Source organism: Lithobates pipiens, unplaced genomic scaffold (genome assembly GCF_037356315.1).
Source record: "Lithobates pipiens isolate NorthernLeopardFrog02 unplaced genomic scaffold, aLitPip1_a1.2 Scaffold_19, whole genome shotgun sequence".
In the NCBI taxonomy this organism is placed as follows: domain Eukaryota; kingdom Metazoa; phylum Chordata; class Amphibia; order Anura; family Ranidae; genus Lithobates; species Lithobates pipiens.
The window spans coordinates 480,795,568-480,939,746 of record NW_027507764.1 but is presented as its reverse complement, the minus strand read 5'-3'; the positions used below and the strand labels follow the sequence as shown (position 1 = coordinate 480,939,746).

Below are 144,179 nucleotides of genomic sequence, written 5' to 3'. Positions count from 1 at the left end.
TGTGGATACAATATATAAATGCGCACAGATCTTGATGGGTATCAGCAGCTGAAATATAAATCCCAGCAAACAGTCCACGTATGTTAGGTAGTGAAAAGTGTCAATGTTGGTCTTCCCAGCAATGGAATCAAGCGACCTCACAATTCAATTCAACCTGGAACAACGACTTGTCTGGAGTGAATTAAAGAGAATTAAATACTCTTACCGGAGGAAGACCAACATTGACACTTTTCACTACCTAACATACGTGGACTGTTTGCTGGGATTTATATTTCAGCTGCTGATACCCATCAAGATCTGTGCGCATTTATATATTGTATCCACATATTTAGTGAATTATAAATTTCATTTATTTTTGTTTTATATTTTTTATTTCTGCACATTTTGTCACATGTGTGTTTTTTAGTATTGGTTTCATTATCACCCCTTTAATATACAGCTTTAGAGTTTTTCACTAATCGATTCACTAGTGCTACACCAATTTTCTCTTATTTTCACTAAACTTTGTTTGTTTGGGTGTTAGCTGCTGACCCTCAGTTTTTGGCCTCAGCGCAGTGTTTTCCCCCAATTTTTTCTTTTTTTAATCTAGGCTTACCTGTAGGTCAAAGTGGTTTGTAAGGGTTTTACAACCACTTTAATTAGATCTGATCCAAACATAAACATCCTTTATCTGGGATAAAACGAAACCTCCAATCTCTAAATCCACTCTGTCTCCCACAATGCTGTGGAGGTTTAGGTCTCCCAAATATTTCTGCTTTCTATCATGCTGCCCACCTTGCACATTTACCAAAATACCATGCAATCAAAGAAATTCCTTTATGGGTAACAATTGAGTCTATTGACTGTGACCTTACAGTATATCAGTATCTAACATGATATGGTTAAGACCAACTGATCCTACTTTTATTCGCAATCCTATCACAAAACATTCTATAAATGGATAAATTATCGGTATTCCGTGCTTTGAAAGAATTAGGAGCAATCCAGCCAGGGTAAAAAGCATGGAATACAGATGATTTATCAGTTTATATAATTTGGTATCTGCCTCCTCCATACGTTCTTTTCCTACTTTGTGTGATAAATTTGGACTTCCTCAATCGGAACTGTTCTGATATTTGCAAACAAAATGTTTTTTCCAAGCGTATCTCAATTCCAACTCCCAACTATCCCAGATGTTGCGTTTTGAACGTATATGTATTTCTGACCCTCATGCTAGAGGACTTGTTTCCTTTCTCTTTAAGCAAATTCTAGCTAGTACTAACACTGGTCCACCCTCATATGTCTCCAAATGGGAACTAGACCTTAATCGCTCATTTAATGCTACTGAATTGTCTAGCATATGGTCCGCTGAGCCCTGGTTCATATTGATGCGATTTGACATGTCAACTCGCACGCCAAATTGGCTACAATTGTCGGCAATGGCAGCGTCTGAATTGGCACAATGCCGCACCGATTCTCAAAAGTAGTTTTTGTACTACTTTTGGCGACTTGGGGGTGTGATTTCATTTAACGTCTGTGCAGAAACCTGCACAGGTGTCTCTGAATTCCCCCCCCCCCCCGAAGTCGGGACTGAGTTCAGCTGAATGCACTATTTCATGCCCGCAGTCAATGTGAACCTAGGCTAAATCTGTTTCTTCTAATTTAATCTTTTAATTCTTCTCTCTTGTTGCTGTGGAAACGAACTTTAAGGTGCTAACCCATTAGTATTTGGTTCCTGCTAGAATAGCGAAATATGCTTCTGATTACCCTGGAGCTTGTTATCGCAGCTGTTCAGAGTTTGGCACTCAACTTCATATTTGGTGGGATTGCCCAAAATGAAATAAAAAACTACCTATAATTCTACTCTTGATGCTAACTCAACTTAAACAGTTCAGTTTTAGGTAGCCTCTGACAGGTTGAATCATATACCTTGCAGAGTTTCTTTTTAAAGTTTATTAGATTTAATGCAACTAAACCTACAGAAATCTATTGTATGGCTTATAGAAATACTAGTATGCTTATGTCAGATGACAGTTGCTGTTATAAAGTGCTTCAGTGCCATCTAGTGGGCATACAAAATCATAGCAACTTTCAAAAATTTCTAGGAGTGAGTGAAAATGAGCCCATTCAAATCAATTCTCATGTTAACTGATAGTTAAAATAATCAGTCATTGGCAGATCATAATTTGCAGGGAGTAGGGAGTTGCAATTGTATTTTGGCTGCACTGTGTGCAGTGGGTAATTGTAGTGAAGATATTTGCCAGCACACCATGGAACGACACAGATAGCGTCCAAACGGGTGATTTATTGCATGATCACAACACAAGGATAGTGCAATGTTTCAGAGCCGCACAGGACCTCTTCATCAGGCATGTGTAACTTTTTGCTATAGTAAATACCCCTCAAAAATATATAAAAAACATTTTTTTCCTCAGTTTAGGCTGATACGTATTCTTCTACATATTTTTGGTAAAAAAAATCGCAAAAAGCGTTTATTGATTGGTTTGCGCAAAAGTTATAGCGTCTACAAAATAGGGGATCGTTTTATGGCATTTTTATTGATAATTTTTTTTTTGGCGGCGATCATCAATTTTTTATCGTGACTGCGACATTATGGCAGACACATCGGACACTTTTGGCTCTATTTTGGGACCATTCACATTTATACAGCAATCAGTGCCATAAAAATGCTATAAAAATGCATTTATTACTGTGTAAATGTGACTGATAGTGAAGTAGTTAACCAGGAGGGGGCGATGAAGGGGTGATGTGTGTCCTAGGGATGTGTTCTAACTGTAGGGGGGGATGGGCTACGTGTATCATGACACTGATCACCACTCCTGATCACAGGGAGCTGTGATCAGTGTCCTGTCACTAGGAAGAATGGGGAAATTTTTGTTTACTTTAGCATCTCCCCATTCTTCCTTTCTGTGAGACGATCACGGGTATCCCCACGGACATCGAGTCCGTGGGACCCTCGATCACAATCACTGAGCTCACGGTGCACGTGTGCCCACAATGCTGCGTCTTAAAGACGACGTACAGGTACGTTAATATGCCCTGTCCGTACCATTCTGCCGACGTATATGGGCGGGAGCCGGCCGGCAAGGGGTTAAATCTGTTTGAAAAGTATAATAAAGCAACAGTTCATTCTGCCAGAAATCCAGTGAGCCCCTAACATCATGTAGTAAGTTGATAACACATAGTAACGTAGTTAGTTAGATTAAAAAAAAAGACAAAAGTTTATCCAGTTCAACCAAAAGAAAAAAATAAATAAATAGAAAACCTCCTAATACAGAACCCTGTACCCACAAATCATCCAGAGGAAGGCAAAACTCTTTAAAGCAGGAGCCAATTTTTGCCAGCAGAGGAAATAAATCTTTCTAGATCTCCTCAGACAGGGGTCTCAAAACTTTGTAAACAGAGGGCCAGTTTTCTATCCATCCGATTTCGGGGAGGGGGGGGGATTGTGGCTTGTGGGAGGAGCACATTTCCCAGCATTAGTGGAAGTAAACAATGCCATAAGCTTGTTGATTGGTGGGAGTAAAACAATTATATGGTGCTTGTGATCAGTAGGTAGATGAATAGCACCCCCCATCTGTAGATTGAAGAATAGTGCTCAATCTTGGTATCAGTGAGAAGAATAGTACCATATTATTGGTATCAGGGGAAGGAATAGTGCCCCATCATTGGTATCAGTGGAAGGAATAGTGCCCCATTATTGGTATTAGTGGGAGGAATAGTGCCACATCATTGGTATAAGTGGAAGGAATAGTGCCCCATAATTGGTAGCAGTGGGAGGAATAGTGCCCCATTATTGGTATTAGTGGGAGGAATAGTGCCCCATCATTGGTATAAGTGGAAGGAATAGTGCCCCATAATTGGTAGCAGTGGGAGGAATAGTGCCCCATCATTGGTATAAGTGGGAGGAATAGTGCCCCATTATTGTTATTAGTGGGAGGAATAGTGTCCCATCATTGGTATCAGTGGGAGGAATAGTGCCCCATCATTGGTATCAGTGGGAGAAATAGTGCGTGCACTGTGGTTAAACTGGATGGACTTGTGTCTTTTTTCAACCTGACTAACTATGTAAAGCATAATCTGATAGTGGTGATCAGGGAGCAGTGGGCCTGAGCCAGAGGTGGTGGAACTGAGTTCCACCAAGTTCCAGCTGAAAAAAGCCCTGCCTCTTCTCAAGTGGTCTTGGTATCAGTGAGAAGAATAGTACCATATTATTGGTATCAGGGGGAGGAATAGTGCCCCATCATTGGTATCATTGGAAGGAATAGTGCCCCATTATTGGTATTAGTGGGAGGAAGAGTGCCACATCATTGGTAGAAGTGGGAGGAATAGTGCCCCATCATTGGTATCAGTGGAAGGAATAGTGCCCCATTATTGCTATTAGTGGGAGGAATAGTGCCACATCATTGGTATAAGTGGGAGGAATAGTGCTTCATCATTGGTAGTAGTGGGATGAATAGTGCCCCATCATTGGTATCAGTGGAAGGAATAGTGCCCCATTATTGGTATTAGTGGGAGGAATAGTGCCCCATCATTGGTATAAGTGGAAGGAATAGTGCCCCATAATTGGTAGCAGTGGGAGGAATAGTGCCCCATCATTGGTATCAGTGGGAGGAATAGTGCCCCATTATTGTTATTAGTGGGAGGAATAGTGTCCCATCATTGGTATAAGTGGGAGAAATAGTACCCCATCATTGGTATCAGTGGGAGGAATAGTGCCCCATCATTGGTATAAGTGGGAAGAATAGTGCCCCATCATTGGTATCAGTGGGAGGAATAGTGCGTGCACTGTGGTTGAACTGGATGGACTTGTGTCTTTTTTCAACCTGACTAACTATGTAAAGCATAATCTGATAGTGGTGAGCAGGGAGCAGTGGGCCTGAGCCAGAGGTGGTGGAACTGAGTTCCACCAAGTTCCAGCTGAAAAAAGCCCTGCCTCTTCTCAAGTGGTCTTGGTATCAGTGAGAAGAATAGTACCATATTATAGGTATCAGGGGGAGGAATAGTGCCCCATCATTGGTATCAGTGGAAGGAATAGTGCCCCATTTTTGGTATTAGTGGGAGGAATAGTGCCACATCATTGGTAGAAGTGGGAGGAATAGTGCCCCATCATTGGTATCAGTGGAAGGAATAGTGCCCCATTATTGGTATTAGTGGGAGGAATAGTGCCACATCATTGCTAGTAGTGGGAAGAATAGTGCCTCATCATTGGTATCAGTGGAAGGAATAGTGCCCCATTATTGGTATTAGTGGGAGGAATAGTGCCCCATCATTGGTATAAGTGGAAGGAATAGTGCCCCATAATTGGTAGCAGTGGGAGGAATAGTGCCCCGTCATTGGTATAAGTGGGAGGAATAGTGCCCCATTATTGTTATTAGTGGGAGGAAGAGTGTCCCATCATTGGTATAAGTGGGAGAAATAGTGCCCCATCATTGGTATCAGTGGGAGGAATAGTGCCCCATCATTGGTATCAGTAGGAGGAATAGTGCCCCATCATTGGTATCAGTGGGAGGAATAGTGCCCCATCATTGGTATCAGTGGGAGGAATAGTGCGTGGACTGTGGTTGAACTGGATGGACTTTTTTCAACCTGACTAACTATGTAAAGCATAATCTGATAGTGGTGAGTAGGGATGAGCCGAACACCCCCCGGTTCGGTTCGCACCAGAACTTTCGAACGGACCCCAAATTCGTACGAGCGTTAGAACCCCATTGAAGTCTATGGGACTCGAACGTTCGAAATTAAAAGTGCTAATTTTAACGGCTAATATGCAAGATACTGTCCTAAAAAGGGTTTGGGGACCTGGCTCCTGCCCCAGGGGACATGGGTCAATGCAAAAAAAGTTTTAAAAACTGCCGTTTTGGCGGGAGCACTGATTTTAATGACAATTGAAGTGGAAAAAAAAAGTGAAATATTCCTTTAAATATGGTGCTTGGGGGGTGTCTGTAGTATGCCTGTGAAGTGCCACGTGTTTCCCGTGTTTAGAACAGTCCCTGCACAAAATGACATTAAACGGAAATAACATCATTTAAAGCTGCTTGCGGTTTTAATGTTATATCTGGTTCCTGCAATATGGTTGAAAATCATTGAGAAAAATGGCATGGGTAGCCCTCCCTGCCCATTACCAGCCCCTTTGGGTCTTGTACGCATATTAAGGGGAACCCCGTACCCATATTAAAAAAAGGAAATGCGTGTGGCCCCCAGGCCCTATATACTCAGAACAGCAGTATACAGGCGGTGCAAACAAGACAGGGACTGTGTAGGTTTGTTGTGTTAAGTTGAATCTGTTTGTAATTTTCAACTGGTACATTTTTAAAGTGTAGCTCCAGTCAAAAAAACTATTTTTAAGCTTTTTGGAAAACATAGGGAAGGGTTATCACCCCTGTATAATTTGTTTTGTCGTCCATCTTTTTTCATCTCACTTGCTGTTGTCTCCTTCCGTTTGCAAGTAGGAGATGTTTGTAAGTTGGATGTTTGAAAGTAGGGGCCTGCCCTATATGCTCTACAGAACTGGCGGAACAAGGTGTTGGTTTTGCCACAACATTGTAAGCCCTCAAAGTGACTCTTGGTGGGCGCTGGAGCGCCCTGCTGTGAACGATTATATCAAGAATTGTAATTGCATGCCATTGTTGAACAGTGGTAGAAAAATTGACCTTTGGTGGTTGTGGTGCTGGTGCCACAACACTATAAGTCCTCACAGTTACTCTGGGTGGGCACAGGAAGGGGCCCTCCTGTGAAATATTATATCAAAAATTGTAATTAAACGCCCCTGTTAAACAGGGGCAGAAAAATTGGGCCTTAGGCACTGGTGCTGGTGCCACGACGCTGCAACCTCTCCCATATACTCTTGTTTTATTGCAGGAATTAGCCCTGCTGCAAAGAATTGCATCAAAAATTGTACTTAAATGCCCTGTCAGGTCACCTAGAGCCCAGGTGACAGATGCACCCCGTAGGGTTAGGGGTGCACCGCAAGGTTGTGGACCCTACGGCTGACTGCTGCAGACGGGGGACAAATCCCACTGGGGTTAGAGCGTGAGATTCCCTGGGGCGCGGAGTCTAAGAGCCAGCAGGTGTTCACCAGAGCCTCGAGTGGTGAGGATGGACTTGGCTGCAACTGGCTCCAGGCTGCGACCCCCAGGGTCCCCCAGCTCACACCCACAGTAGGCAACAGGAGGATAGGGATGATGAGGGACAAGCCAAGGTCGGGGCCGCAAGCAGACAAGAATAGTCGGGTACACGCCAAAAGGTCAGGGTCACAGGCAAACAGGGATAGTCAAAACACGCCAAAGTCGGTAATGGAAAACAGTAGCAGCGCACACGGCAGGAAGCAGGAAGCTAACACACAAAGGTTGATCAGCAGGATAGGCTAGCAGTGCAACGGTTAATATAGAGTTGTCTGATAGGAGCTAGGGTGGAGCCATGCCAGAGGAAGGATATAAAAGCAGTCAGGTGAAGCTCGGCTGGTCTCTAGAAATGAACACATGCAGACAGGTAAGCAGACGAACTCTATTGCATAACAATGACAGTACCCCCCCTCTTACGAGGCCTCCCCCTTCCCCGCCTGGGACCAGGTTTAGAGGGGAACTTCAAATTAAACTTCCTCAACAGACGAGGTGCAAAGACCTCGGAAGCCGAAATCCACGACCTCTCCTCAGGACCAAAACCTTTCCAGTGCACGAGGTACTGGAGAATGCCTCTACAGAGTCGGGAATCCAAAATTTGGCTAACCTCGTACTCCTGATCATCCTCAGAGACCGGTGCTACGGTAGAGAGAGGACGAGAGAACTTATTGAGGACTAAAGGCTTTAGAAGGGCAACATGAAAGGAGTTAGAGATTTTGAGGCTTTTGGGAATCTGGAGCTTGAAACAAACCAGATTCAGTTTAGAAATTATGGTGTATGGACCAATGAATCTTGGGGCAAATTTAAGGGAAGGAACCCGGAGTTTGATGTTCCTGGTGGAGAGCCAGACTTTGTCTCCTGGCTGAAGAGAAGGTGGCTTACGCCTGCGACGGTCAGCAAAACTCTTGAATTTGTTGGCAGCTTTCTGGAGGGAATCATGAACGTCAGCCCACATGGAATTGAATGATTCCTGAACAGTAGCCAAAGCTGGAATGTCAGAAGAACAAGTCATAGGAAGAGGAAACTGAGGATGTCTTCCATAAACAGTGACAAAGGGTGTTTTCTGAGAACTGACGTTAACATGATTATTGTGGGAGAACTCAGCCCACGGTAATAGTGATGCCCAATCATCATGATGGGCAGAGACCAAGGTACCGAGAAAGACCTCCAACTCCTGATTAACTCTCTCAGTCTGGCCATTGGATTGGGGATGATAAGAAGAGGTAAAATCCAAGGTAATGCCGAGGGATTTGCAAAAGGCTCTCCAAAAACGAGAAGTAAATTGCACACCCCTGTCCGAGACGACATGAGAAGGAACACCATGAAGGCGGAAAATCTCCCGTACAAAAATGGGAACCAAGGCAGAGGCAGAAGGGAGACCAGGAAGAGGAACAAAATGAGCCATCTTGGAGAACCGATCAATTACTACCCAAATGGCCGTATTATTTTCCGATAGTGGAAGATCAGTGATAAAATCCATGGCGATATGAGACCAGGGCTCCTTAGGAATGGGCAAGGGCATGAGAAGACCAGCAGGGGCTTGAGTGGAAGATTTAGACTGAGCACAGACGTGACAAGCCTTAACATAGTCTTTAACATCCGAGCGGAGATTAGGCCACCAGTAGTGACGACTGATAAGCAGGAAGGATCGGAGGAACCCAGCATGACCTGCCACCTTGGAATCATGTCCCCAATGAAGGATCTTAGTTCTTAGCTCCGTGGGAACAAAGGTCTTACCAGGAGGAATTTTTGATTCCAGGGTGGTAGAATGGGCAACAATGCAAGAGGTAGGAATGATCGGCTCAGGATCAGGGTTGGACTCCTCGTCCAAAGTGTCAAATGACCTAGAGAGCGCATCAGCTCGACTGTTGCAGGAACCAGGTTTGTACGTAATCGTGAATTTAAAACGAGAAAAGAAGAGACTCCACCTGGCCTGTCTGGGGTTCAGACGTTTAGCATTCTGTAGGTACTGTAGATTCCTGAATATTTCTTTTTTTTTTTCAAATAACATATTTATTTATATTCAAAGAGTGCATTACACGTCATGCATTACTACAACATAGTAAAACGGCTAGAACAGAAAAGAGAGGGCTGCAGGGACCACCCACCCAGTGGCCCGTCCCAGTAGGCCCCCCAGGGCCGGCAACTGCCAGCCCGGGGGGGCCCCCGCGAACAACCGGGCCGACCCTGTTAGTCAACGAGTGGCGTTATCCACCTTAGGGTCCAGTAGGGTAGCCCCGCACCCAATCATAAACAGCTACTAACAGTATCAACCTCTCATGAGAAGCAGCATCCACGAAGTAGTGTGCTAGAGGAGCAACAAGGCACGTAAGAGCACCAGCCATGAGGAAAAGGGAGAGGGAGGCTGGCAGAAAGAAATAGGAATACCAAGGAGCAGAGAGAGAAGAAAAACGAGAGCAGAGACGAGAAGGATAGGAGGTAAGAGGGGCAAGGAGAATGAGAGAGAGAATAGCAAAGGAGAATAAGAGAAGAAAAAAGAAAAAGGGGGGAGAGGGGAATGTGGGGAGGGAGGGGTAAGGAAAGGCAAGGGGTATAGTCACCGTGTGTGGTCCCTGCGGCATTTTCACATCTGGTTCTCCCGGGAGTTCCATGGGCTCCAGACCACATCATGGGCCTCAAGCCTGTCCCGTATCCTGGCGGTCATCCTCTCCATCAACTCCACGTCCTGAACTCTAGCATGGAGTGCTCCGAGAGCGGGGGGCAGCACCTTTTTCCAATTTAGGGCTATTAGGCATCTCGCCGCTGTCAGGATATGTCGTGACAATGTCTTGCGGGACTTCGTCAATTTAGGGAAAGGGATGCCCAACAAGAAGGTCTTAGGATCCAGGACCACCCGCCGATCCAAGAGATCCGACAAAAGGCGCCGGACCCCCTCCCAGAAGGGAACCACCAGGGGACATTGCCAGAAAATGTGGAACAACGTGCCTTTGTGGGTCAAGCACCTCCAGCATCTGTCAGAGGTGGTAGGGTAAATGGCATGAAGGACGTCTGGGGTCATGTACCAGAAAAACAAAATTTTGTACGCGTTCTCCCTGTAGAGCGTGCATAGAGAGCTTTTCGAGGCCTGGGACCATATCGTCTGCCATTGCTCATCCGTGAACTCCTCCCCCAGCTGTTCCTCCCACTTGAGCATATAAGCATGTTTGCCTACCGGAGCTAGCGGGGGCGCATTAAGGATTTTATATATAGCTGATATCAATCCCCTTTGGGCCATGCCCTCTAGGATTATGGTCTCAAAAGCGGAGGGAGGGGAGAATCGCAAGTCAGAGGATATGGTCTGGGCGAAGTGTCGTATCTGCAGATAGCTGTAGAAGCTCTGTCTCGGGAGGTCAAATTTGGACTGAAGATCAGCATAAGACAACATTCTCCGCGATCTGGGGTCCACTAAGGTCCCCAGATGAAAGAGGTTCCGGGATGACCACGGGTGGGACATCGCATACGTCAGGCTATCTGGCATCTTAGGGTGGTACAGGAAGGACATCAGGAGCGATTTGTCCGAAGACAGGACATATATCTTAGTAAGCTTGCGCCATAGGCCCTGTAGATGGGACATAGATCCTAGCAGTTGGGTCCGGGGAGTCAGTGCTGGGGCGCTCCATAGCATACTATTAGGATGCACTGGAGCCATCCAGAGCTTCTCGATTTCCGTCCATCTGTTGTACGACCTCTGGGTGAACCAGGAGGTCACTGCCCGGAGCTGAGCCGCTTGGAGATACTTTACAAGATCCGGAAACGCCAGTCCCCCGGCTGAGCGAGAGGCTGTCATTACCGAGCGGGGGATTCTATGACGCTTGTAATTCCATGTAAAATCAAGCAGGTCCGCCTGTAATTTTCTCAGGTGGTGATATGGTACTGGGATAGGAAGGGTCTGGAAAAGGTAGAGGAGCTTCGGGAGAATCGTCATTTTCACCGAAGCTATCCTACCAAAGAGGGAGATCTGGTGCTTCCGCCATTGGGAAAGTAATTGCCTAATAACACCATACAAGGGCGGGAAGTTTGCCTGATACAGAGATTCAAAGGTCGGGGTGATATGAATCCCCAAGTATTTCAGGGAATCGGTTTTCCAGTGGTACGGAAAAGTGGCTCGGAGGTGTTCGACCTCCAGGGATGGCATATTTACCGGGAGGGCTTCCGATTTGGATGCATTAATTTTATAGCCCGATAGGGCGCTGTAGCGGTCCAACTCCCTATGTAAGTTAGGCAGGGATATCCTGGGCTGGGTCAGGGTGAGAATGACATCGTCCGCGAACAACGACACCTTAAATTCCTGGTCCCGAACCGGGACGCCCCTGATATCCGGACTCCGCCGAATGGACGCCGCCAGGGGTTCCACACAGATAGCAAATAGTAAAGGCGATAGGGGACAGCCCTGGCGCGTGCCATTGGAGACCGAAAATGCCGAGGATGTAGCGAAGGGGGTTTTAACCTGGGAGGACGGGTTGGAATAAAGGTGGCGTATGGCCCGCAGGAACGGTCCCCTCATCCCCATGTGCTGCAACGTGGCGAACAGGAAGGGCCACCCCAGTCTATCAAATGCCTTTTCCGCATCCAAACTCAGAAGCAAAGACGGGGTACCCCCCCTATTCGCCACGTCGACTAAATCTATGACCCTCCTAGTATTGTCGCCGGCTTGGCGAAGAGGGACAAATCCCACCTGATCTTTATGGATGAGGGAGGGGAGGACCCTATTGAGCCGGAGGGAGAGGAGTTTCGTAAAGATCTTTAGATCTGTATTCAGGAGTGCAATGGGCCTATAATTGGCACAGAGAATGGGGTCCTTATCGGGCTTGGGTATCAGGGTGATGAAGGAGCGTTGCATATCGGAAGGGACCGGGGTATTTAACAGAAACGCATTAAACAATCTGCCCAAGTAAGGGAGCAGAAGAGGCAGAAACGTTTTGTAGTATTCGTAGGGCAAACCGTCCGGACCCGGGGATTTATGAGCCGGTAGCGACTTGACGGTCAGTTCTATTTCCTCCTCCGTGACGGGCATATTCAGGGAGGCCAGATCCAGGTCTCGGATGCGGGGGATCCCACTGTCTGTCAAGTATTGGCGCATGCGCTGGGAGAGCTCCTCCGACAGGGGAGCACTGGGTATGTCGTCGCTGTTGTACAGCTCCTCATAAAATTTGGCAAATGTGTCTGCTATCTCCTTAGGGTGAGAAACTACGGTGTTGTTTTTAGTTTTAATCTGATGTGGGGCGGACAGGAGGGTTTTATCGTTAAGTTTCCTCGCCAAGAGAGAATGCGCCTTGTTGCCCCTGTCGTAATACATCTGCCTAACCCGCAGAATGGCCTTTTCTACCCGGCGAAGCGCCAGGTCCTTAAGCACCATGCGAAGCCTAGTGATCTTCCGGAGGAGTCGCAGTGACGGAGAGGCCTGCATATCCCTTTCTAACTGCCCCAGCTCCCTTTCCGTTCTCAATTTAGCGGCCTCTGCATCCTTCTTTAAAGCAGAAGAAAGAGCCATGCACTTTCCGCGGATGACCACCTTATGGGCCTCCCACAAAGTGGGGAGAGTAACGTCCGGGGTCGCGTTCTCAGCAAAGTAGAGTTTCAGGGTTGAGGCCATTTCCGCCTGTGAGGGGGAACGTTGCAGGAGAAAGGTGTTGAGTTTCCAATTGTAGGGTCTAATTACAGGGGCCGCTAGATCCAGTGTTAATAGGATCGGCGCGTGGTCCGACCATGAAATCGGTAGGATATGGGCCCGGTGGGCCACTCTCAGCGTGGAATTATTAGTAAAGAAGTAGTCTATGCGGGAGTGCAGCTGGTGCGGGGCCGAGTAGAACGTGTACTGGCGGTCCGCCGGGTGAAGGGCCCGCCAGACGTCAAAAAGAGCGTGTCTGCGGGTCAACTGGCGGAATAGTTTCGAATCCCTAAGTGCTTTAGCGGAGGGAGGCCGGGTCGACGTCGCCAAGCGGTCCACAATAGCGGAGTGAGCCAGGTTAAAATCACCCCCCACCACTAGGTAACCATGGTCCGACTTGAACAAGCGGGACAGGAGTTTGGAGAGAAAGCTATGTTGGCGGACGTTGGGGGCGTACAGGGTGCATAGAGTGATCGGCTGGGATCCCCACTTGCTCTTAAGAATCCAAGAATCCTCCCCCGGGATCACCATAGTGTTCGAGGTAGGTAAAAGGGGCTCCGCGACGTATCAGGATGGCCACGCCGGCCTTCCTGTGAGGGCCAGAGGAAAGGTAAGCTAAAGGAAAATATCTAGAGGCGAAAGCAAAGGACCCCCCCTTATCAAAGTGTGTCTCCTGGACAAGGACTATATCCGCTCCTGACTGCCTGAATTCCCTAAGTGCCAGATGCCGTTTCCCGTTAGAATTCAGTCCATGGACATTTAGGGATAAAATCTTAGCCATCAGTCGTGTCAGGGGGGTGATAATGTAAGCGGGGTCTTACCCATAATCCACCATGCAGGACGACCGCCAGGAGCCAGGAAGTTGCCTGTTCCGGAGAAGGAGCTCTAGAGGGAGTTCCACACTGCCCACCAACCACGACACGGTGAGAGAACAGGGATTGGAGAGGGAAAGGAAAAAGCAGAGAAGGAGAGAGAAAGAAGAGGTTAGTATCGCAAACAAAGGTGTACACAACAAATAAACAACCATTGTACATTACAAAAATGAACCATAGGAGACCATGAACAGGCATATCGCTCAGGTCTAATCGGATTCCCAGGGGGCCACCAGAACCCGAACCCGTGGGCCGGGCCTGGCGGCCGCATGGGAGTCCAGCCCCCCCCATCAGGAGGCGTAGATAAAGTCGGTGACCTAAGGTGGGGGGGAGCTGAGGAAACGCCCCTGCGACGACAGTCGCCAGGCAGTTCCCAAAATCCCGGATGCAACACCAATGCATCCGGGTAGAAGGGGGGTGACTCAGAGACAGAGAAGAACCCATGGTCTCGATTCCTGAATATTTCATTGACAAAGTTCTGGAACACAGCTGGAGCATTACACAAACCAAAAGGCATAACCAAGTACTCGTAATGCCCGTCCCTAGTGTTAAATGCGGTCTTCCATTCGTCACCTTCCCGTATTCGAATGAGATTGTATGCACCTCTGAGATCCAACTTAGTGAAAATGGAAGCCCCCTTCAACCTGTCAAATAGCTCAGATATTAGAGGTAAGGGGTAACGGTTTTTAATAGTCACAGCGTTTAAACCTCTATAATCGATCGTCGCAGGGTCTGAGGGTACCATCCTTTTTGGCAACGAAAAAGAACCCTGCTCCTGCAGGCGATGAGGATTTCCGGATGAAATCTCTCTCCAGATTCTCAGCGACATACTCAGACATGGCCTAGGTCTCTGGAATGGACAAAGGGTAGGTACGACCCCTGGGCAGAGTTGCTCCAGGGACAAGGTCAATAGCACAGTCAAAAGATATGTGAGGTTTTTTTTTTTCCCTCTATCCCAATATTTTCCCCCTTTATGGTGACTCTTATGGTCACTTTATGATGATAGCATACTGCTCTTAGACATTAAATATAATTTGTATATTGGATTTTTTCTTTTATCAAGATCATTTTGCAATGTTTATATAATTTTTCTTAATTTCTTGTTTCATGATTGAATGTTTGATTGTATAAACTCAATAAAAATATTTGAAAAAAAAGATATGTGAGGAGGAAGCACCTCAGCAGACTTCTTGCAGAACAAATCCCGGAAATCGCTGTATGCCGCGGGAAGATCGGACGATACAGATGTGGTAGCAATGGGAAGTTTCCTCTTGGGGGTCACCTTGGGAAGACAAGACGAGAAACACGAAGGACCCCAGGCCAGGATCTGCCCAGATACCCAGTCCACATGTGGCGAGTGGAGCTGTAGCCAAGGAAGGCCCAATACAATGGGGGTAGAGGCCTTGGGTAGGATGAGGAAGGAGATCCACTCCTGGTGGAGTATCCCTACCGACATCCTAATAGGTAGCGTCTGGAAACGGATAGGGCCCCCTGGGAGCACAGTGCCATCAATTGCCGAGACTACTAGTGGAGTAGCCAGGGGAGAAAGGGTAAGCTTCATAGAAGAAGCAATTCTCCAGTCCATAAAATTGCTGGCAGCCCCGGAGTCCAGATATGCTAGGACCGATTGGGAAGAAGTGCCTACATGGAGGAACACCGGAAGAAGGAGACGAAAAGGTGATGTTTCTGGGTCCAATACTCCACCTTCCAAATGTATTAGACCCGAGCGTTTCCCGGACGGAGCGAGCAGAAGTCACGAAAATGACCCTTGCCCCCACAATAAAGACACAAGCCCAGAGTTCTGCGTCTAGCACGTTTTTCGGGGGTTAGTCTGGTCTGGCCCAGCTGCATTGGTTCCTCAGCAGATGCTCCACAGGGCGACGGGGAAAAAGCTCAGGCTGACTAGAACCTGGGAGGTGCTGGCGTCTTTTTTCTAAGGACCTCTCCTGGAAACGAATGTCAATCTGATTACATAAGGAAATGACATCGTCCAGACCGGCAGGGATAGCTCTTCCTGCTAATTCGTCCTTCACTCGGTCAGAGAGGCCATGTAAAAAGGTTGCGACCAGGGCCTCATTGTTCCAGCTCAATTCCGCCGTAAGGATACGGAACTGAAGTGCATATTGGCCCACTGAACAAGATTCTTGGCGAAGGCGTAAAAGGGCACTAGCCGCAGAAGAAACCCGAGCTAGCTCCTCGAAGATGTTACGAAAGAGCTTCAAGAAGTTGGACAGGCTGGAAACCACTGGATAATTTTTCTCCCACAGGCGAGCAGCCCAGGCTAAAGCTTCACCGGAGAGGAGGGAAATTATATAGGCTACCTTTGCCTGATCGGACAGAAAGTTTTGAGGCTGGAGCTCACAATGAATGGTGCATTGGCTGAGGAAGCCCCTGCAGGCCTTGGAGTCCCCAGAGAAACGGGACGGAGCTGGCAATAATAATGAATGCGTGGATGCGACTGGTGCGATAGGTGCAGTCGCAGACTGTACTTGAGGCTGCAGGTTCGGGGTTCCCAAGGAAGCCTGTAGCTGCTCAAAGCGGGAAGCCAGATCCTGAAGGAATCGCATCACCTGAGTCTGATTAGATTCCTGGGTCTCGAGTCTCCGCACTATGCCCTGCAATGGATCGACTGCAGGGAGCAGCACGTCAGCCGGGTCCATGGCTGATCAAACTGTCAGGTCACCTAGAGCCCAGGTGACAGATGCACCCCGTAGGGTTAGGGGTGCACCGCAAGGTTGTGGACCCTACGGCTGACTGCTGCAGACGGGGGACAAATCCCACTGGGGTTAGAGCGTGAGATTCCCTGGGGCGCGGAGTCTAAGAGCCAGCAGGTGTTCACCAGAGCCTCGAGTGGTGAGGATGGACTTGCCTGCAACTGGCTCTAGGTCGCGACCCCCAGGGTCCCCCAGCTCACACCCACAGTAGGCAACAGGAGGATAGGGATGATGAGGGACAAGCCAAGGTCCGGCCGCAAGCAGACAAGAATAGTCGGGTACACGCCAAAAGGTCAGGGTCACAGGCAAACAGGGATAGTCAAAACACGCCAAAGTCGGTAACGGAAAACAGTAGCAGCACACACGGCAGGAAACAGGAAGCTAACACACAAAGGTTGATCAGCAGGATAGGCTAGCAGTGCAACGGTTAATATAGAGTTGTCTGATAGGAGCTAGGGTGGAGCCATGCCAGAGGAAGGATATAAAAGCAGTCAGGTGAAGCTCGGCTGGTCTCTAGAAATGAACACATGCAGACAGGTAAGCAGACGAACTCTATTGCATAACCATGACACGCCCCTGTTAAACAGGGGCAGAAAAATTGGGCCTTAGGCACTGGTGCTGGTGCCACGACACTGCAACCTCTCCCATATACTCTTGTTTTATTGCAGGAATTAGCCCTGCTGCAAAGCATTGCATCAAAAATTGTAATTAAACGCCCCTGTTAAACAGGGGCAGAAAAATTGGGCCTTAGGCACTGGTGCTGGTGCCCCCACACTGCAACCTCTCCCATATACTCTTGTTTTATTGCAGGAATTAGCCCTGCTGCAAAGCATTGCATCAAAAATTGTACTTAAATGTCCCTGTTAAACAGGGGCAGAAAAATTGGGCCTTAGGCACTGGTGCTGGTGCCACGACACTGCAACCTCTCCCATATACTCTTGTTTTATTGCAGGAATTAGCCCTGCTGCAAAGCATTGCATCAAAAATTGTACTTAAACGCCCCTGTTAAACAGGGGCAGAAAAATTGGGCCTTAGGCACTGGTGCTGGTGCCACGACACTGCAACCTCTCCCATATACTCTTGTTTTATTGCAGGAATTAGCCCTGCTGCAAAGCATTGCATCAAAAATTGTACTTAAATGCCCCTGTAAAACAGGGGCAGAAAAATTGGGCTGATGGCATCACCCAGAACCAGAAATTTTCTTCCAACATATCAGAGGAGGAGGAAGAGGATAGACAATCAACATAACAGGACAGTCACTCAGCATCAGCATAGGCAGTCTTGAAGGGATGTGATATTTCAAAAAAAAAATATTCGGTTACATCAGCTTCAGGTGCTTGGTAGCTGTGGGTTATCCAAGACTGATTCATCTTGATGAAGGTCAGTCGATCAACTGATTCGGTGGACAGGCGCACCCTGTGATCGGTAACAAAGCCACCAGCAGCACTGAAGGTGCGTTCCGAAAGAACGCTGGATGCAGGACAGGCCAGTAGCTCAATTGCATACTGTGCAAGCTCTGGCCAGTGATCCATCCTCAAGACCCAGTAAGCCAGAGGATTTTCGGTGGGAAAGGTGTCCAAGTCTGACCTTGCCCCTAGGTATTCCTGCACCATGTAAATCAGACGCTGGCGATGGTTGCTGGAACCGATCATACCTTGGGGCTGCTGACTAAAAAATTGTCTGAAAGCATCAGTCAGACGGCCACCTTCTCCACCGCTCCTTCTGACCGATGCCTCAGCAACACGTTGTCCAGGACCAGGAGTTTGTAACCTCCCAGTCTCTGGGAACGCGTTGCACAGACCTTTCTGCAAGGCTTCCCGGAGATGTCTCATCCTCTGCTCCCTCTGCGATGGCATGATAAGGTCGGCAACCTTACCCTTGTACCGTGGATCAAGGAGAGTGGCCAGCCAGTAATGGTCCCTCTCCTTGATCCGAAGAATACGAGGATCCTTCCGCAGGCTTTGCAGGATCAGGGAGGCCATGCAGCATAGGTTAGCTGAGGCATTGGGTCCGGAGTCCTCTGGGTCACTAAGGACAACATGATCCGCAGCTACCTCCTCCCAGCCACGTACAAGTCCACGTGTTTCTTGGGACTGTAAATCATCCCTACAAGACCGCTGCTGCTGCTGATGCTGAGTGCCAGCCTCCACCTCCATGCTGACACAATCATCCTCCTCCTCCTCTTCCTCCTCCTCATCCTCTTCCTGTGTGATGGATGGCACAGCAGGAACACTGTCTGGATAAAGGGGGCCTTGAGAGGCAAGGAAGTCCTCCTCTTCCTGCCTCTGTTCTTCCTCAAGTGCCCTGTCCATTATTCCACGCAGCGTATGCTCCAAGAGTTGGACAAGAGGTACAGTGTCACTGATGCATGCACTGTCACTGCTCACCATCCTTGTGGCCTCCTCAAACGGTGACAGGACAGTGCATGCATCCCTGATCATGCCCCACTGGCGTGGTGAGAAAAAACCGAGCTCCCCTGACCCTGTCCTGGTGCCGTAGTCGCACAGGTACTCATTGATGGCCCTCTGCTGCGTGTGCAGCCGCTGCAGCATGGCCAACGTTGAGTTCCACCTGGTGGGCATGTCACATATAAGGCGGTTCTTGGGCAGGTTCAACTCCTTTTGGAGCTCAGCCAGCCGAGCACAGGCATTAAATGATCGGCGGAAATGCATTTTGGAGGCGTGGTGGTGGAACAACCTCCAACACTACTGCACCTTGTCCTGCATCCTTCCCAGCTGCCAGAAGAGTGACCCAATGGGCCGTGAAAGACAGGTAACGTCCCTGTCCATGCCTGCTGGACCACGAGTCAGCAGTAATATGCACCTTACCGCTGACCGCCCTGTCCAGCGAGGCAAGGACATTGCCTTCCACATGCTGGTAGTGAGCCGGAATCGCCTTCCATGAGAAAAAGTGGCGTTTGGGGACCTGCCATTGAGGAACGGCACATTGTACAAACTTACAGAAGGGGGCCGAGTCTACCAACTGAAAAGGCAGCAGTTGAAGTGCTAGCAATTTAGCCAAGCTAGCATTCAACCGCTGGGCATGTGGATGGCTGGGAGCGAACTTCTTTCGCCGGTCCAGCAGCTGGGGCAGGGACATTTGCCTGCTATAATCGGACGTGGGTGTACTGCTAGCAGAGTGCCCGGAAGCACTTGGCTGTGACACACCTAATTCCACACCTTCATTCCTCTCAGAGCAGGTTTCAGAGAGGACTGAAGGTCTAGTGGGGTTGGAGATGCCAGCTGATGAGGAGCAAGGAGAGGTCCGCTTTGTTCTTTGGTGTGGGTCTTTGAGGTACGCTTGCCAACGAGCTGCATGGCAGGTCAACATATGTCTGGTCAAGCATGTGGTGCCCAAGCGGCTGATGTTTTGGCCACGCGAGATACGCTTGAGACATATGTTGCAAATAGCAGCGGTGCGATCTGATGCACTCGTCTCAAAAAAGGCCCACACCAAAGAACTTTTAGAATAACGCGCAGAGGCAGCGCCCTGCACAGGCGGAGCTCTGCGGTGTGATTCAGTCGGTGTGCTGCCCCTAAGCTGGTCTCCGGAGGGCATCCTGCCTCGTTGGACATGTGCCTCCTCCTCCTCCTCCTCTCTCCTACCAGGCACCCACGTGGGGTCAGTGCCCTCATCATCCCCTCCCTCTTCATCGCTGTAGCAAACCTGGCAATATGCTGCAGCTTGTGGAACATGACTGCCAGATTGCTGTCCTTCTTGAGCATCCCCTCTCTCTGCATTCACGCTACTGCCTTCCTCTAGCTGAGTGTCATCATCAGAGCCTACAAAACACTGGGCATCCTCCTGGAGCATGTACCCAACACTGTGCTCAAAGAGTTCAGGAGACTCCTGAGGAGGACGTGGTGGGTCTAGGGAAGGAGTCACTGATGATGACATTGAGAGGAGGGAAGACGATGCGTTGGCAGCTGCTTTGCTAGTACCCTGAGACTGGGTGAGAGAGGATGAGGAGGATGAAGAGGGCTTGGTCATCCACTCTACCAAGTTGTTGGCATGTTGCGGTTCAACATGTCCAGCTGCCGAAAAGAAGGACAAGCGTGTCCCATGGCCACGTGCTGATGACAATGCACCGCGTCCACGACCAGCACTGTTGTCTCTAGACACAGAGCCTGCTTGCCCTCTTTTATCGGCTCGCGCCTGTCTGCCTCTCCTTGCTGGCCTTCCAGACATGGTAATGGCCTGAAGGGAGTTGGGTAAAACAGCAGTTGGGTAGTGTATATTGTGCTGGAGGCACACAACACCCACTAACTCCTGCAGATGCCTTTATTATAGAACACCAGAGATAAAGGGGTATACTGTAATGGAGTCACACAACACCCACTAAGCCCTGCAGATGGCTCTATTAGAGAACAGCAATAAAGGGTAGATACAGGTGTATATTGTGCTGGAGGCACAAAACACCCACTAACTCCTGCAGATGCCTTTATTATAGAACACTAGAGATAAAGGGGTATATACAGATGTATACTGTGCTGTGCTGGAGGCACACACAACTTCCAATAACTCCTGCAGATGGCAAGTGGGCTCAAATAGAGAAGAGCTATGTAGGTGGATATAGCGGTGTGTACTGGGTACAGAGCACGCAGACAGCACGCACAAGCTCCTAACACTACTGACTGCAAGCTCTATTATAAAAGATAGATCACTAGCTATATAGGTGAGGTGAATATAGCGGTGTATACTGCGGTCAGGGCACGCAGACAACAACCACTACAGAAGAGCAAGATCGAAAATCGGCCGATAACGATCGGTGTGTACTGTGTTGAAGGTACACAGAACACCCACTAACTGCTTCAGACGCCAACACACTACACAAGGCCGCCCCGCTGGCGGACTTATATAGTGTGGGGCGTGTACTACACAGCCTGGGCTATGATTGGCCACAGGCATCCTGCCTGTGGCCAATCATGGCTCTCCTTGCTGCTGGCGCTGTGATTGGCCAAGCATGCGGGGTCACAGTGCATGCTTGGCCAATCATGAGCCAGCAATGCACTGCGATGACGCAGTGCATTGTGGGCCGTGAGCGCCACACGAATTTGGCGCGAATGGCCCATAACGTTCGGAATTCGCCGAACGGGCGAACAGCCGATGTTCGAGTCGAACGTATGTTCGACTCGAACACGAAGCTCATCCCTAGTGGTGAGCAGGGAGCAGTGGGCCTGAGCCAGAGGTGGTGGAACTGAGTTCCACCAAGTTCCAGCTGAAAAAAGCCCTGCCTCTTCTCAAGAAAGAATACATTTTAGCTAATCTTTCCTCCTAGCTGAGCTCCTCAATGTCATCATGTCTCAAGCCAATGCCTGTGCTGCACTAAAATCCCAGGTAGTGCTATTAGTCCTGCTCATTTCACTTCTGTGGACTGCAGAACACCTCTCTCCTATGTTAGGGAAGGAGAGATGTTCTGTAGTCTAAATCAGCTTAGGGTGACAATGGCGCCCCTCCACAGATACAGTGCAGTGAGTGCGCATTGTCACCCCATGACAGGAAGTATGTTACTGGCAGGATCACCAGGAAAAAAAAATAATTGAAAACGATTGCAGCCAGTACATCGAAGGAATAAAGCTGCAATATATTACATTTTCAGTTTTGGGTTTGGATGCACTTTAAGGAAAAGTTCTTTACTGAAAGTGCAAACTTCAGAAGCTGATTAGAAATAGGGAAAAAATGACAAAGGTCACTCCAATTACAGGAAAGTGTCTGGTTATAGAATGGTTTAATGAGATGGATCCAAAGACTGAGGTCATCCCCTCAATATATATGATTATTAGATCACCATACCAGCATTATTGTATTTTAGGTTGAAGCCTGACATAAGTAGCCAATACCAATACCAGTGTGTTCATTTAAAGAGCTGAGGGCACGGGGGACCAGGATGATGTCAAAATAATACTTCAATTTCTTTTATTGCCAATAAGAACTGACAGCATGTAGAGTGGTGATGTGCTGGAGATGCTTAATGAGACCTCGAGATGAGACCTCCTATTTCAGAATCACCGCAAAGAGCTGTATTTACTATTACATGGGATGCTGTGGACAGAAAAATGCATGGCATTTCCTAGGCTTGTGCAATTTGTTTCGTAACAAATCGAAATTCGGGCAAATTTTGCAGCTTTTGGACATTTGGATGCATCCGAATGTCCTAATAAAAAAATAAAGAATTTCAACTAATACGAAAGAAATTATAGTGGATATAACGAATGGATTCAACATGATTCGGTAATTCGTTAAAGATCTAATGAAACAAAAGGTCAACTCAAAGTAAATCTCACAGTCCTATCTGCTGATTAATTTTGTGCTTGAGGTTGGATTACTGGCAAAGTGCATTACTGAGAACTGAGTGAGAAGGGTGTTGTATTGTATTTGAGCAGAGGAGAAGAGATATTGTCATTGTGTGTGTTAGAAGATTCAATAAACAAACAACTTTCCAAACTACGAATCATTATCACGAATATATATATACATACATAAATATCAAATTTCAACAAATACGAACGAAATTATAGCGGATATAACAAATTAATTCGACATGATTCGAGATTCAGTATAACGCATATCGACACTCTACAGAAATAACGAATTATCCAAAAACGTATTAATGTAACATAACAAATCTAACAGAATGAAATGATGTATTTTACGAATGACAACGAACCGAAACTAAACAAAATTTTCCGTTGTGCACAAGTCCAGTATTTCCATATAAAATGTAACATCACATTACTCTAAGAGCCGGTTCACACAGGGGCGTCACGACTTCCAGGACGACTTTGTGAGGCAACTTGGAGACGACTTAGACACGACCTGGGGCGACTTACAACACGACTTTAAGAGCCGGTTCACACAGGGGCGACACGACTTCCAGGACGACTTTGTGAGGCAACTTGGAGACGACTTAGACATGACCTGGGGCGACTTACAACACGACTTTAAGTCGCCCCAGGCCAGGCGACTTTTGCTGTGGCCAATCAAAGAATGAGCTCTGAAGGGGGAACTCCATGCCAAATTTATGAAAAAAAATTGGCGTGGGTTCCCCCTCCGAGAGCATACCAGGCCCTTAGGTCTGGTATGGATTCTAAAGGGAACCCCCTACGCTGAAAAAACGGAATGGGGGTCCCCCCCAGATCCATACCAGACCCTTATCTGAGCACGCTAACCGGCCGGCCAGGAAAGGGGGTGGGGACGAGCGAGCACCCCCTCCCCTGAGCAGTATCAGGCCGCATGCCCTCAACATGGGGGGTGCCTTGGGGAAGGGGGGGCCGCGCGGCATCCTCTGGGACTGTGACATCATAATGGGCAGGGACATCATCTGGTGATGTCCCTATATAAGTCGCCGCACGCCACGTCCTTGCCATTGTGAGCGGAGGCAGCGACGAGGCAACATCTGAAGAGAAGGAGAGAAGAAGAGAAGAACAGAAGACGGCGACAGCGGCGACAGAAGACCTGGCCACCGCCTGTAAAAGAGCTAGAAGAAGGCGAGGTGGCCCGGCAAGAAGAACCGAAGAGGGGGACAAGACCCCCGAAGTCGGAAGAAGAGGGCAGCGGCGAAGAAGAAAGCCGGGTTCCTCCGCTAGCAAAAGAGCTAGCAGAAGATAGCGGAGGAGTCCGGCTAGAAGACCCCCGAAGACAGACAGAAGACCCCCGGAGCTGTGCAATAAACTATTTTAACCCTTGTGTGTTGTATTTTTGTTTTTTTTACAGGTGAATGGGTAGGGGTACATAGTACCCCATACTCATTCACATAGGGTGGGGGGCCAGTATTCCGATAAGCCCCCCGCCCGCAGACCCCGACAACCAACGGCCAGAGTTTTCGAGAAGAGGCCCTTGTCCTCATCAACATGGGGACAAGGTGCTTTGGGGTGGGGGGGCCGCACGCCCCCCTCCCCCAAGGCACCCCCCCATGTTGAGGGCACTCACTCGTCCCCACCCCCTTTCCTGGCCGGCTGGGTAGCGTGCTCGGATAAGGGTCTGGTATGGATCTGGGGGGGGCCCCCCATGCTGTTTTTTCGGCGTAGGGGGTTCCCCTTAGAATCCATACCAGACATAAGGGCCTGGTATGCTCTCGGAGGGGGAACCCACGCCAAATTTTTTTCATAAATTTGGCGTGGAGTTCCCCCTTCAGAGCTGATAATTCCGTGAGAGTCGCCTCCGTATAGACGGAGATCCGACTTGTAGGCGACCTCCATTGAAATCAACAGGTACCAGTCGCCTACAAGTCGGATTGAAGTAGTACAGGAACCTTTTCTGAAGTCAGAGAGACTTCAGTAGTGTGCATTAAGACGGCTCTCATTCACTTATATTGATTTTTACATGTTGTCCGACCTGAGGCGACTAGGGGCGACCTGAAGTCGGATCTGAGTCGCCCCTGTGTGAACTGGCTCTTAGCCTTTACTAAATTATTATTAACCACTTCAGCTCTGGAAGAATTTACCCCCTTCCTGACCAGAGCATTTTTTGCGATGAGGCACTGCGTCGCTTTAACTGACAAATGCGTGGTCGTGTGACATGGCTCTCAAACAAAATTGATGTCCTTTTTTCCCACAAATAGAGCTTTCTTTTGGTGGTATTTGATCACCCCTGCAGTTTTTTTTTTTTGCGCTATAAACAAAAAAAGAGCGACAAATTTGAAAAAAAAGGCATTCTTTTTTACATTTTGCTATAATAAATATCCCTAAAAAATATTAAAAAATCATTTTTTTCCTCAGTTTAGGCCGATACGTATTCTTCTACATATTTTTGGTAAAAAAATCGCAATAAGCATTTATTGATTGGTTTGCGCAAAAGTTACCAAAAATATGTAGAAGTATATGTATCGGCCTAAACTGAGGAAAAAATATGTTTTTTTTTATATATTTTTGGGGGATATTTATTATAACGGAAAATTCCTATCAAAATACTTACCGTAATTTTCCTTTCCTGATGGACTCCATGGCAGCAACGTGTGGGTTAAGTCCCGCCTCCACTACCCTATAGGACACCACTCCCATAAATCTTTGCTCCCTGCCCATGGCCGTGTTCGGTAACTAGCCTACTCCAGCCATTTTGGGAGGGAACTCCTGCTGCCATGGAGTCCATCAGGAAAGGAAAATTACGGTAAGTATTTTGATAGGAATTTTCCGTTTTCCTGACAGACTCCATGGCAGCAACGTGTGGGAAATAACTCGCCAAACACACTCGGGAGGGCAAAAATGCTGAACAAAAATGTATGTAACACTGTCAACCGACAGCATCTTTAAACCAAAATCAATGGAAGATAAACTGGTAGGTTCGACACAATAGTGAGCCATGAATGGATGACCAAGAGGCAGCCTTGCAGATAAACTCAGGAGCCACATGACGTGAAGCTGCCCAAGAAGTAGAGAGACTTCTCGTGGAATGTGCCGTAACCGCCTCAGGAGGAGCCAAGCCCTTCTCTTTAAAAGCCCACTGGATCGCCTGAACCACCCACGTGGCGATGGATCTGACCAAAGCCCAAAGGCCTTTGTTTTTACAGTGAAAAAGAACAAAAAGATAATCTGATTGCCGGAGAGAAGCTGTTGCCTCCAAGTATCGTTTCAGAATAATTCCCATGTCGAGAGGATGAAGATCCTGACTCCCAGCCGAATTAAAGGTAGGAAGAGTAATATCCTGAATTTCGTGGAAGACTGAGGTAACCTATGGATTCGACCCCAGTATTGGCACTAGGACCACTCTGTCAGGAAAAAATGTGAGGAAAGGATCCTTTGATCCTAAAGACTGAAACTCAGAGACTCCTTTTGCTGAAGATATGGCTACCAAAAAAGATGTCATTAGGGACAATTCTTTGATTGAAAGTGTTCAGTCCAGTTGTGAAAAGAAGACGAGAACCAGCGGTAAATCCACTTGGGGAATCTAGGTTTCCTCTGTGGTCTAAGTCTAATTGCTCCTTTAAAGAATTGCTGAACCAAGGGATGTTTAGCCCAGGATACTCCAGAGACTTGTACACGAAGAGCGCTGACAGATAGGGGAATGTCTAGTCTGGACTGTAAGAGAGTCAAAACATCCTGAACCGTCAGATTACCATTAGAGCAAGACTTGGAAGACAAGTGACTTGTGAATCTAGACCAAATCCTCTCATACACCTGGTTGGTACTTTTCCTCCTTGCACTCATGAGAGTAGAAAAGGCCTCCTTGGGACAACCCAGAGCCTCTAATCTTCCCCTCTCAAAAACCAGACCCTCAGACATAGATGGGCCGGACAGGGATGGAGCTTCGAGCCCTGGGATAGAAGATCGGGTCTGAGAGGTAAGGGAATCGGATCTCTGACGCTGAGGAGCATTAGAAGCGGAAACCATGGCCTGTTGGGCCAAAGAGGTATTACAGCTATCACCTCTACTGCTTCTGATTTGAGTCTCCGCAGGAACTGTAGAATAATAGGAATCGGAGGAAAGGCGTAAGCTTTGTTGAACCGCCATCGATCCGTCAGTGCATCCACTCCGTAAGCCTGAGGATCCCGAAACCTGGAATAATACCTTGCCAGTTTCTTGTTGCAAGGAGAGGCAAATAGGTCAACCTCTGGGGAGAAACATAACGTTAGAATCCGCCTGAAAACTTCCTCGTGAAGAGACCATTCGTTGTTGTCCAGATTGACTCAAGACAGGAAGTCCGCTTGGACGTTCTGCGTTCCTGGAACATAAGTTGCTGTAATGCTGACCAGGTTCTTCTGAGCCCAAGACATGATTGGCTCTACCCCCTGAAGAAGGGACAGACTCCGAGTACCTCCTTGTCACCCTATATATGCCACTGCTGTTGTGTTGTCTAGTCCGAGAAGAACCGAAGTTCCTGAGATCAGATGACGAAAGGCTAGGAGCGCCCGGAAGGCTGTCTTTAATTCTAGAATATTCGACACCATCCCCCTGGAAGGGAAGTCCCAGGTGCCTTGTGCTACTTCCGTCAAACAGTGGGCGCCCCAGCCCCTGTTGCTGGCATCCAAAGTTATTGATATCCATGAGATGGGGAGAATGGAATGACAACTGAATAGATTCTCCTTCCGAAGCCACCAGGGCAGAGAGATTCTCATTGAAGATGTGATCCGGATAAGTTGAGTCTTGTCGCCTAACCATTGGTGAAGAAACCCTTTTTGGAATGGTCTCATCTTCCATTGGGCCCACTTCGCCATTGGAATGGTGGCCACCATAGTGCCAATAATTCTCAGGCACTGAAGAGCCGGGAGATGGGAGGCTGAGAGGGCCGGACGAATTCTGTCCCGAATTACCGCTACTTTCTCTTCGGGTAATGAGATGGAGCCCTTCACTGTGTTGAAGAGTGCGCCTAGGAATACAAGAGACTGAGAAGGAATTAACTGACTCTTTTCTAGATTCAGGATCCAACCGAATTCTTGAAGAGTGGAAATAACCTGATCCTTGTGCAATAACAGACGGTCTCTGTCCTGGACTAGCAGCAGAAGATCGTCCAAATAGTGGTGAAGACGAATCCCCTTGGATCTCAATAGAGCCACTACGGCCAACAACACCTTTGAAAGACTCGGGGGGATGTTGAAAGCCCGAACGGAAGACATACGAACTGAAGATGTGGTTTTCCTACTGAAAATCGCAGAAACTGCTGAAAATCTTCTGCCACAGAGACATGAAAGTAAGCGTCCTAGGTCCTTGAAAAAGGACGGTTTATTGAAAACATCCAGACGCCTGACTGTTGTATTGTTGACAAGGTTTCTATCTTGAACCTTTTCCTTTTTGATAAAATGATTCAGATGTGTAAGGTCTATGACTGGCCTCCAAGAACCGTTTTTCTTTTGGACCATAAAAAGAGGAGAATAAATTCCTCTCCCTCGTTGATCATCTGGCACGGGAACGGCAGCGCCTTGAGCCAGTAAAGATTTCACGTAGGCCAACAGGATCTGCCTTTTTTTCTTCTGAGGTCGGAAGGGAGGTGGGAACATACTTTAGTCCTGGGGACCTGCTAAAGGTCCAAGAATGACCTGAAGAGACCGTTCTGACGGTTCAGAAGTCCTGGACTGAGGCTGCCCAGACATGCCGAAAAAGTAGAAGATGAGCCCCCACCTGGCCTATCTGAGCGGGCCCAATCTCAAAAAGATTTGCTTGGTTCCCTCTCTCCTGTCGCACTGCTCTTGGCGGATTTCTTGAAAGGAGGACTGCCTTGACTTCCATGACCTGGAATATTTTTGACCCGGTCTATAGCTACGGGCCTCCCTGGCCTGCTCTTGATATTGCTTTTTAGGAAAAAAAAAAACTCGTCTGGCTTTCTAAACGTCTATCCTGAGGGAGAAACCCCGACTTCCCACCAGAGGCCCGGGTTATGGCATTATCCGACTCATTCCCAAAAAGGGAAGAACCCTCGAAAGGGATATGGCACTACACCTGTTTAGATGCTGGATCAGCCAGCCAGGGACGGAGCCCAAGAGCCCGTTTGGCGGTTACAGCTGAAAGCATAACCCGAGACACCAAGCGGATGATGTCAATCGAAGCCTGCCCCAGAAAAGCCGATACAAGCCGTAACTCCTGGATAGGAGAGTTTTGCGACTTCATCCGAAATGTTTCTGAGGGTATCATCCACCCTGTCCGTCCAGACTTCCATGGCCTTGGACATTGCCGCTAAAGCCAATGCTGGCTTGCATGCCAAACCAGCAGTGAGGTAGACTCTTTTTAAATCGGAATCAATCCGCCTATCTAAGGCATCCTTAAATGAAACTGTATCTTCCAATGGAAGGGTTACATGTTTTACTAGTCTCATCACTGCTGCATCCACGAGAGGAGCTGAAACCAGATACTTGACCTCATCCTCCTTAAAGGGATATAACCTTAGGACTTTTGAGAGCATACTATTCTTTTTCTCAACTTTTAGTCCATTCATCCGTGATGACCTCACCAAGTTCAGACAGGAATGGAAAGTTAAGACGCTCCCTTTTAAGATGCTTAAAATACTTCCTTTGTTTGGAAGGATTAGCCAAGTTCACAGCCTCTCTGATAACTTTCACCAAGGGGGAGAGTAAGGCAAAGTCAAACCCCACACAGGTACTATCTTCCTCAGAAGCTCCTGAGCATGCGACTCCCTGACTGGAGACTGAGGTGACTTCTGACTGAGGCACAGGAGCCTGACTGGCACCGATCCCCTTGAGGGATTCTTCACCACATTTTCCACAAGGGACCTTAGATGCTGGTCCGTACCCCCTCTCTCACTAGAGGCTTTGGAAAAGCAGAGGTCACACAGGGATTTCCCAGTAAGAACTTGCGATCTGCATCCCCAGCAGGTATTAATAACTGAACGGCAGGATGAGCCTTGGAGGAGCGAGATCGATCCTCGCTACGGCGCCCAGATCTTGAGGGTGAGCCGTGATGTTTAGACTTAGAATATGAATGCCGGTGGTAAGACTTAGAAGAATTGCTTCCTCTATGCGTTGAGCTGCGTTGCTGTGCTGATCTAGATGGGCTAAGACAGAGATAGAAGAGACATACAGATAGGGAAAGAAAACACACTGACTAATACCGGACCACTCCCCCCCCCTTACTTCCTCCCCAGACAGTACCTATTATGAGAGGGCTGGCCACATACCGGCGGAGGTGAGTCCATATCTCTAGGGGTTTCCATAAATGCTGCAAAGACATATAAGTAAGGCTGAGGGAATCAAACACACACACGCCCACCCCCTTCTCCCAGAAGGCCACCTACCTCCACAGCAGAAAACCTGGACAAGGGGAAGTCACGAAATAACCCGCAAGCATTCCCAAAGCCTGCAGGCTATTTTCTAAGTTTAAATAAAGCGCCTTAATGACGTCATCACCGCGACCTGTGTACCGCTACAGCGCATGCGCGAATAGCGTCATCCCGCCGCCACCGCGCCCGCGCGAACCAAGCCTCGGTCCTGTGCCGTACGCGCGCATGCGCAGAACGAACGTACCGACGAAGACCCGGAAGTGAGCGCCGGTCTGGAACGCAGGCTAATCCGACCGTCATGCCTATACCCACATACACAGACATAGAAAACGAACGGAAAATGAAGGAGAAACGGCAAAAAACAAACACAAACTGCTGCCATGGAAAAGAGGAACAATCTTACCGCTCCCACACGATCGTCTCCAGGCCGAAGGTAAGCACCATACATACCGGACTTCTCAGGGCAAAATAGGTCACCTGCTATTTAGCTGGGCTATCCGACCAAATGCGCAGCCTGCCTGCCAGTGGCTAGGTTTCTGGCTTCCTCCAGCGCTTATATCCAATGCCCACTCCATACCCCGCTAGTAGCTAGGGCTTAGCGGAGTCATGCGACAATTCCATCCAGTCGCAATTCGGCCAAACCAACAATGGAACCGTGTGGGAGCAATCTTCAGGTAGAAAGACCATAACGTCTGGTCCTACGGAGGAGGACAAAAAAAGAACACGGCCATGGGCAGGGAGCAAAGATTTATGGGAGTGGTGTCCTATAGGGTAGTGGAGGTGGGACTTAACCCACACGTTGCTGCCATGGAGTCTGTCAGGAAAGTAAAATGTAAAAAAATATTGAGTTTTTTTCAAAATTGTTGCTTTTTTTGTTTATAGCACAAAAAATAAAAACCACAGAGGTGATCAAATACCATCAAAAGAAAGCTCTAATTGTGAAAAAAAAGGACATCAATTTTTGAGTGCAACTGCGCAATTGTCAGTTAAAGCGACGTAGTGCCGAATCGCAAAAAGTGCTCTGGTCAGGAAAGGGGTAAAATCTTCCGGGGCTGAAGCGGTTAATGACCAGGGCATTTTTTGCGATATGCGCTGCATTGCTTTAACTGACAATTGCGCAATCATGCGACACTGTTCTCAAACAAAATTGATGTCCTTTTCTCTCCACAAACTGAGTTTTCTTTTGGCATTTTATCACCTCTGCGATTTTTATTTTTTACACTATAAACAAAAAAAAAGAAAATTTTGAAAAAAAAAACAATATTTTTTACTTTCTGCATAATACATATCCAAAACCAAAATATGTATATAAAAAAGTATTCCTCAGTTTAGGCTAATATGTATTCTGCTACATATTTTTGGTAAAACAAAAAATCGCCATAAGCACATATTGATTGATTTACGCAAAGGTTATTGCGTCTATAAAATAGGGGAAAGATTTAGGGACTTTTAATTTTTTTTATTGTTTTTACTGGTAATGATGGCGATCTGCGGGAGTCTATGCCCGGAAGTGGGTGTAAATACCTGTCTTTGACAGGTATCTCCACCCCCCTCCCCCCTGAAAGGTGCCAATTGTGACACCGGAGGGGGGGAGGGTTCCGATCAGCGGAAGTTCCACTTTAGGGTGGAACCCCGCTTTAAGAGAGAAAAGAGACTCCTCATAGTGCAGACATCCAAATGATAGTTTATTGGTAAAAAAGCTACAAAAGTTTTTGCACTCACTTTTCAGGAGGTTAATATAAGCATTATAGGGAACGTTCAGCGTTTCCAACCCACAAAATGGACGCCGTGTCCCAGCAAGCAAGTCGCGTCACATGTCTCCAACTCATCCTACGCTTTTGTCATCTATGACGATGTGACAGTTCGGGTTTGGATCATGCGTCTGGGTTTCAGACTGCCTGAAACCCGGACACATTATTCAGACTGGACTATGGCTTCCCAGCAGGCTTGCTGCATGTAGTTGTCTAAGCTGAGAGTGTCTGTTATGCTGCGTACACACGACCAGACATTTCAACATCAAAATTCCGACGGAATGATTCCGGCAGACCATTCGATCGTGTGTGGGCTGCAGCGGACTTTTGATTTGCAAAAGTCTGACAGACTTTAGAAATGGAACATGTTTCAAATTTTTCCGCCAGAACTCTGCCGGACCCAGTTCCTACCGAGAAATCCGCTCGTGTGTGTGCTAGTCCGACGGACAAAAACCGATACGAGGGCAGCTATTGGCTACTGGCTATGAACTTCCTTATTCTAGTCCAGTCGTACGTCATCACATTCGAATCCGTCGGACTTTGGTGTGATTGTGTGTGGCCAAGTCTGTTCATTCGGAAAGTCCGTCAGAACTCTGTCAGAACTCCGTCAGAACTCTGTCGAAAGTCTGTCGGACCTAAGTCCGGTCGTGTGTACGCAGCATTACACTCTCTTTTATGCTGCCCAAAGCCATCACTGACAGTCCCCCCCCCCCAAATACACACACAGACGGGAGAGGAGAGAGGGCTCGATCTGCATCTCTTCCCCCCACCCCTACCCCTCTGTATCTGCCTACACTCAAATCCCTAGGGCTGTGCCTCAGGAAAGGAAAGTGTGGGCTGTAAATTTGAAGTCCAGCAGCCTCAGATACATCTGGATGAGAGGCGCTGACTGCCAAGGGTTGAGTGAGCTCACCATCCATCCCGGTCTGTGACTGAAGTCTCCCCCTTCTCTCTCCTGCCTCTGAGTGAGTACACAAGGTAAATCGGGGTTCTCAGAGCACCCCTTACATCACAGTTACCCTTTACACCAGAAGCCACAGTATTCCCCCTTACATCAGAGTTCTTTCCATACATCAGAGTTCTCAGTGTTCCCCCTTAAATTAGGGTTCCCAAAGCATCCCTTATGTTAGAGTCCGCAGTGTTCTCCCTTACATCAGAGTGTGCAGAGTTCCCCCTTACAGTGAAAGGGAACTCTGTGGATTCAGATGTAAAAGAGGAACTCTGTGGACGCTGATGTAAAGGGGCACTCTTCTTATTAACTTCATATAATTAGAAATGCTATTTAATGGCAAAATATATGTATAGTTTATACAAAAAAAATTGTGTTGCGCCACTAAAGTGTTCGGGTTTCACTTGAAGAAAAGGAGGCAACCCTAACTGTAGCGCATTTCTGCAAGACTGAAAACATACTGCAAAATACATGGGTGTGAACCTAGCCTTACTGTGATTTCCTAGGACCTTTTTTTTGGACGTGTGTGTATGTGCCAGCTGCAGATATTTTGCTGTGCTACTGCTGTTCTCCCCTTTTTTGTTATTTTGGGCTTGTTTTTGTTTTTCTTTACTTTAGAAGTTGTGATCATTTAACTTTTTTTTTTTTCCTTAGCAAAAAAACAAAAAACAAAAAAACAAAAGAAAAACAAAAGGCAAAAAATAAATAACAAATGGTTTAACCACTTTAATACAGGGAACTTTCTGATTCACCCCCTTCCTGCACAGGCCATTTTTCAGCTTTCCGCACTTTCACACTTTGAATGACAATGCGCAGTTATGTAACATTGTACCCAAGCTAAATTTTTATAATTTTGTTCACACAACTGGAGCTATCTTTTGGTAATATTTAATCACCACTGTTTTTTTTTTTTTTTTTGCTAAATAAACGAACAAAGACAAACACATTCTTCTTTGTTTCTGTTGAAAAAATTTTGCAAATAAATAATTGTTCTGCTACATTTCTTTGGCGAAAATAACCCAAATCAGTGTATATTATTTAGTCTGTGGTAAAGTTATAGAATCCACAAACTATGGTATATATCTGAAAATTGATCAATCCTGATGTACTGATGGACCCACATTTCACAAGGCCCTAAAATGCCCGAACAGTACAAATGCCCCTAACGAACCTCTTTTTGGAAAGTAGACAGTCCAGGGTATTCAGTAAGTGGCCTGGCAGGTTTTTTGAAGTTGTAATTTTTTGTCATAATTTTTGGGAAAATTAAGAAATATTTTAAAATGTCACTGTCACCAGTGCAGTACAGTGTCATAATAACTGGTATTGCAGTGATCAGGGACACTGACTGGTGACAGTACGAGACAAAAATGTAATCATTATTTTTAAATTGATTACATTTTTCTTTCTTTTTTTTTTACGATTTTCTTTTGAACACCGTGGTGTTTATTTACTAAAGCTGGAGAGTGCAAAATCAGCGTCACTTCTGCATAGAAATTAATCAGCTTCCAGGTTTTATTTCCAAAACTTAATTGAACAAGCTGGGTTTAGAAGCTGATTGGTTTCTCCTCAGAAGTGAGCGTGATTTTACACCCTCCAGCTTTAGCAAATAAACCCCAATGTGACCAGAGCATTATAATGTTAAAGAGGAAGTAAACCCTCCTGCACAAAAACAAATAAAAACAGACCCTGCAAGATAAAGGAATAATGAGCTAGTATGCATAGCATACTAGCTCATTATGAATTACCCGAGAACGAATCTCCGGCAGCCATCCTCATCTCCACCTCATGTCACCCGTGGCTTGCTTCCGGTTATAACGGCCCCCGGTCGCTGTGATTGACTGGAGCCGCGATGACGTCACTCCCACGCATGTGCGTGAGAGCCGCCGCAAATGGCATAGTACAACTGAAGCAACGGCACGTACTGCCATTGCTTCAGTTGGCTTAAGTGCGCATGTGCCACATGACGTCGGCGCGTGCAATTACAGGGATATCTCCTAAACCGTGCAGGTTTAGGAGATATCCAGTGCAGCTACAGGCAAGGCTAATTATAGGCTTGCCTGTAGTTTAAAGTGGTTGTAAAGGGTTTACAACCACTTTAACATAGTAACATTGTACTACTGTGGGGAAATGATAAGGATTCTTTTTTTTAACATGTAGCGCTGAGGTTTTTGCCATCTAATGCTATGCAGTGCTCTAATGTAGTTAGATTGGTGTTGGCTCCCTCTAGTGGCCATTCTCTCATTCAAGAAGGGGAATAAGACTTTGTTTACACATCAGAACATGCTGCAAAGCCTAAGCAGGAAATTACTTAAATGTTCTATGGAAAAGACTCACTTACCCACAGTGCTCACTCACCTACCCATAAAGCTCAAGTCACAGAACTGCATGCTGGGCAGGAAATAAAAGGCCCAGGGCAGCCATTCTTTTTTCTCTTCCAGCTAGGACATGAGAGACCGGCCTGTAGGGACCTGTGGGTTTGTGTTTGGAAGAGCCACGGTCTGCTGGGCGTGGAGCGGAAGAAGTTTACATCACAGTGTGATGGATCAGCAACATGATCAGATGATTCAAAACACCTGACAGAATCAACCGAGGGTTCCCAGTCATCTAGTGGAGCAGTACAGCATGATGGTGCTGGCTGGAAGTGGGACTGAGATCATGGTAGCAGAGCAAATCCAACTGTCCGGGCCAGATTACTTCAGAGTGTTGCTGAGACTTGCAGTTCTACAGAGCGGTCTCACTTAGATAGACTGTGTTTAACCAGGCCTCAAAGCTTGCCCTCCACTAACTACTGAGTGACGCTCCAGTTAATTTGTCATAGGAGAGGAAATTTATACGTGATTTGCACAACTAAGTTTGCAGTTACTCATCGCTTTATATTACTTTATTATATGCTCACTCACTGGATTACAAATGCTGCAGTTAAAGGAGCTAGCTGAAGAAAGAAGACAAGAGACTTATCATCTAGCATAAGGCCTTTCATCCTGCAGTGTGCACAGCAGGCAGTATTGCAACCTAGGGGGAGCCTTTGAGTATATGTACACTAATATCCAGTATTGTATAGCAGATCATAGGTTGTTTGTGTTAGCGTGGTTGTACTGGAAGTGGGAAGGTGCCCAGCGTCAAGGTTTTACCACCCTGAGCATTAGTCCCACTTGGAGACACATCCTTATATGAGATTTATATGTAGTGTTTTGTGTGATATCAGTTCACATACACAATAATTGCAGCTATATTATTGGGTCATCTTCTAGTATTTGTCACTTATTTATTTATTTACTAGTTCATATGAGCGCTTTAGTACACTTTTTACATCCGTATATGATACTCATTATAACATTGAGTCTGAGTACTTGAATGCCCTTTGATTATTACATGTTCTGACTCTGTATATTACAATCATTATTGTGTTTGCATTCTCTCAAAACCAGTGTCCAGTAAACTTACTGTGTGGTTAAAATATAATTGGTGTGAGACCGTGTTCAGTTATTATAGCGAGTGGAGAGCCAGAGACCCAGGTAATGTAAAAACACAATATCTGATACTATTGTTGGGTTGTTATTGCTATTGGGTTTCATGTCAACACTACTACACAGCTGTGTCAAGGGGGTTGAGAATTTTTCTCAAGGGGAAGAGAAGCAGAGTACAGGCCCAATTAATTACCAGCAGCTCCTTCAGGGGTAAGTGCTACATACACATTATGATTGCTTATAGCAACGAATTACGTTGCTATAAGCAAGCATTTTACTGAGTGAAATTGATTCATTCAGTTTATTTTGTTGTGATTAGCTGTGATATGCCAAGGCTAATCACATGGTACAGATGGGCTCTGATTGGCCCTGTCTGTACCATGTGATCACATTGACCAATCACAGTTAACAACACAATTATACACAATGGATGGCATTAAAGGAAGCCAGACATTGTTTACAGCTGTCATGTGACCTGCTGTGATTGGTCAAATAAATTCAGTCCCTCTAATGTTTCCTCGTAGTTGAGCTCCTCCATGCCTCTTATCAGTTTGGTTGCCCTTCTCTGCACTTTCTCCAGTTCCCCAATATCCTTTTTGTGAACTGGTGCCCAAAACTGAACCGCAAATTCTAGATAAGTTTCTAATCTATTGGATTTTTGAAACTTTTTTAACTAATAAAAAAATGAAAAGTGGGGCATGCAAAATTATTGAAATACATTGAGGGGGCATGCCACCTCCCGCAGAAGTCATTGAGTGGCTTTTTTTAGCTCCTCGAAACACTTTCAGCATTAAAGGCAATTGCTGGCTGAAAATTTGAATACTGGAATGATGCTTGTAGCTGCAGGCATCATCCTGGGATATAAACACTGCCAATCAAGGACATCATACGATGGCCTACAGTCGGCAAGTGGTTAAATAAAGAGCATGTACATTGAGATATAATGCTTTGTACATCTTCCTCAGTGGCTAGCAAAAAAGTCCAGCCTGCAGGAGAGAGCAGGCTTTCTGAAGTAGTATGATGTAGGGTCAAGTTCCATCACTGGATAATCCTATGCATTTACAGGGCAAACTGACATTGCAGGTTTCATTCATTAAATCTCAAACAGTTTGTAAAAATATAGGTTTGTCCATGAAATTCATAGTAAAAATAAAAATAAAAAAAGTGGCATCACACTGTAATAATTGTAGACTATTTTCTGCTGGTGTTCTTCTTCTGCATTCTATTAAAATTGCAGTGCATATGGAAAACAGAAGCACATTGTTTATTTCAATTTTGTATTGCTGGGTACATCAAAAAAATGGCATTGTCTATAATTTCTGGGGCAGTTGCCACTGCAAGAAATTATATTTTGGTTGGCAGCCCTGTCATTTGGCAGTATTGAAATGAAAAGTATTTTTAATGATATTAAAAAACAAATGCTTCTTTGGGAATTATGTATGTTATATTCATTTATTTTAGAAAGTGAAGTTTTACCCTAATTAAAAATATGTATTTCATGTAAATGTGTGAGGCTCAAATTTGAGCTTCTGCAGTCACTTACTTGTCAGCTTCATTTTTTAAAATAGTGGTGAAGATCAAATATGCATGAAAGCTTAGGCCGCGTACACACGGGCGGACTGTCCGCCCAACTAGGTTCGTCAAACAGTTTGACAAACAGTCCGTTCAAAATTAGCATGAACGGACTTGACCACACATGACGAACGAACAGTCCGCTGAAAACTTGCGTGATGACGTGAACGGCATGTACGACGGGACGAGAAATTCGGCGTCCGATACACTGCAATGCAACCTTCGCCGTGTAAATTCTTTCTGAGCATGCGCGAGACTTAGTTTGCCGAACAAGCCTACACACGAGCGTACTGTCCGCTCAAACCAAGTTTCAGCAGACAGTCTTACGGAAATTCCGAAAAACTTTGTTCGTCAGACTGTCCGCTGAAACTGTCCGCTGAAGCCCACACACGAGCGGACTGTCCGCTGAAACACTGTTCAGCGGACAAAGTTGGACGAACAGTCCACCCGTGTGTACGCGGCCTTAGTCTTTCCTTTAAAGTGGTTGTATACCCTTTTTTTTATACTTTTACCTACAGCTGCTGATGTCCTGCGTGCATGCCCGGGAGTGACAACATTGTGGCTCGGGATACTCACAGCACTGGAGCCACGAACCTGGAAGACACGCCGAGGGGAAATGTCAGTTCCGTTGGCGGGGACCGGGATCAGCTGCCGATGCCTCGTACTAAGGTAAGTATTTTATAATGAGCTAGTATGTGGTGCATACTAGCTCATTATGCCTTTTGCCTTACAGTTTTTTTTTTTTTAATAAAACATTTGTGCAGGTACAGTATACAACCGCTTTAATTATTTCACAAAGTAAATAAAATTTGCTTCCAAAGGCAATACCCTGTTTGCTTGTGTCTGTGACCGAATGTCATTGAGATTTTCCAGGCCAGTGGAAAAATCCTGGAAGTCACATGTCTCTTAATATTCAGGCAATGTCTATTCTTGATGTTTCAGAAAATGCCTGAACGTGTGCCATAACCTTGTCATCTATTATACAAGGCCTTTTGTCTAAGAGCTATAAACACATTTATTGCTTTCTAAAGGAACCAGATCATAAATGCTTTTCTCATAATCAGTATCAATTAAATATACAGTACAGAATAAAGTTGCATACTGCCCTCAAAGGTCTTTTATTCAATTCATAGTATGACTAGTAGTAATTAATATCGTTTTGAAATGTTGAAGAGGCTTTGCTGCTCATCCATATAACTTCCTCATTTCTAAAGAACTTAAAGAACTCTTTCATCTTTTAATACTCTAGTTAAAGTGTTTGTTACCCTAAAAAAATTTTTTTTTTCCTAGAGTACATCAGGGACACAGAGCTATAGTATTAACTATATGGGTATATAGGCACCTTCAGGTGATGGACACTGGCACACCCAAAACAGGAAGTTCACTCCCTATATAACCTCTCCTCCTACCAGGAATACTTTCGTTTTTGTAGCAAAGCAATATCCACAAATCCCAAAAGAGGGGAGGGACTTCTGTGTCCTGTGATGTACTCCAAGAAAAGGATTTTACAGGTAAGCTGTTATAAAAATCCTATTTTCTTTATCGTACATCATGGGATAAAGAGCCATATTATTAACTATATGGAACGTTCCATAGCAATGCTATGTGAGGGGAGGGAGGCACAACCTACAGGGCACCCACAGACTTGAGGACCTATACTGCTGCCTGTAGCACACTGCGCCCAAAGGTGATATCCTCATTCCTTTTTACATCCACCTGATAAAACCTGGTGAATGTATGTACCTAAGACCAAGTTGCAGCCTTACAGATCTGAGCCATGGAGGCATAGTGATGCACTGCCCAAGAAGCACTTACTGCTCTTGTAGAGTGCGCTTTGACTGTCCTTTCCTAGGACCTTCTGGCAGCACAAATAAGACATCAGTCTTCCGGATTTGAGCAGTCGTCTCTAAATAGACTTTGACCGCTGTCCCCACATTAAGACAATGTAGTGACTTCTTTTCCCTGGAACATGGTTTTGGAAAAAGGATGGAAGGAGAATATCTCGGTTCAGGTGAAACCCTGAGACCACTTTAGGCAGACTTGGATGATTAAGCAACACAACCCTGTCCTCGTGAATAATCAAATATGGCTCTTTACAAAAAAGAGCAGCCAATTCCGAAACCCTCCTTGCTGAGGATATAGCAACCAAGAATACTAACTTCCTTGTCAGAAGGACTAATGCCTCGTACACACGATCAAACAATCCGGTGGAAAAGTCCGGCAGACTCAAGTCCGCCGGCCATTCCCCCGTGTGTGGGCTCCGACAAGTCCGGCGGACTAAGAAAGTATTTTTGCACTCCAATCTGTCCACCGGACTCGCATTTCGGCGGACAATCCAGCCGTGTGTGTGCCAGTCCGCCGTACTTTTGAAATGAACAGACTTTTCCCGCCCGGAGAAAAGTCCGCTCATTTTGAGCGCGTCTCCAGGCACGCTACCTGGCCGGCCAGGAAAGGGGGTGGGGACGAGCGAGCACCCCCCCTGAGCCATACCAGGCCATGTGCCCTCAACATGGGAGGTGCCTTGGGGAAGGGGGGGACCGTGCGCCCCCCCCACCCCAAAGCACCTTGTCCCCATGTTGATGAGGACAAGGGCCTCTTCCCAACAACCCTGGCCTTGGTTGTCGGGGTCTGCGGGCGGGAGGCTTATCGGAATCCGGGAGCCCCTTTAATAAGGGGCCCCCGGATACCGCCCCCCACCCTATGTGAATGAGTATGGGGTACAATGTACCCCTACCCATTCACCTGTGAAAAAAATGTAAAAAAAAAAACACAACACACAAGGGTTAAAATAGTTTATTGCACAGCTCCGGGGGTCTTCTTCCATCTTCGGGGGTCTTCTCGCCGGACTCCTCCACTATCTTCTGCTAGCTCTTTTACTAGCGGAGGAACCCGGCTTTCTTCTTCGCCGCTGCCCTCTTCTTCCGACTTCGGGGGTCTTGTCCCCCTCTTTGGGGGTCTTGTCCCCCTCTTCGGTTCTTCTTGCCGGTCCACCACGCCTTCTTCTAGCTTTTTCACAAGCGGTGGCCCAGTCTTCTGTCGCCGCTGCCGCCGTCTTCTGTTCTTCTTTTCTGGAGATGTTGCCTCGTCCCCACCCCCTTTCCTGGCCGGCTGGGTAGCGTGCTCGGATAAGGGTCTGATATGAAGGGTTTGATATGAACCTGGGGGGGACCCCCACACCGATTTTTCGGCGTAGGGGTTCCCCTTTAAGTTCCTACCAGGTGACGGGGCCAGCGACGTCTCCTTCGCTGGCCCCGGCTACCTGGAGACGCGCTCAAAATGAGCGGACGTTCCTCCGCGTGTGTGGGTGAGTCCGTTCATTTCAAAAGTACGGCGGATAGTGCCGTGTGTGGGCAAGTAGCTCGTTCGGACAGTCCGCCGGATAGTCTGCTACGTGTGTACGCGGCATAAGGGAGTATGCTGTATCGGTTCAAAAGGCTGTTTTTGTAACACTGACAAAACTAAATTCAGGTCCAAAGGGTTCAAAGGTAATCTAACTTGCGGATTAAGCTGCATCACCCCTTGCATAAAAACCCAGACCAAAGAATGCGAAGCAAGTGGTCTTTGAAATAAGGCCGATAAGGCCGAGACTTAGCCCTTAATAATTAAGGTCAGTTTCATCTCTACCCCTAATTGTAGAAAGGCAAGAACTCTGCCTATGCTATACTTCCGAGGGTGCCAACCCTTGGATTCACACCAGGAAATATAAGCCCTCCAGACTCTATAATATATGATTTTGGAAGCCGGATTCCTTGCATTAATCAAGGTAGACATAACTGACCTGGATAGCCCATGTTTCTTCAGAATGTGGGTCTCAATAGCCAAGCCATTAAATTTACAGATTGTAAGGTAGGATGGAGTATTGGCCCCTGTGAGAGTAGGTGTGGACATAGTGGAAGGGATCATGGATCCCCCACCGCCATCTTTACGATTTCTGCATACCAGGACCTTCTGGGCCATGCTGGGGCTACAAGAATTACCATCTTTCTTTCTAGATTGATCCTGCAAAGAAGTCGTGGCACAACTGAATAGGGGGATGCATAAATCAATGAGAACTGATCCCACAGGGTCACTAACGCATCTGTTCCACATGTGAGTGGATCCCTTTTCCTGGACACAAAGTTGACCAACTTCATGTTGAACCTGGACACCAGAAGATCTACATCCAGAGTCTCCCATTTTGGCAAACAGCCAGAAAAACATCGGGGTGAAGGGACCATTCCCCCGGGAGGAACTGCTGGTGGCTCAAATAGTCCGCCTGCCAATTTTCTACTCCCGGAATGAAAACTGCCGATAGGCCGATAGGTATGGAACATTATTTCTGCCCAAGTTAGGATATGGTTCACCTCCCTCTGTGCTGCGAGACTCTTGGTGATTTATATAAGCCACAGCTGGGGCATTGTCAGATTGGATCCTGACAGGACAACCCAGTAACCTGAATGTCCAGGCCTTCAGAGCCAGACGTGCTGCCCGAATCTCTAGGATGTGATGGGCAAGGTTCTTTCGGGTACTTTTTCTAGTCCTGCTCCCCAACCTGAAAGGTTGGCATATGTCATTACCACCTTCCAGACAACTGGTCTGAAGGATTTTTCAGCAGATTACCAACCACCAACTGAGGCTCTGGGACACCCTTGGGGACAGCCGCATTGGCAAATCTAGAGCTTGCACCATTTTGTTCCAAGCAGACAGGACACTGTTTTGCAACATTCTGGAATGGAACTTGGCATAGGGAACTGCTTCGAATGAAGCCACCATCTTTCCTAACAACCTCATGCAAAGGCGAATGGAGGGATCTCTTTTCAACCTGGCCACCTGCACCAGCTCTCTTATGGCAATCTTTACCTGAGGCAAGAACACCTTTTTCTGGGCTGTGTCTATGATCAGACCCAAGTACTCCAGCCTTTTTAGTGGTTTTAAGGAAGATCTTTTACATGGTGCTTAGGCTGACCAATTTTTCAACCACAGGATTCTACGCATGTGTACTAGCACAAGCGCAAGGCGAGACACCTGGTGAATAGAATCTTTAATGGCGTCTATAGCAAAACATAATGCTCTTGGCAGTTCGGCCAAATCCTGGGCTTGTTGTACAGGAACCTCCTTAAGGGCCTGTCTAAACTGGTCCTTTAGGGATTGACAGATGTCTATTGTAGCGACTGCAGGCTAAGTAACTGCACCTGCAAAAAAAAAAAAAGAGTATTTTAAGAGGAATTCCAACCTTTTATCTGTTGGATCCTTAAGCATTTGAGCATTGTCTACTGGACAAGTTAGGCTTTTATTCACACTGGATATAGCAGCATCAACTGCAGGTACATTCCATCTTTTGGTGAATTTCTCCTCCATGGGATAGAGCACTGCGAATCTCTTTGGAGGGAGAAAATGCTTATCTGGATGATCCCATTCAGCATAAATAAGTTGTTCTAGTAAAGAATGGAGGGGAAATGCTTGCAACATCTGTGGAGGTCTTAAGGAACCCAAAGAAGAAACTGAACTTTTAGCTGATTCTGTGAGGGGAAGCTTGAAAACAGAACAAACCATTTCCATAAGAGATTGTACCAGCAAATTCTCATGTTGCGAGGCTGAAAAGGGTTCATACACTGTTGTTTCCTCTGAAGAGGAGTCAATGGATTGCCTTTCCTCCTGATCCCCTGATGGTAAAACCTCATCCTCTACCCATTGTTCCCTTGAGGGTCTGAGTTGGGGTTGGGGGTCGCTAGTTTTTCCTCTAGCCCAAACAGGGCGGAGGAAAATGCATCTTCAGTCATGTATACAGGAGTTGAGATGCTAGAAATGCTAGAAGCAGCTGCAACACCCACAGGTTTCAATGACTCACCCTGGCTAGCCACTTCTGGTATTTCAGGAGAAGATGACAGTATGGAGACATGACTGAAGTCCTCAGCGCCTGGGGGTGGTGTTTTAAGAACCTTTTTTGAGCTGTTTGCACTGACCATTTTGGGGGGCATAGTCCTAAGCACAAAAGCAGAGGCACTAAGTAAATGCATGCCTTTACGTGCCCCCAATGCTCCTGTGTCCTGTGTGATTAATAGCCATACTTTCCAGCTGCTAGCTGAGGAGAGTCTGCTTTCAGGGCTGCGCTTCCCCCTCGTTTGCGCTGTGTGTCCTTGTGGACGCTACATCCCGCACACGGCGCTGCACCTAGGCCATGGCCCTTCTCCTCGTCACCCTCCTGTTTAAAATTCAAAGAGCTCCCGTGCATGTGGGCAGCATTTGGACCTGCCAATGGCAGACCCAACGGGAGGAAAGGGAGGAGAGACCGGCCTTATGGTCTTTACATGACCTGTATGGGGGCATATAAAGCAAGGGGAAGCCGCCGCACCCCCTGCGGGAGGGGGGTTGTAGGAGGGGGAGTACAGACTACTATTGTACCTCCCAGCCCCCTAGTCCCCCCAGGGGGAGAAGTGCATTATTTGGGAACCTTTTCCCTGAATGAGGAATCCCCCTGAGAAATGCTGCTGGCCGAGCCCACGCACATGCTATCAGCTGTGACACTGAGCTGAACTGAGAGACAACTTACTAAGGTATGTGCACTTACTCCCTCTAGTGGAGATTTAAAGCATGACAACAGACAACATTTTACCCAAGGAAGAAAAACCATAGGTGGACTTTTTACAGTTCCTAGGCTTCTTCCCTTACCTTATCCTCGCCGCAGAATACTGCTGATGACAGAAAGATCCAAACTTCACCCATCACGGCGGGCTATGTTTAGCAAACCTTCAAGGACCGGGACCCTTTTTATTGGGGGTTCCAATCCCTTGGACCTGTATAGCACGCCACCAGGAAAAACTTTAGGTAATGTGAGCATGACCAAAGCACTGGGTCCCAGGTCCAGCCCTCCAAGGAGAGGCGTTACAGGCAAAACCTCGCTCTTCTTATATGGGGCCCAGGTACCATCCACCTTGGCCTCAGTGGCACTTTGGATAGATCCGGTCAGTGGAGGCTGTTTAAATCCAATAAGGATCCTTTCGGTGGAGCTCCTCAGAACACATCTACACACATGACCAACACCTTAAACACTGGCAAAAAGTACCATATGAACCATATGAGCCTGATCAATGAGGCCTGGGGGGTTGCCTTTCTCTATAAATTCCTGTTTGAGATGAACACTTTGTGCATTATAATCCTCCAACCTAGTGAAATTGTGCCGTAACTGGCAAAATTGACTTTTAGGGACATTTTTAACCCATCTCGGATGGTGACAGCTGGCGAAATGTAAAAAGAGTTACCTGAGGTGGGCTTGGAACTTAGAACCTTAATATTATATCTAGCATAGAGTCCTTTACTTCCTACATTCTCACCATTTTATTAACTTATTATAATTTATAATTATTGATTAATTACCAATTGCTAATAATTTTCTTAATTCATTTTTTAGTTAATTTATTCATAAAAATGTATTCATTTTAAATCTGAGGTATATTTATACATTTATATTTATGTATTTAATCAAATAATTATTTGATCGATTTCTCCAAACGTCATAAAATTATCATCATCCACTATTAATCAGCAAGCTTTTTACTCATATTTACATTCACTTCGGTCTCCAACCGTCTACCTCTTTAAATCTGTCTATTTGATTGACGGGCTGGCCAGCCCATCAGATCTCTCTGTTTCTATTTCCTCTGTATTTAAGACTGCCAGGTTTGCCAGCCAATCGTGGTCTGATGAAGAAGCTGTAGCTTTAAAATGCATTACCATTCCTTGCCACTGTGAATAATCACATTTCCTGTTCCTGTGAAGTCACGACCAGCTGCTTCTTGTTTCCTGCCTCCTAGTTCCCAGCATTCTCTGGATCCCTGTAAGATCACACCAGTGCTCCAGGCTACAAAGGGAAGACATTTATGAGACTGCAGGATTGGCGATTTTCACCACATACTGAACTCATCTAATTTAACCTGTGAGTTACTACTTGTTTTTATTAAATATATGATTTATACTGCACTCAGTCTGGCGCCCCTCTGTTCCCATTCCTAATGACAGGTGCTCATGTCTCTGTGTTTTATGAAAAAAAATGCCGGTTATACCTGATTTCAGAGTGCTGCTTAAATTTATGGACTTTTTATTTGCCCAATTCGAGAAAAAAAATGTAATAGTAATGGTAGCAATCAGAGATTTTTAGCAGGACTGCGAAATTGCGATGGACATATCTGAGGGGTGAACATCTGGGGCGATCAAAGGGTTAACTGTGTTCCCTGGGAGTGATTTCTTACTGTATGGGGGATGGTTTAACTGAAGAAAGACAGAGATCCATGTTTCTGCTTAGCAGAAACACAAGACCTCTGCCTTTCTTACTAGCAGAACGGTGATCTGCCTTGTTTACATAGGCAGACCGCCGTTCTGCCTTTCTCTGAACGATCGCCGGGTTTGCTCCCGCTGTGATTGGACACAGCGGAGTGCCCCAGAGCATAAGAAAAAAATCACGTACAGGTACATGATTTTGCGCTTAAGGGCTTCCCTGCTGCAGTATATGTATGTGGGGTGGTCTTTAAGCGGTTAAAGATGGGGGACAAAAAATATGGGATATTGAAAGTAGTTACAAAGAAGTGAATTGCTTTTACAGCTGCCGAAACTGGGCAGCACTAAGGCTCCACTCACAGCTCGAAGTTCCAAAACACTGGAGGAGAAAAAAATCTATTATTCTCTATGGAGTGGGTTCACATCTCCACTACAAGTCTCCTAAAGGTCAAAACAATTCTGGAGCTTTTTTTGTAGATCGAATTGGGCAGATTGGTGAGTTTTTGAAGCAATTTTGTTCCATAGAAATGTATGGAAACGCTTGATTCAAGCATTTTTGAGCATTTTTCTGCTCAAATGCAATAATTAATGACAATAAATAATAATCATAAATAAATAATAAAATGCATTAATAAATAAATAAAACCCCCTAAAACCAATCCTCAGAAAGTTTGTGCTGGAGCTGGAGAGAATCCAGAGAAGGGCAACTAAATTCATATGGGGACTGGAGGACCTTAAATATGAGGAACGACTACAAGCACTAAATTTATTCTCCTTGGAGAAGAGACGCTTGAGAGGAGATACGATAGTGATATACAAATACCTCAATGGTGATCCCAGTGTAAATATGAAACTTTACAGTCCCAGGGAGTTTAGGAAGACACAGGGCCACACCATTAGACTGAAAGAGAATCGGTTTAACCTTAAGCTGCATAGGGAATTTTTTACTGTCAGGGTGGTAAGGATGTGGAACTCTCTTCCACAATCGGTGGTGTCGACAGGAAGCATGGATAGTTTTACAAGACTCTTCGATGCACTTCTTAGTGAAAACAATATAAGGGGATATGGGAAATCATTTTTCTAAACACACACACACTTACACAGGTTTGACTGGATAGACTGTTGTCTTTATTCAACCTTACCTTGTATGTAACCCTAATATAAACCCTTAATATTAAATCCTAACCCCTTACCCTAACAATAATAATATCCCCTAACCCTAATACTAAACCCTAACCCTAGTAATAACCCCTAACCCTAATTCTTAAACTTAACTCCTAACCAACCAAAAAAAAAAAGAGTAAATAAATACATAATAATGAATAAAAAAAAATGAACCCTAAACCTTTAACCCATTACAAAAAAAATTAAAACAATTTATCAATAAATAATAAATAAAAGCAGATGAAAAAGTTGAAAAAACATAGCTACAAATTATGAAACAGATTATATTTTTCTCTAATGGCTAATTAAACAACACCAAAGCTCAAAAACGCTTTAAAAACGCTGTACAAAAACATGCATACAAACACTCTAAAAACACCCAAAAACACGATGCTCAGGTGTGAATGCAGCCCAACGTGCAAATCTGAAAGGGGTTGTAAAGGTAAACATTTTTTCACCTTAATGCATTCTATGCATTAAGATGAAAAAACATCCGACAGTGCCAGCCCCCCCAGCCCCCCTGTTTTACTTACCTGACCCCTCGAAAGTCCCGCGCTTGCCCCTGACATCCTCCTCGCCTCTCAGCCTGGCCGTTGATTGGCTGGAGTGGATGGATTGAAAGCAGCACAGCCATTGGCTCGCGCTGCTGTCAATCACATCCAATGACGTGGCACGCTGGGGGGCAGGGCCGAGTGATACAGTGAGCCGCTATAGCCGTTGGCTGTATCACGGGAGCGTGCCGGCAAGTGCTTCTCACCATGTGAGGGAACTCGCATGAATGTGAGAAGCACTTGCGGGGGGAAGCAGAGACAGCTGCCGAGGGACCCCAGAAGACCAGGTTCGGGGCTACTCTGTGCAAAACGAGCTGCACAGTGGAGGTAAGTATAACATGTTTGTAATATTTTGTAAAATTCTCTTTACAACCCCTTTAAGGATTTCCTGCAGTTGAAAGCTTTGGCCTTCACCCATCTCCACACATCACTATGATAGACAGATTCACTGGCCCACTGTAAAGAATCATAAGCTCATACTTCGTGTAGTAACAACCCTTTGCGATTCACAGCTTTTCACAAGGAATGTGGGCATGTTCCAGGTACCTAAGGGAGCTTGATTTCAATATCTCCTGCCTGTTGAGAGTTTTCAAAATGCTGACAGAATAACATTGAGTATAGGGTTCACTTTATTTAAAAAAGAACCAAATGGCGATGAAATAAACAAGCCAAGAGGCATGTATAAGATCTCAGAACCCCAATTCTTTATTAACCACAGCTTGCTCACAATGACATACAGGAAATAGCACTAATGAAGAGTAGAATATGCAGGCAGCAATTTCAATGGGGCAAGAAACAGTTTCAAAATCGCAACTATGTTTGACACTGCGGCTGTTAGGCAATTCCACACTTGGCACGTGCACCCTGTCTAATGATCCCTGTAGATTTACTGGTTACATATTCAGGTTATTTTTTGCTTATAAAGGTAACCCTCATACTGCTGAGAAAAAGGCAAGTTTCTCCTGGTAGAACGAGTAATCTTACAGGTTTCACACAGAGGTATTGTTAAGAGCATGTGTTATGTCGTACAAAGAAAACCTTTAATGGCAACAGACGTCATTGACGTGTTCCCTATGACAGATTTCAGGGAGCTATTGCTAGGAGAACAAGACCCATTTGTTTGCATATTAGAGGGCCCCTATGCATCATTGTTGTTTCATCTTATTTGCTATCTCTACTGGTGTTTTTGCTAAAGTTATTGTGTTAAAATCAAAACCCTATTTGCCTCTTGGCTGCACTTCACTTGATAACTAAACAATGCTAATGGGCCTTATGACCGAGGATGTCTGAAGGAGCCTAGCTATCCATGGCAACCAATCAGAGCTTCCAATTAGTTTTTTTCTTGTGGCACTTGGGACTTTATAAAGGGAATATCTGAGTGGTCGTTATAAAATGAAAAAAAAACAAAGGCTCTTCATTTAGACTTTGAACATGAAGCCCAAGTGATGCCTATTGTCCAGGTGCTACAAATTGTATAAATGAATGGAATAGCAGTTTAGCCCACACTGGAAACTACTGTAACGATGTACCATGACTCACAAGGAAAAGAGATTTTCATTGTTTTTCTGACATAAAGAATCTGTCTGGACACTGACATTTAGTAACATCATTGTACTCAGGATAGAAAGACTGAATTAACAAAGTGGAAAGCTTACAAAATATGTGCTATGGCTTAGTGATAGCTGGCCTTCCTACCACCACTAACCTCATCAGTACTTATACGTAAATTACTTTCCAAAGAAAAACAGCAGGAAATGAGATTATTAGATTGGACATGAAATTCTGGAAGGATTCTGCAAACTTGATTCAGAAGAAACAGACAACACCTAAAGCCTGTTACAGGACATGTAAGATTATGAAATAACTTGCATAATGCAATACTTGTAATTTTTTAACAAAAATGTAAATATTTACAAAATAAGACCCACTTTTTTTAATTTTTTTTTTTTTCATAACATGAAGCAAATCATTCTGCAAAGAGACCACACTTTTGAAGTATTTTTTTTTTTTTTTTTTCGTTTTTTCATAATGAGTTCTTGTTGTTGGTTTTCTTCTTTATTTGTGATGTCAAACATTTTCCATATCGTTATCGCATGATCCGTAAATATAGGCAAATAGGAGACTAGTCGTCATCTGTGTTCAGCCAGATAATTCTTCCTGGATCTCCTTGTTCTTGCGGACCACAGCAGCATGCCTCTCCTGAAAGACAACACACATAGATGGTTGGTGAAGGTTGAGAACATTTCAAGGACACTGCATTAACGTTCCTAAAATATAAATTATATCTGTTGTGCGACAAAAAATCTGTGCTGAAATTTGACATTAGAAGAATGAAAATAAGAACCAGACTGGGTGATAAGCAATATTGTTCTCATATCAGACACTTTGATAATTGAGGGAGGTTAAGGATAGCTATATAAAAGGGACATGGGGACACGAGGACCCTGGGACATGACTCTGGCCTAGACAATTCCAGAGAGCCTAGCAAAAAAAAAAAATGGGCAAAAACACTAGATAAAAGAAACATGACCTAATGGGAAGCACCTAATCAATGTTGTAATGCCAGGATTTGCAGAACACAAAGAAAATGCCAGCATGGACCTCACTTTCAATATAATGACATCTGTGGATATACTAGGATATCTTTATATATACTTTCTGCTTTTGGTGCTTTATGTTGTTGTACATTACTGTATGTATTATTTCTAATATTACGAGTTTCAAGCTCTTATTATTGGCACAAAACAACTGTTTATGGTAACCCTAAGCAAGTCACGTGGTTTGTGATGCACGTCGGGAGGAGCCTGGTCATGTCACTTCTGGACGCGGCCTAGAGCGGAAGTTCAGCTGAGAGTAATCCTTTGGACTTTTCTGTGCTTTATGACAGTGGTCATCAACCCTGTCCTCGGGGCCCACTAACAGGCCAGGTTTTATGTATTACCTTGGGGAGATGCAGACTAGAATTCTGCAATTACTGAGCAGAAAATGATAACACCTGTGATGTATTTCAGTTATCTTGCAAACCTGGCCTGTTAGTAGGCCCTGAGGACAGGGTTGATGACCACTGCTTTATGACACTCATTTAGGAGTGTTGTTTACATGTGAGTATTTTCTATAACTTTTTAATAAATAGTTTTATGGAAATTCTATACTATGTAGATTTTTATATACATATAATGGTGGACAGAGAAAAGGAGATTTGGATAAAGAGTGTAATGGAAATTTGTAGGTTCTGTATATAATTGTATTCTATTTTATATGTATTGTACGATGCCCTCACTGTGCACACGGCACTAACAATGTTTTCAGTACATGTTTTGCATTCTTTCAAGTCCTGATTAGAATTAGCCTGCCTATGTAACACACCTTGTTACCATAAACGTTCAATTGTAATATTAATGTGATACCTACGTAATCATGTGTATAAAAGCCTTCAAATGCGTCATAATAAAGGAGAACGGTTATTTGGAAAGATGCTGAGCGTATCTTTTGTGTCTGTTCCCTACCGCAGTAGTCATTAATTTGGAACCACTAATCAATATGAGTATAGGAGTTGCCTATCATCAAAATATCCATTTCAAGAGTGACACCCTGTGGAGGAAGATTGATTAACTGATTTCACAGTTTGACCTACACCAGGGATAGGCAATTAGCGGACCTCCAGCTGTTGCAAAACTACAAGTCCCATCATGCCTCTGCCTCTGGGTATCATGCTTGAGGCTGTCAGAGTCTTGTTATGCCTCATGGGACTTGTAGTTCTGCAACAGCTGGCGGTCCGCTAATTGCATATCCCTGACCTACACTATATTGCCAAGAATATTGGGTTGCCTGCCTTTACACGCACAGGGATTTTAATGGCATCCCAGTCTTAGTCTGTAGGGTTCAATATTGAGTTGGCACACCTTTTGCAGCTATAACAGCTTCAACTCTTCTGGGAAAGCTGTCCACAAGGTTTAGGAGTGTGTCTATGTGAATGTTTGGCCATTCATCCAGAAGCACATTTGTCAGGTCAGGCACTAATGTTGGACGAGAAGGCCTGGCTCACTGTTTTCTGCTCTAATTCATCCCAAAGGTGTTCTATCAGGTTGAGGTCAGGACTCTGTGCAGGCCAGTATCCGATACTTTTGACGATCTAGATCTAGTTTATATGAAAGTTTGGGTCTATACTTGAGGTGAGCTGCTATATTGCACAGTAGTGGAGCATGGTTTCTTTTGAAGTAGACTCACTAACAATCAGGAATTACCTGTTTGCACTTATATAGACATTGGAGTGGTGGAGCACGGTGGAGTCACTACACAAGGAACTTTCTAATTGCACTTATATTTTTTGAATTTCATGACATATTTAAATCTTGCTTTGTGAATTATATATATGTTTCTAGCTTGCGGCACTGGAGGTTAGGATCACCGCCCAGTACGGCACATTAATCTGTGTGGTAATTTAATTTAGTTTTTTGCTATTTGTTATTTTTTGCATTTATAGCACTTTGTGTACACTTCCGCAGCACTTTGTGGGATCACTACCCTGTAGGGTAGGGGCAGGCAATCTTTCGAGCACAGTGTGCTGAAAAATGTTTTCAAAGAAACTGAGTGCTGATTTTATAACAAAAAAGTCAACGTCACACTCTCAATCATGAAACTAATTTTTTATAAAGTAAATGCTGTAAACTACTTTAGTAGTGAGAAACTGACATTCTGCAATCTCACGCCTCAGATCAGCCTCAAATCCTGCAACTCCACACTTCAGATCACTGTCTCCCCTGCAAATCTGTTTCACCACTGTACTCCCCTGCTCATCTACCCCACCACTGTACCCCCCTGCTCATCTGCCCCACCACTGTACCCCCCTGCTCATCTGCCCCACCACTCTAACCCCCTGCATATCTGTCCTACCACTGTACTACCCTGCACATCTGCCCCACCACTGTACCTCCCTGCTCATCTGCCCCACCAATGTACCTCCCTGCTCATCTAACCCACCACTGTACCTCCTTGCTCATCTGCCACACCACTGTACCCCCTGCTCATCTTTCCTACCACTGTAACCCCCTGCACATCTGCCCCACCACTATATTACCCTGCACATCTGCCCCACCTCTGTACCCCCCTGTTCATCTGTCTCACCACTGTAACCCCCTGTACATCTGCCCCACCACTGTACCTCCATGCACATCCTCTCCACCACTGAACCATCTTCTCATCTGTCCGAACACATAACTTATCTGCCATACCACTGTAACCCCCTTTCTCTTCTGCCCCACGAGACTGTACCTTCTGCACATCTGTCCCACCTCTGTTTGCCCTGCTCTTCTGCCCCACCACTGTAACCCCCTGCTCGTGTGTTCCACCAATGTACCTCCTTTCTCCTCTGCACATCTGCCCCACCTCTGTACCCTCTGTTCCTCTACCCCTCCATTGTAACCCCCTGCTCATTTGTCCCAACAATTTACCTCCTTTTTTCTCTGGCCCAACACTGAACCCCCCGCTCATCTGTCATACCACTGTAACCCCCTGCTCATCTGCGCCATCACTGTACCCCCTGCTTTTCTGTCTCAGCGCTGAACCCCCTTCTCATCCCTCCTACCACCGTACCTCCATCACATCTGCCCCACCACTGTACCCCTTTGCTCTTCTGTCCCACCACTGTAACCCCCCTGCTCATCTGCCCCACCACCGTATCCCCATGCACTTCTATCTCACTACTGAATCACCTTCTCATCTGTCCTAACACTGAACCCATCTGCTCATCTGCCGCACCACTGTAACCCACTTTCTCATCTGCCCCACCAATGTACCTCCTGCACATCTGTCTTACCTCTGTACCCCCTGCTCTCCTGCCCCACCACTGTAACCCCCTGCTCATCTGCCCCACCAATATACCTCCTTTCACATCTGCCCCACTGCTTTACCCCCTTGCTTTTATGCCCCAACACTGAACCCCCCTGCTCATCTGGCCCATCACTGTACCCCCCAGCTCTTCTGTCCCACTGCTGAACCCCCTTCTCATCTCTTCCACCACTGTACCTCCTTCACATCTGCACCACCGCTGTACCCTCCTGCTCTTCTGTTCCTCCTCTGAACCCCTCCTGCTAATTTTTCCCATTTTCTGGTAAAAGGAAGCAGAGATGAGACACATCTACCTCTCCAGGCACACTCATCCTGCTGATCCACCTCTCGCATCCAGCCCCCGTGCTTGTATGTGATGTATGTGATGTATGTGATGTCATATACAAGCATTTGGAATGGATGCACAATGATGAGCTCAGGTCAGGGGCATTTTCTGAAAGCTCTAGGCCTATGTGCAGGATCATAAGTTGGGCCCCCACAGCTGAGAAAAAGTGGTTGGGTGTGATTTTCATTGCGCTGAATACTGGCTGTGACTTAAAGGGACACAGAGTGCCGGGGTTCAATAGTAAGTGATGCAAAGGTTCAGGAATACTTTCAACAAAGTTCCCAGAAGCTTAACACTAATTCCACAAACTGTCACCGGATTGTGGTTTTTCTCAATCACAGTGAAATCCCTTCTTTCTGAGATTGGTAGTGGCAACCAAACAAGTCATCTTCCTCCAGATGGTGGACGGGGCAAGCGGGATTGTTATTGGCCTTAGTAGTAGCCAAGACAATCCTCCTTCTGAAAACAGGGACCCCCTAGCAGAACTGCACCCAATCTCTTCCCATCAGAAAAGGTGATGATCGCAGCTACAGCAAAGTTAGAGAACCAATGTTTCCCATCTATTACAATGTATGGGGGCATAGTGCCTCCCCCCTCTCACTGACACTTCCCTGCGCTGCTCTACTGATGGGGAGGGAGTCGAGTGCCAGCAAAAGAAGCCCTGAGTGCCACTGGCGGCACCAGTGCCAGGGGTTGCCTACCCCTGCTGTAGGGCATCACAGTGTTGCTTTTATTTATTTATAGTTTAGAGTTTCACTCATTTGTTTATGTTAGTTGAATTGAGCGCTATACTTCACACAAATAATTATCACATATGGCGACTCATTTTGGCAGCTCTTTCTTGTATATTTATATAAAACTGGGTAGCACATAAGTGTTCTTTGTACTTTTTCAATTATATAAAATCATAGTGCCAAAAAATGTTTAAAGTTTGAGAAATTATTACATATAATACAAATAAATGTTGTTTTTTTTCTTGTTATGAGCAATTCACTACATTCTGCCAGAGGTTTTGCTGTGTTTTTGGATTCAAAACACATGTTCTCCTCTTCTTAGATAAGTAAATTTCATTTAAGCAATGACTTTTTGTAATGTTCAGAAACATATTCATACACAACCACAATTTGTGTGACAGCTAGGGAACTAACATTCTCAATAGGAGGGATCAGCAACGGTAGTTTACATAATAATCTCACTATACGTGTATTTTACAGAGTCAGCTGACCCAAAACTGATATAACATTTTTTGGTACTTGCTTGAGTTAACCAGTGGCTAAGTAGTTAGCACTTCTGCCTACCAGCACTATGGTCGTCGGTTCAAATTTCAAACCACAGTACTACCTGCCTAGAGTCTGCATGTTGTCCCTGTGCCTATGATGGTTTCCTCCAGGTACTCCAGTCTCCCACACTCCAAAGACATGCTAGTAGATTGATTAGCTTCTGTATAAATTGGACCTAGTATGTATGCATGTGAGTTAGCAACCTTAGATCGTAAGCTCCTTGAGGGCAGAAAGTGATGTAAATGTACAATATACTGTATATGTGTAAAGTGTTGTGTAAATTGACGGTGCTATATAAGTACCTGCAATAAATAATTAAACCCCCTTGGTAAGGTAACTTTGAGTTTTAGGGTCTACACATCTCCTCTTGCCCAAGCTAGCATACAAATTCAAAACCAATAAAGAAATAAGCTGGATTGTGAACATCATATTCATTACAAAAAAATGCCACAGCTAACAGAGAAGCTAAGGGTTTGGCAATATCTTTTCAATTTATCCTCTTCCCTATCCAGTTTTTCATAAAGGAAACAACTAAGAAGGTGAACTTGGCACCGCAAGACCTGGTAAAAAAATATGTATACATTTTGGCAACATTGGCTTTACCTTTTCTTGAAGACGTTCCAAGAGGGAAGCTAGGTAGGCCTCACGGTTTTCTTTAATTTGTTCCATTTTCAGGATCAATTTTTCCTCAGCCATTTTACTAAAATTATTGTTTTCTTCCAAAGCCTTTTGGAGAACTTCCCTTTCATGCTCTCGTTTTTCTGCCAGTTGCTTCAAGATCTGGGCTTCCTGAGACTTTAAACAAAATTGGATTTTGAGAAATAAAGCATTAATCATTGTATGAAATTAAAACACCTGTTTTCTACAAAAAATGTATGCAGTTCAAATATATCTATCTATCTATCTATATATATATATATACACACACACACATACACACACATACACACACTATTGGGACACCCCTCCACATCATTGGATTCAGGTGTTCCAATCACCTCCATGGCCAAAGGTGTATACAATCAAGCACCTAGGCATGCAGACTGCTTCTAAAAACATTTGTGAAAGAATGGGTCACACTCAGGAGCTCAGTGAATTAAAGTGTGGTACTGTGATAGGTTGCCACCTGTGCAATTAGTCGATCTGTGAAATGTTCTTTCTACTAAATATTCCACTGTCGACTGTTATGCCGCGTACACACCACTGGACTTTCCAGCAGACTAGGTCCGACGGACTTTGCGACGGACTTCCTGACGGACTTCCGAACGAGCGGACTTGCCCACACATGACTGGACTTTCTTTCTGACTTTCTTCCCGACGGTCTTTCGATGGAGTTACGGCTGAATTTCAAATGAATGGACTTACCCACACACGGATTAAAGTCCGTTCATTTTGAACATAATGAATTACGACGGTATTAGAAAAGGAAGTCAATCTCGCCGGTTTTATCGGCGAGATTGATACCTTGCGAGCCCTGTTGCCTGGTATGGATTTTAAGCCCCTACGCCAAAAAAAACGGCATGGGGGTGCCCCCAAAATCCATGCCAGACCCTTTTTCAAGCACATAGCCTGGCCGGTCAGGAAATGGGGTGGGGGCAAGCGAGCACCCCCTCTCCTGAGCCATACCAGGCTGCATGCCCTCAACATGGGGGGTGGGTGCTTTGGGAAAGGGGGGGCCCTGCGGGCCCCTCCACCCCAAAGCACCTTGTCCCCATGTTGGTGAGGACAAGGGCCTTTTACCGACAACCCTGGCCATTAGTTGTCGGGGTCTGCGGGCTTATCGGAATCGGGGAGTCCCCTTTAATAAGGGGGCCCCCAAATCCCGGCCCCCCACCCTATGTGAATGTGAATAAGAAAAAGTGTCAATAAAAAAACACACTAGACAGGTTTTTAAAGTAATTTATTAGGCAGCTCTGGGGGTCTCTTCTGACTTCTCTGCGCTTTCCAGTTCTTCTCCCGATCTCCGATTCTTCTCCCGGGCTCCTCCACTATCTTCTGCTCTTTTGCAGCTCTTTTTCTAGTGGTGGCCAGGTTTTCTCCTTCTTCGTCATCTTCTTCTTCCTTCTTCTGTTCTTCCAATGTTGACACAACACTCTCTACCACTGTAATGCTGTGGACATGGTGCACAATGACTTATATAGGCATGGGGTGGGGTCACCGGGTAATATCACCCGGTGACCCCACCCTTATGACGGCACAGTACCAGCATGCCCCGGGACCCCGCCCCTTATGACGTCACCGCCCGGGGCATGCTGAGATTGTGCTGTCATAAGGGGCTGGGTCACCGGGTGAAAGAAGAAGACCCCCGGAGCTGCCTAATAAATTACTTTAAAAACCTGTTTAGTGTGTTTTTTTATTGACACTTTTTCCTCCAGGTGAATGGATAGGGGTACGATGTACCCCATACTTATTCACATAGGGTGAGGGGCCAGGATCTGGGGGCCCCCTTATTAAAGGGGGCTCCCGGATTCCGATAAGCCCCCCCGCCTGCAGACCCCGACAACCAACGGCCAGGGTTGTCGGGAAGTGGCCCTTGTCCTCATCAACATGGGGACTATTCCAGCGAGATGTACAGTACCCTGCAGCCGAGAACCAGATAGGATCGCACTGGAAACATTCTTGTGGGCAGGTGCTGTAGCTGCCCTTGTGTCGTATTTGGTCCATCCAGCATACAGACGAACGTGTTTCCCGCTAGTAAAGAAGTCTGGCTGAGTATCTGACTGGAAAATTTAAAACATGTTCTATTTCTAAAGTCCGTCGGATTTTTGCCAAGCAAAGGTCCGATGGAGCCCACACATGATCAAATTGTCCGGTGGATTAGAGTTGAAGCTGTTATAAACAAACAAAGGGCGGGGCCAACTCAATATTGAACCCTACAGACTAAGACTGGGATGCTATTAAAGTTCATGTGCATGAAAAAGCAGGCGACTCAATACTTTTCTAAGAAACATTCCTTTCCACATATTTGCAGCATCTTTTCCAGGCTAAAGCCAACACAGCGGGGCTTCCAGGTATCGGTGAACATGTAACCTTCCCACATTGGATGAGAGGGTGTGGTGGAATTGGGGCAGAGACACCATCCACCCAGCTATGCTCCAACATCATTCAAAATCTTACCTAGGGTGGTTAGGGAGGCAGTGAAGTAATGTGGATTGGTGATTATACCTTTCTTGGTGTCTGGGTTATTAGAAGGCACTGGCACTTTGCCCTGAATGGGCAAAGTGATATTGCCTTTATAAGTACAGAAAAAGAACAACCACACTCGATATCTACACTCATAAATATCTGTTTAGTGGTAGAAGTTGGTTATGCTGGAAACTTGTGTAAGAATCCTAAATATTACACACAGTGTATATTTACGAAACTGTTAGCTTTGGCCCCATTCACACCTGAGCGTTTTGTAGCTTGAAGCCTGAAGCTAAAAAACGCTGGGAGGGGAAAAAATCAATTATTCTCTATGGAGATGGTTCACATCTCCACTCCAAAATACCTGAAGCTAGAAGTTCCAAAAAGCCTAAAGCTCAAAGTTTTTTTATGCAGATTAAAGGCGTTTTTCTGCTTTTTACATTGGTGACCTTTTGACCTGTACAGTGATAAAATTGTGCGATTTTCTGCCTGAAAAAACTACGCTCAGGTGTGAATGGGGCCTTAGGGTGGCCATGGACATAAGAAGCCAATCATACATGCAGGCTGCTTGGTTTCACAAGAGATGGTAACCTGTGCTGATATAGGATAGTGGCTACTTAATAGAGAGCATACCTTGGTGAGGGCCAGTGTTTACCCAAGAAAAGGTGATCTGCCTGGTGGGAATTAGCAGCTGCATAATGGAAGTATGCATTGATAGGTGCCAGTAGTTGCACAAAGGAGGGTGGAGTGTTTCTTTTTCTGCTGGGGGTCAGTGGCTGCATAACTGACGTATGCTCTAGTGCAGTGGTTCTCAACCTTGGGGCCGGGACCCCCTTCGGGGTCGAATGACGATTTGCCAGGGGTCACCGAATCCTGGACTGTTCCTGAAGTCTGCGCTGCTCTCCCAGCCTTTTTGCGGCCGCCTAGCAGGGCTGTCCCTGAAGCCCATGGCCACCCAGCTGGGCTGTTCCTGGAGCCCACTCAGCCTCTTTGTGGCACCCATTCAGTTCACGACATGGCTGGGAGTCAGAGACTAGAAGTCAGCTGACTGGTGAGGAATGCAAAGGGGGAGGGGCTGGAGGAGACCCTACCTCCTGATTTCGGCATAGGTGTCACTGCTACAAGACACCACAAAGTCAGAGACACAGTGAGTAACACTGCCTGTGATTAGAGTTGCCATTAAAAGTCCCCACTACAGTTCTCAGATCAGCAGATGACCTTGATCAAGAACACCTAAGTTGGATTGACCCCCCCCAGCATTACCACTCATCCCATTCCCCTCCACCAAGGAATAAGAGAAGGAATAAAATAAAGAATACATGGAAGGGAGAGGAAAAGAGGGGGAGGAACAAAGGGGGAGGAATAAGAGAAAGAACATGAAAGACGGCTAGAGAGAAGGGTGGGGAAAAAACAAGAGATTAGGATAGAGAGAGATAAAAGGGAAAGAAAGGAGAACAAAGAGAGTGGTACATCCTAAAATTTACCATAAGGGGTTTTAATACTGTACGAGTGGAAGGGACTCAGGGAGCGCAAATTACTTGTCTTGCCTTGGGCGCTGAAAACCCACGCTACGAAAATTATTTTACTGTTAGGGGTCCCCACAACTTTAAATTTTATTAAGGGGTCATGGCACTAGAAAGGTTGAGAACCACTGCTCTAGTGGGTACCAGAAGTTGCACAAGAGAGAGTGAGTTGTGGAGGTTAGAGGCTGCAAAGGATTGGTCTAAATTGACAAGTGCCAGTGGTTGCAGATCAGTAGCTCAGTAATAGGGGGGGGGGGGGTGGGTGGGCAAGGTTGATTTGCCATAGTTGGGGGTTTGTGACTTAAGACATGCATACATTTTGACTACACTCACATTTTCCTGCAGCATGCTTTGCTCTTCCCCATCACACACTTATGTACTGTCGGTGTTGTCTGTGATAAACTACAAACCGAACAATATTCCTATGGCCAACCAATTGTTTCTCTAGGGAGCAGTCGGCCAAAAGACATCTGACCCAAACGCTTTCCCCAAAACTGGCTAGACTAGAGAAATGCCCCATCATATCTATGGGTTCTATTAGCCCAAGGTCATAGTAAAGAGCACTATTACCCTGTGTGTGCTAGCTCTAAAGATAAACATGGTCCCACTATACTGGAAATTACTGATGTTTTCTTTTAGCCAATAGAATCTCTATAAAATCCCAGGGAACATTAGTTTGCATTACTTGCTAATGAAGAGAGATTAGTTACCTTTCTTCTCTCCTCTGCAGCTTCAAGTTTTGCCTGTATATCTTCTAGTGAAACATCCTTCTTCTTTGGAGAGGCCAAAATCCGGGGAGCCTCGGAGATGGGGGAGGGGGGTTTCAGTATCAGTTCAAATGCCTGGCCAGATGCACGCTTGTTAATCTGTTTCACCTCCATATCTACAATATGACAATTGAATGTGGTTAGAATGATGACTACAGACTACATTCCTATTTTTATTTTGTGATGCATACGCAGGAGTTAAATGATCATTGGCTGCCCAATGGCTAAACAGAAGCGATGTGTGTACCAGAAGAACCAGTGGAGATTATAATTGAAGATGGTGGCGGTGAGGAAAAGAAGCAATGAGAGCAAGGCTTGACTTGTCATCACTGGAGGGGGTACACTATTAGCTAAGTTTGTCATAATGCACAAGTATGCAATTGTATTATGGAAAATGCCTACCCCTTCCAGCTGTTTTTAGTTCCACTTTAAAGCATGCTAATGTGGTCTCTAAACAGTATTATTGAGTGTCATTTTAGCATGCCTTAAAGCGGAGGTTCACACAAAAATAGAACCTTTGCTTTTTGGAACTCTCCCCCCCTCCAGTGTCACATTTGCACCTTTCAGGGGGGTGCAGATACTTGTATAATACAGGTATTTGCACCCAAGCATAGACTCCCACTGGAGTCTATGCCTCTCCCCCCCATCCCCCCGCTGTCTGCTGGGAAACACATGGATCCCAGAGACAGCAGGGACCATTCGGATTGCACAGCACAATTGGGGCATGAGCAGTAGGGAACCGGGAAGTGAAGCCGGAAGGCTTCAGTTCCTGATTTCCTTACCGAAGATGGCAGCGGCAACACCCAAGAGCCGAGCAACAGATCTGTTTCAGGTGCCGACATCGCGGGCGCCCTGGACAGATAAGTGTCCACATTTTAAAAGTCAGCAGCTGCAGTATTTGTAGCTGCTGACTTTAAAAAAAAATTTTTGGCAGACCTCCGCTTTAAGAACTTATTAGCAGAGTTGGAACTTGGTAAAGCAGGATTATTATGTTTGATTGGAAGAGATGTGTCGGCGGGGCTGGGAGTCAGCATTACTAATAGTTTTTTCCATTTGTGATAAAGGTTTTACATGAATACATAAAAGCTGGCCCACAGATTCGCAACAAGTTTACACACCAGAATTTTTATAATTTGGAGTTGATTTACTAAAACTGGAGAGTGCAAAATCTGGTGCAGCTCTGCATATAAACCAAACAGTTTCCATTTTTGTTTTCTCAATCAATCAAACAAGCTGAAGTTAGAAGCTGATTGGCTAACATGCAGAGCTGCACCAGATTTTGCACTCTCCAGTTTTAGTAAATCAAACCCTTTGTCTTTTATGTCTATGTCATGTCATAGGGCCTAAGTAAAGTATCAACTGTGTTATTATAAAATGTACAGTCCTCATCCTACTCACATAAGAGTTACAACTGATGGTTTGCAGAAAAGCTATATAACCTTATTGGCTACAAGTAAAAAGAATAATAACTTTACTGTTACTTTAATGTACTTACCATCATATGTGTATGCATTGAGGTTTCGAGGCTCAGGGTTGAAACAAGAGCAGATCAGGGACAACATGGACAGCTCCTTCATTTTTTCTTTGTAGGCTAGAAAAACAAAAGATGTAACAGTTTCTTTAAAAATTTCCAAATGTAATTTTAACTTCATACAACACATAAAGTGATTGCTAATATATGCATGAGAGCAGGTGCCCTACTGGTGGCAATGCTGAAACCAAAAAGATTAAACACCTAGTCACCTAGTCATGCCGGCACACCCTAATCACCCCATGCACATTAAAATGATCGATCTGTGTGCCAGCGGGAAGATGGGAAAGATCTCTCTCTTACTGGCTCTGCCAAAAAATAAGTGCTTACGCATTTCTCTTTCACTATGCCAGTAGGAAGATCAATGTGCTGAGGCCATATATATGTAGACACATCCGTGTGTCTTTGAGCTTCAGGGTGCACACCCTAATGCAGTGTTTTTCAACTCCTGTCCTCAAGGTGCCCCAACAGGTCATGGCAGTATCCATAGAGAAAATGCAATGTTGTATTTAGATGATTACATGGACTTCAAGGATAGTTACTAAACAACTGCATTGACAAGTGTATTTTTTTTTTTGTATAGCCACTGTGTAAAATATATGACTTGCACACCAGTGTACTATGAAATCCTTTTGGTAGGCCTTGGTGTCTTGATGCACTAGTTGCATACTGCAGTGCAGCACTCTGTGTGTCTCTGGATATATAAGAAATTAAGATGAGTACACCGTATTACTTTATTGCCATCTGCTCTCTCGTTCTAAACCTAAACTGGAATCAAGAGAGGCAGAGGATAGAAAAAAAAATGATGTAGGACTGGATGCCCCTTGGGATCACTTCTTTACACACTTTCTTGTTTTGCTGGTCCTAACCTGTCTGGAATTATTTGGCAGTATATAAAAAAGCTTATAGATGGCTGTAGTTGTGCTGAAGATAGGAAAGAAAATGTGCATGTGATAACCATTTAGGGAAAAACCTCCTTTGCTCGTCCTCCAACAACAATCACAGGCCTACTGTGCCTAAAGGAAAATCTAGTTTGGCAAACTGCTGAAAAAAGATTTTGCTACCAGGTTTTGTTAACTATATATCAAGCTAACATCTATGTTATATGTACATTTTTTTGAGAAACAGCATGATCAAAAGTCAGAATGTACTATTGCCAACTCATTTTATTGTCTTTCTGGGGAATTCTCTGATCATTGCAGGATATGCATAATACAGATTCCGAGCTGCCGCTTCTATAAACATGCCCACTTTCAAGATATGATTTACCTGTTAATAGGAAAGGTTATGGATGTGGTTTGCTATACTGGAGGTCAGTCCTGGGACAAGGTCATCCAGTGCCCAGGGTGAAGATGGCAAACTGTGCCCCCCTGGCACCCAACCAACCAAACCCCACCCACCTATCAGACACCCCAGGACTCTGAAGCCAGTGAACAGTAACAGAGCAGAATAGCAAACCAACAAAAAAGCCAGGAGGGAAGCTTGGTCATGTGACCTATACATATTGCTGATTTTTTATGAATGAGATAAGGTAAGATATGCGTAGCACAGTGATGCATATTAAATAATGGATAGCCATATCCACTTCCCTTTATAAAGAAGCCTCTTAATATGGAAAAGCCTGCTGGCCCCTGCACTAAAAGCTACAAACAAACTGTCTCAAGCAGTTACTGGGGGAAAAAAAAAGAACCCATCACTGGTAAACATGAATGATAAAGGTAATAATAACCTATTGGTCTTCAAAGTGCAGCTACATCATTTCTGATTGCATGTGTTTGAACACCCGCTCCTTCCCTGAATTAACAAATGGCTTAATGTATCTCAGTAGAGTAAAAAGGAAGTCAGCTACCAATTACCACTGCTACCTCTGTTTCAGTGTCCACAGTGGGCACCATGCTACCATTATTATGACAAATGTTTTTGAATAGAAGGGTAAGATCACTGTGTTAGGCCAGCCATTGACATGAGAATATGGCTAAAAGATCACTTCTGTGCCACAATCATGGCATATATATGCATTCTTGAACCAACCAAATGCATCCAGTTATAATGTGTATACAACTGGAAACTCTGATTGTGTACACTATGTATGTGTTAGTTTTTACATTTTTCAAGCAAACTTTAAAACACATCGAGGCTGACTTAATTAAACTGGAGAGTGCACATCTAGTGCAGCTGTGTATGGTAGCCAATCAGCTTCCAGGTTTTATTGTCAAAGCTTAATGTAACAAGCTGAAGTTTGAAGCTGATTGGCTAACATGCAGAGCTGCACCAGATTTTACACTCTCCAGTTTTAGTAAATCCCCCCCATGGGCTTTGGTACACTTAGCTTCTAAAAGCTAGGTCTACAGAGCAGCTTGTAAAGCATTTTACAAGCTTTGGGCAACATTTTTCGAAAATGGATGAAGCCTTGCTAAAAGCCTGATAGAACCTTGTTTAAAGCTTCAACCACCAATACCATTAAGATTTATATTCAGTGCTCCTATGCTAATGCTGAACGATACATTAATGGCTTCAAGAAAACTGATACACTTTCTCTTTGCAGCACAAAGTGAACATTGAACCACATTGAAGGTCTCCTCCATCTTAAAGTGAAACTAAAGGTAATTTTTTTAAATAAAAAAGAGGTCTTAAGTGCTCTGTGAAATTATATTGCACAAAGCAGTCCCTTAACCCTCTTTAGTGATCCCCCACCAGCCCTGTCCACTCATTCTTCTTCTGAGTGAGGTCGCTCTACCGATCTAGGCTGTGTACATCCACAGACACACAGTGTGCTTATAAGTCACGCACCCACTCCCTCCTCACAGGTGATCCTTGCAGGAGCCTGTTGCCACACACACACGATTGGACATCCCACCAACAAAACCATGGATTTTTGTTCGACGGACGTTGGCTCAAACTTGTCTTGCATACACTCGGTCACACAAATGTTGGCCCAAAATTCTGAACGTGAGTGACGTACAATACATACGACGAGCTGAGAAAAATGAAGTTCAATAGCCAGTGTGGCTCCTTCTGCTTGATTCTGAGCATGCTTGAACTTTTGTGCGACGGGCTTGTGTACACACGATTGGACTTTCCAACAACAAAGTTATGTTGGCTGAAATTTGAGAACCTTCTTTGAAACATTTGTTGGTGGAATTTCCGACAGCAAATGTTCCATAGAGCATACACCCAGTCGGACTTTCCGACAACAAGCTCACATCCAACATTTCCCGTCGGAAAATCCGACCGTGTGTGGGCGGCATAAGGCTCCAGCTACTCTCAGTGTCTTCTGTGAATCCAGAGGAGAGCGATGCTGCAGCTGGGAGAGCACTGAATCGGTGTGAGGAGTCAGGTAAGTGTTTACGTATTGGGTGGAGAACAGACACTGGGGTGTTTTTTTACCCTAATGCAGAGAATGCATTAAGTTAAAAAACATTTAGACTTTAGACACTAGTACTGGCCCTATATTACAGATACTCCAGTGCTATCCCTATATTACAGATACTCCAATGCTATCCAAAAAACATTTTATCTGTACTGTGAGTTAAGGTTACAAAATAATCCAACTTGTACTTTGCATAGCAGTGTTGAATATTTCTCTACGGTGTTCGGGCACAGAAACGTGTTGGCTGCTCTGTCTCTCTGCAGCATATTTTGCACTGATGCCATCAATTTACCCTTGCTGTGTACTTGGCAATAGAAGCATACATTTAAAAAAGTTACATTTTCGACAACGCCAATGCTCTTTAGAGATTAACAGGCCAGTAAGTATTTGTTTATTAGCACAGATCCACATCTCAAATGAATAACCTAATCCCTAAATTAAACCCATAAACATAATCTGTCACCTTGACAATTTAGGTCAAGTTTAAAGGTGAGGTTTAGAGGTAATGATAAAATAAAGGGCTAAGCTTAGGGGTTGGGTTCATGTTAATGACAATCTGTCAATTTGCCCATTCAAGGAAAATGGTTCTCTTATTAGAACATTCCCACCTACTAATGCTCATCTTCACTGCCCTCTTTCATCAATCTTTACAAATCGTTACAGAGAATTAAAAACTTGCTCCCTTCTTTCATATGAAATTATTTGGCCATAGCAATTGGTTGCTCAGACCCAAGCACCGCATCCTAAGAGGAAGAGGAGAAGATAGACAAAGATGAAAATCAGTGGTTGGGGATTGTGCTAATACTTGCCATTTTGCCCTGAACATGAGCCCAATCTTCAAATTTTAATCTAACCACTAAACCTCACCTTTAGCCTAATAGATAATTTTATGAATTATTATTGTTACTATACCAGATATATATAGCGCCAACATTTTGCACAATGCTTTACAATATAGAGGTAGACAGTACAGTTACAAAACATGAAAATACAAGAGGGTAAAGAGGGCCTGCTCATAAGTGCTTACAATTTAACAGAATCTATTTTTTTTTACCAAAAGCACACTTAAAGGTTAATGGGTAGGACCTGGGTCATGGTGTGGTGAGCAGCAAGGATTTTTATTGCAGAAGAGGATCTATATAGGTCAGAGATTAGGTCCAAGGTAAAAGTGAGTTACTTCATATTACATTTTCAAGTAAGGTACATTAGGCTTAAGTCATAAAAATCCATGCACCAGGATATAGATTATTTTTCCCAAAAAATTACATATATTTTTATCTGAGCACCAGTGAGGTTTGAAAATTATGTTACATGGCAGAATACAATGATCCTTACCCTTGTGTTAGGCCCCTTTGAGACCTATGGATCAGTTTTTGCACCTCCGCTTGCTCAGCAGGGATCGATCCGTTGATCCCCGCTGAGCCGGCGGATGACAAGTCCGCCTCTGCACTCTGTATAGAGACAGACCTGTCAGAGCTCTGCTCTCCCTTAAAACCCTGAACCCACAATATTTTGAAGTTTGATCATTTTATCTGTTTTAATGTGATCGTATGATTTATTGTGCAGCTTTTGGGGCCCTGCATACATATGTTCATCTAAATTACATAGACAATTTTTTTTTTTTCGAAAAATAATGTACCAGTAAATTATTGAATCAATCTGATGGCAGTCATACTATCTGTTGTGGGGTGACAAAGTGTTAAAGCTATTCCTTACATGCACAAGTGCATATAAAATGTATTATTATTCAAACAATTATATTATTTTATTATGTCTGTCTCAGCAAAATGCCAAAAAACTCAAATTTAATGAAAAGAATATCCTGTGAATACCCTACAATCTAATTATAAACCTAATGTTGGCAGAGAGCATCAGAAGATGACTGTATAGTAACGAGTGCATGTATTAATGAGCTCGGTGGTACGATCTGAACTGTTAGCTGCAGACAGATGGCGTACACACTGGTGAAGTGTTTGGCACAAAACGGCAAAGGATGTTTTTTTTTTATCACCATCGATCCAAAAGTAACATTATCCTGGGTTCCATCTGTATGCCTCGCTCTTACTTCTTATATACTGACAGATTGTTTCATTACTAATTAATCCTTCTTTGTCAGTCTTATACGATTAGCTAAAATACCATTTTACAATAAGAAATAAAAGTGTCCAGACAGCCTATACAGCCTATAATTCTCTATTTTAGTGTTTTATGTTTTTGGCATTTGTAGAAAAGACAAATTTGCCCCATCAGGCTATACATTTAAAGTCCAACTCTGGGCAATTAATAAAAAATAGTCAGCCAGCAAGTGTGTAAAATAGAAAAACAACGCTGGCTGCAACCCTTATCTTCAATCCAGCACTGTTGTTCCCCACTCCCCCCAGTAATAGCTTTTTGCCACTAGAATTCCCCAGTTTTCTTGGTTGAATGTTGCTTGGCTAAGACTGGTACAGAGGAGATTACCGTATGTGGATGCAGGGCATCATGGATCACGGAACCCTCTCCTTGGGGAGTTTTTATTACTTTACCCCTCACTCACATTGTAATGATGCAGAAAGTAGTCCTGCCATCATCACCTTCAGCAACATCTATAAAAAAACATTTGTGTTCTTATGCCTTTAACAACCAGCAGATTTGTAGACATTTAAGATTTTCTTTTCAAGCATAGTCACTTTCATTCCTAAGCATGTCATAGTTTTAAGTGTCCGAACCAGACAGTGAATTTAATTTACTAAAGGCAAATTGACTTCCATCATCCAATCACGTGGAAGCAGAAATAATTTTTTCCTAAAAATTACTTTGCATATGATTGGGTATTTTTTTCAAGTGAATTTTATCCACGTTCACCAAACAAAGTGAAAATTTCTTTACAAAGTAAAAAACTAACATTGCAAAGTGAATGCACTCTATTTTTATATATCAATCCAATTGTTTAGCTCCCCTAATCCAGTGCATAAGCTGCGGTGTCGGTAATCATAATGTAGTGCAAGACAGTCAAAATTTGCTGAAAAGCTACTACTTTGTATGCAAACATTTCTACTACTGAAAAGAGAAAGTGGGGGAGATTTACTAAAATTGGTACACACAGATTCTAATGCAGCTGTGCATAGTAGCCAATCAGCTTCTGGGATTTAGCCCTCGTTCACACTGAACACAGCTTTGAAATCGTGCCACTTCATCTGAAATCGTGCGATTTCAATGCCGCCAATTCGGCGCTGACTTGAAAGACATATGTGCAACTTCATGCATAGATATCTATTAAAGTCGGACCCCGAAATGGGCAAAAGTAGGGCAGGAACTACTTTTGCAAATCGGTGCGGAGCCGCAAAGTCAGCATCACACCGATTGGAATGGTGCCATTGCTGTCAGGAGGCTGCAACTTGACAGGTCACATCGCATGACAAATCGCTTCATTGTGAACGAGGGTCGTGTGTTGGCTCCATTGGTGAGCCTCCAAGTGGGGGATTCTGAACACATTAGAGATCAGGCTCCATCTGAGACCTAATTACACCTAAAAGGTGTGTGAAGGGGACATTTAGAAGACTGTTTTAGTTTATGATTTGAACTGACTGGTTCAAGTCAAAATGGGATACTTCCCCCGGAAGGGTTTTTTAGGCAGCAAGATAAATGATTGGGCTGAGTATTATGTACCGGCATACCCCACATTTAAGTACACAATGGGGTTCATTTACTAAAGCTGGAAAGTGCAAAATCAGGCTCACTTCTGCATAGAAACCAATCAGCTTCCAGGTTTTATTACCAAAGCTTAATTGAACAATCTGGGGTTAGAATCTCATTGGTTTCTATGCAGAAGTGAGCCTGATTTTGCACTTTCCAGCTTTAGTAAATAAACTCCATTGTGTACTTAAAAGTGGGGTATGCCTGTATAGAAATTTTTTTTATTCAAAGGATAATAACATGATAATTAAAATATGAGCTCTAGTAGGAGTAGGTGTCTTTCCTTTGCTGACTGGTTCAAGTCATTTATTTTCCAGTCGCTACCTTGAGCCCTACTCTATCCACACCATTTTACTCTGGCTAGAACTTATCTCTGTATTGGTCATCAGAGAGTAGAATCCACTAAAAGTTGGGGACCCCATTTGGGTTTGCAAATGTCAACAGCTCTTTGGATCTCTAGTACATTCTGGGAACATGTTTTTACCCTTTAAATCATCTTGTTTGATGTTACCCAATGCTTGAATTTCAGGGTCAATCAGCACTTGCCCAGTTTTGTCCTGAGGAAGAAATTTAATGCGAAACGTGTTGACTATACAAACTTGGAGGAATTCATGGGTACAATGGATTATTCTATAATACTATTTGATAAAATCCATGCCTCCTTGTTTGATACTTGGGTATCTGTTGACCTTGTCCAGTTGAGAGTATTGTTGTATGTTTTCATTTGTGTCTAGTTTTCTATTCTGTTTTTTGTAATAAAGACTTTTATATTTTATATACTGCTTTGCCTCATGTTGTGCCCACAAAGTCCTCCTTTGCTTTGAGAAAGTTTTTCTGCCTCAATCCTTTATGAGTATGGATGTTGGCATGGTGGGGGTCCTCCCTTCTTATACTGTCAAAGCTTAATTGAACAAGCTGAAGTTAGAAGCTGATTGGTTACTATGCGCAGCTGCACCAGATTCTGTGTGTTCCAGTTTTAGACTATCTCCCCCCAGTATAACCATATAGTTATGGTGATAAGAGACCAATGCAATCAAAAAGTCCTCCTCAAAAAGGGCTTTTTGGTTGTTCTAATCCCTACTCACCTCAACCCTTTTGGTAACACTCTCTCACTGGGTCCCAAGTCCTGCTCCATAGAAGCCATGGTTCCCAAACACTGCACAGATGGCAACCAAAAAGACTAAAACAGCTGTAAGTAGTTTGGAATAAAAGCAGTATTAGGCCGGGTTCACACTGATACGACATATGCTCCGACTTTGGGAGCTCATGTCGCATGACGTGTGTAAATCCATGATTCCCTATGAGAGCCGTCTTAACTGCAAGTCGGTCTGACTTTGAAAAAAGGTTCCTGAACTACTCTGGTCTGACTTTGGTTATACTTCAGCCTATTGAATATCAGTCGGATCAAAATCGGATCCTTGTCCTAACCATCCGACTTGTGACATCCGACATGATGATTACAGCAGCAGGAAAATGAATTTATGTCCTACTGGGATTGTTTTGATTGGTCAAAGAACAAGTCGGACAATCTCAAAGTCAGGGCATAATCTTATCCTGTTCATTCAATTCAGATGGAAGTAGGACCAAAGTAGGATGGATGTAGGACTGATGTTGCAGGGCAAAGTAGGATGGCAGTCGTTCAACAGTCGTGTTGTATGTATGAATCCGCCCTCAAACCCGAAACCAAAAATGTAATTTATTGTGGCTTTCAAATCATTAGATGTGATGGGTGCATTTGTTTTCTTTTTTTTTTTAGGATTTTTTTCCCCTATTTTTTTCACCTGGTGATTTGGCCAGTAACACACCTTCTGCATTAGAACGTTCTAGATGAAGGTACACAGGGGGCACCTTTTGGACAGCAGCATTATTAATCTGTAGGGAGGAGAGTGTTAGATGAACTAGCAGATTTAGAAACACTAACAAATGGAAGCCAAACTTCACAATTTATAAGCAGTTCCAGCAAACAGTTTTTTTTTCCTTTTGTGATAATGGTTTTACATAAATAAATAAAAGCTGACCATTGCAAGCACACTTGTCAGTACTAAATGGTTTATCCCAACCCTGTAACTGCTACAACTGCAGGACAGCTTGTTCTGTTGAAAAATAACTGATCGCCAGGTGAACTGATCACCTACGGCCACATCACCCTGAATGCGCCTGATCTCGTCTGATCTTGGATGCTAAGCAGGGTCGGGCCTGTTTAGTACCTGGATGGGAGACCGCCTGGGAATACCAGGTGCTTTAGGCTTGGGCGGCACAGTGGTGTAGTGGGTAGCACTCTCGCCTAGCAGTAAATAGGGTCGCTGGTTCAAATTCCAACCACGAAACTACCTGCACTACCTGCATGGAGCTTGCATGTTCTCCCTGTGCCTGCATGGGTTTCCTCCCACACTCCAAAGACATGCAGGTAGGTTAATTGGCTTCTGTCCAAAATTGGCCCTAGTATATGAATGGGGATGTTGGATTGTGGGCTCCTTGAGGGTAGGGACTGATGTGAGTGTGCGATGTACAGGGATAGGGACAATTGTAGAAACTCACTCAGGTTGAACTGGATGGACTGATGTCTTTATTCAACCTTAGTAACTATGTAACTATGTGAAAATAAAAGAAAGAGACTGAAAACAAATGCAGCCTCTGTATCTAAAAATTGTTAATAGAAATAAATTAAATGTTTGCATTTGGGTTTAATACCACTTTAATGGCTTTATAATGTTGGGCTAGATTTGCAATATACATGATCAGTTCTAGATGTGCATCTGGCCACTGGGACATAAAACAATGATTTGCATGCTACTGCCTGCAAATCTTTTTTTTCGGATATGTGATGTAACGAGACACGTGATTTTCTTCTGTTTTAAGAAGCCTTTACTATTCTGTTGCTTCTGCAAAGTAAATAAATAAAAATTTACATTTACTGCGGCAGGTTGGCATCGTACAGGCACAATCACGTATGTGTATGTTGCAGCTTTCTTCTGGGTCTGCGTGTGCACCTAGAAGCTTGAGCTGCCATTCGCTGCACCACAAGCCGGGCAATGATTTATGGCTGGCACCCACTGATTGGCTGAGCGAAATGACAGAGGATGGCCATATGTTGTTTACTTTACAGACAGCAGCAATGTACTGTTTTTTTTTTTCCCTTGCTAATCAGGGAGTAAAAATCACCACATTGCTTTGTAAAATCAGCACTCAGTACAGACATGAACACTTGTTAGGCGTACAGTTAGCCCTTCGATCACCTTAGATGTTAACCCCTTCCCAGCCAGTGTCATTAGTACAGTGATAGTCTATAGTATTAGCACCGACCACTGTATTAGTATCACTGGAGATGTCAGTCGCAGTTAGTAAGTTTAGTGTCAGATTGTCCATCTCTATAAGTCGCCGGTCACCTCCATTACTAGTATAATAAATAAATAAATAAAGATTCCAGTACCTATACCATAGTTTTTAGGTGCTAAAACTTTCGCACAAACCATTCAATATACACTTATTGGCATTTATTTTTTATTTTTTTTACTACAGACATGTAGCAGAATAATCTTTGGCCTAAATTTATGAAGAAACATTATTTATTTTTATTTATTTTAATTGGATAGGTAGAATTTTTTTTTTCACATTGTTCGGTCTTTTTTTTATGTAGTAATAATAAAAAAAAACATTGGTGATCAAATAACACCAAAAGAAAGCTCTATTTGTGTGAAAAAAAAAGAAAAAAATGATGTTGTTTGGCTACAGCTTTGAATGACGGCGCAATTGCCAATTAAAATAGCACAGTGCCGAATAGCCCAAAAATGGCGTTATCATGAAGGGGGTAAAACCTTTCGTAGCTCAAGCCATTAAAGCACATTTAAAGTATAAATTTAGGTTCACTTTAATTAAATAGGTAATGTCTTCCTTTGCTTCCAGCAAAGCCTCTGCTAAAGTCAGCTACCCAGGGCACTGCCATTGCAGCTTCCAATTTAGAACCAGAACGCTGTGAGCCCTGCTTTTCTTTTTTTTGTTCGGAATGCGTTATCTGCTTTCCATATTACCACCTTTCCTAATAAATTTATGATAAAAGCAAACCTAACCTAACAGCTTACGTCTGCTATAATAAATTATATTTAGCATTCATAAGATCCTTATTAAAAAATGATTAGTTCAGTGTGATTTCTTCCTGCTGTGGCCGATATGGCTGTAATCCCTTCTCAGTGTTTACTTGTTTATCACTTGTTCCAGTTATTATGTAAAAATGTAATAAACTTTTAATAAAAAAAAAAAAAGTCAGATTATGTAAGGTCTTCACTGCTAAACCACAGAATAGAATGTGGGAGCGACAGAAGGTAAAAACAAATCCACATACTTATCACAGTGTGACTGAACACCTATTGACCTCCATATGGCGCAATACAATGGCTGCATACAACATCTTCACAAAGCTACCTCTACCATGAATTTACCTTCATCAATCCTTCAATGCCACAGTTCAGATAAGGCAAAAAAAACAACATTTCAGCATCTCATAACCTTCATACTACAGCTAGAAACAGCTGAAGGCAAGAAAGACATATTGTACAGATAATTTCCACGTCTTTACTTCAAACGACTCCGACTCTAACCACATATACTATACTGGCCATGTACTGATTGAAGAAGAAATGCCTTGCAGAATCTATTAATAGAAGAGATGAGCAACATCGGGAGTTCTCTTTTGAACTACAGGAACTCTGTCCTCCTAGATTTAAAGAAGTGTAGGGCCACGTGGCAAAATTAGAGATTCATTTAAATCCAATTTTGGCAAAATTTGGGCAAAGGAGGAGAAATTTGCATCAAGATCAAGTTTGGCAAAATTGTCCACTGATAATTACCAGTACTACTCCTGGACAAGAAGCTAAACGGCAATCCACAATTACTATTACTCCTCCATTTCATGAGAAAAGCTACAAGTTAAATTCCCTTTCCTGTGTATGGAAGATCTGCTGCGCCAAACTGCAATATAATCAGAGGCAATTAACAGTAAATGGTGCATGCTGGGAAATGTTGTCTGGTGATGTGAAAATGATCAAAAGCAGAGCGGGCGTGTATTGTGTCAGTACATAGATTGTTCACACTCCTCTGAATTTTTGGATTTATCTAGCATGGTAGAAAATCACACACACTAGCAAAGGTGATATACATGATAGAGAGTTTAGTTACGCTTATGTTCATTCCAATATAGCGTTTGAGCAATATATTTTTTTGTGTGTAAATAGGTAATTGTCAAAATATCTGAATATTAAAGTTGAAGTTTAAACTGTTACTAAACCTAACAATAGGAAAATAGTACATCTACCCCCGCCCCCCCAGCAGTGCCCACAGCTTATAAATATTTTTTACAATTAAATATTGCCACTATATACCATTTTGGCTGATCTGTTCATGTGATAAACTGCAGGACCTGCCTGAGTGCTAAGTGTTCAGGTAGGAGGTGATTTCCACTACAGCCTGTGTGTCCTCATGCTGTTATGGGAGGCAGATCGTCCAATCAAGATGTGACATCCCACCCACTGTGTTACTTTTTAGTTACTGGGCATGGAGGAGGAGGAGGGAGGGACTAGGCTGTCATTTAGGATCTGTATACACACTCACGTGTGCTGTCAATACCATGTTACCTGACAAGCTCAGCTCAACAAGGAACTATTCTCTACAACAAGAGACCAAACTGAGCATGTGCAGGGGGACCACTCTGACTGTGTCTTATCTGGCCTTGCCCAGGGAGACCCTGCAGGAGGGGGAGGATCAGAGAAGACAAGATCAAAGAGCCGTTTTACACAATACAGAGGATTAACCCCTTAAGTTCCACAATGAGTATATAAGCATGCTATTCTGCATATGCAGACAGATTTTACTATTGTGGGTTTAGTAACACTTTAAGCATGATTTTTTGTTTGCATAGTTACGTCTGTCCAACTTGGACCAATATACTGTAAGTATGCATATCTCACACCTGACCAATCCTTGCTATCCTACAGGGATAGTAGCACATTATCAAGTCTTGTGTCAAGTGGCTGTAATTCTGTACAGTAACCACAGGAGGTTGTTTGCTTGGTAGTGCGAACAAACAGAGAAAGCCTTGTATTTTTTAAGGAATACAAGGCATTCTTTGATTGGACAAGGTAGAGAGGCAGGGAGGTAATATGACAATCTCTATGTTGTTTAATCAGAGCACACATTGTGTCAATTGAAAAACATGCAAAGTTTTCTCTGAATTTCGGCAGTACAAAACGAGTATCTTCCTATAAATACTATGCAGGATTGCAGCCTCTTGGTACAGAACCAGAAGACTGTTGTTATCACTGTAGTAGCAGTGATTACTACAATGAATTGCCGCTTAGTCAGGGATTTTTCAGGTATAAGATATGCATACATTGGACCAAGTTGCACTGGTACAAAAAATAAAAAAATAAATGCAAATTTTCACTTTGGCTGTGGACTTTATAAATTTGAGTATGTTTGAGTGATCAATTTTTACCAATTAACTATTTGCCTATTGATTGATTTTGCAAATTGATGCTTATGAGATTTGAACACTTTTGTAACACATCATATATTGTGTTTCAGCACTTGCACAGTGGGACACTTTTAATTTATTTTGCACAGCATATTAATGCACATATAAAGGGGATTTAACTTTTGGTTTTGTAACTCATATAGGATACTATGCTATTTTTTTTACTGTTATATGCAAACAAGTACTTCAATTTCAGCTTGATTTGATTTGAATCATTTAATGATTTTAATTTTAATATACAGTATAAGGCAGAGATCTTGGCACTTTATCACAGGGTTTCCAATCCCCTTTGATTTGTAAAATCTGTTGTTTTCAGTACAATATAATAGCACAAGCTGCAATTTAAAAGGGAATTAGCCAGAGTAATGGTAGTTATGTCTGGGGTTTCAATAAGACAAAGCCAGCCTTATGACAGGCAGTTACTGCTGTGAAGTCTCTTTACCTATCTCGCAGTGCTTTGGAAATCCTTTGTCATGTATTAAATGTTTAATTGTAATATAAAGATTGTATACATGAATACAATTGCAATATAGCTAGAACATGTGTGAATAAGATGATGTAAGATATTTGTGAGATATCAATATACCACACCAATCGTATTCAAAATGACATACTATGCAAGGACATTAATGGTAGTAGATCAATATTGAAAATAATGTACTATTAAAATGTACTGAGGTTATTCCAATATTTCCATAAAACACATAAAAGATGGTTAGTTACACTGTATTTAACCTACCTTTGCTCAGCCACTAGGCACATATCACATGTTTTTATTGGGTTTAAAAGTAACCTGCATCAACAACCATCTTTATAATATATTAGAAGAGAAACAATAGCGATGAATAAGTGGTAGAGGAGCTCTCTTTATCAACATGTTTTGTAGACTGTGCGTCTATAGGAGATGAATGAAGATATTGGTCATAAAAGTACTTTTAAAGTCCCATTATAGCTTGCCATTTTTAGTACATACATTTTTAAATAAACTGTATAAAATACCTTACTGTGTGTGGGCTTTTTGTTTGTGATTGCACTTGATATAATCTATTGTAATATATAGATTTGTCCAATTATACTCTTGTTTCTGGGGTATATCTCATATTTTTAAATACAAGCATTCTTGATTATGGTCATATTGAATATATAATTTTCATCCTGTGTGTGTGTTGACATTGTATAAAACAATGTTTAAATCATGGGGTACTCAAATAGTATGTGATTTGTGGGGCTAGCAAGAAGTTGCTAACTGTAGCCTCCTTGCCTTTAACAGGAGTTACTATGTCATTTTAGTTTTTGGCTGGGTTGTAGTTAACTGATTTCGTTTTTCACCTGAAGGGGTTGTAAAGGCAGAAGGTTTTTTATCTTGATACATTAACGCATTAAGATAAAAAGCCTTCTGTGTGCAGCAGCCTCCCTTAGCCCCCTTAACACTTACCTGAGGTCTCTCTAGTTTCAGCCATGTCCATGAATGTTTCAGCCATCCGAGATTCTCCTTCCTGATTGGCTGAGACACAGTAGTGGAGCAATTGGCCCCTGGTTCTGTCAATCAAAGTCAAACAAAGTCAGCTAGCTAATCATTGGAGAGAGGGGGTGGGGCTGGGTCGGGGTTCCTTGTCTGAATGGACACAGGGAGCTTTGACTCAGCTTGGGATGCCCCCATAGCAAGCTTCTTGGTGTGGGGGCTTTGACCAGGATGGAGGGGCCAGGATCACAGAAGAGGGACCCAAGAAGAGGAGGATCCAGGCTGCCCTGTGCAAATCCACTGCAACAGAGCAGGTAAGTATAATATGTTCATTATTTTTATAGGAAAAAAAAATGACCCTTGGCAATTACTTTAGAGCCCTATCACATTGGCAGCGTAGCCATGTTAGTGGTAAAGCACCACTAGTTTTAGCGGTGATTTACCATTGTTTTAGAGGAGCTTTTCGGACGCTAGTGGTGAGCTTTTAACCCCGTCGAATAAAGGGTTAAAAGTGCCCACAAAGCACCACCAAGGTTCTTTGATTTCAATAGGGCAGGAGTATACACCACTCCTAATGCGCCCCAAAGATGCTGCTTGCAGGACTTTTTTTAATTTTCTGCCAGTGCACCGCTCCACTGTGAAAGCACTCTGGCTTTCACACTGGGACTGCAGATGAGGCATTTTTCAGGTGCTTTACAGGCACTATTTTTATCGCTAAAGTGCCTGAAAAACGCCTCCAGTGTGAAAGGGGTCTTAAGGTGCCTTGTTATTTTATTACTGTTGCCAGAAGATGTCACTAGTATCACAGGTCATAGCATGAGATTTTTTACAAACAAAAGTTATATTAACGTTTATATTTTCTTCAGCCAATCTAGAGGGAGGTTTATGCCACTAATGCATTCTAAGGGAGAATATACATATTTGGGACAGGCCATGTGCTCTCTCTCTTCCCCTGGGCTGAGGCCTAGGGAGGGGCTGCTGGATGGAGCTCTACCGTTAGGCCAATAGCAAGTTTTGGGGCCTTATGTGTGCTGAAGTGGTCCTGAAGCTGTCCTGCCTGATCTGGAGGAAGCTATGCCAAGTAGAAGACCCCTTGCTGGAGAGAGTCAAGAATTAGGCTGGATTCACACCTATGCATTTTTAGTGCATTTTGCAGATTTTGCACTACAGAACGTATTCCATAGGAAACCATGTTAAATGGACTGTAGTGCAAATCTGGAAAATGCAAAAAGCACTAAAAATACATAGGTGTGAATCCACCCTAAGGCTGGTCTCTCAGAAGGGCCTGGTGACTCACTTGGAGGATGCACTGAAATTAGGGAACGTACTTACCAGGTCAGCTTAAGGCCTGGTTCACACCTATGCGTATTTTTGGTGCTTTTTGCAGAAACACACTACAGTTCCTTTAACATTGTCTCCTATGGGACACGTTCAAATCTATGCTTTTTTCAGCTTTTTGGAAAGGAAGCAATGCAAAACAGTGCATTTTTTGGTTCAATAAACCAGATAGGAGAAGCTGCATAAAAGCATGTAGTGAGTTTTTGCTGCGATTTTGCCGCAATTTGCTTTTTTAATCTGCCCAACAACAAATTGGCCAAAAATAAAAGGGCATAAAAAATGCTAATTGTGTTAAAATCGCAAAATGCACAGCAAAAAAGCAATGCAAGAAACGATCAAAAGCAAACTGCATAAGTGTGAACTGAGCCTTAAGGTTGTGACACTGTGAAGCTGGACATTGATCTGGAGAGTCTTTAAGTGATCTGCTACAGTTTCTGGGAGCCCTAACCCTCACCTACTTAACTGTTCTGCAATAAAACATTAAAAAGACAAAAGTGACTGGCGCCCAATATTCTTTCTAGGTCCCCCCATTTTAGCCATGGACTCTTGGGGTGAAATGCTAGCCTTTCCCTTCCTCTGGGGCCAATATTACTTGCTAACCACAGCCGCTTTTGTAACCTGAAAAAGAAAATGCATATTGTTCTACAGAGCTCTATGTAGAGCTCTATGCTCCTCTACATGGTCTGCCTGCTTTTCATCTTTCAGTATCACAGTTTCATTGATCTGCACCAAGACGAAGTAATGCTGCGTGCTTAGAAATTCTGTCTAGTGACATAAAAACAAACAATCATGAATGATGTGATTACGTCAGTATTAGAGATGTTCACATTTCTTGGTAATCTTTGTATTGATCCAGGATGCTAACACTTTATGAACACTGGAAAATGTAGCATACCAGTATCTATAGAGCTTCAGGGATTTAATACATATTTATATTTAGTACTATATTATGTCTACCATAAACATAGATCAGAGGAGCCAAAGAATTGGTGCTTATCTAAACCAATGACAAAACCAAGCTCCAATGGTGCAGGAGCAGCTTTTTCTGCCCCAGTATGTATATCTGAGTGGTATTGTCAGGCAGCAAAGTGCCTGAGCCATGAGCACAGTTTTTAAGGGTGTCAGGTTTTGGAGATCCACTGTTTTGCATACTAGATAATCTCAGATTATCTCCGAAGGAAAAAAAAGGTCAGTGCTAATCAAATATACTTAAATAGAAAATGTTTCTTAAGTTCTTAAATGACCATTAAATAGGAAAAATATTCTGTATTAAAACAGTAAAAATGTTTTTCTATTTGCCAATACTGCAATGCATAGCCCCCCTACCGCCATTCTTAAATCATAATTACCTGGGGAATCTATTCTAGGGCGCACACACAGAGCAGAAGCTATACAAGCAATCCCTCAGGTTAACCTAGATATGTCACTTGCAACGCTTCATGTTTTATAAAATGTGAGGAACCAGGCTTAGCTAGAACTGCAGGAACTCATTATTTTCACAAAATGCTCTTGGTAATGAAAACATGAATCTGATTATTAAACCCGCATCAGCCTGCAAGGTACAGACATCATTTAGGAGGCAGATCTTTGCTCTTCACTCTGCTGTTGTAATAAACTTGCTGGCAGAGAAAGCGATTAAGTTAAATACAGCCTATCAGTAAATCAAATGAAACCTGAACCTGAATTAAGCAGCAGTAGGTGTATTCAGTGACATATATGGTATAATGATACATGTAGTCATTGTGCATTAACAGAAGCTGAGAGCACTTTAAGATAGTTCAGGGCGGCTAGATGTCTGAATTATATCTTCTTAAATGCTGAAAACATGTAATTTTTGAGTTCTCATATTGACAAGGGCACAGAACAAAGCTTATCTAATTTTCCTTTGAGTAAAGAGCCTCACGGTACTTCAGTTGCCCCTAATTGCTTAAGCAAACCCTTTGACTGCTCTCCTCTGGTGCTACCTGTTAGTATAATGTGTTACAGTTATGCATGTTAAAATCTTAACATGGTACAGACTACAGATTGCAGAACAGAAGGGGGACGTGAAGAAAAAATATAATCTGCTTTATTTGGCAGAAAATGTAGTGTGAGTTTTTACCTGTTATAAAAGGGAGGTAGTGGCCATGGTTAAGCCCTCTTCCATCATGCCGCCAACTGCACCCTCTATGCCACCTTCTAATATGTTCTTGAAGTACACAATATGTCTAAAGCTTTGTGAACAGCTGACCATCACAACCATATGAGCCTGTTGGACATCCCACTCTGAATCAATGGGTATTAATATGCCCCCGCAGCTATCCCAGCTTCTATTCTTCTGGGACAGCAATCCACAAGATTTTGGGGCGTATATGTGACAATTTGTGTCCATTCACTCTAAACAGTATCTGTGAAGCCAGGTACTGGTGTTGAACAAGTAGACTTGACTCAGCATTCCAGTAGGGTTGAGGTCAGGGCTCTCTGTAGGCCACTCCAGTTCCTCCACACCAAACTCATCAAGCCATATCTTGGACATGGATTTGTAAAAAGGGCATGGTCGTAGAAGAACAGAAAAGGGCCTTCCCCAAGCTGGTGCCACACAGTTGTACTAAATATCCTTGTATTCTGTAGCAGTGACCTTCAATGGAAACACCTGGGCATAACAATTTGGAGGGGTATCAACATACTTTGGCCATGTAGTAGGTGTGATGGTCAGGTGTTTATCAACTTTTGGTCAAATAGTGTGTATTTACTAAGATCTTTAATTTAGAAAATAAAACAATAACAAATATATGATAAATAGGACATTACCAGTGAATAGTTAAGTTTAGTAAGTTTAGCATTACAAGCCATATAAAGTCTTCTTGAAATGTCCCCACTCTTGAAATATTATTGTGACATTACTCCACTCTGATGCAAGCACAATACTTTGTATAAATGTATTGTTTGATGCCTATATGGATTATTTGAGTCTGCATTTGTAAGCTTTTACTTGCTTGTTTTGAAATTCTTATTTAAGGAACCACTTTTTAAAATGTTTGTATTAAATCCTACTATAAATGCATTAAAGTTAACCATAGCAACTAGTCACATGTGGGTAATCTTTATCTCTTAGGCCTCATTCACACTGCAACTCTTCTAAACAACTTTCTCCTGGCAGGAGAAAGCAGTGTTAAAAAATGTGCCTAAACCTGATTTTTTTTCAAACGTATTTAGGCACGTTTCGGCATTCATTGATTTCATTGGAGAGAAAAATAAATTAATTCTGGCCACTGAAATAAATAAATGTCCAAGCTCTAAACGTGCCTAGTGCTTAAGTGTGTTTAGGGGCACTTTGGGTGGTTTTATGTGGAAAAACACTCCTCTCCTGAACTGAGCTTTTTTTTTATTTTCAAATATCTTCTTTCACCAATTTGATTTGCTTATTCATTAAAAAAAAACTGTACATACAATATAATCCACATGCACGTACTGTATGTTTAAAACACTTAATATGGTGGGAAGCAGCTCTTTGTTACAGTCAATCAATATGCATAACTAATTCTGAAATGCAATATTTTTTTCATATGGTTTTCATGTCTTTGGTTTAGAAAAAAATTCATTAAAACAGATTTACATCATATGCCAAAAAGCTGTTTGGATGATTCTTTATTAAGAGAACATCTTTATTTTCACACTGATAAATATAACAGACATTTAAAAACACACCTTGTCAAATTTGCTTTGAACATGAAGATTTTTTAGCTAAACACAGTATGTCTGTGCACTCTGTAGTGTTAGAAGAGTCAAATCTTTATCTAGGATTTTTAAGGGATGATGCTGGTGATGATGGTAATTTTACACATAGATTGGTAACTAGCTACAGTTTTGTAGATGGCAAGGTAAATTTATACACTTACATATGTAGCGGCTGCTCCAAATCCCTACTACATTGTCAAGCTGGCCGGGTCTAGTTAGACACAGCTTGTCAGCTCTGCAGGAGGGATTTCTTCCCTCCTTTTTTCTACTTACTGTGGAATGAGTCATAGACATGTTTACAGCCAGGGCCACTCTGCTCTCTCTCCTGTTTCCTCATTGGCAGAGGGAAGCTAGCCAATCAAGGGAGGACTGCAGGAGTAGCAAGGAACTCTGGGAGATGGAGTTCTCAGCACAGGCTGCCTCATTGAAATCAGCATAGGGAGAGCTACACATCCCAACAAGCATTGCTACATAGGAGGAATCTAACCCCAGAGGCTTCCCGGGAGAAGGGGGAGTTACCATGAGGTGTGAGCATAGGGAGAGCTACACATCCCAACAAGCATTACTACATAGGAGGAATCTAACCCCAGAGGCTTCCCGGGAGAAGGGGGAGTTACCACGAGGTGTGAGAGAGACTGGATGCTCAAAAAGGGTGCTGCGGGCCTAAGTTTGTGTGATAGTTCCTGTTACAGCTCTGAGGTCGGCAGCAGACTTCCAGAACTAAAACAAGGACCCGTGTACATCTGTAGGCATCTTTGTCAATGTGTGGTGTTTCTGTGAGGACTGGTACCACAATATTCTCTCCATCCTCTTGGCACAGGATTTGGTGAGCGGGCTTTTGCCCAAATCCTCCCTAAGCCAGAACACTGAATTACCGATGTTACTCTGCCTCACTTAATTAGGAGGAACTGTGATGTGGTTACACTCTTCCTGTCAGTGAAAGCACCTGCCCAATTTAACTGAAGATTACCAACACCATTAAAGTTCTTGCTGTCTACCAAGCCTCTTTGGATGTACTTTGTTCATTTCATTACAGGAAATAAACAAGTGTACCACCTTAAGGTCATCCAAAGTCTTAAGGGCCCAATCTGTATTCAGGACTTTAGTCACTTATAAATGGATCCAGGTTGGGGGTTGATTCAGTGCACTGGGTCAGGTATTGTGTTTAAGCAGGCCTGCTGGGATTGTGGTGCTGGGGTGAAGAAGGGAGAGAACTGACACATAAACCAAGGTCATTCCTCTACCCTCCTCATGACTGGACTCATATAGCCCAATCTGAGTAGAGTTGGCAGATAATACATTGAAGTAACATCCTATTTTGTTAGTTATTCTCGTGTGTTTACACCTGCTCTCAGAAATATCTCACTTAAAGAAGTCCCTTGAAAGCAGACAGATTTGATCTTGTTTATTTCTTCAGTGACATTTGCTCTTTGTTCTATCAATACATATTTGCTTACTACTCAAGATTACTGTTATTTTTTGTTTCATTTTCTTTAACCGCTTCAGCCCCGGAAGATTTTACCCCCTTCCTTTCCAGAGCACTTTTTGCGATTCAGGAATGTGTTGCTTTAACTGACAATTGCGCACTCGTGCGACGTGGCTCCCAAACAAAATTGATGCCCTTTTTTTCCCCCAAATAAAGCTTTCTTTTGGTGGTATTTGATCACCCCTGCGGTTTTTATTTTTTGCGCTATAAACAAAAAAAGAGGGTACATTTTGAAAAAAAACGCATTATCTTTTAAATTTTTTACATTCTGCTATAATAAATATTATTATTAGTATTTCCTCTGTCTATTTAGCCATTGCCTTGAATTCAGCTTTAGGTAAATGTGAATATATTTTTCGGTTGCATTGGTTTTCCCATGGGATTGATGATTAATTATTGATGTTGCAAAGAACAGCCTGTGTGATCTGAACTAAGTTTGTGAATGATTGCTGGCCTTCTGTGGAGGTCATGTTTAGTCCATAAATAACACCATTATGGGATTAAATAAACATTGACACAGCAAAAATGGGAAGGCTTGGATTTTTGAGTCACTACTGAATGTCTAAATGACCTAGCAAATATGCCAAGTATGAGCTAGTGTATTCATCAATTCCCAAGTGGCAAACCAACGTGTCTTGTAATATATTTAGAATATTTTGCTACTGTAAAAAATATGCCAAGCACGGTAGGATCAAATCCGTGTTGCTGGCACTCACAATGGTTTAGTACTTTGAACCTTCTACATACTGTATATCACAGCTTGCAAATAGGTACATCCCTTAAAGCAAAATGATAAGGGCAAAGTACAGCAACCCATAGAAACCAATCAGCATTTATTTTTCTCTGTTCTGAGCTGGTAATGTTAAAATGTATTGGTATGTGGTGCATATAATTGTTGCTATTTGAACTTAAATTATGATGAAGTATCAAAATGTTAGACTGATAGATGGAACGGAGCAAAATTATTGTATATAAATGAAGGTGGTGTTAAGATGCTGTGAATAATTCTCCCAGTATCTTTTTGTGCAATAAAGTAGGGGTCACTAGTATAGAAGACAGACATCCCCAGACACTAATGCCAGAGAAGCAAACAGACTTTCAATAAATTGTAAAGACTCATTGAAATAGCTATTTTTTGTACTGGGATTTATGCATTTAAATGTCCTTTATAAAGGTCAAAAAGGATTGATTTTAGCAGTGTGACAAGAGAATCAATAATTCAATTCTGAAGATTTTATCTTTTCCTTTTTTTCCCATATATCATTTCTAAGGCTTGCACTTGTACTAATGTAGAATTCAAATAGCGTGTCTGTTACTTTTTACTACACCACCTAATTTTATCTAATCATGGTTGAACGACTTGTAATAATAAAATAATATTAAGGTAAAATAAAATTGTGGAGCTATCAGTGCAATTAAATATTTAGAGATATGTTTCCATTATGATTTTTTTTCTTTTAATGTATATACAGTATATATCTATATAGATATATTATTAAAGTATAACTATAGGCAAAACTTTCTTTTTCATGTTGGCTAGAGCAAGGGAGGGTTATAGCCCTCTGCCCTATTGTGGATATTTCCCTTCACTTCCTGTCCCATAGCTAAATAGGAAGTGAGCAGAAATCCAATGATAATGGTAAAGAGGATACAGAGAGAGGGTGGATCTCCTCAATGCGGGCAAAGACAGTAATAAAAACTGACAAGCATTCAAATCCCTCTCCACTCCATCCAAAACAAAAAAACAAAAACAAAAAAGTTTTGCCTTTAGTTATACTGTACTTTAAAGCTAAACTCCTATCAGCTTAAAATTGGCAACACTACATGGGCTGAACACATTGAAGTCATTCTTGACTTAATATTTTGCAGTCATTTCAAACTACATATGTGTTATGGTGCCTAAAATTACCAGTCATGTGACCTTCACAGACCACTTTTGCTGTTCTCTGCATCGGGGCTTTTTGAGGGGACTTCTTTCATTGTTACATCATTAGAGCGTGTGCTTTTCATTCATCAAGTCCAATGCCGCTCATTCCCAAAACTCACCCTGTGATGATGCTGAGGTAATAATAATGCATATATGGGATCAGCAACACTACATAGAGGAAGGATCAAGCACCAGGACCAAAAGGCAGCTAGGTATGGGCATTATAAAATTTCTACATCTGCTTGAAGCACTTTGTCTGCAGTTCTGTTTATCTTCAATAAATGAAAGAAACTAACAAAAAGACTTCAGTTAAATATATAATGCACAATCTGACCACCGACTGATCTTTCTTATAAAATGTTGTTCCTCAATCATGCATGTTCATACCAAGCATGGCCTTTGTAGAAGGGAGATGGGGTGCCAACTTATCTCAGGGTGAATGTTATAGCGATTGTTTGGGAAAATCAAGGTCAGCCAGTTTTTTTCTTGTCCACCATAATACTTGCTAAAGGGATATGTGCATTGGTCAATGAGAACCTAAAGACCTGGAATCATTTTCTAAACCATTGGTAACCAACCATATTGGGTGAAAATGCCTGTATGTCCATAGTCGCCATAACTATGTTATGTCTTGGCAGGGCTTGCAAATTCCACAAAATGTAATGCCATATTTCACTCCCCCCCTCCAACACTCTCACCAGACACCCCAACTATCATCAGCCAAATAGGCCAGTTGTCGAAGGCTCACTCAGCGCTTGTTTGTGCAGATCACAATTTGAGAAGAAAAAAAAAATCATGCCAATATTGCCAATATTACGCCACCTGGTCAATCCAGCACTATCCTGCATACCAGCTCTGTTGAAAACCTTCAAACTTCCAACAATGCGTCAGTGGGTCAGATGGGTGGAGGACATTAGAATGATGGACAGTCTCACCAGCTTCTTGAAAAACACTCACCAAATTCCTAAACAACTGGTTATTACTAGTAGAACCAAAAAGACGAATGGCTGCACTCCCATATGATGCAAAAAGGTGTTATTGATATCCAAAAATCATAATGAGCAACAAAACACATGCAGGTGACCAAAAAGGTTGGCCCCTTTCACATGAGATTTGTGCTTTGTCAAAACCACCAACAACTGGTTTTACTGGATAGAGTTATCCTGCACAGACAAATTCAAAAAATTGCTCCATAGCCCCTGCCAGTTTTCTATCAGAACTGCAGGTTCTCCCTGAGTCAAACCAATAATCGCTGAAGAAGAGTGGTTCTTCCTCCTCTCTGCCTGCTTTCCTGGCCATTGCACCTTACTCCTCCCCACTCCATCTCATTCCTTCCCATTCCTTCTACCCTTTCTTCACCATACTCCCTACATTTTATTACAATTCCACAACTGATACATCCAGACCGACACCTCAGCCCCTCAATTGTATGTATTGTATTTTTCTGTGTTCACCTTGATAAGCACCGCCATTGTAATCACAGGACCGTCAGTGACATCCCTGTAAGTACAGCAGCATGTATACTCCACAAAAAGTAGAATTCAGTCCTTCTTGTGTAGGAGATTCAGGACGTCCAACCATCAACCTACTACTTTGTTCATTGTTTACTTGAGGTTCCAGTAAAACTTTATTTACTGTTTACACAAAAATGTGAACCTTTGTATTTTAGTATTGGCTGTTAAAAAGTTAAAGGATAATGTCAATTACTACACCATGTGCCTTCCCTAACTCTTTTAGTCTAAAGTATTCTTTATCTTGCTATGTATTAAAAAAAATGTATAAAAGAATGCCATAATTGTAACAATCAATTAAGTAAAATTAGGATATAGTTTGTACAACAGATGGGAATTTGCAGAATAAGAAGCAGCTTAATTAACATAATGCCAGTAAACCAATTAAAATGGTTGCTTAATGGTTGTATTTGATGTCTCCAATAGCTTAAGGCTGTTTATAGTAAGTAAAAGCATATCAAATGCAAATGACCCATCTAAAAAACTGTAAGCCTTTAAAAGTCTGCTGAAGAAAGTTTGTTTTAAATTATAATTTTTATTCCACTACATCTGCACTTTTATGTTTAGTATACTTGATAGGTTATGGTTAGCTAAATATGTATACCTTGAAAATGAATGTCATTATATTATTATGACAACTTCCATTGGTGGGAAAGGAATTCCCTACAGTTGCTCTGTTCGGTTGAAATGTATCTTCACACACATCCTTGTGACAGAAAGTTATAAGGTAGGGATGTACACAATATTTAAACTATAACACTTGGTTTCATAGTTAGTAAGGTTGAATAAAGACACCAGTCCATCCAGTTCAACCTGAGTGAGTGTCCACAAATGTCCCTATCCCTGTACATTGCACACTCACAACAGTCCCTACCCTCAAGGAGCCCACAATCCTAGGTTCCCATTCATATACTAGGGCCAATTTTGGACAGAAGCCAATTAACCTACCTGCATGTCTTTGGACTGTGGGAAGAAGCCGGAGTACCCGGAGGAAACCCAGGCAGGCACAGGGAGAACATGCAAACTCCAGGCAGGTGGTGTCATGGTTGGGATTTGAACCAGCGACCCCTCTTACTGCTAGGTGAGAGTGCTAACCACTACACCACTGTGCTGTCACTTGGTAAAGTGTTTAAAAAAAATTTGGACCCACTGTTTTAAAACAAACTAAATACGAGACAATAAGGTGAACTCAAAGCAAACAGCTATATACACAGATGAAAAACATACATTAGGTCCATATATATTTGGACACAGGCACAATTTTAGTTTTTTCAGGTATTTACCAAAATATATTCAAGCTGTAGTTATATAATGGATATAAGTGCATACTCTCAGGTTTAATTTGAGAGCATGGGTTTAGGAACTGCAGCTTTTAAGAATAGCCACCCCCCCTTTTCATGGGACCAAATGAATCAAAAGCTGTTTCATGGCCAGGTGTGGGCTACTCCTTATTTTTCCATCAATTAAGCAGGTAAAAGTTCTGGAGTTGATTCTAAGTGTAATATTTGCATTTGGAATCTACTTCTGTGAACCTACACCATGCATTCAAAGGAGATGTCCATGCAAGTGAAACAGGCCATTGTAAGGCTTCAAAAACAAAACAAATGCATCAGAGAGATAGTAGCAACATTATGAGAGACCAAATCAACAGTTTGGTACATTCTGAGGAAAGAAGAACGCACTGGTGAGCTCAGCAACATAAAAAGGCCTGGACATCCATGGAAGCCAACAGTGGTGGATGATCGCAGGATCCTCTCTATGGTAAAGAAAAACAAATTCAGAACATCCAGACAAGTGAAGGACATGCTCCAGGAGGTGGGCGTATCATTGTCAAAGTCTACTATCCAGAGAAGACTTCACAAGAGCAAATACAGAGGGTTTACCACAAGGTGCAAACCATTTATAAGCCTGAAGAATAGAAAAGCCAGATTAGACTTTGCCAAAAACCATCTAAAAAAGCTAGACCAATTCTGGAAAAGCATTCTTTGGACGGATGAAACTAAGATTTATCTGTAACAGAATGATGGGAGAAGGCTTGGACCAGCTCATGAGCCAAGGCACACAACGTCATCTGTAAAACATGGTGGAGGCAGTGTGATGGCATGAGTATGCATGGCTTCCAGTGGCACCGGGTCATTGGTGTTTATTGATGATTTGACAGAAGACAGAAGCAGCCGGAAAAATTCTGCAGTATTTAGAGATATACTGTCAGCCCAGATTAAGCCAAATTCAGCAGAGTTGATTGGATGGTGCTTCACAGTACAGATGGACCATGATCCAAAACACACTGCAAAAGCAACCCAGGAGTTTTTGAAGGAAAATAAGAGGAATATTCTGTACTGGCCAAGTCAATCACATGATCTCAATCCAATGGAGCATGAATTTCAGTTGCGGAAGGCAAAACTAAAGTGAGAAATACCCAAAAACAAAGAACAACTGTAGACAGCTGCAATTAGAGCCTGGCAAAGCATCAGAAAGGAGGAAACCCAGTCTTTGGTAATGTCCATGGGTTCATGACTTCAGGCAGTCATTGGCAGTAAAGGATTCTCAACAAAATTTTTAAAATTAACATTTTATTTATGATTATATTAATTTGTCCAATTACATTTGAGACCCTGAAAAGGGAAGGGGGATGTATATAAAAATGATTGCAGTTCCTAAAATGTGTATTTAGTATTAATGTTCAACCCCTTGAATTAAAGCTGAACTTATACATACTGAAATGAGTCAAAGCAAAGACCCATAATAACAGGAATTCTCCTGCTGCTACATGTTACTTTATATAAAGTTCACAGGAAGTTCTAGTGGAAGAAATGTTAATGTTTATTTCTGAATGTACAAAGCCATTTGTTATGGTACCCTTCTTATTACCAACCAACCATGTATCCCAGAAAAGCTTTAAAATGTGACCCATTTTAATAAAAACATTACATTACATTACAAAAAGAGTTAAAAGGGTATTTTTATAATAATTGGATTTATGCAACAAATTAGGTTTTAATTAAGAGGAGTCTTAATCGCATATTAAGTATATGTTGGTGTCGCCAATGGAAAAATATGCAAAGTTTGCTTTGTAACTGATTCCTCTAAGATTCTACTTGTATGCAATAATAGGCACTTACTGAGAAACATCAGATGCACTGATGAGCCACCTTCTCCTTTTTTTCTCTTCCTTTGTTCTTTTCTTTTTGTCACTTATATGTTCATTTGTAAGCATATCTTTTTGTAGTTCTTTATATTCTGCTTAATGTTTTGCACATTTTTGTTGGTTTTGTAATGTTATATATTCAATAAATGTAGAATGTATGAAAAAAGAAAATCTGGACACTATTGAAACAAAAAGATGTATTTTACCCATGGACCATGTATTTTACCCATGTATTTTATCAACATCATGTCATACAGTATAGCTAATAAGGGAAATGCCTGCAAATATTATTTGATACATATTGCATACCTTCTTTAGCTCTGTAGAATAAATTATATAAGACTCAAATAAGTATTGTAAACTGCAGACACCTACCAATGGATGGCACAAGCGGCATTTCAAGTGGCATTTCACATAATTGAAACAGCAAACACTGATGGGGCAGCCCTCCAAAAATCGTCTATTCAACTGCTAGTCTGCAGCAAGTTGAGGATGTACAGCAGCAAGAAATGGAATGAGTTGTGTGATTACTCATCAATATTTGCTATGGTACATGTCCATACTACCATTTAGTGCTAATAGATGTAAAATATGCTATACAAAAAAACAAAGTTTGTTCATTTAACTTTCTCTTCACATAACCAATGAAGAATACACGAAAGCCAGTTGGGGAGATCCTTGTGTTCGGGTCGATGGTGAGTTCAACCCAAACTCTACCTGTTCAAGATTTGGATGGGGAACTAAATGACCAGATTTGGCCAGCAAGCCCACCTGAATTTCCGGTGATGAGAGTCCAGTGGCAAAGGATCAGTTTTTGAAAATGTAATTTTCCTGTCAGTGGTGTGTTTTTCATCATGATTGACAACACATCTGCATCACTGGATAATGTGATTGTTGAAAATTTACACCATGGAGCAGTTTAACCACTTAAGCCCTGGACCATTTGGCTGGCCAAAGACTAGAGCACTTTTTGTGATTCGCCACTGCGTCGCTTTAACTGACAATTGTGCGGTCATGCGACGTGGCTCCCAAACAAAATCAATGTCCTTATTACCACAAATAGAGCTTTCGTTTGATGGTATTTGATCATCTCTGCAGTTTTTATTTTGAAATTTTGAAAAAAAACGCATTATTTTTTACTTTTTGCTATAATATATATATCCCCAAAAAATATATAAAACTTCATTTTTTTCCCTCAGTTTAGGCCAATACGTATTCTTCCACATATTTTTGGTAAAAAAAAAATCGCAATAAGCATTTATTGATTGGGTTGTGCAAAAGTTAGAGCGTTTACAAAATAGGGGATAGTTTTTTATTAGTAATGGCGATGACCAGCAATTTTTATCATGACTGCAACATTATGGTGGACAGATCGGACACTTTTGGCTTGATTTTGGGACCATTCACATTTATACAGCAATCAGTGCATTTAAAAATGACAGTAATCAATGAATTTTTAAATGCACTGATCGCTGTATAAATGTGACTGGCAGTAAATGTGACTGGCAGTGAAGGGGTTAACCACTAGGTGGCCCTTTTGGGGGTTAAGTGTGTCCTAGGGAGTGATTCTAACTGTGGGGGGGGGGTGTGTGTGACACAACACTGATGACTGCTCCTGATTACGGGGAGCTGTGATCAGTGACAGTGTCATTAGGCAGAACAGGGAGATGCTTATTTACATCAGTTCCCCGTTCTTCCTCTCTGTGAGACAATCGCGGGTATCCCCGTGGACATCGAGTCCGCGGGACCCACGATCACGCTCAAGAAGCACCCGGCAGGTGCGCGTGCATGCCCGCAACCCGCCTCTTAAAGGGCAACATACAGGTATGTGATTCTGCTTGTACATGCCCTTCTGCCGCAGTATATTTGCGTGAGGTGGTCGGGAAGTGGTTAAAAAACATTTTATTTTTAACTAGTAACAAAGGGTACTAGCCTAGCTCTGAGGAAGGGGGAGCGCTCCAAAACGTGTCAGCTCTACCTCGTGTTATGCTCCTGCATATGTCCATACACTGTGTGTTTTTCTGGCTTATTGAGAGTTGCACTTTGTGAGTACCCACCTTTATGGATTATCATTGGTAATGTACTAGGTGTGTGCGCCTTCCATTTTGTTTTTCTTGTAGTTTTACAGAAGTGAGCCTGATTTTGCACTTTCCAGCTTTAGCAAATAAACCCCAAAGTGTACTTAAAATTGGGGTATGCCTGTATATGATTTTGTCTGTGCTTTCATTTTTTGTAAGGTAAATGTCCTCATATTCATACAAGCTTTTACAGCACACCAAACTGAACATATATGAACTGCCCCATTGATAATATGGGTAAAAAACTTACCATGAACTATTAATGTGCATTTTTAGTGTAGGTTAGTGTGTCTCTGAACAAAAGTCCAAATGTCCAAAGGATTCTGTTTGTGCTATTCTGACCTCTGGCTATTGAAAAAAAAAAAAAAAACACAAATGGAAGAAAAGGAAATCTAATAATGCTGGGACATAAGGCAGAGCATTAACTGCACGGGCCTTATTTTTTACACCCCTTTTTTGTTTTTAGCTTAAGAAAGTATGTAGAAGGGAAAATCAGGAACTGATTGCACAACTCTCCTACCTCCTGTTTCTATGGAAACATATATCACCCACTGTGAATTATATTATGCTTGTCAGGATAGCAATAATTGAATGTAATATATACCAAATGGGTAGATGTATCTCTTTATTAAAATGATATTATATTCGACTAAGCATATCATATCATTATATTATATTCCACTAAGTATATCATAATTAGATAAACATCCCCAGAAAGCACTTTTATATATAAAATTTATATATATATAACATAATTGACATATGATTCATATGTGAATGTAATTATAGTTAGTATAACATTACAAAAAAAATGAAAGGAAAAGTCTACACCACTGTACGCATTTTCCACCATTTTGTTGGATTTGTGCATTTTGTTTTGAAAATGTACCTAAAGCCAAAATGTTTTTTAAGTCTTGTGTAGTGTGGTTAGGTGTTAGAATCCCTGTTTTGCTGTCTTTATCCCTGATAAATGGAATCACCCTCTCTATTTGACAACCGTTGTTACGGATACTGAAAGTATGGGACTTTCCAGTTTTTACCAAAACAACAATAGAGTAGACATCTTCCAATAGAAACACTTTTAATTGTGATAACTATCTGAGAGAGTATTTCCTTCACTTTGGAGAGATATCCTCTCACTTCCTTTTGTGTCTAAAGGACAGGAAAAGAAGGGAAACCTCTCCAATGGTACACAGATGACAGGAAGTTTAATTTATTACCTACTCTATCCAAAAAAAAAAGTTTTGGCTTTCGATATAATTGTAATATTGTACATGTACTGTACATAGTTTGTTTGAGTTATTTGAGGGTTTAATGTTTGACCTGACTTGCCTAAAATGTATTCATTCGCTAGTAAACTGACTGGAATAGTTTGATTTTATCCTGTTACAGTATTATACTTAGCACCATTTTGATCCAGTTTCAACCAAGGTGGCAGAGGCTTCAGCTACAGGCCAAATTTTAATGCTGCTTAAGAGTCTTTGTTTTTTTTTATAAATCATGCATCTAAATACCTTATTTCACATCGCCAGTGTGTTGTCATGTGACCTCCAGGCTGACGTCAGAGGGGAATCTCAGCCCCTCCCGCTGTAGTCCTCAGATCAGGGAAGAAGAGCAGCGGGCAGTCACGGGACATGAAAGAAGGTATTTAGCTTTATGATTTACAAAAAACAAAGACACTGCACAGTATATCTTGTTATTATAGAGGGGCTGTCAGTAATTGCAATAACTAACTTAACAACCACTTCAATTGTTGAGATAGGTCCTTCGATCTGGCACGTCAATTTTTGATACTGGTATTTATTAGATTTAGTGCCAAAGAAAAACTGAAAATAACATGTTTTCCCAGATCATACTCATCCCCAACCTATTCATTAGGCTCCATGCACTCTGGACATTTTTGGACGTTTTTACAGCAGCTGTTTGTGGCAGTAGACGTTTTTTCTACAGTCATTAAACTCTCCATCATGTTATCCTATGTGTCCATGCACTCATAGGCTGTTATCAGCAGTTTTGGGCAGTGGCGTTTTTGAGCAGTAAAAAACCCCCAAAACCAGTGGGTTCTGAGAGACGTTTTTCAGCTGTAAAAATGCTCTAACACTGATAAACTCTAATAAACATTGATAAATTGCCAAAAACATCACTCACCAGCATTTTTTAAAATTTTTGATCCACTGAAAAAAAACGCTAAAAAACGCTAACGCGGAAAAACACTAAAGAATGCTAATAAATACAAAAAAGTTAAAAAACACTATCAAAAAAATGTTAAAAAAAAGCTGAAAAAAGTTGAAAAGCTCAATACAAAGCTACTGAAGTTTTTATAACGTTATTTTAATGTCCAAAAATAAATATATTTTTTTAGCTAAATTACATCAGAAACCTAATCCTTACCCTAACCTAATTTTCAATTTAACACTTCAAATTAACAACTAGCAGTTACTCTTACCTTAATCTAACCTTAAAATGTATCCTATCACTTATTGTTAAACTTAAACCTTTAACGGTCTAATAATAACGTTAACCTAAATCCTAACACAAACCTAAACCGTAAATGATCATAATAATCTTATTGGACATATGAAGTGTTGGCACGCAAAGGATAATTAAAAAATAATATTCCTGCACCCAGATTTGGCAGTACTGAAATCTTTATGCTGAAGTAAAAAACAATACTTTTTAATGATTAATTCATAATCTAAGGTCACAATGATAAAATGCATAAACTATGAGGAATCCCTAAATAAAGCTAGTTAATTAAGGTTATTATTATTATTCAGGATTTATATAGCGCCAACAATTTACACAGGGCTTTACAATATAAAAGGAGACAATACAGTTACAATACAATAAAATACAAGAGGATTAAGAGGGCCCTGCTCAGAAGAGCTTACAATCTAATAGGGTGGGGCAGGTGGTACAAAACGTTAAACTGTGGGAAATGAGCTGATGGAAGTGGTAGGAGATTAGTTGGAGACATAATAGGCTTCCCTGAAGAAATTAGTTTTCAGGGATCGCCTGAAGGTAGCAAGAGTAGGGGATAGCCGGACCAGTGGAGGTAGCTAGTGCCAGAGGATGGGAGAGGCTCTGGAGAAATCCCGGAGATGAGCATGGGAAGAGGAAATTAGAGAACTTGAGAGTAGGAGGTCTTGAGAAGAGTAGGGGTGATACAATAGCAACAGACAGGGAACATTTAATGAGATTATGACAATCCCATGGAAATGATGATGTGACGACAAAAGATGATGATGTAATGTAATTTCTTTAAGAAATGAAAGTGTAATAAGGTAGTGTTGATGTCATAAGGTAATGGTGATGTAATAATGAGAAGGTGAGGCAATGGCATAATAATACAAATTAGAGCTATACAACTTTTGTCGTTAGGAGCCATGAGCATTTCTTTGGGATCAGTTTTAGGTGTCATTCATTAAGCTGGATGTGTCAGTCCCATGTGGAGTCGTCTACCCCAAAATACAGATTCCATTTTTTCTCTATATTTGCCACAAGTGGACCAAGACTGTAAAGCTTTAGAGTTACGATGATCTAATAGCAGTGATCTGCTTGATGTGATTAATGGAAGCCTTCTAAAGTGATGTAACAATAGTTTTTCCACACCTTGTTACAACAAAGGTCAAAGTTTAGCCTTCGTTATGGCTCAAAAACCCAGAAGACACCTCCCTTTATCCATGAAGGTTCTACAATTGTTTTAAATGGGTTGTAAAGGCAGAAGGTTTTTTTATCTTAATGCATATAATGCATTAAGATAAAGAACCTTCTGTGTACAGCAGCCCCCCCTAATACTTAACTGAAGTCTCTCTCTGTCGGGCATTGTCCACAAATGTCTTGGCCATCCGAGATTCTCCTTCCTGATTGGCTGAGACACAGCAGTGGCACCATTGGCTTCTGCCAATCAAAGTCAGCTAGCCAATCAGGGAAGGGGGGGGGGTGAGGCCGGGTTGGGGCTCTGTGTCTGAATGGAGAAAGGGAGCTGTGACTCAGCTTGGGTGTCCCCAAAGCAAGCTGCTTGCTGTGGGGGAACTGAACAGGAGGGAGGGGCCAGGATCACAGAAGAGGGACCCGAGAGAAGAGGATCCAGGTTGCTCTGTACAAATCCACTGCAACAGAGCAGTTAAGTATAACATGTTTGTTATTTTTATAGGAAAAAAACAAGACTTTACAATCACTTTAATCCCACATTTTCATATTAGACTCTACCTATTTAACAAGCTAACCTATGACCTTATTTTCCAAACAGTACATATACACAATACAAAACTTCCTGGTTTATAGATGCCGAGCACAACACAGTTCTATTTCTTATCGTGTTACCTCGTATAGGAAAATATTAAATTATATGTAAAAACTATATTTGAAAACATGGCCTTGAAATTACGACCTACATTTCATACCAGATACATCCTCATGATAGACATGACAAAGAATGGAAAATTCCATGGGACTGCTGACAGACAGATCTTCTCCAGAGTTCTGTGTATGCTGTTGGCTTTTACTGACATCTAGAAACCATATCCTGTCTTTATAGATGATTCACATTACTCAAACAGAAGCTGGCAAGATTTTAAAAGTCTCAATGATTGCTCTCAAGATTTTGCTCAGTGTTCTTTCTTATGGGCATAGATATGTGAAAAATATCATATATTATACTATATATATTATGTTACACAGGCCTCGTGAGACTATCTTGACAGAAGACCGACACTAAAAAAATGACATTTAACTTTCTTTCTAGAGGCATTGGGGTTGATTTACTAAAGCAAATCTACTGTCCACTTTGCACTGGAATTTGTACTCTGCAAAGAAATTCACCCCAAAGCTTAGTGAAGGAGGCAAATATTCACTTTGCAAAGCACACCCAATCACGTGCAAGAAAAATGAAAAATAACAGTTTTAAAGCTTGCACATGATTAGATGATGGATGTCAACAGAGTTTCACCTCATTCAGCTCTGGAAAAAATGATCTTGCAAAGTGCAACTTCCCTTTTGCAAATCAACCCCATGATGACATACCAACACATGCAACATAAAATATTTAATACACAGTGCCTTGAAAAGTGTTCATACCCCTCAAAATTTTCCACATTTTGCCATGTTACCACCAAAACTGTAAATGTCTTTTATTGGGACTTTATGTGCTAGACCAACAAAAAGTGGCACATAATTGTGAAGTGGAAGGAAAATGATAAATGGTTTTTAACTATTTTTACAAATAAATATCTGAAAAGTGTGATGTATATTTGTATTCAGCCCCTTTACTCTGTTACCCCTAACTATAATCTTGTGGAGGCAATTGCCTTCAGAAGGAAGTCACCTAATTAGTAAATAGAGTCCACCTGTGTATAATTTAACTTCAGTATGAATACAGCTGTTCTGTGAAACCCTCTTAGAGAACCTTAATGAACAGACCTCATTATTAAGGCCAAGGAACACACCAGACAGGTCAGGGATAAAGTTGTGGAGAAGTTTAAAGCAAGGTTAGGTTATAATAAAATATCCCAAGCTTTGAACTGCAACTGCAAACCTACCAAGACATGGCCGTCCACCTAAACTAACAGGCCGGGCAAGGAGAGCATTAATCAGAGAAGCAGTCAAGAGGCCCATGTTAAATCTGGAGGAGCTGCAGAGATCTACAGCTCAGGTGGGAGAATCTGTCCACAGGACAACTATTATTCATGCACTCCACAAATCTGGCTTTTATGGAAGAGTGGCAAGAAGAAAGCTATTGTTGAAAGAAAGCCATAAGAAGTCCCATTTGCAGTTTGCAAGAAGCCATGTGGGTGACACAGCAAATGTGTGGAAGAAGGTGCTCTGGTCAGATGAGACCAAAATTAAAATTTTTGGGCCAAAAAGCAAAAAGCTATGTGTAGCGGAAAACTAACACTGCACATCACCATCACCCTGAACACACCATGGTGGTAGCAGCATCATGTTGTGGGGATGCTTTTTTTCAGCAGGGACAGGGAAGCTGATCAGAGTTGATGGGAAGATGGATGGAGCAATTAACAGGGCAATCTTAGAAGAAAATGTGTTAGAGTCTGCAAAAGACTTGAGACTGGGGTGGAGGTTCACATTCCAGCAGGACACCGACCCTAATCATACAGCCAGAGCTACAATGGAATGGTTTAGATCAAAGAATGGCCCAGTCAAAGTTCAGACCTAAATCCAATTGAGAATCTGTGGCAAGACTTGCAAATTGCTGTTCAAGGCACTGTATGTATACATTATTTTTCAAAGAACTTTGCTAAACTGTAATAAAACTGTAATAAAAAATATCGTGCACGATTGTTTCCCATTTCAAATTAACATAAGACCTTTTTGTTTTACACATTTAATCTGGATGCTAAAGATTTGTTCTCTACTATTAGGATTTATGGTAATTGTACTATATTGTTAACCACTTACCATCTGGGCCAACTCTGGCACTTCGCTCCTACATGTAAAAATCATTTTCTTTCTAGAAAATTACTCAGAACCCCCAAACATATATATATATATATATATATTTTTTTTTTTTTCTTATTTCAAATCTTTTATTTAGTCAAAGGGCAGAGGACATACAACATTGTATGAACACTTTGGCATATAATACAGCACTGCATATAGTCATGTCAAAAGAACCTACAAGGGCATTATGTCCATAAATCACTCATGATATCATTAATACTCTTGGCTAAATGTAGGAAAAAGATAACCTTGAAACTGAACAGAGTTAGAGTATATCATAGCCAAGAAGTAAATTGTGTAGGGTGGGACCATGGAACCAGCCCAAATAATTTTCCAATTTTGTATAAAAGAAAAAGGATAACATAGAGCCATAGAAACACAACTCTAGGAATAACAAAAAAGATGTTGGCGTATAAGAGAAAAGAAGGAAACAAGCAGAAGAAAAGCCTAGTAAAAGGAGGGGAAAAGAAGAAGACAACGGGAGGGGGATTGGAGCATGGAGAGAGATGTAATGTGAAGTCGCGGTCCACACATACATTATTCGGATTGTGAATTTGGTATCTCTGCAGTACCAAAGATATTCAGAATCATAATATGGTAAGTTTAGTCAACAGAGTCGCTGTTGAAAAGGGTTCGATCATCATCAGAGAAGAACATGTTCCATAGCGACCAAGTTTTGGAGAAGCGTTCTTGTTGGTGGCGTGGCAAGAGTACCTGGTCTTCCTGTTTATTTATTTCCTCCACTTCCTTAAGCCACATCCCGATGGTCGGAGCTTGTGGAGATTTCCATTTAAGAGGAATGCATGTCTTTCTGGCGTCAAGGAGATGGCAACTGATTGATTTTTTGTAGATTCTCCTGGAGTATTGGACGAATGGAGAAGGAAAAAATCTGGGCTGTCCGGTATCCGTGTTCCGTGAATTTTTGTGCAATGCGTCTAACCTCCTTCCAAATTGTTCTAGTTTGGGACAGGTCCAAAAAATATGGAGGGGGGTGCCCTGTTCCTCCTGGCATCTCCAGCTGCAATCAGAAGTTGCGGAAAATATTCTTTGTAATTTCACAGGTGTCCTATACCATCGGGTCAGAGGTTTAAAGTAAGTTTCTGGCACCTTCGTGCAGATGGAGGACTTGTACTTAAATTGAAGGACATGTTGCCTTTGCTGTGAACTGAGAGGGCGAGTAAGATCTTGCTCCCACTCATGGAAGCTTGTAGAGAGTGGGATTCCGGGGGTGTGATCAGTAGGTTGTAGTTGGCTGAGAGTGTGTGTGGCAGCACTCCCGGTTTCCGAGTAGTATTCCTCTAGAGTTGTATGAGGTCAACTAAATATGCTTGGGGACGGGAGAAATCTGAAGAAGTAAATTGGAGAGCCTTCCAAAACTCTAAGCAGAAGGGGACCGTGGGGTTGATGAGGTCAGGGACCGATGGCCAATATCCATCAATTAAGAAGTGAGAGGCCTGCGGACGACCAGAGTTCATCAAATTTTGAAAGGTGGTATCTTGATATCCCAGGGTAAAAAGTGGATTTCCCAGTATTGGGAATAGGGGTGAGGTCGGGGAGTAGAGGGGTGTTTGCACAAGTAAAGATGAGCAGATCCGCATAGTCCAGCCGATTAGGGGATGGTTTTTCATGTCCCTCAGCAAGGAGTTATAACATCAGGGCGCTCTACAGAGAGGTATGGCACTACTCAGGTGTACTGCCTGGTGGTATTTACGCATGTCCGGCACTGCTATCCCCCATACTGTTTGGGTAGCATGATCTGGCTTCACTTCAATCGTGGATGTTTGTGGGCCCAAATAAATGTGAAGAATATTTCTTGAATCTGTTTGAAATAATTAGATGGGATGTAGATTGGTAAGGCTTGTAGGAGATAAAGAAATTTAGGAAGGATACTCATTTTGAGAATATTGCAGCAGCCAGACCATGAGTGGAGTCCGATATTCCATTTGTCCAAAAGAGCATGGACTTTTTTCAATAACGGATGGAAATTCTGTTGAAATGTCTTGGACATGTTTGAAGTTATGAGTGTGCCTAGGTATGTGAGCGCCGCACCATTCCATTTTAATTTAAAGTTCATCTGAAGTTGTGAGAGAATTGGCTGCAGGACTTCAGTTGGTGAAATAAATTCTGAGGTTAGAAAGGGTCCCATACTTCTCAAATTCTTTAAGAAGGTTCAGGAGCAAAATCAAGGGGTTTGTAAGGGAGAACAACAGGTCATCCGCATAGGCTGAAACCTTTTGTTGGGTGTCCTCAACATTTATTCCAGTGATATCTGGATTCAGACATATGGCATTTAAGAAATACATGTTTTTTTTTAGCAAAGACCCTAGGGAATAAAATGGTCGTTGCAACTTTTTATGTCACCCAATATTTGGGCACTTTTTCAAACGCTTCATGAATTAAAAAAAACAAACAAAAAAAAAAACAGTAAAGTTAGCCCAATTTTTTTTGTATAACGTAAAAGATGATTTTATGCCAAGTAAATACATGTCACGCTTTAAAATTGCGCACACTCGTGGAATGGCACCAAACTTCGGTACTTAAAAATCTCCATAGGCAATGCTTTAACATTTTTTACAGGTTACCTGTTTAGAGTTACAGAGGTGGTCCTGGGGTAGAATTATTGCTTTTGCTCTAATGCAGGCGGTGATACCTCACATGTGTGATTTGAACGCCGTTTCTGTATGTGGGCCCGTCTTACGTATTCCTTTGCTTCCTTGCCCTGACCCGGACGTGACATCATAACGTATCCTTTACAGCCGTGTCCTCTGCTTTTCTTACTTCCGCCGGCCTGAACTTGACGTCATAATGCAGCACCTGAGCCTCTGAGGGTCATAAAGATGACTGGGGACCATCCGGTCACCAGAAATCTCTATGGTAAACTTCCAGTGGCGACCAATTCATTCTCTGGCTCACTGATCGCACAGGGGAGTGGGGAGAAACACCGGAGGGTGGCGAGGGGGGGGGTACCCTTCTGCTGCCTGTAAGAACAATCAAGCAGCTAAACTGCCGGTATGATTGTTCTTATGGTGCACAGAATCACCAGTGAAAAAAAAATATCTGGATGACGTTCTGCCCTTGGGAAGTGGTTAAGTTGAATCAAAACAAACTAAAATCATTTTACCCTCATTCTACAATTGGGTAAATTTTTGAGATAAGGATTTTATACAGTATATCAAAAGTTTTTTCCAGCCTTGGTTATCATTTCAACCACCATCACCTTAGATCTCAAAATCCTGGCTATGAAAATGATTGATAAGGAAGCTTTTCTTAATAAACGGACTGTGTCATTTTGAGTGATACCAACTGATTAAAAGGTTGAATAGCCAGCTAATTACAGAAAGCATAAAAAACAGTGACCTGTCAATTGTCGTGAGATACTCAATAAAATTGCTTACATGATTAAAAAAGTCCACATCCCCAGAGCATTCATTGCATTAATATTTTCCTATAAGCACAATTTAGCCTGCTTAAAAGGTAGAGCAAAGCAGAAGGAATATGGACAATTCAGTAATTATATGCAACCAATCGGATTTCAGGTTGCTGTAACAGGATGAGAAAAAAAGATAGGATCTGACTGGCTGACACCATTTATTGCACTGTGCACATGGTGATTCAATAAACTGGAATATATATAACCTTTACAAAAAAAAATTCTAATAATATCTTATATTTTTTTTCCAACACATTTTCTGCATTAAAAAATATTTTCCTGTTATAGCTGAGCTCACCTCTGAGACTCTTGTCGAGACAATGGCTCACTGGTGAGGTCATCGCTCCCAGAAGTGTTGCAAAACAATGGCGAGTAAATCTCTAGAGGTACACTGAGGAATACTTACTGACTAGCTGTAATTCATAACTGAATCACAAATAGTATGTAATTTGCAAGTAACTGAAAAAAACACATTTATTAAATATTTGTTTTAATTACTGTACATTTTTTATTCTTGAAAATAGGTGTTGTATATAAGGAATGCAGGCATTTTTTTTTTATTGTTTATCAATACGTCCAATATCAACAGGAATATGAGCTAAACAGAAGCCAACACAAGTGCCTGATCATACATGTATCTTATGAAAAATACCTCCACCAGACTTTCTGAAAGTCAATATATGCATATGCTCAGGCAGGCTCGTAATGCTGGCTGTCCATTCAGAGGTGGGATAATGGGTATTGGAATTATGCTTCACAAACATCAATTTTCAAGAAATTTGGTTGCAATTACAATTGAATGGATCAAGGCAGCAGCAAGGCATGGCTCGTTTTACAACTCAGATAGGCTTTGTTCTGTTGGGGTATTTCTGTGATAGAAAATTGCTGAAATCTCCTAAATAGTGGATAAAAATGACTATATATTACAGTGTTTAAACCTAGTATAGGAGACTGTTCCGCATGAAACTGGTCGGTAAAACTGGTCATATGATGAATCAGTGATGTCACAGATTCTTGGTGAGGTGGTGGACTGTACGGTTATGACCAACCATGAGTCCCACCCACAAAATGGCTACTTCCACTGTAGGCAAAGTGCATCTTTCAGCAGATAGCAATATAGAAAGTCAGCAACTGTATCCAATAGACAAGATAAAGGTATTATAAAACAGTTCTATTAAAACATCAGCTAAACTTAATATTATGTGACCTAGTTATTTGCATAACTAAACTGATAATACCGTAACTACCCACATTTCAGAACATAGTTACAGATGAATATTTGAAGACATCCATATCCCTTTCCCAATGTTTGTTAGAGATTGATATCCTTTTATCTGGATGTTTATGCTGATTGATGATCTTTCTTGTATAATCACATCACATAATCACATATCATATATACACTTCTACCCTTATGTGTGAATGTGTTGCCTTTTTCCATTCATCTATTGTATTTCTTGCATACTTGGCAATAAAATATATATTCAACCTGAAACTTCAGCTATAAGAAAACAGCACTTACCCTATTTATTATAAAAATATGGTCCTACAAAATATAATACAGTATTCTATAAAACTGCCCTATATATTTTATGAAAATATGGTGCAACACAATGTTATATTATATATATATATATATATATATATATATATATATATATATATATATATATATATATATACATATATATATATATAAAATACTGCATAGCTCCCAACTGTCCCTAATGTCCCTCTGTCTCTCTATCCCCCTCATGTGTCCTGCATTTTGTTCTGTTCTATATAGTTGTATATAAAATGCACTTTTCATCTTTCATAAAGTGTTTCCCAGTGCTAAACCTTTCATCCAAATTATAAATTGCTGCATTTGTAAATTTTAAAAGCCAATATAAAGGGATAGAAGTGGTTAAAAAAAGTCCCTTGTGGATCTAAGTAACCTTTTCTTTTTGTTAATTCTCCTTTAAGGGGTGTGGCAGGGGGCGTGTCCTATGCCTGCATACATTTTTTAGTAGGTGTCCCTCATTCCCATCTCAAAATGTTGGGAGGTATGAATACTGTCCATTCATTTTTGTAGGAATATGTTACTGCAAAATGTAATATAAACATTGTATTATTCTGCCATTGCATATTTATGTACATATATTTTTGTATCATAAATACTATTGTACAATATTACATTTCAATATTTTTGTGATATATATATATGATCCAGTAGACATAATGCTGTGGAATGACTTTGCATAATATTCATGCTACGCTAGAACCATTTACCCCATGCTGCTACAACACATGAAGAGCCTTGGCCTCCTGTTTATGTTTCACATCAGTGTACTAGATCTGGGACCATAAAATAGCTGTGTATACACTAAAAAATAAAATAGCATTGTGAATAAACTAGGAAAACAGTGGATCTTTTTAATCAAAACTAGCAGAAATTATTTTAATATTTTTTATACATAAGTTGCTGTTTCTCTCCTGCTCACCAGGTGGCAGTAGATCACTCTGATGTCCCCACCACTATGGACAGGATCACACAGAAACACTCCCAAGAGCAAGAGCACATTTTTTTTTTCTGTTTCTAATTAAAAAAAGGAGGTGAAACGGATTACTAAATATGATTGGATTACCTGTTGTTAACATATAATAAAAAAACATTACATATAGTCCCATGACTTGTGAGAATATCTATGTCTGTATAGTTAGTGACTTTATATACAAATTTAGGAAAATCTATATTATAATAGATCATGAGAGCTAATATGGTATGTATGTACAGAAAATACAATTGGGTTTAACTAAAACACCAACCAGCACTTAACCACAACATATAATTTATGTACATTTTCATGAAACGCTGGCCTGTTCTCAAATAGGCTCATCATTTTTTTTTTTTCCATAAACTTATATAGACGCTCATGAACAAATCTAATTACTAGACACACTAAAAGAAACAAATCATTAAGTCTAATGAGCTACTGTAATGATTTGTAACGCCATAATGAAAACCCAAGACAAGTTTATGATTGATGAAATGTAGAGTCATCTATCAAATAATGTCAGGTGGAGGATTGATAAAATAGTGGCCTTCTGCAGTGATCAGTCTCCCACTGACTACAAATTATCAATACTGATTACTACATTGCTGCAATAGGGAGGGGTGGCATGTTCAGCACTGCAGGGCTGGACAGACTCCCATAACTCCACTTTGGCTCCATTTACATATTCAGCCTTCAATGTGGCCCCCACCCCTCCCTGGGACACCTCTGTAGGGTGCCAAGAGTCAGAATCACTTGGTAATAGGCAGGTGGGGTTTCTGACCATTCATTAGCAACAATAAGTTTCTGTCTTAATAACATGTGACTGGACCTTAAAAGTCAATAAATTGCAATGCCAACATCTTTAAATGCTTATGGTCAAACATTCTTATACAGCTATTAAGATAATTCCATATAGTATTAGTCTGACATTGCAGTTTAAAAAAATAAATATGTATACATTTTAACAGATTTTTCAGTATAATTCAAGATCTATTCTATATAATGCCTTTTTTTCTTCTTCAGACTAAACATAATGAATACACTTTACACCTTCTTTGCAAATAAATGGCATTGAAAAGAGCTATAAATTATGCAAAGTAGTTTTGCGTTCAACATGCTGTCTGTTGAATCTGGCTAAATTCAACATGTAGTATTAAAAAATAAAAAATGCTTACATGTGCCATGTTATTACAGCTCAAATGCATAGCAATGTCATTGGAAATATGTGTCAACATGTGATTAAAGGAAACAGGTTGGTGCTATTACAGAATGATGAATTGGCTGTATTTGATCTGAACCCTGTCTTATACAATAGAAAGAGGGCAGCAGCAACACATTACAGACTGGAAAGTGCTCCACATTGAGCTGCCTGTGAACAAGAAAGCAGGCAGATGGGTGGGGTCTGTCTGCATTGTGCTATAGTGCTGGCAATATAGAAGAGCAGGTACTATGCATCCTTTGTATATCATTGTCTCAGCTAATATTTTAACACTGGAATGGTCACTGACAAAACTATTTACACAATTAGTTTAAAATTAAAATGCTAAATTTGGCATAATGGCTACACCTTAATTAACAACTAAGATATATGGGTGTATGAATATATATCTATAGCTATATCTATCTATCTATATATCTATAGATGTATATAGATATATATCTATAGATATAGATATATATATGAGAGAGTGCCTTGGGCGTGCCCTGTTCACCAGCCTGTGCAGTCATAGAGGTATAGTCTGAAATGATTACATACATAAAGGAATATTGCCTGTATATCTAAGTATTATTCCAATAAAAAGTAGCAAAAATAAAACTGAAACATGCAGCTCACAAAATACCTCCTAAAATGAACATTAAAAAATTCAGATTTAAAAATAAGCTTGCAATCTAAAATATACTAGTGTTCCAATATAGCAATTGCATTGAATAATCAGATATAATAAGCAATGCTAGAAGTCTAGAGATAGGCTTGAATCTTTACCTATTGCTGTTTTAGCCATGGCGATGTATACAGATGCTCAGAGGTTGTGAAGGCAAGAGATCCAGCTACAGCAGTGGAGAGGGAGACAAGACTGAATAAGGCACTGAGTCAGCACTGTAGGGCTGTGCAAAAGAAAGAGCAAGAGGCAGGAGCCCATGAATAATTAGCAGTCTTAGGCTGAAGCAGATTGGTTCCACCAGTCCCCTGATATGACTCATTTGAAGCTTCAATCTCTAAGCATTAAATATTGATCTACCAATAGGGCTGAGAGATAAAATGGAATAATGCAGCAAGACATGGGAATCTTTGAGAGAATCAAACACCCCCATTTATTTCAGTAGTACATTCCATAGAGATATTTTCCATAAAAATTGGGATGGAAGCCGGATGATACTGGCAAGTGGACCTGATGTAGAATTTCCCATAAGAGTTGCTAAATCGTGGGCTGTTAAATGCATTTCAGTAAAAAATATCATTTATTATATAAAAGTGCATATGTGGGCTTTACCATAATATATACTGTATATATAAACACCCAATTATTAAGAACACAACAACACTTTGCTTAGTGCTGAGAGACTCTAGGGGAAAAAAGTGCTACAGAAATAATACAGAAAATTGTATAATACGAATATTATCATTATTATTATTATTATTAATACATTACTGAATATACTGTATATAATGTTACATGACCATGACATTGCTAGATTAATATACAATAAGAATATTTTAATATAATGAATATATTAGAGAATATATATATATATATATATATATATATATATATATATATATATATATATATATATATATATATATAGTGTATACAGTGTACATACATACATGTATATTTACAGTATATCTATCTATCTATCTATCTCTATATAGATCTAGATATATATTACATACACTGCTTTTGTGTTCCCAGGTCCTGCCTATAAAGTGACCATGTGCTGCAAGATTCTGTATGATGAACATATAACGTATACATAATCATATTAAATGCTTGTATTTCTAAATGATTCCAGGCAGTTATTAACACCTGTTATGGTGCAGAAGTCATCCCATCTCCAGGCACAGCTCATTGTTTGATGCTGACATCGGAGTCTCAGCAGAGCTGTCCTTGGTGCTGAAATGCTCCTCTGAACACATTTCTCTTATTAGGCCTCCACTGAACCAGTGCTGGCTCATTACTGACATGCACACTCATACGCATCAATAAATATACTATAAATCTACTGTATATATACTGTATATCTTCTGATATTGTAATTATATATATATATATATATATATATATATATATATATATATATATAAATAGATATATATATATATATGCACATCAAAATATTTATGGAGAATATATATATATCTATATATATATATATATATATATTTATATATTCTCCATCAATATTTGAATGTGCATATATATATATATATATATATATATATATATATATATATATATATATATATATATATATATATATATATATATATACATATATATATATATATATATATATATATATATATATATATATATATATATATATATATATATATATATATACTTTTTTGGTTTTTTTTCTCCATAAATATTTTGATGTGCAAAAGACATGCAGACATCAGTATATCTCTCTCCAATACACAAATATATATATGTATGCATAGATAAAAGAGTATATATAGATATACAGTGTTCTGGTTGTGGTATAAGTGTGGATGTCAGTAATGAGCCAGCACTGGCTCAGTGGAGGCCTAATAAGAGAAATGTGTTCAGAGGAGCATTTCAGCACCAAGGACAGTTCTGCTGAGACTCCGATGTCAGTGTCAAACAATGGGCTGCGCCTGGAGATAGGATGACTTCTTTGCACTATATACAGTATAATATATATATATATATATATATATATATATATATATATATATCTATATCTATATCTATAGATCTATAGATCTATATATCTCGAACTATGTACAGATAGATAGATAGATAGATAGATATAGATATATATTTATATATAGATATATATAATATATCGTGCACAAGTCATACAGTACACAAGTCATTATATATATATATATATATATATATATATATATATATATATATATATATATATATATATATATATATATATATACATATATATGACATCCTGTATTTTCTAGCAGCTTAGTGTATTGCACGTATGTGTGTAGCAGAGATAGCAGGAGAAGACTCTGTAGTGTATTTGGCAATAGCCGGTGGAGTGGAAGGGGGTGATTAACCGTGATTGTGCCAGGAAGGAGATTGCAGAGTGAGATGTGTGGGTGGAAGACAAAGGCACAGCACCCAGCACCATCGCCCTCCTGTCATTGTGCTGGCACACTCCAGCCTCTGACCACACCCTGACTCATGCGCAGACCTTCCTGCTGTAGACACGTTTAGCTCTGTCACTGGAAGAATAGGAACTCACCAAGATTCTACAAGATGGATTCGAGATCTCTGTTACCTTTCTGCGGAGACAAGGCTGACCTGATTAGTAATAGAGAATGTCATTTGTCATCAGTGCAATGCACCTAAACAGGTTTCACCACAATGCATAATTATGGGACATGCTTTGATTTGCTCTTGTTCAGCAATGATTTGTATAGGGATTAGCACTGACATGTGTGAAAGAGAAGAGACAGCCAGCCCTTTCCTCCCCTTGGGATGTGTTCTGTATTTCAGATGGAAGCTGTGAAATCTGCATTGAACCTTTTCCTTTGTTATTTTTGATAGGGAATAAAATAGCTGTAAACAAAAATACATGGCTGATAGGTTTTACAATGTGTACATTTTAGGAGCATTTCTCTCCATGATTGACTCCATGATGGTGACATTGTTAGACCCCGACAGTTATGACGTGTGCTTCAATTTCTACTCAGTCTGGGTTCACATATATGCGATGAGGGAACAAGCATGATTCCAGTGCGGGGTCACACATCGCGTGTAACCTGCTGGCGGCTCACACTGACATCTGCGAACGGCTGCGGGTGTCAATGCAAAGTTAATGACACCCCCAGATTGGTTCACAGATCACAGTGCTAACTGCCAAATGGTGCAGGAATCCAATTCCAATGCGAACCAAAAAAAGGGTCCTACACCATTTTGCTGCGAATGCAATGCAAATTCAGCCATACAATCTATTGCTGAATTCGTATCGCACAGACATGTATACAGTAGTGCAGTGCGAATCACATGTGATGTCTAACATCGCACAAGTGTGAATCTTAGAGATGATACATTTTATGCATTGTGTAGTTTTGTATTAAGTTATTTACTTTTAAATACATCTATTAATTAATTTGCCATCATAATGTCAGTTCATTTTTGTTCAGTTAAGAACATCATACTAACCTTAGATTTGATTCAAAGAGGTCATTATGGAATTTTACCAGACCCACAATATTTTTATCTGTGTGCCAGAGGTGCACCTGAGTCATGATTTAGAGGGCCATAGCTATTTGTGACAAGTTTATGAGGGCGTCCATTATAAAATAGACCCTCTGATCTGCTGCCTGTGCCCCCACCCCACAGCACTGCTGGCTTTTCTCATCTCCTCTCCTGCCGGATACTGCGGCAGACACACGGGGGGGGGGGGGGGGGATATTTCAGGATGGAAAGTGGGGAAAGAAGGCATTAAATATGTAATTTATTTTTATTTAATTAAATATTAAATATATATATTTTGGCATTATTTCACCAAAGCCTACCGACAGGGTTCCTTAAAAAAATCTAAAAATAAATAAAAATATTAATAGAAACAAAATGTGACAAAGTGGTCCACTTCTCTACTTACACTGTCTCTCTCTCTCTTATATATATATATATATATACACACACATACACACACACATACATACACACACACACACATGCATGTGTGTTTGAGTTTTGGTGTGCACACCATCCTATGCCCTACTGACAATGTCCACTGCCCTACTGACTAACACCATCCAGTGTCTGACTGACACCAACCTCTACCCTACTGACACATCCACTGCTCTACTGACACCATACATGTGTTTGAGGTTTGGATTGCACACCATAATGCAATAGGCTTCATGCACTTGTGTCTCTAATAATAAGCTGGGATGCCAGCTACCTTCCTTCCCTCCCTCTTATCATTTTAAGTTTTTGTAGAAGTTGCCACCTTGCTATTCATATAGTGTATGATTAAGATTTAGGGTCAAATAGAAAGGGCTTTCCAGTGTGTGGGATCCTATACTCTCTTTCTAACAATTTGTGTTAAAAACAGAGGTTTTATTTGCACAACATATATATATATATACAGTGGTGTGAAAAAGTGTTTGCCCCCTTCCTCATTTCCTGTTCCTTTGCATGTTTGTCACACTTAAGTGTTTCGGAACATCAAACCAATTTAAACAATAGTCAAGGACAACACAAGTAAACACAAAATGCAATTTGTAAATGAAGGTGTTTATTATTAAAGGTGAAAAAAAATCCAAACCATCATGGCCCTGTGTGAAAAAGTGATTGCCCCCTAAACCTAATAACTGGTTGGGCCACCCTTAGCAGCAACAACTGCAACCAAGCGTTTGCGATAACGTGCAATGAGGCTTTTACAGCATCCTGGAGGAATTTTGGCCACTCATCTTTGCAGAATTGTCCTAATTCAGTTACATTAGAGGGTTTTCGAGCATGAACGGCCTTTTTAAGGTCATACCACAACATCTCAATAGGATTCAGGTCAGGACTTTGGCTAGGCCACTCCAAAGTCTTCATTTTGTTTTTCTTCAGCCATTCGGTGGTGGACTTGCTGGTGTGTTTAGGATCATTGTCCTGCTGCAGAACCCAAGTTCGTTTCAGCTTGAGTACACGAACAGATGGTCGGACATTCTCCTTCAGGATCTCTTGGTAGACAGCAGAATTCATAGTTCCTTTTATCACGGAAAGTCTTCCAGGTCCTGAAGCAGCAAAACAGCCCCAGACCATCACACTACCACCACCATATTTTACTGTTGGTATAATGTTCTTTTTATGAAATGCAGTGTTCCTTCTACGCCAGATATACTTGGAAACACACCTTCCAAAGAGTTCCACTTTTGTCTCATCAGTCCACAGAATGTTGTCCCAAAAGTCTTGGGGATCATCAAGATGTGTTGTGGAGAAATTGAGACGAGCTTTGATGTTCTTTTTGCTCAGCAGTGGTTTTCTCCTTGGAACTCTGCCATGCAGGCCATTTTTGCCCAGTCTTTTCCTGATGGTGGAGGCATGAACGCTGACCTTAACTGAGGCAAGTGAGGCCTGCAGTTCCTTGGACGTTGTTGTGGGGTCTTTTGTGACCTCTTGGATGAGTCGTCGCTGCGCTCTTGGGGTAATTTTGGGCGGCCGGCCACTCCTGGGAAGGTTCACCACTGTTCCATGTCTTCGCCATTTGTGGATAATGGCTCTCACTGTGGTTCGCTGGATTCCCAAAGCTTTGGAAATGGCTTTATAACCCTTTCCAGACTGATAGATCTCAATTACTTTCTTTCTTAATTGTTCCTGAATTTCTTTGGGTCTCGGCATGATGTGTAGCTTTTAAGGATCTTCTGGTGGACCTTACTGTGTCAAGCAGCTCCTATTTAAGTGATGCCTTGATTGTGAACAGGTGTGGCAATAATCAGGCCTGGGTGTGGCTATAGAAATTGAACTCAGGTGTGGACAACCACAGTTATAGTATGTTTTAACAAGGGGGGCAATCACTTTTTCACACAGGGCCATGATGGTTTGGATTTTTTTTCACCTTTAATAATAAACACCTTCATTTACAAATTGCATTTTGTGTTTACTTGTGTTGTCCTTGACTATTGTTTAAATTGGTTTGATGTTCCGAAACACTTAAGTGTGACAAACATGCAAAGGAACAGGAAATGAGGAAGGGGGCAAACACTTTTTCACACCACTGTATATTAATGGAAGCTGTACAGCCTCATCAATGCCTCTCTGTGTTATGTGGTCCTAGCTCCAATCCATAAGAGTCTCCATGTTGGAGAATATACAGCAGGGAATACATTAATGGCAGGTGTGCCTATATGGAGCCCATTCCACTTTAAAGTTGCAGAAGCACAGCAAAAATTGCAGCTGAAGACTTCAGGATGTCCGCACACCTAATGTATATATATATATATCATTTATCTTTTCAGACACTGTAAAACTACAATTAAATACAACCAAAGCACTGAGAATATTGGTAGACAGAAAAGGGGGGAGAAAGACAACACTCATGCCAGTCTTGGACCAGCAATCAAACAATGAATTGTGTAATGGGAATAAGCCACCAGCACTTATGCCAGCCCAGCTCCTGAGTCTGTTTCACTGTTGTTCTGTACCAGGCCTACCCAAAATTGCAACTGATGCTCACAGTTGTAAATACTGTAAATCTACTCATATTGCCTGCACCACCCAGCCAAGACAATAGAGGGTCGGATAACAATACAGTAAGTAGGTGATCCAATGGTAAATACATTTTTGTAATGTAGAAGCCCTTGTTCGCATTGAAGCGACTTGTCATGCCATTTGACAGGTCCAATGGCATGGCAAGTCACACCCTATTGTCCGCAATGGCGATGTTCAAATTGATACAACACCAACTTTGCGGTGTCACATCAATTTAAAAAAGTAGTTCCTGCACTACTTTTGCCCATTTTGGATGCGACTTGCATAGACTTATGTGCATAAAGCCACACATATGTCTTCAAAGCAGCACCCGAAGTCGCACTAACATTTGTTTTTAAAATCGATTTCAGATGAAGTCGCACTATTTCAAAGCCACATTCAATGTGAATGAGGGGCTAGTCTGAGTACAGTGGAGAATATATGATTCCAACAATTACCCTAAAATAAGACCTAGCGTGATTGTCGGTGTTGGCTGCAATATAAGCCCTACCACCCAAATAAGCCCTACTCTGTTTCCTCAAAAATAAGCCCTACCCTGAAAAGAAGACCTACAAGGACTTTAACTAGGGCTTATTTGGGGGGGTAGGGCTTTTATTGCAGCTATCACCGACAATCACACTAGGTCTTATTTTAGGGGAAACAGGGTATATCCACCTAGATAATGTTAATGTTCTGGTCCAGATAGTATTGGTGCACATACTAAAGTTACAGTGTGGATTGACAGGGTCTTAAATAGGCCACTCGGGATGCCTACTTCCCATGGCATTAGATGGTTTAGCACTAGCCTCTCCTAGCCAGTGATGTTTTCTACACTTTAGTATGTCCCCTCTGGCCTTCCTTGGGGGCAAGGTTATAAGATGACCCCCATTGTGGCTTGGGAAAAGTCCAGAGTTGGGTTAATCTGAATGGAACATATTGTAATCAGTTGAAATGGTCATATACCTTTTACTCTATGAACATCAGCAACACAGAATTGTATGTGTAAAAGGCACTATCCTAGCAGAAACAAAAGTGTATATATAAATTATATTTTTGTAAACTCATGTAGTGAGGTATTTTTTGCTAATACAGAGGCTGTTTGCCACAGGCACAGTTCCATGTACACCAAAAATACAGGCTCAGTCTAGAGGATAACTTGAACAGGAGAGGGGTTCAGGGATCAAGATACTCCAAATGATAGCAGACATAACAGGAGGACAGCTTCTCACGAATATTCTCTAAACAGCCTTCCCTGGAGGTAACAGGGGATGACCAATATATCTAGGACTCTATAAGAGCAGTCCCAGTCCATATGGCAACCTCTGGCACTTAGTTTCCTTTCAGCACTTGTACGCCCAAGAGTTCATAGCAAGGTCTTTACTCACAGTATCTGTCTACCACCCAGCATCCACAGGTAATTCCTCAGTCAAGAAGACAAAAAGATCCTTCTGCAGACCAGACCTTCACCTAAATAAAATATTTACAAAAATGTGAGGATTCTACTCACTTTTGTGAGATCCTTTACAGTATACAATAAGTATTTAAGTATTATAATGGATAGGAAGAGGGCAGGTGAGCCTGGTGGGAGCCCTATATCTCCTGAGGGACAGATGGGAATAAGGGATACCTATCAGCAAAATTATGCAGGCATAGGAAATCCCCTGGCCAGGCCCTCTTGAAGGAGAATTGTACAAAAAAAACAAGATTGGTTAAACCCACAGGTGCTTTTTTTTACCACTACTATTCCTTTATATTGGCTTTTGGAATTTACAAGTGCAGCAATCTAGAAATCAGATGAAAGGCTTAGCGCTGGGAAACACTTTTTGAAAGATAAGTGTATTTTATATACATCTATATAGAGCAGACCCAAATGAGGAGGAAAGAGGGACAGAGGGACATTTTGTAAATATAGACATTAATAGGAAATGGGGGGAATTGGGGAGAAAAAATAAATAAATATGGATGAAAGAACCTACACATAAAAGACCTCAAAAGAAAAAATGTGGGTTCAATTGGACTTTTTAGGCATAAAAGAAGTTGTAAACACAACCGATATAATCAAGAGAGCTTATCTCTATTTATTATCAAAACAAAAAATATAAACAGTCAATAGAATAAAATAAAAAAAGGAAAAAACTTTTTTTTACAAACACAAAGAAAATTTTTTCCTCCTTATACATACACATTTATGACCTAATAGATATCCTATCAAGGGTAATATAGTTCACTCAAAATTTCCAAAAAGGAAAAACAAGATACATATTTATATAAATGTAAAGTAGAGGATATCAACCATACAGTCAGAAATTACATATGTTCTGGTGCTCTACATGTTTCGCGTCTAATAGATAACGCTTCTTCAGGAGCTGATAAAAGTGTTCTATATTATAAGGAGAGAAAATGGAATAAAAATAAAAGAAAAACATATATATATATATATATATATACATATAAGATCATAAAAACGCATTAAAACGATATGTATCCGAATAAAACATAGCATATTTCACTATACCACCTATCCAAATGCTAAGGTGTTTCATGGGAATACAAGGAAGGAGAAAAAGGGCGGAAGGGGGGGAAAGGGGGAGGGGTTTGGACGTGGGGGACATCACAGTGTGGGGGTGGATACAACATTCTTATTTTAAATCTTCTAATATTCATCCGTAATTACTTACATTTCTTCAAATATATCCCAGGAATGGGGAACCCAAACCAGCGAGGCAGGCACAGAGATTGCCAAAATTTCAGGCACCCATTTTTCCAAAAAACAAGGAAAACAAAGGGGGAGGGGTGCAGATTAGATGGTAAATGAAGAAATAAGTATACAAATTGGTGGGATCACTTCAAAATTATGTTGAGCCCTAGAGCTTCAAACATACGGTTTTAGTAGGTATTCATAATCTCTTGGGTAGCCAGATGGTAAATGGTGATAAATACTCTGGGTATCCCCTGAGCTGTATGAAAAAAAGCATAATAGGAAGGATATTTTCAAATTTGGTATGAGACAAACCAAGTGTACAATATTTGTAGAGAGTGAAACAGATTAGAGCTTGTTGGTAAAGTGAATTATTAATTGTTTAGACCTCGACAGAGGCGATGAGAGGAAGAGCTTAGTAACACTTATTTTATAATCTAAAAATAAAGAGTAGAAAATTACCAGTGCTCTGGGGGAAAACTTATGGTGATGATTGGGAGAAAGTTAAGAAGTGTCTCCAGTGAAAGTGAAAAGGACGAAGTGAGAATATAATTATGCAGATTAATTACCTTTAAATATAGTGATCCCCTCCAAAGACAAGTGGCAAGCCAAGTTCCCGCTGGGTAAAGAGGGAAGAGGAAAGGGGGAACCAAGAAGGCAGCCTCCTCAGCCCGTTCACCCCTACAGTGTTAGTTGTTTTGTAAAAGTTATGGCCGCTGTCTGTGGACACCAGCCACGTGTGTCCTTTTATGAGCATCCATCCCGGTAGTGACGTCACTCCGCAATGAGCGGATGTGACGTTCATCTACCCGACCAGCGTCTCCACCGATACATCCGGCCGGCCAGGACGCCGCACCGGAAGTGCGGTGTCCGCGCATACGGCGCATGCGTTAGGTCGCGGACCAGACAATGCCCGGCCGCAGTCACAAAACATGTACCGGACATGTACCTGATCCGGTACATGTTTTGTGGCCGGGCATTGTCTGGTCCGCGACCTAACGGAACTTGGCTTGCCACTTGTCTTTGGAGGGGATCACTATATTTAAAGGTAATTAATCTGCATAATTATATTCTTACTTCGTCCTTTTCACTTTCACTGGAGACACTTCTTAACTTTCTCCCAATCATCACCATAAGTTTTCCCCCAGAGCACTGGTAATTTTCTACTCTTTATTTTTAGATTATAAAATAAGTGTTACTAAGCTCTTCCTCTCATCGCCTCTGTCGAGGTCTAAACAATTAATAATTCACTTTACCAACAAGCTCTAATCTGTTTCACTCTCTACAAATATTGTACACTTGGTTTGTCTCATACCAAATTTGAAAATATCCTTCCTATTATGCTTTTTTTCATACAGCTCAGGGGATACCCAGAGTATTTATCACCATTTACCATCTGGCTACCTACAGATTATGAATACCTACTAAAACCGTATATGTTTGAAGCTCAACATAATTTTGAAGTGATCCCACCAATTTGTATACTTATTTCTTCATTTACCATCTAATCTGCACCCCTCCCCCTTTGTTTTCCTTGTTTTTTGGAAAAATGGGTGCCTGAAATTTTGGCAATCTCTGTGCCTGCCTCGCTGGTTTGGGTTCCCCATTCCTGGGATATATTTGAAGAAATGTAAGTAATTACGGATGAATATTAGAAGATTTAAAATAAGAATGTTGTATCCACCCCCACACTGTGATGTCCCCCACGTCCAAACCCCTCCCCTTTTCCCCCCCTTCCCCCCTTTTTCTCCTTCCTTGTATTCCCATGAAACACCTTAGCATTTGGATAGGTGGTATAGTGAAATATGCTATGTTTTATACGGATACATATAGTTTTAATGCGTTTTTATGATCTTATATGTATATATATATATATATATATATATATATATATATATATATATATATATATATATATATATATATGTTTTTCTTTTATTTTTATTCCATTTTCTCTCCTTATAATATAGAACACTTTTATCAGCTCCTGAAGAAGCGTTATCTATTAGACGCGAAACATGTAGAGCACCAGAACATATGTAATTTCTGACTGTATGGTTGATATCCTCTACTTTACATTTATATAAATATGTATCTTGTTTTTCCTTTTTGGAAATTTTGAGTGAACTATATTACCCTTGATAGGATATCTATTAGGTCATAAATGTGTATGTATAAGGAGGAACAAAATTTCTTTGTGTTTGTAAAAAAAAGTTTTTTCCTTTTTTTATTTTATTCTATTGACTGTTTATATTTTTTGTTTTGATAATAAATAGAGATAAGCTCTCTTGATTATATCGGTTGTGTTTACAACTTCTTTTATGCCTAAAAAGTCCAATTGAACCCACACATTTTTTCTTTTGAGGTCTTTTATGTGTAGGTTCTTTCATCCATATTTATTTATTTTTCTCCCCAATTCCCCCCATTTCCTATTAATGTCTATATTTACAAAGTGATAAACAGGACGTGGCATTTTGTTTAATTAGTGTATCCACAGATACCACCCTGTGATAGATACACGTTCTTATTCATTTAAATACTGACAGAGGGACATTGTTACAAATCAGGGACAGTCCCTCCAAATCAGGGACAGTTGGGAAGTATGGAGCCCACTCCTTAAAAGGCACAGGAGCACACTGGACACCCAGCAAAATATTAGAAGTCTTTATGGGTCTCTATTTACCAGCAACCAAGTAAAACTAATTTTAGTTTTGGTAATATTTGCCTTGATGTAACATCCAGTTTATAGGGATTTTGCTCATGATACACAATCCAGTGGGTGTCAGATGAAAGGGCTGCAAGTCTTATTAATGGCAGGATTTAGAATCTCTAAACCTGTAGTGAGCAGAGTATCAGTGCTAATTAGCGTATATTCCATCATAAAAATAGTTGGAACAGTGGACTTGCTGTATCCTCCTTATCTGATCAAGCCTTTTATTTTGTGATGCATGGTTTATATAATGGATATTCACTGCTAATTGCATTATCTATTTTCTCCCTGCTCTCCTAGAGGATTATGAGTGGGAAGTAATTTGTCACTAGATCATACAGCTTACTAGACCTCCCCCTCTTGCCGACCACTGCTACATTTACTTTTGTATATTGATTTATGCAAATTATACAGTAGGTGATGTAGTTGCATCAAATTACATGTTTTCCTGTCTGTACACTTTCTGCTGAAACAAATGGAGAGAGGAAATGGAGGAATAAAAGGCGTTTACAGAATTGTGTTTTGCTGATTGCATTGTATTAGTAAGGAAAGGAATCTGCAGCATACTATTGTGTGGCATTATGGGAATGCCTGACCACATGACCATCTGCATAGGTAAAGGAATTCCGCTGGGAGTTGTAGCTATGACTACTGCAATCTTTCATTTAACTTATGTAACAAAGCCATTTTTAATTAAAGCTTTTATCCACTTTTTCCATTATAGTGAAAAATATGACAAAACAAGGTAAGATACTCATCTCTTTCATACAATTCATTTAATATTTTGTTTAGTGAACCATTTTCATTTCTATACATATATATTCACAGGGCTTTTTTTCTCAGAGAAAAGGGTGTAGGTACTTTCTTCCCACCCCAAGTCACCCTTGTCTCCATCCCATACCTACCTCTGAGCACTGTCCCTTGTCTCTGTCTCCTACCTACCTCCGCGTATCTCCCTTTTTAAAGAATACAGAAGCAGGTATCATTTTGTGGTGTTAAAGGAGAAGTACAGCCAAAGCTTGTTTGACTGTACTTCTCCTGTGGATCACATAAGTGCAGTTAGTTTAGCACTCCTGAGACCCCTTTTCAGCACACAGCAGGCTGAAGCCCGCTGTCAGCTGACATCACAGGGCCGGTCCAGGTTCAGGCAAGATCTGGACAATGTAGTAAGGATTCGCTCACAAGCCTGGACCGGCACCAGGCCCAGCCCCTCAGAACCTGAGGCAGCCCCTACAGCCCAGCACTCCAGTGAGCATGGGGGGGGGGGGGGGCAGTGCAGAGAGCTGGTGACTGACTAATCTAATAATCAGCTTCTCTAGAACGGGAATGTTGGAAAATTCTTGTTCAATCAGCGCTACAGCAAGCTAATCAGTCTAATCTGACAGTCCCCACATTCAGAATACAATAGCTCAGAGGGTATTTCCTTGATCCACTTTGCCTGATCCATCCATTCCAGCCTTACTGGATAGGTCCCAAGGTGAAAATAAAGGAAAGAAAGCCTAAAAAATAAAAAGAATACAGCCACCATATTTAAGAATTGGTAAGCTGAAATATAATAATAATATGTTTGTTTTTGGGTTTAAAACGACTTTAAGGGTGGCAATAGACCAAAAGCCAGACTTTGACATGTAAAATTTTTGTTCATGATAAAGTCTGCTTTCAAGAGTCAGAAACACTTATAACCAAACCTCTTACTTTCAGTGGGCCTTGTATGGCTTGTCTTGAAGTGGTTGTAAACCCTTATAAACCACTTTGACCTACAGGTAAGCCTAGATTAAGGCTTACCTGTAGGTCCAAGAAATATCTCCTAAACCTATATGGTTTAGGAGATATTTACCTGAAGACAGCCACCGCTGTCTATGGCGCATGCGCTGTAGACAGTGGCGCGCAGGCGCACTGGGTAAGCCGCAGATCGCAGCGATATGCTGCGCGTGTCGGCTCCCGAGCTCATGCATGGGAGTGACGTCATCACTGCTCCAGCGAATCACAGCGCTGGACCAGCGAGACCCACCAAGAAGATGGACGCTCGGAACTACAGGGGACAGCGGTGACTTCGCTGGCTCCTGTGTCAGGTAAGTGACACATAATGCACTACTATGCGATGCATAGTAGTGCATTATGCTTTACCTTTGCAGGGAATGAAAGAGGAATTAAACCCATCAGGATTTACTTCCTCTTTAAGTCTAGTACACACTAGTAGTTTTTTTTTTTGTTCAACTCAAAAACCTGACAGCTCAGAAGGAGCCGCTGTGCTAACAATCCGATGTTAGTACAGCGACCTCCCCTGCTGTGCTATAGTGTTCTGACAGGGGGGCAGCCCTCCCGCCTTCTGTCGGACCAACACCAGTACACATGGGCCGAATGTCAGGTAGCATTGGCCGGCTCAATAGAAGCCACCCGACATTCGGCCTGTGGGTACTAGTCTTTTATGGTGGTGAAGGCTTGTTATTTTCCTGTGTTTGACACAAGGTTGAAACACAGCAGGTCAGAAAAATTGCCATTGACCATTTTTTGATTTGATATAGAAAAGTACCATTGACTTTAATGGAGCAGTACACATGACAGTGCATTTGACCGGCATTATGTTGCGTTGCGTTTCTCTGAGTGTGGCATGTCCTACTGAGGTGCATTTGAACTGCAAGCACAGCAGAACAAACACAACCTTTTCTTGTCACATACTGTATTTCTCACTTCCAGTATATGCATTCAGCTGTGTTTGATCGCATTTGACACGAACACCCCTCTACACGAGGCCTTAGGCCGCGTACACACGCGCGGACTGTTTGCCCAACCTTGTTCGTCAAACAGTTTCGGCAAACAGTCCGCTCAAAATTTGCATGAGCGGACTTGCCCACACACGAGCGGACTGTTTCAGCGAACTGTTTGCCAAACAGTCCGCTCAACTTTTGAAATGAACGGACTCGCCCACGTAAGGCGGAGGCAAATCCGCCCATTTCGAGCGCGTGTACAGGTAGGCGGGGCCCGCGAAGGAGACGTCGCGGGCTCCGCCGCCTGGAATGGGCTTAAAGGGGAACCCCAACACCGAAAAAAATCGGCGTGGGGGTTCCCCCAAAGTCCACACCAGACCCTTGTCCGAGCACGCTACCCGGCCGGCCAGGAAAGGGGGGCGAGCGAGCTGTCGCCGCTGTCGCCGTCGCCGCTGTCGCCGTCGCCGCCTTCCGTTCTTGTTCTTCTTCTTGTTCTTCTTGTTCTTCTCCAGGAGATGTTGACACGTCGCTCTCTCCGGCCGGAATGCCAGAGCCGTGCTGTGCGGTCACTTATATAGTGACAATGGGGCGGTGTCACATGGTATATGTCACATGGGTTGGTCACATGGGTTGATGTCACATGGGGACTATGACATCGTAAGGGGGCGGGGTCACCATGTGACCAACCCATGTGACATATACCATGTGACACCGCCCCATTGTCACTATATAAGTGGCAGCGGAGCGTGTCCCTGGCATTCCGGCCGGAGAGCTCGTCGAGTCAACATCTCCAGGAGAAGAAGAAGAAGAAGAAGAACAAGAAGAAGAACAAGAACGGAAGGCGGCGGCGGCGGCGGCGACGACAGCGGCGACAGAAGACCGGGCCACCGCCTGTAAAAGAGCTACAAGAAGGCGCGGTGGCCCGGCAGAAGAACCGAAGGCGGCGACAGAAGAACGGAAGGCAGCGGCGACAGAAGACCGGGCCACCGCCTGTAAAAGAGCTACAAGAAGGCGCGGTGGCCCGGCAGAAGAACCGAAGAGGGGGACAAGACCCCCGAAGTCGGGAGAAGAGGCCGGCGGCGGGGAGGAAGAAAGCCGGACTCCTCCGCTAGCAAAAGAGCTACACACAGATAGCGGAGGAGTCCGGCGAGAAGACCCCCGAAGACGGAAGACCCCCGGAGCTGTGCAATAAAATATTTTTTCCCTGTGTTGTGTTTTTTTTTGTACTTTATTTCACAGGTGAATGGGTAGGGGTACATTGTACCCCATACTCATTCACATAGGGTGGGGGGCCGGTATCCGGGGGCCCCCTTCTTAAAGGGGGCTCCCGGATTCCGATAAGCCCCCCGCCCGCAGACCCCGACAACCAACGGCCAGGGTTGTCGGGAAGAGGCCCTTGTCCTCATCAACATGGGGACAAGGTGCTTTGGGGTGGGGGGGCCGCGCGGCCCCCCCTTCCCCAAGGCACCCCCCATGTTGAGGGCACGCGGCCTGGTACGGCTCAGGAGGGGGGGCGCGCTCGCTCGCCCCCCTTTCCTGGCCGGCCGGGTAGCGTGCTCGGACAAGGGTCTGGTGTGGACTTTGGGGGAACCCCCACGCCGATTTTTTTCGGCGTTGGGGTTCCCCTTTAAGCCCATTCCAGGCGGCGGAGCCCGCGACGTCTCCTTCGCGGGCCCCGCCTACCTGTACACGCGCTCGAAATGGGCGGACTTTCCGAGCGGGAACAGTTTGCTCATTTCGAAAGTAGCCTACACACGGGCGGACTGTTCGCTCAAACACAGTTTCAGCGGACAGTTTTTCGGAATTTCCGAAAGACTTTGTCCGTCCAACTGTCCGCTGAAACTGTCCGCTGAAAGCCCACACACGGGCGGACTGTCCGCCCAAACACTGTTCAGCGGACAAGGTTGGGCGAACAGTCCGCCCGTGTGTACGCGGCCTTACTGTTATATTTCTATAAATCATAGAAAGTATCTGACTAGAGATGGAGAAGAAAACTGGAGAGATGTGAGCCATAGCAGCAGCTGGTGATCTGGTTATATAGTGTGACATAATGTGTGACACTGTGATAGATTATGTATTCTCTATCTTGACTGTGTTCAAGTAGAGAGCTGTCTACTCATCACACTACTCGACTGGAAAGGTCCCAAAAAAAAAAAAGGGTAAAATATGACACATGACTAAAAATTACCACCTACAAAACACAAAACTCACCAACACAGATGAAGTGTATAGCCGTGTCTGCTAAACCACTTGCCGCCCAACCAATTTTGACTTTTCTCATATACATGGTAAAATCTGAACCCCCACACATGATAGTTTTTCCTGAAAGCAGAGACCCTGGTAAATAAAATGTGTGTTGTTGCATGATATTTGTGTAGCCGTTTATCAAATGCAAATCCCACAGGAAAAAAAAAAAGCACAGTAACTTCCTTTTATCTAGTTCGGCTCCAGAGCAATTTTTTTCATTTTTCGCATACATGAAAAAATGTAAGTTTTGGCAATAAAATGACTTAAACCACCAGAACATTAGATATTTTCCAAAAGTAGAGGCCAAGTAGAATAAAAAGGCGATAGTTGCAAATTTTGTCACATTTTATGTCACATGATATTTGCGCAACTGGTTATTAAATGCAAATTTTCAGATAAAAAATATAATAAAATGAATTTTAGTGGAAAAACACACAATAATATACCCATTTTTGGTTAAAATATAAAATATGAGGTTGCATCAATAGAAAAGAGACCAAACATTCCATGTCTTAAATTTGCGTGTGTCTGCAATATCACCAAAAACTATGGTGCCCAAAAATCACCATAGGTTACACTCTTAGCTCTTGTACACACAGTCGGAAATTCAGACGGAAAATGTCCGATCGGACTGTGTTGTCGGATAATCCGACTGTGTGTGGGCTCCATCTGACTTTTTCCGTCAGAATGTCAGACCAACAAAGTTTGAGAGCTGGATATAACATTTTCCGACAACAGGATCTGATCGGACTTTGTTCGATCGTTTGTAGAGAATTCCGATCGGACAAAGTTCCACGCATGCATCAAATTAGAAGACCAAAGCTATTGGCTACTAGCTTGAAGGTAGTCTCGTTATAACCAATGAACGTCATCACGTTCCGAATGATCGGATTTTCCGACAACTTTGTCCGACCGTGTGTATGCAACACCAGGTCTGGACAAAATCAGTCGGAAAAAATCCAACGGATTTTGTTGTCGGAATGTCCGACCGTGTGTACAAGGGCTATAAGCCTTTACAGCACATCAGTTTAGAATAGATTAGGTGCTAGAATTATTGTTTTCCCTCTGACGTTGGTGGCGATATGTAACTGTGATGCAACCACAGTTTACATTTGCATGCACACTCTGGGCTTGCGTTTGTGCAGGTGTTACAGCAATAAAAAATAAAAAAAAATGGTTATATATTTTATTTCAGTTTTACTTTTTTCAAATTTTTTGTTTTTTGAAAAAAAATGTTTTACTTGATTGCTATCACAAGGGGTTAATAAACCCCCATGGGATAGCATTGGGCAGACCACAGGTATTCTTTATGGAGACATTAGGGGTCTAATAGACCTCAATGTCTCCCCTGCCCTTCAGAGCACAGATCGCCTTGGTTAGAGATGTCCCCTGGCTGTACTGGCCAGGAACTGGTGCATATGCAACCGGAAGTGACATCACTTCCGTTTTTATTGTTTGCATGTGCACAGCGCTCTCCCTCCCTTAGCCAGCGGTTGTATTCCCGGACTCCCATAAGAGCGGGAGCACTCAGGAAACACGGGAGGAGGGGAGGAGGCACAGTGCTACCGGCTCTATGAAAGTGATCAGCAGCAATGGAGCTACTGAAACCATCAACTTCAACTGGTTAAAAGGTTCACTCTTTGGACATACATAGTACATCCAAGGAGCTAGGAATAGGTTATTACACAGAAAAACAATATAATACCCAATTTTTTATAAAATATAAAATATGTTGTTGCATCAAGTAAATAGATACAAAACATGTCAAGATTTAAAATTTTGCATGCCTGCGAAGTGGTGACAAACTACGATACCATAAAATCTCCATAGCCAACGCTTTAAGAGCCTTTACAGGATATCAGTTTACAGTTAAATGTGGACTCTGGCATTAGAATTATTACTCACCCTCTGACATTGTAAAGGTGAACCAACACTTTAAAGTATATCTAAAGAGAATGGTTAAAACTGCTGCCATTTTTCTTTCTCTTTCTTCCACCTGTTTTATTAGGGAGATTTCCCTTCATGTTCTCCTGTCCCATAGACTCAACAGGAAGTGATAGGATATATTTCCAATGTGAGGGAAATCCCATTTTAAAGAATTGTCAACAGAATCAATGTCCTTGTTGGAAATTTTCCCTTCTATCCCTGTTCGGATGGCAACTCAAAATTTTGGATTGACAGTAAATATTGTTCCCGGTGACTTTGGGGATCAAAACAATTAGAGGGAGAGAGTAAATCTCCCTAACATGGAGGCACATAGAAATATATCCTGACAATGGTTCTAATTCCTCACCACCCTACCCAAATCTTAAAATAAAATGCTACCATTAGTTATACTTTACCAACAGAGAATTGCCTCATTATAGCAACTAATCACATTCAACCTTGGCAAAGGACAGAGAATGAAAAACGTATATGATTGGTTCTGTGGAGTGACACAGACAGTTCTACAGTTCCAATAAATTAGTGCCACTGTTTTAATAGCCTAATGAGAAGATAGGAAACAATTGTTAATTCCAGACAAATGATATAGTACAGAGGCAAAATTCAGACATTAAGGAAATGACACAGTATAATTTTATTCCTGCAGCAATAATAGGAAACATGATGTATATTGATGTGACAGGACACTTGTTGTATTAATCAACGGTATCATCTGCATGAACTGAGCTTCCTGGTATGTCATTGTCTACACAGACATTGTGAAACGAAAAGCCTTTCACTGTTTAGTGCTAATTAGTGGTGGGGGATGTAATCTGCTCTGAACTGCACTGTATTGGTTCAAACACTAATAGACCCTTGAGATACATAATTCATCAGTGTTTTGCAATAATAGTATAAATGTGATTACTATATAGATATAAAAAAGACTAATTATTATTATTTTTTTGTTTTACTTTATGCATCACATTACATTTTTCTGCACAGTAATTAACCGCTGTAAAAAATAAATATACATTATTGCATGCCTTACTGTGAGTTATGGGTGGTACAGTTATCTCTCCATAGACCAAATAATGAAATCTGCTCAGATTGCTGGACATTTTTTATTACAGTACTATATAGTGCTGCCAATTTATGCATTGTACATTCACATCAGTCCGTGCCCTCAAGGAGCTTACAATCTAAGGTCCCTAACTCACATTTACACAGTAGGGCCAATTTAGACTGGAGCCTATTAACCTATCAGCATGTCTTTGGAGTGTGGGATAAAACCAGGGGAAACCCATGCAGGCACAGGGAGAACATGGGAACTCCAGGTAGGTGATGTCATGGTTAGGATTCAAACCGGAGACCCTAGTGCTGCTATGTGGAAGCGCTAACTACTTAGCCAGTGTGCTGCCCCATATCCACTGTTTACGTATGTAACTTTAATATTGCTATGAGATAGAGTGTTTTGGTGAAGGTAAACGTATTTCAAACAACATTATAGACTTGTTTAATAAGGGAAGGTAAATTGTGATGTGCAAACTGAAGAAACTGAGAGAAACAAAGTACACCAGATCCTCTGAAAGTAAAGCTAAAACGGTACCTCTTAAAATGCCCTGGTATGTTCCTCCAGCTAGTAGAATAAACTGCTTCCAGGTGCCAATTGGGCTGACTGCAGGCTTATCAAGCTCAACCAAGCTACAAGTCAAGCTACAACAAAATAGCGCCCGCATACTGTCAAGGCACACTGCCGGTCAGAACTATATGGTCTCCGACCATGGGAGAACCTCTCTTCTTTTTTTTCCCATAATTATAGAGGCCACCAGACTGAAGTCATTTCTATACAGTTCTGAGTGGCAATGGCACTTTGACTGTGTGTGGGCAGGAGCCATTTTGGTGTACCATATTACACCTGTCATCACTTATGCCGCGTACACACGACCAGACTTTTCGAGGAACTAAGTCCGACAGACTTTCGAAGGAGTTCTGACAGAGTTCTGATGGACTTTCCGAATGAACGGACTTGGCCACACACAATCACACCAAAGTCCGACGGATTCGAACGTGATGACGTACGACTGGACTAGAATAAGGAAGTTCATAGCCAGTAGCCAATAGCTGCCCTCGCGTTGGTTTTTGTCCGTCGGACTAGCACACACACAAGCGGATTTCTCAGTAGGAACTGGGTCCGGGGGAGTTCTGTCGGAAAAAATTGAAACATGTTCCATCTCTAAAGTCTGTCAGACTTTTGCAAATCAAAATTCCGCTGCAGCCCACACATGTTCGAATGGTCTGCTGGAATCATTCCGTCAGACTTTTGATGTTGAAAAGTCTGGTCGTGTGTACGGGGCATTAGAGCTGTAACATGATTGTCAATTGGTTGCTATAGTTTACTGCAGGTTATATTTTACAATTAGTCATATACAGTGGCATCTAGTGCAGGGATACATTCAAAAGTGATATAATATATTATGTTGACAAAACACTTTAATATTCTTATTTATTTTTAAGGATACTGTAGCTTGAGGAGGTACACATCAGATAAGCCTAATGTTCTAGACAAGCCTTTCTCAACCAGGGTTCTGCATAGGTCAAAATTCTTCTGGGGTAAAAAGGACACTCAGCACAGGTGCCATTCAGAGAATGCTTTGCATTTCTTTGTTTTTAACAGAAGAAAAATGTTTATTGAATATGTACATGAACATATAAACAATACTGCATACCGGGTCTAACAATTATATCAGCTTGTAATGCCATTCAATCAAAATATTTTCTCATGAAGGAGGCAAACGCACATTAACCACTTGCCGACCGCCGCACGACGATGTACGTCGACAGAATGGCACGGGCAGGCATATGGGCGTACCTGTACGTCCCTGCCTTCCCGCGGGTGGGGGGCCCCCCCCCCCGGTGCCAGCGGCGGTCGGTATCTGTGCAGGAGCGATCCGGGATGAGGGGGCGGCCATTCATTCATGGCCACCCCCTCGCGATCGCTCCTGACGAATGGGAGTGAAGCATGGCATCACTTCCTCTCCTGTAATGTAAACACAGGAGAGGAAGTGATGTAATCTCTCCTCCGTACTACCGCATAAAGCCCCCTGATTGCCCCCTAGTTAACCCTTTCACCAGTGATCACCATATAACTGTTACAGGTGACGCTGGTTGGTTAGTTATTTTTTTTATAGTTTCAGGGCACCCGCCATTTATTACCTAATAAAGGTTTAACCCCCTGATCACCCGACGGGTGTCATTTGTGACTGTAATAACTGTTAGGGCAGTTAGGGTTAGCCCCCTTTAGTTCTAAGGTACCCCCCTAACCCCCCCAATAAAGGTTTAACCCCGTGATCACCCCCCGTCGCCAGTGTCACTAAGGCTGGGTTCACATTGCAGCGGTTTATGAGAACGGATGTGATTCGCACCGCACTGCAGTGCAAATCACATCCGATCTCTGTGCGATTCGAGTTCAGCCATACAGATAGTATGGCTGAATTTGCGTCGCACCCGCCGCAAATTCGCACGGGACCCTTTTTTTGGTCCGCAGCAGAATCGGATCGCATGGGTGTTCACACCATGCGATCCGAGTTTGCAGATCGCACTGCGATATGCGAACTGATCTGGGGGTGTCATTAACATTTCACTGACACTCCCAGCAGTTCGCATAGGGCAGTGTGAACTGCCGCCGGGAGGCATGCGATGCGGGAACCCGCCGCGGATTCGTGGCGTTCCCGCATCGCTCCAGTGTGAACCCAGCCTAATAAGCGATCGTTTTTCTGATCGCTGTATTAGTGTCACAGGTGACGCTAGTTAGGCAGGTAGGTATTTAGGTTCGCCGCAGCTTTTTATAGCGCCAGGGACCCCCATATACTACCGCATAAAGCCCCCTGATTGCCCCCTAGTTAACCCTTTCACCAGTGATCACCATATAACTGTTACAGGTGACGCTGGTTGGTTAGTTATTTTTTTATAGTTTCAGGGCACCCGCCATTTATTACCTAGTCTCACTAGTGTACCCGTAAATTTAGGGGTGTCTACTTTCCAAAATGGGGTCATTTGGGGGGGGGTTTGTGCCATCTTGGCATTTTATGGCCTTCAAAACTGTAACGCCCTTAGAAAGCCTGAAGGCGGTGCTTGGTTTTCGGGGCCCCGTACGCGGCTAGGCTCCCAAAAAGTACCACATATGTGGTATCCCCGTACTCAGGAGAAGCAGCAGAATTTATTTTGGGGTGTCATTTCACATATGCCCATAGCATGTGTGAGCAATATATCATTTATTGACAACTTTGTGCAAAAAAAACAAAAACAAAGAAAAAAGTTTGTATTTTCCCGCAACTTGTGGCAAAATATAAAATATTCCATGGACTCAACATGCCTCTCAGCAAATAGCTTGGGGTGTCTACTTTCTAAAATGGGGTCATTTGTGGGGGTTTTGTGCCATCTTGGCATTTTATGGCCTTCAAAACTGTAATAGGTAGTGAGAAGTGAAATCAAAAATGTACGCCCTTAGAAAGCCTGAAGGCGGTGCTTGGTTTTCGGGGCCCCGTACGCGGCTAGGCTCCCAAAAAGTACCACATATGTGGTATCCCCGTACTCAGGAGAAGCAGCAGAATTTATTTTGGGGTGTCATTTCACATATGCCCATAGCATGTGTGAGCAATATATCATTTAGTAACAACTTTGTGTAAAAAAAAATAATAATAATTTTTTTTTGTCATTATTTAATCGCTTGAGGCAAAAAAATAAAATATTCAATGGGCTCAACATGCCACTTATCAATTTCCTTAGGGGGTCTACTTTCCAAAATGGGGTCATTTGGGGGGGTTTTGTACTGCCCTGCCATTTTAGCACCTCAAGAAATGAGATAGGCAGTCGTAAACTAAAAGCTGCGTAAATTCCAGAAAACGTACCTTAGTTTGTAGATGTGACAACTTTTGCGCAAACCAATAAATATACAGTTATTGACTTTTTTTTTTACCAAAGACATGTGGCTGAATACATTTTGGCCTAAATGTATGACCAAAATTGAGTTTATTGGATTTTTCTAATAACAAAAAGTAGAAAATATCATTTTTTTAAAAAATTTGCGGTCTTTTTACGTTTATATCGCAAAAAATAAAAATCGCAGAGGCAATCAAATACCATCAAAAGAAAGCTCTATTTGTGGGAAGAAAAGGACGCAAATTTTGTTTGGGTACAACATTGCATGACCGCGCAATTACCAGTTAAAGCAGCGCAGTGCCAAATTGTAAAAAGACCTCTGGTCATTGACCAGCAAAATGGTCCGGTCTGAAAGTGGTTAAGTGTACAATAAAACATTAAGTGATTGAAAGATTCCTGAATAGAGAAGTTACCAAGAAGGACCAAGGAAATTTCACTCATTTAAGGAAGGAGATATGTACTATAAATGGAGGGGGTGAGGGGCAGAGTAGGTAGGACAAGGATGACAGTTTACATTTTTTTTTCCTAAACAAATTTTCTTTATTTTAAAGTAAAAAGCATTTACAGAAATCTTGAACAACAGATATACAATAAAAGTATGTAAAGCCCCAGTATACCGTTATAGAGAAGATTCTATCCCTTTGACTTAAATTTGTGCGTGTAAGGGGGTCTGAACCCGCCTTGTGTTTCCGTTTATGCTAAACGTCATCATTCAGCATTATCTTAGGGGGTTGTCCAAAATAAGATTGGTTGTTGCCCTGGTTTGCTGAAGTTAGATTAGAAAGGATAGATCCCTTGGGTACAGTATGTGGTTATGATACATTTCCTTTCGGGTGGAATTATGGATAATAAATGAAGGGGGATTACTATGTGTTTGTAAGGCTGCTGCGACGGGTGATAGTGGTGTATGCAAAGTGGATATGAAGAAGACAGTTGAAAATGTATTTGGGGGTCCATAGAGCAGGGCTCAAAAGGAGTCAACCAGGGTACAGCAAAGGAAGGCCAATGGACATTCTAAAAGCTGCACTCAGATCACATATATAAGTACCCTGGACATCTATCCACACTGACCATATTTTATCAATTTTCCTTGTGCAATTACTCTCTTCATAGGTCAACGTATATAAGGGAAGGACTTTGTTGATGGTGGCTTTCTAAGTGGCTAAGGTAGAAGGGGTGGACAACTTTCAGTGTTGCAAAGTTTCAGTTTGTACATAGAACATGGCATAGAAGATAAATAACTTAACATATCTGCTTATCTCTAAATCATCAACCTTTCCCAGCAATTACATCTGGGGGTCTATTTACATCTGTAAGTCACACACTTCACCAAGGACCTCCACCGCCAATTCCCAGAAGGTTCACAGAGAGGGACAGGCCAAAATTATATGGAGAAAATTACCCACATATACCCCACAATGTGCACACAAGGGACTAGAGGTTGGGTAAATACTATTTGGACATTGTGGGTATATTAAGCACTATGAAGAAATTTAAGTTGAATAAATCTGTCTCTATCAGAGATCATGTAAGGAATGTATTTTTCAACATAGTCTTGCCAATCATTTTGAGTAAGGTCAGTTAATTCATCCTCCCACTTCCGATAAGTGTGCTCTAACTTGGTGGCACAAGCTAGGGAGAAATGTTGATATATAGCATACAGCAGCTTTCCAATAATTTTAGAGGTGAATAAGCACTTCAAAGGGCCTGACTCTAGCGTCAGGGGTGACAGAATTGAATCAGCACTGCATGCCGACATCCAGTTGGGAAGTGAGAATTTAGACTATAGCTCAATAAACTGCAATAGTTTCCCATCCTTCATAATATGCTTCAAGATGGTGACTGCACTTGAAAGTCTACAGGTGGAGATCTGCCAAACCGTGTAGATGAGGAATGGAAGGGTAACCCCACAAGGCTGTATGCAGTGGAGTACATGGAAGGGGTTTCATATTTCACTCTGACATGATTACAGATTAATGTTTTGCTCTTATCAGCCCGTTATAATATTATATATAGTATATAGTATATAGTTAAATTTTTTTTCGAACATGACCAGTGTAACTAAGTAAAATAATCCCATGCCTTCTTTAAGAATAGAGGAAGTTTTCACAAATTGCTGGTTGACCCCTCCATTTAATTAGCTTCTAGGGTGATCAGAAAATAATGCAAAGGAGTAGGGAAAGGTACTGTACGGGAGCTCTAAATAGTGATTAGAGAGGTTAACTAGAAGTATTATATATATTGCAACATACAGTATAGTGTGATGTATAGGGGTAGATTTACAAAAACTGGAGCACTCAGAATCTGGTCAGCTTGTTCAATTAAAGCGGGGTTCCACCCTAAAGTGGAACTTCCACTCATCAGAACCCTCCCCCCCTCCGGTGTCACAATTGGCACCTTTCATCGGGGAGGGGGGTGTAGATATCTGTCTAAGACAGGTAGTTGCACTCACTTCCGGGTATAGACTCCCATGGGAGTCTATGCCTCTTCCTGTCCCTGCGCGCTGTCTGCTGGGACACACACGGGTCCCAAAGACAGTGCGGACAATTCCTATTGCACTGCGCGACTCGCGCATGCGCAGTAGGGAACCGGGAAGTGAAGCCGCAATGCTTCACTTTCTGATTCCCTTACCTAGAATGGCAGCGGCAGCAGCCGAGAGCCGAGCGATCGATCGGCCTCGGCAGCCGACATCGCTGGATCCTGGGACAGGCGAGTGTCCATTTATTAAAAGTCAGCAGCTGCAGTATTTGTATTTGCTGGCTTTTAGTAAGTTTGTATATATATATATATATGTATATGCATATATATATATATATATATATATATATATATATATATATATATATATATATATATATATATATATATATATATATATATATATAGTATCTCACACACAGTATCTCACAAACCTGGGTACACCCCTCACATTTTTGTAAATATTTTATTATATCTTTTCATGTGACAACACTGAAGAAATAGTAGTGAGTGTACAGCTTGTACAGCTTGTATAACAATGTCAATTTGCTGTCCCCTCAAAATAACTCAACACACAACCATTATTGTCTAAAGTGCTGGCAACAAATGTGAGTACATCCCTGAGGGAAAATTGGGCCCAATTAGCCATTTTCTCTCCCCGGTGTCATATGACTTGTTAGTGTGAATGGGGAGCAGGTATGTTAAATTTGGTGTTATCACTCTCAGTCTCTCATACTGGTTACTGGAAGTTAACCATGCCGCCTCATGGCAAAGAACTCTCTGAGGATCTGAGAAAAAGAAGTGTTGCTCTACATAAAGATGGCTTAGGCAAGTGACCTCCAAACTACGGCCCTCCAGCTGTTGTGGAATTACTTGTCCCATGAGAAATTGTAAAACTCTGACATTCACAGACAAGACTAGGCTTGATGGCAATCGTGGTTCCTGAACAACCAGAGGGCCATAGTTTGGAGACCTCTGGCCTAGGCTATAAGAAGATTACCAAGACCCTGAAACTGAGCTGCAGCATGGTGGCGAAGACCATACAGCAGTTTAAAAGGACAGGATCCACTCAGAACAGGCCTTGCCATAGTCAACCAAAGAAATTGAGTGCTCATGCTCATATCCAGAGGTTGTCTTTTGGAAATAAATGAAAGAGTATTGCCAGCATTGCTGCAGAAGTTGAAGGGGTGGGGGATAAGCCTGTCAGGGCTCAGACCATACGTGCACACTGCATCAAATTGGTCTGCATGGCTGTTGTCCCAGAAGGAAGCCTCTTCTAAAGATGATGCACAAGAAAGCCCACAAACAGTTTGCTGAAGACAACTAGGTGAGGAATACAAAGACAAGTGTGTCTTGTCTACAGTCAAGCATGGTGCTGGGAGTGTTATGGTCTGGGGCTGCATGAGTGTTGCTGGCACTGGGGAGTTGCAGTTCATTTAAGAATCAATGAATTCCAACATCTACTGTGACATACTGAAGCAGAGCATGATCTCCTCCCTTCAGAGACTGGGCCGCAGGGCAGTATTCCAACATGATAATGACTCCAAGCATACCTTCAAGATGAGCACTGCCTTGCTCAAAAAGCTGAGGGTAAAGTTGATGGACTGGCCAAGCATGTCTCTAGACCTAAACCCAATTAACCCAAGACATATCTGTATGGATGTCACACCACTTCCTCAAACTCAACTTGTCCAAAACTGAACGTATAATATTTCCTCCCCCACGTGCCTCTTCCCCTGACTTATCTGTCAAGAGCAATGGCACATCCATCTACCCATCCCCACATGTCAGCATGCTAGGTGTTATCCTGGACTCTGAACTCTCCTTTCGGCCCCACATCCAATCACTTTCCAAAGCTTGCCACCTCAACCTCCGCAACATCTCTAAACTATATCCTTTTCTAACCAATGAAACCACAAAGCTCCCGATTCACTCCCTGGTTATCTCTCGCCTTTACTGCAATTGCCTCCTCATTGGCTTACCTTTAAATAGACTATCAGTCCTTCAGTCCATCATGAATGCTGCTGCCAGACCCATCCACCTTACTAACCGCACAGTGTCTGCTACTCCTCTCTGCCAATCCCTCCATTGGCTGCCACTTGCTCAATGAATTAAATTCAAAACACTAACAATTTGTTCAAATTGTTCAATAAATTTTTTCAATTAAATTCAAAATACTAACAAGTTACAAAGCCATCAACAACTCTGCCCCCAGCTACATCACTAGCCTAGTCTCAAAATACCAACCTAATTGCCTCTTTGTTCCTCCCAAGACCTCCTGCTCTCTAGCTCCCTCATCACCTCCTCCCACCTCCAGGACTTCTCCCGAGCCTCGCCCATCCTCTGCAATTCGTTACCCCAATCTGTCAGACTGTCTCCAAATTTATCCACTTTTAGGTGACCCTTGAAAACGTTCCTCTTCAGAGAAGCCTATCCTGCCTCCATCTAACATCTGCACTATTTTCTCCATTAGCTTATCCCCACAGCTATTACCCTTTTGTATAACTTGACCCTCCCTCCTAGATTGTAAGCTCTAATGAGCAGGGCTCTCTGATTCCCCCTGTATCGAATTGTATTGTAATTGTACTGTCTGCCCTAATGTTGTAAAGCGCTGCATAAACTGTCGGCACTATATAAATCCTGTATAATAATAATAATAAGAAGAAGTAAGGTGTTTGTGGGGCATCCTCAAATGGAAGGTGGAGGAGCACAAGGTCTCTAAAATCCACCAGCTCTGTGATGTCATCATGGAGAAGTGGAAGAGGACTCCAGTGGCAACCTATGAAGCTCTGGTGAACTCCGTGCCCAGGAGGGTTAAGGCAGTGGTGTAAATAATGGTGGCCACACAAAATATTGACACTTTTGGCCTACTTTGGACATTTTCACTTAGTGGTGTACTCACTTTTGTTGCTAGCGGTTTAGTCATTAATGGCTATATGTTGAGTTATTTTGAGCGGACAGCAGATTTACACTGTTATACAAGCTGTAAACTCATAAAAAAACAAAACGGAAGATACAAACAAATTGCCTTCATTGGCCTTCAAAATAATCGCCATTCTTCACAGCACACTTTTAGCAATGTTCATAAAGCTTCTGGAAACTGTCCGCAATAAGGATGAGCTCAGGCGTGTTCAGAACTCCACGTGCCTGAGCCCACCAGGGAGCTGACACTCCGCAACCTTAATCACAGGTAGTGAGACATTTCCCGATCTGTACAGCCACAGATCAGGAAATGTCTCACTGCCTGTCATTACCGCTGCAGGGTGTCCGCTTCCTGGTGGACTGCAATCCTCTTTTGGAATCGATTGCAGAATTGCTGTTACACATTCTTGGACTGTTTATGGATGATGCCATCGTTGTCGAAGAAGGCGATCAACATTGTCATGACCTTGGATTTTTGCAGGCAACTCTTTTTGGGTCACTGGGAAGGCGGTGAACACCATTCCATCGATTGCCGCTTGGATTCTGGATCGAACTGGTTGCACCAGGTCTCATCTCATGTGATGATGGTTTGCAAAAAGGATGGACTCTGATCACACATGGTAATGAAATCTCTAAAGGTTTTAATCCGTTTTGCTTTCTGTTCGTCTGTCAGCTTTTGCAGCTCAAACTGGGAATAGATCTTCCACTTACCCAAATCTTCGTGGCTGATGGTGCTCATCATATCCTTACTAAGGATAACGTTCGACTGTCCGTTTACCCTGACGGTCATGTGTACTCCACGCTAGGTGGCGCTTTTTGATGTGTCTCTGGATAGCCATATGTATGGGTGCGCATCTGGTCCATGTTGCCGTTTGAGACCATTCACCAAACTTTTTAGACACACCTCGTATATACACAATGAAATGTAATAGATTACCAAGACTTCAGTTTTGAATGGCCTCCTAAGGACAGCACCAAGTTCAATATAGTCAAGTGTGCTTATGTATTCCTGTGGATTAATAATTTTTACATTATTTACATTAGTACGTTAATTTGAAATGAGAGCTCAAGTAGCTGGTGTCACTGAAATGCTACTTCTTCTTATGCCGAGTACACACGACCGTTTTTTCCATCAGAATAAACTCTGACGGTGTTTCCAATGGAGTTCCGACGGAGTTCCGCTGAAACGGACTTGCCTACACACGATCACACCAAAGTCTGATCGTTTAGAATGCAGTGACGTACAACACGTATGATGGGACTGGAAAAAGGAAGTCCAATAGCCAGTAGCCAATAGCTGCCCTTGCGTCGTTTTTGGTCCATCAGAACAGCATACAGACAAACGGTTTTCCCGATAGAAAGTGATTCAGTCGGAAAGATTTAAAACATGTTCTATTTCTAATTCCATCAGAATTTTTGAGTCCACTGAAGTCCACACACGTTTGGAATATCCGATGAAATGATTCCGTCTGACTTTTTCTGCCAGAAAGTCCAACCATGTGTACACAGCATTAGAAGAAAAAGCCTGCAGTTTGGATGGGTGACAGGTTCACTTCAAGTACAAAAAAATAGCACTTGTACAACACAGACATGTCATTCTTTGACCATTCATGTACTCACAAAGATGCTGGAAGCTGCATTTTACATAACCCTGTGTTAACACCAGTAAGCAAGATTAATACGTGTTGTACAAGACTCAGCATAATTTAGATATCCTGACTCCCTACTGAGGATTAAACATTGGGCCAGGGGACAATTTTATAACAATATATAATTATATCTTCACTTAGGAGCACTAAGATGCCTCTGTCTCACTATTGATTTTGTTAGGTGGGATTCATTTTTTCTTTCCCTAATGTATGACTCTGAATTTTACCAGCCAATATAATTTAACAGATGGGAAGCCTTTATTGGCAGTGACTACACCAGATAAGGACACACTGGCCTTTGAAAATGGAGTGGGGGATGTTAAATTCATTCTTCTGCAAAAAAAACTCTTTTGACCTTGTTGGTTTAAATGCCCTCAGAAAATCAAACTATATCAATTTGCCCTGCACAGGTTATGCCTCATATACTGTATCCCATACAAGAGGTTATATGTTTGAAAAGGTTGGTCAGAATTCAACCAGTGATGATAAGGTTTCTACTTTATATAAATACAATAGTGTAGAATTGGAATGAATTTCAGAGGGTATTTTAATTAGGACACGAGAAAATGAATTTGCAAACAAAAAATAAATGTGTGGATGCCATAAATTCTGAAGGGCAATAAATAAGAATATGACGTTCTACCTTTCATGACAATCTACCAATGAATTCTGATGTGCAAAATGCTGAAGTGCAATACCTGAAAGACAGCCTGGTTAAATCATAATTGCTAAAGAAGAACTATACAAAGTAATGTTTATGACTTTGTCCCCTTAACAAAATCCCATTGCACCGTACTGACGGCAATTCATAAAAACAGATGCAACCTGGCATCTTAGAATCATAAATCTTAACCACAAGGTGGGACTGTGCATATAGCAAGTATATGATCTGTAGCTGCACTCTGTACTAGAGATGTTAGGATGCTGAATTCACATTGCGTGCCTGCCTTCCTTCATCCCCAGAGAGAAGACTTATTAACTAATTATTCTGTTTGTAGTAATTTGCTCTGGAAGTGCTTTTGCATTTTAGGTACTTCTCAGTAGATACATTACAATATATTGGCACATATATGCAGGGTGGTCATGTAAAATTGTATCACTTTTATGGGTGACATTCAATTTATTTTCCTGTCGCATCATGGCAGCACACACACTGGTTTGTGACTCTGCCCCCACTACCTGATAGGACTGGTTAGCTATAAGTTTTGAAAAGGAGTCCACCACAGCATTCTCCTTTTTTCCCTCACCTGTTAGGACTGATTGGATAAAGCTCAGACCCCTTACCGCATCGCCCCAGCTAGGTTCAGCCTCTCCTGGTTGAAAGTCCCTAGCTGTACAGTCTCTAAATTAGCTTTATGTAGGGAACCCTACTCTGATGGTCTCAGGGGTCAACATGTTCTGGTGCCATACAAGCCTTAAACAGGCTTAAACTACTGCAGCGACCTCTACTTTACCTACCTTCTCACTCTGCCCTGGGTTTCCCTGTCTCCTTTGTGACTTTTTAATGCATGACTTTTTGTTTAATTTTCTCTTTTGTCTCATCCCCCTTGCTGGGCTTTCTGGTTCCTTGGTCTCCTTGCCCTCTTCAACATGGTGGCCACGGCTGGCTCTGCCCATGCGTGACCGGAAATGACACAGGAATTATCCCTCTCTTGCCAATTCTAAAGATGGCACCACAATTACTATTGATGTCACTTCCACCACCACGGTGGCATTTTTAAAAACCAACTTTCTTCTCTACAAATGCTGACAAAAGGCTCTCCACTGTTCCAGCCTGAATATTCCATCTCTCTACTGCTGCCATTCACTGCCCAATATACCACACTGGTAAGGGATTCTTCTTCCTGCATGATCTTGCTTTAGCAAACCTCTTACCTTTGCCTCACTGGAGCTAATCTTACATTTCCTAGGTGTATACTATCCTCTGCTCAAAGAGCCCGCTGCCCCAGCAGACCATCCACAGCCTGTAAAGTAAGGGGCATCATGATTGGTAAGTAGAGAAGAGGAGAAAAAGAGAGCCATGCCACTAACATCATCTTAGCCTGATAGCCCTGGAAGGTCATAAAGATCTTCTTGCTCTAAATGCAGGGAGCGTTCACCTTCAAGGCACACACGCTCTAGAAGAAGTCTGTCAAGAACCTCCTCCCATCACTGCCATTCACACAGAAAATCATCATCAACTCACCGATCTCATGATAGTCTTTGTACCCGCCCTACAGCTAATGTTTGCTGAATATGGGGGGCTCAGGCCCTCTCTGACAAGCTGGCATGCCAGGCCTGCTTTGAAGAGGCAACCAGAGAAAAAGAGACAGATGCAAGGAAGATATCCAATATATTCAATGAATCCATAAAAGAGTCAATACTACAATTTTCGGCCACAGAATCAAGTAGACCAGCCCAAAGAGCTTCATCGGCTGTTTCATGTATCCCTCAAAAATCAAGAAGAATTGCAGGCATCCACTGGGTTTGAATTTAATAAACCCATTTGGAAAATCAGTAAAGGAAGTGATTGGTTGGGAAAAATCAAAGGAAGCCCCTCGCAAGCTCAGAAAATACTTTTCAAATTTAAAGAAGGATCCAAAGACCTACCCATTTATTGACGAGCTAGAAGATTTTAAAAAAGACGAAAGGCTAAAACCTGACAAAATGTTTAGCCTTAACAATAGGCTAGCAAAGTTATAACCATTAAGGGAACCAACCGTAAACCCACTCATATCGGCACCAGTGGTGGACGCATCCCTAATGCGCCTGGCTAGGCACGTAAGCTTGCCAATCAAGGACGTAGTAACCTTTAGATAAATATTAGACTGAAAAGTTGACTTTAAAGAAGCCTATTCAGCAGCAGGAGGTGCCTGCAGACCAGCGATCACCCTAGCGGCGGTTGATAAAGCCATTACTAGCTGGTCCTTTAACGTAGAGAAATTGCTTTTGGAAGCAGCTGACCAACAGAAAATTGTGTCCGCTCTCCAGAAGCTCAGCTTAGCAGGAGAATTTGTGGTAGAAGCATCAGTGCATATAATAAGATCATCAGCAAGAGCCATGTTGGTATCAGTTATGTCCAGAAGAGCGCTGTGGTTAAAATCCTGGGTTGCGGAAGGCTGCTTACAAAACAAACTGGTGCAAAATACCCTATGATAAGACCAATCTGTTCAGCTCAAAGCTAGATTCAGCCATCTCAACAGATCATAGGTGGTAAGTTGGGCCTCATCCCTTCTGACAGAAGGCCAAAGCAGCAAAAAAATCCACCGTTCAGATGTAATCTTCCAGAGAGATATAGGGAAGCAAGATCATATAGGACGGGAAAGTAATTCAAGCGAAACTGGCGAAATTCCCAATCGTCTTTTTGATGGTGCAAAAATCAAAACCGCCCCATCACAGGGGATCAACAAAAGTCATTTTGAAGGCATGCCCGCCCAGTCCGCGATGGCGGGAGCCAGGGTCAGGCTATTCACGCAGGTCTGCGTGGAGCATATAAAAGATTTGTAAACAATATCCACCATCCATGTGGGCCACAAGTGGAGATTAAAGTCCAGAATTCCCAAAGATCATTTTCAAGCCACCAAACTTCCATCATCTCTTCAAAACTGAAGGCTCTTAACCAAGCATGTCCTAGAGTTGGTACAAAAACGGGCAATTGTGGAAGTTCCACTAGATCAGAGAGGCACGGGGTTTTACTCTCCACTTTTTCTCGTAAAGAAGAAGTCGTGAGATCTGCGACCGGTACTAGATCTAAAGAGCCTCAACAGGAAGATCATAGTCGAATCCTTCAAAATGGAGAGCCTCCAAACGATATTACTGGCAGTGAGCGCAAAAGACTGGATGCTATTAATAGATTTATCAGACACCTATTTACACTTCCCTATACACCAGTCCTTTCAAAAATATCTGCATTTTGCAGCAGAACAGCAACACTTTCAATTCCAGAGCCTGCCATTTGGAATATCGACTGCTCCCAAAACTTTCACAAAAGTTCTATTGCCATTGATAGTATATCTGAGAGAGAAGGGATTAAGAGTCCACCATTATCTCGGCGATATCCTCCTCCTAGCCGACAGTCAGCAGTGTCTCCTCCACCATTGGGAAATACTAATATCCACACTACAACAATTCAGGTGGATAATAAATTGGAAGAAAGGCAACTTGGGAGCGGAACTGAACACCAACTCCAACATGGTAGAACTCCCTCAAGAAAAAATAGGTCTGTCAGTTCAAAAGATAAAGAGACTAATGACAGCAGTTTACCTACCCCCCAGAGCATGCCTGAGCATTTTGGGATCAATGCCATCCACTTTCCCAATGGTCCAGTGGGCTCAATGGCACATGAGGACATTCCAGAATTATTTTTTTGCCACAATGGAATGGAACATCAATGCGTCAACAGATCCTTGTCAACAAAATGGCCTATTGTTCCTCTCCAATTGAAAATAATCACATCAAGATGCCAGTCTGCAAGGATGGGGAGCTTACTATCGACATCATGCGGCCCAAGGACATTGGTATTTCTGATTACAGGGCATAGTCTCGATCATCCTGGAGCTCAGAGTCGTCTTTCAAGTCCTTCTAGTGTTCAGCCCATTTCTCAGAGGGAAAAGTGTCCTACTACGCATGGACAAAAAGGTGGCGGTAGCTTACATACAGAGACAGGGTGGAGCAGCACACTCATGAAGGAAGTACACCCTATCCTCAACTGGGCTCAGATACATTTGGCAGACCTGAAAGCAATATATGTTTCAGCAGTACAGAACCAACTGGCAGACGGTCTAAGCAGAATGGTCCTTGAGCCATCAAGCCTTCTCTCTCCTGACACACAGAAGGGGTATTTCTGATATCAATCTTGCAGCAACCCCTTTGAACAACAAGTGTCCCAGATTTCTGACAAGAGCCGCCTATCCAGCAGCGGCAGGGATCGACTGTCTCCACCAACCCTGGAACTTCCATCTGGGATATATATTTCCCCAATACCTCTAATAGAAAGATTTCTGGCCAGACTGAGGAATTCAATGTCCAGGGTCATTGCTGTAATACCATTCTGGCCGAGGAGGCCATGCTTCACAACTAGGGATGAGCTCCAGCGTGTTCGCACACTCCACATGCAGAGCCCACCAGGAAGTTCGCACTGCGCTGCGCTAATCACAGGCAGTGACACATTTTCCCAGTGTGCGGCTACAGAGATCGGGAAATGTCTCGCTGCCTGTGATTAGTGCAGCGCCGTGCCGACTTCCTGGGGGGCTCTGCACATGGAGTGTGCGAACACGCTGGAGCTCATCCCTAGTTGTGAAGCAACTACAGCTGAGCATGGAGGATCCGTTACCTCTACCAGTAACACCGGATTTGCTCTCACAGGGCCAGTTTTTTGCACCCAGCACCGGAAAAACTACATCGGATGTCATGGAAATCGAAAGAGAGAGGCTACTAAGACAAGGTTGTTCACTTAAGGTGGTAGCTACTCAACAGCAAGCTAGGAAGAAAACAACTAACAGCACTTACAATAGAGTGTGAAAAAGGTTTACTGCATTCGCACAGCAACAATCCTGGGATCCACTGTCAGTTCTCGAATTTCTGCAGTTAGGCCTAGAAAGAGGTCTAGACTCTGACACTCTAAACGTTCAAGTCTCTGCTTTATGATGGGAATCAGACAGTCTTCAAATCCCCTCATCATACAGTTCCAGAGATCATGTTTAAAAATAAAACTGCCAGGAAAACCACATTTCCTACATGGGATCTATCCATAGTCCTGGAGGCGCTGTCGAAAACTCCCTTTTTTCCCATAGAATTGTAGTGGTACCCCCGTAGGGGCTGCTGATTTGGTTACTAGCATCCGCCAACCACCCTGCTGCCAACCCCCCATTCACCATTTTAAAGACAATGAACGGTCATTTTTCTCTGTTTTGTTGATTTTATTGTGGGGTGTAACTTGGATCGGAGAAAGGGGAATGAGATGCCCATGATAAATCACATTCTTGAAATTACTCATGGCCTTGGCCTTGTAAATCTGTATTTCTGTGCAATAATTTCTTTACTGACTGCCACTTCTTTCCTTTGGGCAAATCCTTCACTGCATAGTTACTGAGTTACTAGCTTCACTTCCAAAAGAACAAAAGGAACCACTCTGAATAATTCCCATTTGTAAACCGGAATGATATTGTCTTTATGAATCAAAGAGCCAGAGCTGCACATAGCTGCTCCCTCCAGCCTCCATAAATGAAACAGTCACCCAGTCTTTTGAAGGTATTACCAATGTGCTAACTAGGCCAGAGATGACACGCATTTCCCCCTGATGACCTGACACATGGCAATAAGCGGACTACTGTTTCCAGCCAGTCCATCGCTAACAATGTTGTGTTCCACAGCATTCTGCAGTGCTCTGACAAGTTTCTCTTCTTCTGTTACACTGACCTTTCTCCTCCAGAACAGTTCTGTGTCCCGGTCACAGAATGTTGCTCCACTCTCCTACGCTTGACTGCTACTTCCTTTGGTTGATCTTCTTTACATTCAGGTCCTGTGTTCCCCAGTCACAGCAGCCGGATGCCTCCTTAGAGGTGAAGATCTGTATCTTTAGCTCCCTCCTAGCGGTTGCTCCATCCCTCTTCCACGTTCGTCGCATTCCCCCACGTGGGGACACATAGAACAGCACCTCAAACTTCCATTCTGTTTTTCTGCTCCACAGAACTCCTCCCTGGAAGCATGTGACCACAGCTTATATGGGAGGCCTGCCCCTTACAAATACCAAGAGATAATTAGTCAGGGCTCCTCACAT

At 42.5% G+C, this 144,179-nt stretch overlaps 1 protein-coding gene and 1 pseudogene across 1 annotated transcript; one reads left to right on the top strand and one right to left on the bottom strand.

Moving 5' to 3' along the window:
• Positions 1-48,363: 48,363 nt before the first annotated feature.
• On the bottom strand, positions 48,364-106,886 carry STMN2 (stathmin 2). The gene is made up of 5 exons (XM_077492918.1): positions 106,729-106,886; positions 62,045-62,140; positions 60,493-60,665; positions 55,737-55,928; positions 48,364-49,880 (listed from the first exon to the last, which is right to left on the bottom strand). The coding sequence occupies exons 1-5, from the start codon at positions 106,745-106,747 to the stop codon at positions 49,821-49,823; spliced, it is 540 nt and encodes a 179-aa protein (XP_077349044.1). The 5' UTR covers positions 106,748-106,886; the 3' UTR covers positions 48,364-49,820.
• LOC143999859 (5S ribosomal RNA) lies at positions 71,255-71,373 on the top strand (annotated as a pseudogene).
• Positions 106,887-144,179: the final 37,293 nt, after the last annotated feature.

Excerpts from the sequence above, each read along its gene's own strand:
- STMN2 (XM_077492918.1), bottom strand. Across the intron at positions 60,666-62,044 it reads CAATGCATACACATATGATG|ATATGGAGGTGAAACAGATT; the intron begins GTAAGTACATTA and ends GTCATATTGTAG. Across the intron at positions 49,881-55,736 it reads TGGAACGTCTTCAAGAAAAG|GAGAGGCATGCTGCTGTGGT; the intron begins GTAAAGCCAATG and ends GTTGTCTTTCAG.